The sequence below is a fragment of the Prinia subflava genome, chromosome 23, assembly GCF_021018805.1.
Source record: "Prinia subflava isolate CZ2003 ecotype Zambia chromosome 23, Cam_Psub_1.2, whole genome shotgun sequence".
NCBI classification, from domain to species: Eukaryota; Metazoa; Chordata; class Aves; order Passeriformes; family Cisticolidae; genus Prinia; species Prinia subflava.
In genome coordinates, this window is record NC_086269.1 from 4,103,496 (window position 1) to 4,228,977 (window position 125,482).

The 125,482-nt window shown below is 50.0% G+C and overlaps 9 protein-coding genes and 1 long non-coding RNA gene across 16 annotated transcripts in view; 5 read left to right on the forward strand and 5 right to left on the reverse strand.

Moving 5' to 3' along the window:
• BRPF3 (bromodomain and PHD finger containing 3) overlaps positions 1-1,156 on the forward strand; it is a 22,650-nt gene extending 21,494 nt beyond the window's left edge. For both annotated transcript variants that reach the window (XM_063418156.1, XM_063418155.1), the window contains exon 13: positions 659-1,156. In XM_063418156.1, the coding sequence (XP_063274226.1) occupies positions 659-842 (184 nt within the window). In that variant the 3' untranslated portion in view covers positions 843-1,156. The remainder of the gene's footprint in view (positions 1-658) is intronic.
• A 2,678-nt stretch (positions 1,157-3,834) lies between these two features.
• On the reverse strand, positions 3,835-19,983 carry TBC1D22B (TBC1 domain family member 22B). Of its 2 annotated transcripts, XM_063418158.1 has the most exons (14): positions 19,758-19,982; positions 17,093-17,155; positions 15,973-16,029; positions 14,721-15,037; positions 13,742-13,921; positions 13,208-13,278; positions 12,341-12,469; positions 11,880-11,945; positions 10,889-11,003; positions 6,419-6,525; positions 6,013-6,088; positions 5,603-5,730; positions 5,299-5,394; positions 3,835-4,875 (listed from the first exon to the last, which is right to left on the reverse strand). In XM_063418158.1, exons 4-14 carry the CDS (start codon positions 14,998-15,000, stop codon positions 4,747-4,749), a joined length of 1,377 nt encoding a protein of 458 aa, XP_063274228.1. In that variant the 5' UTR covers positions 15,001-15,037; positions 15,973-16,029; positions 17,093-17,155; positions 19,758-19,982; the 3' UTR covers positions 3,835-4,746. The 2 variants fall into 2 exon arrangements, with proteins under 2 accessions (XP_063274228.1, XP_063274227.1); XM_063418157.1 differs by lacking the exon at positions 17,093-17,155 and having other exon boundaries at positions 19,758-19,983.
• Positions 19,984-23,287: 3,304 nt separating this feature from the next.
• Positions 23,288-35,855, reverse strand: PHTF1 (putative homeodomain transcription factor 1). Of its 2 annotated transcripts, XM_063418227.1 has the most exons (18): positions 35,694-35,855; positions 35,573-35,629; positions 35,430-35,499; positions 34,594-34,752; positions 34,098-34,257; positions 33,671-33,796; positions 32,725-32,884; positions 31,457-31,630; positions 31,299-31,376; positions 30,037-30,246; positions 28,644-28,772; positions 27,953-28,225; positions 27,317-27,448; positions 27,097-27,183; positions 26,051-26,206; positions 25,592-25,687; positions 24,885-25,010; positions 23,288-24,568 (listed from the first exon to the last, which is right to left on the reverse strand). In XM_063418227.1, exons 1-18 carry the CDS (start codon positions 35,730-35,732, stop codon positions 24,548-24,550), a joined length of 2,253 nt encoding a protein of 750 aa, XP_063274297.1. In that variant the 5' UTR covers positions 35,733-35,855; the 3' UTR covers positions 23,288-24,547. The 2 variants fall into 2 exon arrangements, with proteins under 2 accessions (XP_063274297.1, XP_063274298.1); XM_063418228.1 differs by lacking the exon at positions 35,573-35,629.
• An 85-nt stretch (positions 35,856-35,940) lies between these two features.
• Positions 35,941-55,466, reverse strand: RSBN1 (round spermatid basic protein 1). Its single transcript, XM_063418425.1, has 7 exons — positions 55,081-55,466; positions 50,844-51,514; positions 43,893-44,030; positions 43,337-43,479; positions 42,316-42,483; positions 41,168-41,276; positions 35,941-40,603 (listed from the first exon to the last, which is right to left on the reverse strand). Exons 1-7 carry the CDS (start codon positions 55,430-55,432, stop codon positions 40,142-40,144), a joined length of 2,043 nt encoding a protein of 680 aa, XP_063274495.1. The 5' UTR covers positions 55,433-55,466; the 3' UTR covers positions 35,941-40,141.
• Positions 55,467-55,530: 64 nt separating this feature from the next.
• On the forward strand, positions 55,531-82,832 carry LOC134561433 (uncharacterized). 2 transcript variants are annotated; one of them, XR_010082913.1, is made up of 4 exons: positions 55,531-55,620; positions 70,733-71,115; positions 71,219-71,588; positions 82,706-82,832. It is a non-coding gene; the product is annotated as an uncharacterized LOC134561433 (long non-coding RNA). The 2 variants fall into 2 exon arrangements; XR_010082912.1 differs by lacking the exon at positions 82,706-82,832 and having other exon boundaries at positions 55,533-55,620; positions 71,219-74,059.
• PTPN22 (protein tyrosine phosphatase non-receptor type 22) lies at positions 55,557-74,250 on the reverse strand. Its single transcript, XM_063418423.1, has 21 exons — positions 74,053-74,250; positions 71,113-71,221; positions 70,247-70,323; positions 69,167-69,262; positions 68,742-68,780; positions 68,258-68,329; positions 68,121-68,180; positions 67,593-67,735; positions 66,723-66,789; positions 65,346-65,423; positions 64,717-64,809; positions 63,288-63,364; positions 61,752-62,488; positions 60,587-60,673; positions 60,323-60,453; positions 59,597-59,624; positions 59,156-59,236; positions 58,758-58,861; positions 58,051-58,081; positions 57,259-57,336; positions 55,557-56,952 (listed from the first exon to the last, which is right to left on the reverse strand). The coding sequence occupies exons 1-21, from the start codon at positions 74,248-74,250 to the stop codon at positions 56,888-56,890; spliced, it is 2,451 nt and encodes an 816-aa protein (XP_063274493.1). The 3' UTR covers positions 55,557-56,887.
• AP4B1 (adaptor related protein complex 4 subunit beta 1) lies at positions 75,578-83,570 on the reverse strand. Its single transcript, XM_063418424.1, has 10 exons — positions 83,318-83,570; positions 83,013-83,237; positions 82,806-82,936; positions 81,888-82,035; positions 80,775-81,271; positions 80,025-80,108; positions 79,011-79,114; positions 78,633-78,840; positions 77,403-77,687; positions 75,578-76,979 (listed from the first exon to the last, which is right to left on the reverse strand). The coding sequence occupies exons 1-10, from the start codon at positions 83,428-83,430 to the stop codon at positions 76,504-76,506; spliced, it is 2,271 nt and encodes a 756-aa protein (XP_063274494.1). The 5' UTR covers positions 83,431-83,570; the 3' UTR covers positions 75,578-76,503.
• Positions 83,571-83,593: 23 nt separating this feature from the next.
• DCLRE1B (DNA cross-link repair 1B) lies at positions 83,594-89,863 on the forward strand. The gene is made up of 4 exons (XM_063418426.1): positions 83,594-83,908; positions 84,011-84,155; positions 84,352-84,531; positions 84,609-89,863. The coding sequence occupies exons 1-4, from the start codon at positions 83,720-83,722 to the stop codon at positions 85,448-85,450; spliced, it is 1,356 nt and encodes a 451-aa protein (XP_063274496.1). The 5' UTR covers positions 83,594-83,719; the 3' UTR covers positions 85,451-89,863.
• A 924-nt stretch (positions 89,864-90,787) lies between these two features.
• Positions 90,788-117,321, forward strand: HIPK1 (homeodomain interacting protein kinase 1). 3 transcript variants are annotated; one of them, XM_063418712.1, is made up of 16 exons: positions 90,788-91,069; positions 92,018-93,095; positions 98,442-98,565; positions 100,527-100,646; positions 101,393-101,479; positions 102,312-102,496; positions 102,771-102,933; positions 103,299-103,521; positions 104,377-104,498; positions 106,044-106,178; positions 108,626-108,768; positions 109,615-109,797; positions 110,364-110,579; positions 110,833-111,071; positions 111,416-111,555; positions 113,054-117,321. In XM_063418712.1, the coding sequence occupies exons 2-16, from the start codon at positions 92,020-92,022 to the stop codon at positions 113,273-113,275; spliced, it is 3,378 nt and encodes a 1,125-aa protein (XP_063274782.1). In that variant the 5' UTR covers positions 90,788-91,069; positions 92,018-92,019; the 3' UTR covers positions 113,276-117,321. The 3 variants fall into 3 exon arrangements, with proteins under 3 accessions (XP_063274782.1, XP_063274780.1, XP_063274781.1); XM_063418710.1 differs by having other exon boundaries at positions 90,789-91,069; positions 112,790-117,321; XM_063418711.1 differs by having other exon boundaries at positions 90,789-91,069; positions 108,629-108,768; positions 112,790-117,321.
• Positions 117,322-118,763: 1,442 nt separating this feature from the next.
• On the forward strand, positions 118,764-121,527 carry OLFML3 (olfactomedin like 3). The gene is made up of 3 exons (XM_063418230.1): positions 118,764-118,921; positions 119,810-120,095; positions 120,528-121,527. Exons 1-3 carry the CDS (start codon positions 118,814-118,816, stop codon positions 121,313-121,315), a joined length of 1,182 nt encoding a protein of 393 aa, XP_063274300.1. The 5' UTR covers positions 118,764-118,813; the 3' UTR covers positions 121,316-121,527.
• The last annotated feature ends 3,955 nt before the right edge of the window (positions 121,528-125,482 follow it).

Here is a 125,482-nt window from a genome sequence, read left to right on the forward strand (position 1 = left end):
TTGATTGACTTCAGTGATGCTGCAGAAGAGTGGCAAAGACTGAAATTGCCATCTTTGTGTGAGGAGAAGCAGAGCTGCCCTGATTGCCCACACTGGCTGAGTGGGAGGTGCCAGCAGTGGCTGAGGTGGAGCTCCAAGGGGCTGGATGTCATGAGGAGAGGTGGGTGACACATTTCTCAGTGTCCAATTAACCTGGACAAAAGACCACACAATAAAAACTTACTACAGACCAGGCATTTGCAATTAAAATAATCCTTTGGGGTCAGGCTGGGCTTGGGATGTGTCATCCTGGTTCTGGATCATACTCAGATAGCTGTGCCCACCTAAACTAATGCTTTCAGCTTCTTGGAGCAAGACAGAGCTTTCTTAGGGATAAAAACTCACTTTGCACTATGGATATCCCTGTGTTTGCTGCTGTGTGGAATTTCCAACTTTCCCCTGAGCTCCAAGGAGCATTGAAAGCTTTGAGTAGGGGCTCCAAGGAGAGAGAAGACTGCTCAGAAGGCATTTTGGCTGCAGGGGCTTCCTCTATGTCAAATGCAGCGATTTAAACATTTGTACCATCCTTGTGGGGTGTTAATGATAAATAAATACATTACAAGAGGGTAACTGCTCCTGGGGGGGAGGTGACAGCTCTTTGCACTCCTCTCTGCTGCAGGCAGTGGCTGCCACGGGACAAAGTCTTTCCCCTGGGCGTGGATGACACCGTGGACAAGCTGAAGATGATGGAGGGACGCAAAACCAGCATCCGCAAGTCGGTGCAGGTGGCCTACGACCGAGCCATGATCCACCTGAGCCGAGTGCAGGGGGACAACCCCTTCATCCCGGCCCCCTACCTGTGAGGGGCTGCTGGGCCAGCCCTCCTGCTGCTCCTCACCTCCAGCTCTCCTCGGAGCACCCTGAAACGTGCCAAAAAATCCCCCTTGTCCAGCTTCTTCCTGAATGTGTCTCGCTGAAGAGCTGGCAGGAGATGAAATGTAGTCTACAGGGAGTAAGGTAGGTAGGAGAAGCTGACAGGTGACAGGAGCCAAGGTGAGTTGCTGCGCTGAGCAGAGCACACAGCACTTGGATGTTTGGACCTCATGCACCGTCCCCTGGCCCTGCTTCCCCTGTACTGCCAGGGTTTTGAGTCACCAGCCAGTCCCAGGTAATTCCTGGCACCACCAGGATTCTTTATAGAAATCCCAGCTGGACTTTCTTGTGCCAAATTTACCCTAACCATCATTGGCCTTTTCATTTTTCTTTAAATGACATTGTCCTGTCACATAAAATCTGCACAGAATCGTAGCTGGGAGTGCTGATTGTGATCCTCCTGCCTACGTACATCTTGTTTTCATGTTTAGATTTCTCTCACTGCATTTAGAAAAGATGGAGATTTTGGTAACCTTCCCCCCCTGCACAGTTTCATGCAGAAAGCTTTAAAGATGAAAATCAAATGACCTAATCTGTGTCTGTATGTATGTCATAGAAATTGATTTTGTTGTTTCATGTTTCAGTTCTGATTTCTGTGCAGTAACATTTCATATCATGACTTAGCACAGGACCTAAGACAAGGTAACTTCCTATTTTTAAGAAGTAATTTTGGAGGTGTCTGTTGAGCTGGAGCAGCTCTGCAGGCACTGAGGTTGATCAGGGTTGGAGGGAGATGCATCTTTTGTGTTGGTTTATGCACATTTGGTGTAAGGCTCCTCTTCTTTTTCCCCCCCCTTTTCTGTCTCCTTCTTTTCTTCTGCCACATTTTGGACTGAAACCAAGCCCTGCCCAGAGCACACGACCCCTGTGCTGTTTCACCCTCTCCCACACGTGCACATCCTTCCCTGGTGTGGGGCTCCAGTGTTGTCATCCAGGCAAGCCCAGACAATCCCTGTGGGGTTGGGTTTGCAGTGTGAAAAACGAGGACAAACTGATGGTTGGGAACTTGGTGACTAAATCTTTTCTATTAGCCAAGGACTTTAGGATTTCTCTGATCTCTTCTGTTGCATATCCCTCTTTGCTTTCCCATTTTAAAGAGCCAAAGGTGCAAAGCAAGATTATAGATTGAATATCATCATTTTGCTTTTTAACTCAGTATTTTTTTATTATTTTTAACTTTTTCATACTGAAGAGAATGTGGAGTCAAAATAATAATAATTAATGAATAGTAGGGAGTAATCACTGCCATTTCTACTTGCTCTACTTTTTTAAAATACCACTTCTTATGCATTGGGACATGGAACTGCATTTGAAGGAATTTTAAGATTCCTGTAACGTTTAGAGATGGGGCATAGGAGTTTGTAAAAATATTAATAGTGATAATAATGCCCATGGAGTGTGGCTAGGGAAGGATGTTGTGTATATAGTTGTAAAATGTTCTAAATTATTTAGACCTATTGTCACCATTCTTGAAGTCCTCAGTTGTGTTGCTGGGTCTTTTATATGCACACAGTGTAATTTATTTAAAGGAACATATACTTTTCCAGGTGGTAGCTCAGCTGTGGACTAGTGACCTGTGTATATGTTTTAAGGTCTTGGGAGTTGGTATTTTATTTTTTATTTTCTTTGGTTTTGTTTGGTTTTTAAAATGATTTTAGAATTTGGATTGGCTGATATCCTGTTGTTGCTACAGAACCTAAATGTTACTGTCAGTCTGCTGTAAAGCACAGATTGCTCTATTTATTGTAGAAAGTGAGTTTATTTGCTTTCTAGAATTGTTTATATCAGATGGTATAAGAGAAGTAATATGAAAATCTATGCTTGTAAAGAAAAAAAAAGCTAATTTTACCTACTATAATCTCACTGTCTGAGACTATATTTTCTCTCTGAGAAATAAATGTTCTAATGTATGGGAAAAAAAAACAAACAAAGCAACAAAACACCACCCTCAGAAAGAGTTCTTCCTTGCTATTGTTGTCCTGAAATCAAGAACTTACCTGATGGCTTTTAATCATCCCAGGTGCAGGTGGGAAGAGCAAGGACAGGGAGGTGACAGAGGGACCATGTCCTGTGTCCCCTCTGCCATGGGTGACACAAGTTGTGCTGCGTGGAAAGGTCCCACCTTGTGCTGGTTTTGTTTGTAGGGTTTTTTTGTTTGTTTGGAGTTTTTTGCATTATTTTCTTTTTTTAATTGATGTTAAACTAAGGACCGCTCTCAGAGAGAAACAACAAAAGGCACACAGAAACACAAAGTCCAAATGCCTGAGAAAAACAGAAAAACTTTCCTTAGGAAAGTGATTTCTTGAGATACTGTTTGGAGTTTTATTGGCAACAAGGTTCTGCCTGTGACATGCTTGGCCCCAGCCTCAGTGCCTGCTGCTTTCTCCCCACTGGGAACACAAAGGGAACAGGGAGGGACTGGGAGCCTCCACCCCTGCCAGGAGAGCCCCGGTGGCCCAGCAGACCCCTCCCAAAGCCAGCCCGTGGCACACCCCAGAGGGAACGACCCTGAAAACATCCCCAGCTGCTGGAGCTGACAGCACCCACAGCCAGGGCCTGCCACCCCTGCATGCAGCACTGCTCCTCCTGCATGCAGCGCTGCTCCTCCTGCATGCAGCACAGCCCCAGCACAGCCCTGCCCTGCAGGGCCCGGAGGCACTGCCAGCACTGCAGACCCTGTGTCCCCACGGGGCTCCCCCTTGCTCCTGCTGGGAGCTCCCCTCTCCTCCCCTGCCCAACCCTGAGATGTTTCTCTCACACCTCGGGCACAGCCAGCACTGCAGGAACACCTCGGGGCAGCTCTGGAACATCCCCCCCACCTCCAGAGGGGTTCAAAACCCTACAACACCACAGCCAGGCATCCTTCTCAGCGTGGAGAGGATGGGGAGAACAAGGGGTTCATGTTATAAATATAAAATCTGCTACAAAGAGAAGACATATATTGTACATCTTTGACCCATATACACAAGAACACAATATACACAGAACGCCTCGGAGGAGCGGGGACATTGTCAGGAGGTTTTGGAGAGATGCTGCTCCCCTGCCAGCACCCCCTCCATGCCTCCCCACGCCCTGGCTGGGGCTGTACTCACAGGACATCAGTCACCAAGAGTTCCAGCAGGCTGGCACGCGTCCCTCCAGCTGTGTGTGGATGCAGTGGTGGTGGCCCCCGCCGTGCCTGCCCTGCTGCCCTGGGGGAGAGGTAGGCCAAGAGGATGGAGAGGAGGAGGGAGGGCAGGCACCAGGGACTCTCTGTGAACCCACAAAGTGCTTGGGGGATCTCTGGACCCTCGGAGCGAAGGTAGGCCCTGAGAGAAACTCCTTGCCCTGCCAGCCTCGTGGGAAGGATTCTGCGGCCAGGCAGGTCTCTGATAAGGCATTTTCATCTGGGACTTGGCGCAAACAGTGTCAGAGGAGAGGAGGGAGCAGATGGGGCAGCACACGTGGAGCAGGGCAACGGGAGGCAGCGAAGCCACAGTGGTCCCAGCCAGACAAGCCCAGGACAGCGAGTGGAGAGGGCAGGAGGGCTTCGTCTCCGGCTCAGTTTATCTGTAAAGCTTCCCCCATGTTCTCCCTCAGCCCCTTGAAGCCTTCCTGGCGTGAGCCACCAGCACGGAGTGAAATACTGAGAGTCGTCAAAATGGCACATCCAGGCGCACGGAGTGGCAGACAGGCACACGTTCAGAGTTAAGACAAGAGTTCAGGTGAGCTTTGTACAGCAAGGAGCAGCTCCTGGCTGGAGTGTCTGAGGACTTGGGATGACAAAAATGCCACAGTGATCAGATCGGGCCAGGGCGAGGGGCGGGCACGGCAGAGAGGAGCCAGTCCGGGCCCCTATCGGCGGTAATGGTTCGGGGCATCTGCAAACATGTACTTGAGTCTGTAGGCTTCAGCCAGCAGCAGCCCAATCTCTTCATTACCCCAGTGTATCGTGGGCAGGTTTTGTAGCAACATCAAAAGGCCCTGGAAGAGGGGAAGGTGCTTAGTTTGGAGAGGCTGAAGGCAGAGCACAGATCCAGAGCAGGCTGGGGGCCGGCCTGAGCAGTGGCAGCAGAGCTCAGTGAGTTTTGCTCACCACACTCTGAAAGGCTCAGAGATGTGCTTGGGTCAAGTTGAACCAGTGAAGCAGCCCAAGCCCCTTGGAATAAAGGATGCTGTTACAGCTGGACACAGGAGGGCAAACACTGATCAGAGCTGGAATGGGATGTTTGAACCCTCCAACAGCTCAGTTCTCTGTCCTTATCACCAAGGCAAAGCTCCTGAGACCAGATCATCCTGGAGCCAGCTGTGACAGCTGTCCACGTCCACACTGGGCTCCCAACCAGAGCAATTCCCTCCCTTCCACTTCCCTTCCCCAGGGAATCACCCCCAACCTCAGGGTCTTACTTGGAAATCTTCCTCATCCAGAATCTCCTTCCGCCACTTGATCAGGAAGGCAGCACACACGTACAGGTGGAAATGGGAGAATCCTTCTGGCTCTGACTGTGGACAGCAAAACTTTGGGTGAACTCCTGCAGCTCAGCTGGAGAACGACCCCCCAGACACAGAAGCCCTACCGGGCCACCCAGCTGGCTGTAAAAACACTGCTTTGTTTCCCTCAGCACCCCAGCTGGTGCCAGGAGACCCCTGTCCCCGTGGGGACAGGGACACAAGTGACAGTGACAAGCCAAGCAGGGAGGTCAGTGCATACCTGGTAGGTGTCCCAGAGGCGGATGGTGCAGCGGAGGGGCAGCTCCCTCATCAGCAGGTTGTTCATCCAGCGAAAGGCAAACTGCAGGTACTCGACCTCGTACTTCCTAAAGTGATTATGTACCTGCTCTGAAACAGCACATTTCACTTACACACCTGGGGCTCACAGTGCCCCAGCTCCTGCACGCTGCTCACAGCACAGTGGCTTTCACACACTTCCAGCCTGAGACTTTTTTTCTCCCAAATTCCTCCTCTCCTCACCCTGTGCTGTCACCAGGAGGTTTCTGGCTGACCCTGCCCTGCTCTGGTTCCTTGAGTGTTGTAAGAGGAGTCTCCCCCTGCCCTGAGAGTTGTCCCAGAGGAGGCCTCCCTGTGCTGTGACAAGCCTGGCCAGGCTCCTGTGTCACCTACCATCGATCCGGCTGACCAGCTCCTCCAGGGCCTTCACCTTCTTCTGGATCCCCGGCTGTGCAAAGGTGTAATTGTCCTGTGGGGAGAGGCCCTGGGTCAGGCAGCAGCTTTAGAAACAGCTGGAAATGATCAAACCCAGCTCAGCAGTTGGGATGAGATTATCATGAGCCAAGGAGATCCTGAGCACCAGGATCCTCTGCCTGCTGTGAGCTCCCTGGTCAGGAGGGGCCACCTGGGCAGCCACAGCACCCATCTCCCCAGGACTTCACCAACAGATTCAACCCAGTAAAGCAGCAAAACCTCCCCAGTGCTGGAGCATGCAGAATATTCACCAGACAGGGAGAGGAGATAACCACACTGGCACCCCAGCGAGGGCAGAGGAGTTCCCGTGGCCCCAGAGGCTCACCTGGATCCCATCCAGCAGCTTGCTCATGCACCAAAAGCTGTCGGCTTCAATGCTCCGTAAAACATCCTGGGACAGGTTTGTCACATCAAAGTTCTCCACATCCTCCTCTGCAAAACAGAGAGGGAAGAGCTTCAGGGAGATGGGGGACACCAGGGACATGGGACAATCCCAGGGGCTGTATCAGGCCAAAGCTTGCAGGAGGTGTGTTAGGGGTGTGCCTGTGTTAGGGGTGTGCCTGGCACAGTCACAGCACCCGTGCACTCACCTGTTTCTCCAACTGAGCTGAAAAACCCCAGAAGACTTGCTGGGCATGCCCTGAACCCATCTCAGCTCCCCAGGGAACCATGAGAGGAATCCCACAGCACTTTTGTCATCCTTCTGGGACAAGGGCTGTGCAGGGACAAAGACCTGGCACCGTGGGACCCCCTCAGCCAAAGCACACCTGCCCTGGGGGACAGCAGGTCTCTGCCAGCTGGGAGCACCACAGGGAGAACTGGGAGAGGGGAAACCTTCACTGCAGCCAGAGAGCAGGGAAGGAAACACTGCCCATGGCCTGGGGCAGCACAAGGGAGCTGCCAGTTCCTGCTCCCAGCTGGATTCATCAGCATCATCCCAGGAACAAAGCACAACAGAGGCTGCCAGCTTAGAGGACTCATGAGGAAGAACTGCCAAAGCTTCAGGAACCTCTCTGGAGAGCAGGACCCTCAGGCATAGCTGCAAGGACCCAAAAGCATGCAAAGATCTTCCTGGGCAGCAAAAAAGGCACTGAGTTAAATCCAGCACAGGGACAGCTGGGCCATGTGGCAGACAGGGCTCAGCTTTGTGAGGTTTCTGCCTCTCTTGGAGCCCAGCTGGCCCATGCACAGAAGAGCCTCGGTGTGGGGGAAGCAGAGATTTGTGCAAGTTTGTTTTTCCAACCCAGTGGGAGTCTGACAGCACAAGGGTCAGTGGCAGCTCTGTCCCCACAGGGTTCTGACAGAATAGAAAAAGCTCCTTACTTTTAGATGAGCTTGTGAACCCCCAGAGTGTGTAGGGGAGAGATGCCTGAGGATGGAATGATGGTGCTGGCTGAGCTTGGAGCAATCACCTTAACCTGGTGTCTGGAGGGGGAACAGGCATGGGAAGGCAGTGGGACTGAGGTGGGGACACAGGAGACACAGGTCTGGCCCTCCTGCCTTGACTGACCCAGCAGTTCCCTCGCTTTTCTCCTTGGGAAGAGAGCACCCACCACGCTGCTGTCCTGCCTCAAATCAGATCAAGTAACAGGGCTGAGCTGGCCCATTTCCAGTTTCAGAGGCTCAGAAACCCTGGCAAGCATCTTTGATGTTCCTTGGAAAAAAGCAAGAGAAGGAGAAGATGGGGCTTGGGGCTGGAGCCAGGCCACCCTCTTGGCTCAGACACACTGCAGGCACTGCCACAGGCTGGGGAAAAGCAACACCAACAGATCCTGCCTGAAGGAGGAAGGGCAGGACAGAGCCTGCGACTCCAACACTGCTCCCACCTCTGCTTCTCCTCTGGGGCAGAGCTCAGCTTCAGAGCAAACTGCCACCAGGAGCTTTAGGGACAAACAAGAGCTTAACCCACTAATCTCACAATCCTGTACTGCAGAAAGAGCAGCAAAGCTGTTTTCCAGCTGCACATCATCATCACTATCCAAAACTCCCCTTCTTCAGGACCTGGAGAGGCCCACACCCTTCCTGCACCTTCCGTGGTGATGATGGAAAGGCACCAAAGGCACCGCAGTGTGGCCAAACTGCTCTCACCCTGCCCCGAGGCAGCTGTGTTTAATGCCTCTGCACACAAGGGTTGGGGTTTGTTGGGTAACTGCTGACTGTTTCATTGTTTGTGTCAACTTCAAACAAAGGAAGCTGCCAAACTGTTCCCTGGAACTGACTGCTAAACTACAAACCATTCCCTGCCCAAACCATCCTCCTTTTCCCCATTCCCATTTTCCAGCCCTTGGAGGGGATGCCAGATAAATCCACTGAGGGATGTTTCAGGCTTTGGGCTGGTAATAAAGAGTGGAGACATTATCAACCAGACATATCAATCAGCTGGTGAGCTCCAAAGAGAGATTTTAACTGACCTGTAGAAAGGATGGTTTGTTGTCTGCAAAGGCAATACCTGCCCAAAGCACGGGATGATGGATCAGCAATCTGGCAGTGGGGACCAGCCTGAGACTGCTCCATGAGAAGCCCCTGGACTGAGCAGTAGAAGACCAGGGTGTCATCCTGGCCTTGTGTTTCACAGCTAAGCAACATCACCAGCTTGTGATCTCCCATCTCTGGCTGCCAGCTCTGTCACCCCTGGAGCTGCAGTGGCCCTGCTGCAGGGACAGCCCCTCAGAAGCTCTGATGCAAACATCCCAGGGGACGTGGTGGGCAGCCAGGCAGAGGAGCCAGCTGGCAGCACACTGGTTCCTTCAGGGATCCTGTGGTCAACACCTGCTCTGAAAGGATTTGAGGATGGAGCCAGGGCTGGTGCAGAGCAGGCTTTCCAGCAAATATCAGGGAAAACGTCCCAGGGCAGTTGTACAGTCCCCTGTGAGCATGGGAACACCCACAGGTGACACACAGGTGTGTGAGCCCTCAGTGGCTCCGTGGGCAGGGAGCCTGAGCCTTCCAGGCTGTTCCCTTTCCCAAGGAAGATACAGCTAGAAAAATACAAGGAGAATTTCCTTTGACCAACAGACTTCCCACAGACAGTGAGCTGTCCCTTGGGGTGTGCTGCACAGGGATTACCAAACTGTGCAAGGCCTCTCCTGCTGCAAGGGCTTGGGTGCAGCACAGCCTGAGCTGATCCAGGCTCCAGGGATGCTGAGAACCAGCACGGAGAGCCCTCAGCCCTGCCCAGCTCCTCAGGGGTTTGTCAGCTCTGAGAGGAGGCTCCAAACCAGTGGCTTAAATCCTGTTGCAGAGGGGTTATGAGGGACTGACCACTGCCAGCTCTTCCCCATGGAAATTAAAGGCAATTATTGATTTGTCTTTTAACTCTGCTACCCAGACCAGGACCAGGTAACCACCATGGCATTGTCACCTAATGGCTTTCAATCCCAGGCCCTGGAGACAGAAGGGGTGTTGTTGCTTGGCCAAATTCAGCACAAGTGCTCTCCTGAAGAGGAGTTTTCTCTGCAACCCAAGTTTCAGAGAGCTCAAAACAGCAAAGTCACATCCAAAGTGGAAGCTACAATCAGGGTGAAAACAGCCCTGGGAGATGGTGAGGAGCACAAACCCAGCACAGACTGAGAGGGCCAATGCAGCATGAACTCTGCAGCCACAAGCAGGGAGAGCTAATCCCTGGCACCCAGCAGGGCACAGGCCTGCAGGAAGTCACAGCAGCTCTGATGATTCACACCAGCTCCCTTCGTGCCCAGGTCACTCACTGTGCACAGCTCTGCTCCTAACCCAATAAATCAGTCCTGAGCAAGTGGCCCTTGCCAGCCCTGAATGCCAAGGATGCTGCTCAGGCCACAGGGGAAGCCCCTCAGAGGGAACCTGCTCAGATCTGCTCTTCCACAGAAGGGAATTCACTCCAGCTGCCATCAGAGCCACACTTGGTGCCTTCTCCTTCAGGCTGTGAGGATCAGCAGCACTTCCCAGGATCAGCCCTGAGCACAGTGGCTGTCTCAGTGGCAAGCAAGTGGCTCAGCCCTTCACAAGGCCCTCAGCAGAGGCAGATTAATATTAGTTTACAAAGCCTTGGCTTGATAGTGCAAGGCTTTCACTCCAGCTTTTGGATCAGACCTTAAAAATATTCAACAGGATTTCTCTTACTAATACAGTCTTATAAATTCCTTTTCCCTTCTATTTGCAGGGAACACTAAGAGCCTTTAAACATAGGGATTATGACATCCCAGCATTAATGTCAACTCCAAAACACAGCTAGAGCCAGAGAAAGAATTTAAACACCATGGGTGGAAAGGACTTGGTCTCCAGCTAAAAGGAAGTGGCTGACAAGAAATCCAGAAGCAGCAGGGAGAAGTCGGTTTGCTTTCTGAAACTCTCAGTTTGAGAAACCCACCTGTACCAGCAGCAAGGGAGGGAATCTGTATTTAAACAGTTTATTTTACATTCTCAGCAGGGTCTATTTAAACTTCACTCATTCTTTCTAGAGCAGGAACTGTCTGCCAAGTCCAAGCTTTGAGAGCAAGACCCTCCTCCAACTCCACATATCAGGGCTTTGCCTGAGCTCCAGCAGTGCCTGGAAGATCCCACTGCCCTCCAAGCTGTGAGGTTGTTTAAGTGCTTTGAAATGCAACCCCACCCTGAGCACTTCACCTTCTGTGGGGCTCAGCAAGGTTTGAAACTGAGGTCAGCTCATCCAGAGAGCAGAGGTACAGCAAGAGGTCAAAACACAACTCCAGCCTGGCCTGGGCACTCTGAAGGAAGAGCACATCATCCCCTTCTAAATGCCCTTTCCTCAGGCCAGCATTTCACACTGCAAAGCCCTCGGTCAGCCAGTGTCACTTACCAACGTGCTCAGAGAGGAACACAACAAAGAACGGGGTGACCAGGTCATTGATGCCCTGCACATAGCCGCTGGCTGGGTGGCGGATGGCCCAGATAAACAGGATTCTCTCAAAAATCTAGGGAAGAACCAGGGAAAGCAGGAACCTGCATTAGCCATGCACAGAGGGAAGGCAGAAAAGCATAACTGCTAAGCTCAGGGAGTGCAGACCATGCACTGACAGGCTTTTCTGTGGCAGTAAGGGAATGTTAGAAGCGTAAAAGTCCTAGGAGAGACTCCTGTGCCAGCCCACTCTTCAGACAGGACAGTCCAGGCTCCTCATCAAAACCTCTGCCTGAAGAAATGCAGCCACAACTCTTCAAGACCCAGACAGTTTAATATCCACAGGACAGGGCTGCCTCTTGGCAGAGCAGCCTCCTTGGCTGAGCATCAGGTGGGAAGATGAGGTATCAGCACAGTACTTCAGAAAAGCACCACAGACCAGGACACTTCCCAACAGGGCAGCCTCCATCATAACAACCAACATTCCCAGAGTGCCCCAGCCCCCTGGACACCGTGCTGTGACACACCACACACACACACTGAGCTCGTGTCCAGAGAGGACAGGTGCCCACACCTCCTGGCCACCTCTCAAACCCATCCCTGACTGGGTTGCTCCCATAAAAGAGGTTTTGAAGCAAAACAGAACTATTCTGTATTCTGGTTCAACTATCCTGTTCACCTTCAATTTGTCTCACAACAAAAGCTTCAGGTTTTTTACCAGCTCTTGGCTACATCTTGCCAAAGAAGAGATCATCTTATAACTCCCAAGCTCCAAGTTCGATGTCTTTCAGAAACGTGGGACAAGACCAGACAGTTCCAGGAGGTATTTGCATCAGGAGCTGTGAGGCAGGGAAGTTTCCCCACAGAGTTAACCCCCTAGGGGCAGTGCTGGCCTTGCTCCACACACACATCCCATGGCAAACGCAGGGCAGGAGCTTCACCCCCCCCTTACCTCCTGCACGAGTGGCTGCTGGAAGAGGGGAATGAGGGGGTTGGTCCTTGGAATGTCAATGTGGATCTGCAAAAGAAGGTGGGTTACACACACCAGCTGTGCTTTCCAGGGGCACAGTAACTTGTCACAGGCTAACAGAGGGGAATCCACCACCAGTGTTCCCCCAGACAAGCACAGTGAGGGCTACAGAAGATAGCTGTTCTGAGAGAATCAGCTGCAGTTATCTGCAATCTGCTCTGCTCATATGCAGGCAGGTAGTTCAGAGCTGAAATTCAGTCATAGATCAATTTAGGAAAAGCTTAAACTAGCAAGGGGAGAACCACGGTGCCTTTTCCCCAAAGAGAAAACTCCTAGCTCCGACTAGAGCAGGTCCTGGCATAACCCCACCCATGGGGACAAGCAGCAGCAAGACAGAGCAGAGGGCTACACCCGAAGCAGAGAGGCAGGAGGAGGGTTCCTACCTGTCTGTAGGTGTCCTGGTGGTGCTCCTCGTTGCGGGAGTCGTAGTACTGCTGGATGAAGCCGAAGTACTCCTCCCTTTTGCGCTGCAGGGTCAGCTTCCTGCGCTCCGAGTTGGCGGGGAGATAGCCCTGCGTTGGGAAAACTCGGCTCAGGGCAGAGCCCCCTTCCTCTCCAGCCCCTGAAATCCTGCCAGCTGTGCACCCACAAGCATCAGGCACACAACTCACGTGTTGCATTCCCCTGGGGAATGGTTTCTCCTCCCTCAGAGACCCCTGGAGCCTGTAATCATGTACTTTAACCCTTCCTCCCCTTTCTGACCCTATTGGCTGTGTCCAATTATCCCTCCCTGGAAGAAGTCTAGATAAGGCCCTGTTCTTCCTCACTCATCCTCTTTCCCCTCTGGTAAGCACCTGGAATAAACATCTTGAACTGCAGCTGGGGGGTCAGAGCCTCTTTTGGATCCTTTGTCCTGTCCATGAAATATTCCTCCAAAGCCCTCTAAGGTCTGAGCTAGCATTGGAACATTGGTGGGGGCTACAGGGGGATTTATTTCACTCAGGAGCTAGGGAAACAGCTTTCATGGAATTTGGCTTTCCCAGCTCCTGATCTTGGAGCAATCCATCAGATTCAGTTCCCCAAAAGAGAGTGAACCACCCAGTCCCCACACCAGTCTGGGCTTTGAGCTCAAAGAGGATGCAGCAATGGCACTCCCTGATCCAAAACCCTACAGCTCACCTGGAAGTTGGGCACTGGGAACACACAGCCAAGCTGGCTGTGGGACACAGGGAGTGTAGGAGCACACGTCCCTGAGGTGGCACAGTCCTCCCAGACTGGGTGTCACAGCTCCCAGTACTCCCAGTACTTACTGACAGCAGTCTCCACGTCACAGGCCGCACCTCTCTGGGCACACCAGGCCAGCTGCATTTTCTCAGCTCATCTGCAAACGGACAGTGGTGGCAATGGATTAGATCCTAGGCACGTCCAGGCACCACTACACCTAGAAGGAGAGGAAAGCCCAGTCTGCTCCTGCAGGCTCTGGAGACAATGAGCCTCCAGGAAGGCTCCCACACTAGCAATGACTGGGGGTGTGGGGCTGCTGCAAGGAGAGCAGAGATGACTTCAGCCCAGCTCGGGCACAGAACTGGGAGCTGCAGGGTCACCAGTGTGCCAGGACCTCAATTGCCATGCAGAGCCCAACAGCCCCCAGTGATCCCAACATTATGTGCAAGATGGAGAATGCTTAGGGACAGACAGGGAGGGGTTGGAGGACATCACCACCTGCCAACAGAGCGATTCCTGCAAACACCCATCTGCTACAACTGCAGGCAGTGATTTTTTCCACCCCAAGGCTGGCCTGATGCAGGCAGCAGGCCCCCCCTGCCCTCCCCTGCCCCACTCACCCAGGTCGGTGTTGTGGCTGGACAGGAGCTGCCGGAACTTCTCCAGGCGCGTTTTCTCCCGCACGGTCATGGGGGGCGCCCCGGAGGCGTTTTGGTCAGAGATCCGAGCCACGAGGGGAATGACAGGCCGGAGGGGGAGGGACTGCTGCTTCTGCAGGGGGCTCCGCACGCAGGCCTCCTCTAGCAAGGAGCAGACGCTGCACTGAGCTGGGGAAGGAGGTCCTGCCTCTCCAGCCCCACCTCGCTCCCCCAGACACTGCACATTTCACCCTTCAGCTCCTCAGCACCGCTGAGCAGCATCACTGGCCCACTCCAATGGAGCATCTGTGGTGGCTCTTCTACCACCTCCCCTCATTTCTGCCTCCTTTTTCCCTCCTGCATCCAGACCCCTGCTTGCAAGTGGATCAGACTTCCCTCCACATGTGGGTAGGACACAGGAGACAAAGCAGAACTGCTGTTCAGATCTGCTCTGCTATCCAGATCCAAACACCAATCAAGCTAATTGCTAGTGCACAGAGAGGAGCTGATGGGCTGCCAGTGCCATCTCCTGAGGCACTCTCACTGCACAGGCAGAGTGAGCAGGGGCTGCTGCTGCCCAATTCCCTGCCCAAGCTGTGTCAACACGACCTCACGCAGACCTTTGCTAAGAGCAGCACACCAAACCACCATGGAAGCAGCAGAGCAAGTCCCAGCAAGAACTGAACAGATCTCAGAACTGACTTAGCCCCCAGATCATGGAATACTCTGGGACAGACAATGGCTGTATGCAGGATACTGAGCAGCTGAGGACACAAGCTTTAAAGCCAGGCCTCTGAAAATGGCTCCATGGAGTGCAGGATACTAAAAGGAAGAAAAATCCTCTGTTGTGCTTACAGGCTGTGTCACAGCCTCCTGCCCCTATGGGAGTAGCAATGAGCAGTTGAGTTCAGTGGCCAAGAGAGCTCTGGAGCAGGAGGCTGCTCCTGCAGGTGGCTCTTACCAGAGGTCCTGGAGAGCTGGGCCTCGCTGCTGGACTTGATGACCTTGCAGTTGGTGGGCAGGTCCCCGAGGGCAGGCTGGCACCGCTCAGGCTTCACCCGCAGCTTGCTGTGGTTCTCCAGAACCTGCGCTGCCGTGGCCTTGGCCACTTTAGAGTTCAGAGTTTGCAAAGAGGACGAGGAGGAGGAGGAGAAGTCCTCATCTTCATCATCCCCGATGTCCCAGGCATCGCTGGTGCTGCGGGCAAACTCGTGGAAGCTGGAGGCCTTCTTGCTTTTCATGGGCAGCCCACTGGCCTTGGAGCGGTCCTTGATGAAGCTGTGAGCCAGAGGAACAGCATCAGAGCTGTGCTGTCAGATGAGTTCATTTTCTTTCCTTTCCCCACACCCTCACTCCAATCAGCCAATCCCTTTCTCCAGTTTCCCTGTTCCTCCTAAGGAATATTGAGTCTCTCTGGGCTGCCCACTGCCAGGAGTGGCTGTCACAGGCTGCTGTGACAGCAGTCTCAGAGGCCACAGTGGCAGCACACAGCTGGAGAGGTGCCAGCCTTCCTGGCTTGGAAGGGTAAAGGAAGACAGGTACGATTCCTCCAGCTCTGCCTTCCCCCACCCTACACAAAACAGGCAGATTAACACCCCAAAAAAGGTTTTGCAACCTGGAGAGAGGCATATCAGCGGGCAGAGAGAGCAGGTCTCCTTCCACAGGCACCCCCAGAACAGCTGCAGTTGTTCTCAGCAGCCAGACCAGCCTGGTCTTTCCTCAGGCACAGAAGGAATTTACCCTTAAGCCACAGGAGCCAAAGTCCACCACCTGAAGCAGGGAACTTTTGCCACTACACAGCACAGGATGGGGGCAAGGAGGAGTTCAGACCAGGAATTCTGCCTTTTCCTGCTGGGAAGGCTGCTGCAGTTCTCCAGCCTTGTAGCTGCTGGGCAGCTTTACCTCCCTTTCTCTTAATTCCTCGAGCTCCAAAGAGGAGCAGAAGGATCAGACACTGCTAAAAAAATAAAATAAAAAAATAAAGTCTGTTTCCTTTGATGTGGGTGTTACTGTAAGGATTTCTGGCCATAAAGGGCACCAGCAGATAAGCTGTCCCTGCAAGCTTTCCTAGAGCTCAAGGCAGCACCACACCCCACTGCTGTCCTCCTTGCAATATCACAGTGCCAGGGGTGCTGGAGACCTCCACCTACTGCAGAACAGAGCCCCAAACCCGCCAGCCCTTGTGGCTGCACCTCCAGGAGACAAACACTTACTTTTTGGTGAGTCGGGAGTCCAGTGGAGGATGCTGTGCTCCATAGACAGGCTGAATGCTGCAGGAAGGGGAAAAGAATAAAGCCCAAGATGCTGTAAGAAGAGGTCCTACAAATAATCTCAGCCTAAACTGGGGTCACGCTTCTTGCCTGCTATCGGGAGCTGAATAAAAGACCAAAAGCAGCTTCAAAAACCTCCTAACTTACAAGCCTTAGATCCAAAAACGCCACATGCAGATGAAGATTTGTTCTTTGCAGTAGCAAAAAGAAGCCTTGTTTAAACTCTTAGGCATGGTCCAGCCTGAGCTGGGATTTGAGATCTGCTCTTTCCTGCTCACTCCATGAGGCCACGTGTCTCAGTCTATCTGCTCCATACACTGATGTTCCTTCTCTTTTCCAGTTTGGGGAAGTCACCCTGCAGGCCCTGTGGGACAGGGAAGGACTGCAGGCAGTGACACTGGGGCTCCTCCATAAATGTACTTTGGGGTTTGAAGCCCATGCTGGCTCTCAGGATCACAGCCAGTGGAGAAGGAATGCCTGGTACAGTTTGTGGTTTGACTCGGGTCCAAATCTCGGTTTAATCAACTACTTCCTACGTGGCCTGAAATGAGGCACCACGTCTCGGTCCCTGGTTCCTTGGGACTCACAGGACACAGAGCCTGAGGGCTCCAGGCCCTACCTGGGGAGCATCACCTCAGAGAGGAGCTATTAAAAACATGTCCATCACTGTTTTTACCGACTCTGCAGGTGAGACAGGGATCCTGAGCTATCACCTGCATCGGAGGAGCCATTCACAGCCACCCCACCCTGGAAAACAACCTCTGGAAAACAAGTCCTGCAATGCCATGGCACAGACAAAGGCCCTTTGAGAGCTGGCACACAAGGAACAAGCTTCTCTTGGGTCAATAGAGCTGGCCTGGTTTCTAGGAGCTGCAGATGGTGCCCAGCAGTAAAACCAGCCATGGAGGAGAGGGATGGCAGCCTGGTGCAGCTGGGAACAAGCTGAGGGTGCAGAAGCAACAGGTCCAGCTGGCAGGGGAGAGATGCAGAGAGCCAGGGCAGAGGCTGGAAACAACCACACAGAGAGATCCTGGTGGAGCAGCCCAGCTGGGGGTGGGCTCACCACTGCAGGGGCTGTCCCTCGTGGCTCTAAGTCCTCACTGAGTTTGTACATCGAGGATTAAGCCTAGGACAGAGAGTGATGACTAATGAGCACCTGGAAGTCAGGACAGCAATTAAGCAGAGGCACCATAGCAAAGAGATGATGAGGACTAAGAAGAACAAGCCCTCCAGAGCAGCATTGCTTCCCAGTGACTTGTGGCAGGTCCCTGCAGGACAGCAGCCGGCAGAGCCTCTCCCGTGCCCAGGACCAGACTCACACTGTCCCAGGATATCCAGCACAAGGCTCCTCCTCCCTGTCAGGGACCCACAGCTGCCAGTGGGAACTGCTTCGACTTCACCAGGCCAGTGAAGGATGTGTTAGAGGGAGGAGGGGATGTGGCAGCAGTGCTGGGGGAGGAGATCCTTTCCTGGGGTTCTGAATCAATGTTTGATACAATGGCAGAGGGTCCCACCTGCCACAGCTCTTTTTAAAGTCTTACAGCCCAGACACCCCTGAACAAAGAATCTCAAGCTCATCTAAGCTGTGTTCCCAGCCCGACTGGACAAGTCCCCTGTTCTGTCCCAGTTTAAACTCTTTGGGACAGCATTTCCTGTGTTCTGGATGTCCAGTGGAGGGTGCAAGGGGTGACTCATGGTGTGAGGTACATGGCTGTGCTCCCTGGGTGACACCTCACAGGACCATCTCAGGGTGTGGGTTATTGACACTGCAGCAGAGCACAGCCATGAAATGCCACTGCCCTTCTGGACACAAAACACATTTACTTCCAGCAGGCTGTTTCTCCCCTTTTAAAACAGCATTTAAATAACCCCAGTGGACCCTGGCTGCCCATCTTGCTAAAGAGCAGGGAATAAACAGCACATCACAGAGGACAACACAGCAGAGCACTCAGCCAACACATCCCTAGAAAATTACCAGGCAGAGAATTCCCAGAGCAAAACCCACAACACAGCACTGGAAAAACACAACAGCATCTACCAGTTCTAAATCTACACCTAAAATCCATCACAAATCTACAGGGACCAAAAGCTAATAAAGTTTATTAGCACATAAAAGCTAATCCAGCTAAGTGACCAAATGCACAAAGTGCCATGGAAAAGGAACCTAACACAGTATCCAAGTCTCTACAAAGCCTCCCTCTGCCAGATTGTCAGGGGAAAGAAAGAAGAGAGCCAAGAATCTGTACAGGAGGGTCTCTAAAAACTCAGATGAAAAAGATGAAATGTCCATGTCTAGTGACCACGGATGCAGCACATCCCACCTCCCCCCTCTAAGTCAGGCTGCTGAAGACCTGCTGGTGGCTGTCCCTGGAAACAAGCAGCACACAGGAGGTGACAAGGCTCCTGGATGCAGGATATGTGCCAAGCAGGCAGTCAGGAGAGAACGCTGCCAAAACCCTCCCGATGCAGAGTGTCACCGGCAGGACCGGTTCGCCTGGTTTGAGCTTTCCAAGGCAAAGCTCAGAAATCACCCAACAGAGGAGAGGTGGTGTCCTGGACCACCACTGAGAGCACGGCTGGGACCTTCGGAAAGGGACAGGAGCAGCCAGGGAATAACCCAGGGAAAGCACAGGATTCTCCTCCCACAGGAGCAGCACAGGAGAACAGAGAGCTCCTTGCTCTCCTTTGCTTACCACAGACATGGATTGTCCAGCCAACCTGAAGGAGTTGCACAGTGACAAGCAGATGAGTGAAAGCACATCAGAAAGAGATATTTAACTGGCCCAGCAGGATTTAAAGCCAAGTAAGCATTTCAGACTGCACCCATACCCCAGGAGGCGAAGGGCAGGGTTCAGATAAGGCAAATGAGAGCCCAAGTGAGGAGCACCAGGCAGGAAAAGCACTTGAGAGAGCCTCCACAGAGAGGTTGATGTCCTCTTTCCATGTCAGCCTTGCTCCCAAGGTGTTGTAGGGAGCCTCTCCTTCATCAGCACCAGCCTCTTCTTCCTAAATACCACATCAATCATATATTTCATTTATTCCTCCCATCCCTAAGTGAGTCAAGGTGCCTTGAGAGGAACGAGGACACCACAGCCAGAGGAACTGAGGCAGGGCTGGTACAAACAGAGCCCTGACAGTCCTCCTGAGCAGAGGGGAACAGGAGCGACATCCCACACAGGAGGGGCTGATGGGGGGTTCCACACCTTATCAGGGACACCCTTTGGGACAGAGCAGCTGCCACCCACGGCAGCACCTCTGAGGACATCGGGAAGGATGAGGTTTCTTCAGTATCTGTGGAAGGAAGGCGGTAAAGCCCCGGCTCTGAGACTGCCCCAGAGAGGCCTCCAAGGCACCCTGGTCCCTCCATCCTGCTGCCCATGAGGGGCACACAGGGGGTCCCCGCAGCCCCCACAGCCTGCCTTGTCCAACAGATGAGGGAGCAGCTCTGACCCTGCCCTTGTCCCTTACACATTAAGCCTTCCACCAGCAAAATTCCTATCCCACAGCCTGGGCGGCCCTGGCATCTCCCCTATTTCAGGGACGAACCCCGGGCCCCCCAGGCAGCTCCTCAGCCCCGCAGCCGGGACAGATCCTCCTGTAAGCCCCGAGCCGTACAGGGGTACCCTCAGCCCCAGAACCAGCCTGGGTGCCAGCTCCTTCCCCAGGGGCTCCAGCCGCCAGCCGGAGCGCGGGGGGCGCGGCCCTCGCACCCCTTCCCCGGCGCTCACCTGCCCGGCAGCTTGGCGCTCCGCTTCCAGAACTGCTTGCCGCTCTCGGCCGCCATGGCGGAGGGCGGGGCGGGCGCGGCGGGCCGGCCAGCCCGCGAGCGGGGAGCGGGGACCCCCGGCCGGCCGGCCCCCGGCGCGGCGCGGGGCGCGGAGAAGGCGCGGCCCCCGCAGCCGCCTCAGGGCCGCCCGCCCGCAGCCCGCGGCGCCGCCATCTTGGCTCCGGGCGGGCCCAGCGCCGCCATTGGCCGCTGCGCGCGAGGCGTCGCGGATCCACCAATCACAGGCGGGTACTGCCGTGACGTCACGGGGGGCGGGCGGGAGGTACCATGGGGGGCGCAGGGGGGGCGCGGGCGGCACCACCCGGCTCGTGGGGGCGGCGCAGGGACATCGCTGGAATTTGGGAATTTCTGCTTTTCCAGGGAATTCTCCGCGCGGTTCCAGCCCCGCCCTGCGCCCCGCTCGCCTCTCGTGCGGCCTCTGAGCTCCGGTGAAGTGGCTGCTTCGGTCTGACTCGGGAGCTGCTTCTGTTCAGACTTTTAGAATTAAAAATATTCAATAAATTAAAAACTGCCTCCAGGCAGCGTGGCGTTTTCTGCACCAGACGCTTTTATTTGTCTTCTTTTTATTTCTAGTGCATAAAGCCCATAAATAGCGCTCCAGATTGGAGTAACACCTCTCATATTATTACTATTATTCTCCACGGCACTTACTCCCATATGGAGGACTGAAGAATAATTATTAATGAGTAATTATGCAAATATTCTATTGTATATGCAAATTAAGGGGGAAAAAAATTTCGCACTGCCACCCCATAACCAATACCAAACAGCTGCAGCACAAAGAACTGCAAAAAAAAAAAAAGGCAAAAATAAATGAAAAACGAAACCACACACATACAAAATGGAACGGCATAAAAAGAGTGAAAACCCAAACCACATTAAAAAAATTAAAAACCCAGCAACACATTAAAAAAATTAAAAAGCCATCAACGACTCCAGGACCATTGAGAATAAACTGTAAACAAAGAGTCCTGGCCTGGAACTGGCTCCTTCCACATTTTAGGTATCTATGGTTATAGATATATATTGGTCTATCAATCTTGCTAATATCTCTTTTCTATTCCTCTCTCTATTTATAGTTTTCATATCTGGTTTTTATTGTCTGTTTTCTATTCAGTTTGTTATTCATCTTTCTGGTACCCACTTCCTATCCTTCCTTTTATTCATGTTTCTGGTTTTTATGATATTTTAATGACATTTTATGACACTTTTTAATATCTTCCAATTCACCTTGCTATCGATCTTTCAAGTGTCTACTTTCTACTCACCTTGATATTTATCTTTCTAGTCTAACTCGTTAGGGTTGAGGTTTGAGTTAGGATTGGAACTAGGGTTAAGGTTAGGGTGGGGTTTAAGGGTTAGGGGTTTAAGGGTTAGGATTTAGGGTTTAGGCTTAGGTTTGTGGTTTGGGTTAGATGTTAGGGTTAGGACTTAGTTTATTATGTTTTAATAGGTTTTTAAATGGTTTTTAATGGTGAGGGTTAGGGTGCATGGTTAAGTTTAGGGTCAGGGTAAGGGGATTAATGTTAGGTATAGGTGTTAGTGTTGGAGTCAGTGGTTGGGTTTTGTTTTTTTTCCTCAGAAATTGGTTAGAGAGGAAAAAGTATTTGATTTGTCCTTGTCTATGCTGCACAAAGGACCTTGTGGGTGGCTTCAGGGACACTGTGCCATGAGCTGCTGTCCCTGTGTCCCTTTGCAGGCCATGTCTGCTGCTCCAACCTTGTCCTGCTGCAGCTTCTCTGCATGTGGGGGTTCTGAACAAGTTCTTTAATGCCTCTGCTGCCAGTGGGATCCTGACTCGTTGCTCCTGTGCCGAGCTCTCCCCTGTACCCAGCCCCTCTCATCCTTCCCCCGTGGGTTCCAGGCACACACGGGCAGGTTTGGGCTGGAGTGGGGCTTTTCTCCAGAGCCTGGTGCACGTTTGCATCAGGAACCCCTCGTGTCCCTGCTGGGCCAGGGAGAACAGGGCAGAGCTGGTTCTGTCGGTCCCAGGGCTGCAAAGAAGCCGCTGATGCTGCTCCATTGATTTGTTCCTGGGGTTTTTGTATCCAACACAAAACCCTGGAGCTGAAGATGATATTTGACATAATTCTGTAATTTTTCTTCTTCTGAACACAGCACAATCACTTCAGTTCCTTGATTCGGGCGGGTTTGGTTTGCCAACCTCTGTGTGAGGAGAGAAAACTCTTTGAGTTCTGCTCAATAAAATAATTCCTTTGGTTTCACTTTTGGCACCATGGCATCCTCAGCCTGGGTGCAGAGCTGAAACTGAAGTCCCATCTTTAATTATTTATTGCTAATTAGTAATTGGATTTTTTATCTCTGTAGAGGTAAAACCTGACCTTGGGACAGACTCAGCTGCCAGAGCAGCTGCCTCAGTGTAATTTTTGCCTGTGTGTTTAAGAACTCTCCCCGTTTTTCTCTGATCAAGGGGTGCTGATGGCACACAGGGCACAGGGGACTCACACCTGTGGTTTGGGCTGGCATGGATATTTTACAGAGGGATGTCACCCCCAGAACTCACTGACACATCAGCCCTGTGGCTGTCAGAACAGACTGCAGGGGTTTATTTTATTCAGAATTTAGTGATGATTTTCTGACATTTCTGACAAGTGCAGAATGACTGCAGAAAAATGGGAAAAGGAGCCCATAGGTCCAGTTTGCAGAAGGAGAAAGGAGTAAAAGATTGAGCTTCACCTACTCAGAATTCAAACTGATAGGACTTGTTCTTTGAAAGCAGGAGAGTATCTCATTTTGTCTTTGAAGCTTTAGATGTTTTTAAAGGCTAACGAGGCACAGTGAGGCACTCGTGAGTGGAATTCTTCACAAGGACAGCTGACAGCTCAAACAGCTTTTAAAACAAAGACTTTGGGAATTCAAAAGCCTTTAAAGCAGCTCTGAACTGTGCTCAGCTGCTGGGGGATCCATTGAAGTTTGCTGTGGAGCAGAACACGTACAAATCCTCCCTGGCTGGAGGAGGGCTGTGAAATATTTAATACTCTGAGTAGCCTGTGCAGATTATTCCTGTGTTCTTCCCCAGAGGCTGAATTATGCTGTGTGCCCTCACCCTGACCACTGAGGACGGTGACAAATCCAGACCTTTAATTCCAGAGGAATGATTTCCCTGCCATCACCTCCCCTCTTTTCCTGTGTGAATGTGACCTGACCATGTCCCACCTGGGAGGGATTTCCCCTTCCCCAGACCTTTCCCTGTGCTTCCTGCATCCACGTGGCCTTGGGATGCTACACAATGGATGGATGTGCTGGTGTAAATATTTATCTATTGCACAGCACCTTCACACAGACTCCTGAGGTTCTGACTGGAGAGAGAACCTGTAAATCAATCATTATTTTTACACAGATCTTAAAACCCAACTCCAGTTCATGGCCTGTTGGTTCTGCACTGTCTAAACCAGGCTCTTGGTTGGCTTTCAGGGGTGTGGACCCAGGTTTTACCCACAAACATGCTGCTTTTCTGGAAAACAAATGCAATTTATTATTGGATGTCTCCTTGACCCTACATTCCAAGTAACAGATTTTCCAAAAGATGGTATAAAAATCATCAAGTGCTGTAGAAACCGTTGGTAATGATGAAGTGCTTGTCCTGCAGGTTTATTTGCACATTTTGCTATATAAAACTGTCACCTCCTTTTACATCTCACGACTTTTCCTTGTACAGAAAATAGCTGTAAACAATTTACTACCAAAAATTCCTCTGCTATTTTACCCTCCTGTGAAGGAACGAGAAGTTCCTCAGTTTTTGCTCTTTTCACTACTAATAAGTAGAAGCCATTGGAGCCAGTGAAGGGAAATATTACAGAGGCCTTCAAATATTTTCTTGTTCTCCATGACCTTTCTAAACATGAACCTGAGGAAGTTTTTGTCCAAGCTGGTTTTCCCCCCAGATTTCCTCCCCAGGTGTTCAGGGTGAGGCTCTACTGCAGTGTTGGAGCAGAGCTGCTGTCACAGCCAGGACAGGATGGAGCTGAGTATTCCAGGGAACAGACGTGGCAAAACATTCTCCAGCTCATGAACACTTTGCCTGAAGTGTGTGTTGAAAGGTTTTTCTCCTCTGACCACTGTCCTCAAAAAATACTGGTGATTTCTTTGCAGCAGCCCCAGCACAGGCCACCAGCAGGATTTGGGAGTTGCTGGGTTGGCAGCAGGGAGGAGGAATTCACCTGGTGCATCCTGGGGTGCTTCAGGATGGAGGCAAAGCCTTGAGCACACAGAGCTTTAAGGAAAGAAAAGCTCTTCAGCACAGCCAGGTCAGTGCAGCAAAGGATTCTCAAGCTGGAATGTTCCAGTGCAGCCCCAGGAAGGCTGGCTGGGCCAGCAGGGCTGAGTCCCTCCCTGTCACATGCCCAGGGTCCCGGTGTGACAGGAACGTGGCCCCAGTCACAGCCACTGGTGTCCCCCAGCTGCAGCTCTTGTATGGCTTTAGTGTTTGATGTCCCACACCAGTTCCTGCTGGTTCAGTGCCAGCTGCCAGCATTTGGCCCCATTAATCCAGTTTTTCTGTGCATGCCATGGGGTGACATCACTGATGAGACCAGTTCATTCTGGATGTTGTAGAGCAGTAAAGCAGAAAGAAAACTTCTGATACATACACTGGGAATCTGTTTAAAAATTGGAATTACAGATTTCTGACAGTTTTCTTCTTTCTGCCCACACTGCTGGTTCTCTTTTCTGGTGTCTGGTGGAGATGCCCAGGGCTGATGTTCTGCCAGTTCATGGTTTAATTTTCCATAACTGCAAAGAGACAAGAAAGGGAGTCTGGGTCTAACAGGAATGGTCTTCATCCCTCTTCTGTGTCTTCTGCCCACCCTGCTCTGCCCAGTGAGCTCCAGTTTGAGGATGAGCCACAGGAGGACTGGGATAAAGGGAAGAACCCTGGATTCTCCCAGCTTCACCTGCAGGGAACTGAAACTGAAGTGAGCCCTGTCCTTCCCCCAAACCTGGCTCAGGGAGGCGGGGGCACGCCCAGCACAAACCCAGGCCTGTCTCGGGGCTGTGCCCCCAGAAGTGTCCCCAGAGCTGTTCTGCTGCCTGGCACAGGGACACTTACCCTGATGTTGAATCCCAGCAGGTCACTGATCACTCCTGAGACAGCAGAGAGGATGACAACCCGTGTGATGTTGTAGATCAGTGGGTTCATGGTCAGCCCGTACAGCCTGAATGGACTATCCAATTCCTGCAGTGACACGACAAGGACAGGGCTCCATTAGCACTCACCAACACCAAAGAATTCATCCTCTGCCTTTCAGCTTAGCACTGGCACTCCAACAGACTGGGCAGCCTCTGGTCCTTTCTTAAATACATGTACAGGAATTGCCAGTGCTCCAGAGACATCTCCTGCTGAATCCAAAGGCTCTGCACAACCCCAGGGCCTCAGAGCTGACACTCCAGGCTGCAGAATCACCCAGCCCAACCTGCAGACTCCCAGGCTCTGTTCACTCCTTCCCAAATCTTTCCCTGTTGGTTGCAGCGAGTTCCAGCATCACAGCTGCTAAAGGGAAATGAGACTGAAGCAGTCAGGAAATGCTGTGCTCACCTCAGCCTCTCCTCTCAGTCAAACCACTGCTCATCAAGAGTTCACAGCACTAATTACCCACACTGGCCTTGTGCTGCTCCCTCTCCTGTCACAGCTGCAGCAGCACTGACAACCCCCCTTTGTGAGCACTAAATCCAGGAGCCAAGGGAAGGGCAGGGCCACAGGGCATTGCCATAACTCCCTGCTTCCATAAAATCCAGCATTCAGGCAGAGCATCTCACCTTCAGCAGCTTTGTGGACAGTTTCAGCACGTTGTTTACCAGAGACAGCTGCTCCTTCTTGTTTGGCTTCTTCTCCATCTTCAGGTACAAGTTTATCTGTGACAGACAGGCCAGGGGTTGATATCCCAGCACCAGCCCCCAGCTGGGAAATTTGAGCCATTTTTGCAGTTTGCTTTCACTCCTGAAGCAGTGAATTTAGCATTGATAACATCATTCTTTTCCAATTGTTTTGGTTAACACACACTAACCCAGAGACCAAAATAATTCAGAATTTTGGAGTTTGGGTCTGTCCAGCTCATCCCTCCCATGCTAACCAGTGCTTTGTTGCCCTCTAGCCAGCACAGGAGTTGATCCCTACATTTTTCAAGTTTGATTCCAGTATTTAAGCTGGTTTGAAATACAATAATTATATCCAACCAAACCACAAAGCCCAGGGGAGAACAAGCTAAAGGGAGCTACCTGCTCAGTGAGCAGGATGGAAATGTTGCTGTATTTCTTGTTGGTCTCAGAGCCCAGAGATGCCAGACGTAGCAGAAAGAGGAGCAGTGCTGCCTCCCACATCAGGAACTCCCAGTTGTAAGCTGCACTCAGAAAGGTTTTGTGACCCTTAAGAACCTGTATGGGGAGAAAACAAAGAGCCAAATGTCACTGACAAAGTGCCTGTTCTTGGGACAAGTGCACAAGCACTGCCCTTGCTCCTCCTCTGGCCAGCCCTGTGTGCTCTTCCCAGGAAGTGTTGATCACTCCTGTGATGGGAAAGTCTCATTTCTAACCTGCCTTTAGCTTGGAATTGGATATTTTTTCCTTCTGCTCAGAAAAGGAGCCTTGTTCCTCCCCTCCCTCTGTCCAGCTAACAGGCAATGAAGTGCCTCTCCTTGTCCTCAGCCAGGCTAAGCTGCTCCTGCCTTTCCCAGTATGGATCACACAGCAGGACTGGGATTGTCATTCCTTCCTCTGGAAACCTGGGCCTTACAGGAACAGCCACAGCAGTGACAGTGTCTGCAAACCACCACCCTCTGCTACCACAGCTGCCCCTTCAGGGCACCAAGGACCTGCCTGAACACAGCACTGAGCAAGGAAACAGCTCCAGCACTGGCACTGCTGCCTGTAACAGCTTCAGTCAAGGGTTGGAAGGTGCCAGTAATAGTTCTTGACCTGCTTTTCCACGTGGTGGTTACAGAGCATGCTTCAGTCAGCCCTCTGGAATAAATGTCCTGTGAACACCACAGGTCCTTGGGCAGAGTCTCCTCTCCTTTGTGCCCAAATGGCCACGTCCTGAAATTTTCCTACTGATTATACAACCCCTGACCTTGCTCTGCAAGCACAGAATGAACCTTTTTTTCCAGCTAAAAATAACAAAGCTCTTAAAAAATGCTGCACTCTCTGTGTTACTCTGGGGTCAAACAACTCCACTTGGAGCCTTTTGTAGGCTGGTGAAAGAAAAGCCTCCAGCACTTGGGAGGGTTTTCCTTACTTTATATAAACTACAAAGGTTAAAATCTCACCTGAGCACAGCAGATAAAAGCAATTGAAAGAGCCAGTAAAAACACTGAGGACACCACAACATCCACAGACCTCTGGGGGCCTCGTCTCTGTGGAAACAAGGACACAGGGTCAGGGCTGAGTGCAGTGTGAAGCCAAAACTCAGCACAAACAGCTGGCACTGTCATTGTCATTGTCACTGCCTCACCCTCTGCAACAGGCAAACCCCAGGTCAGGACTCACCTTTAGGTAGGAGCGAAGGGATAACCAGATCTTGATGTTCTCCACCTTCTTGAGCCTGAAGTGAGGGATTTCGTATTTCCTGGCTTTCCGAGCAGATGTAATGTGACTAAAGAGCTTGGCAAACAAAAACCTCTGCAAGTTAAGAACAGAACCATAGATTAATTTAAAACAGAACAGATTGCTTGGGATTCTTAGTGGTATCTGGCAAAAAGGGTCACTGGGGAAGCCCAGCACGACACCTGGGTGCTCAGCCTCTCTAGCAGCAATGTTTTCATAGAATTCCAGACTGGTTTGTATTGGGAGGGACATTAAAGCTCATCATTTTCCAGCCCTTGCTGCGGGCAAGGACACCTTCCACTCCCCCAGGCTGCTCCACGCCCTGCCAACCTGGCCTTGAAGACTTCCAGGGATGGGGCAGCCACAGTTTCTCTGGGCAACAGAGAGGGGACAGAGTAAAGGGGGAACAGGGGTGTCAGGAATGGTATTGATAGGTATAATTTGTGACTGATCAATAAGAGCCTCCCCAGACTCCCCTCCCTGAGGCAAGGGTTGGGATGAGATGAGCTTTAGGATCATCATGCCATCTTTATTCCCACTTTCCAGGTTCCCCAAAGGAACCAGGACCTTTAAACACACCTGTTTGTAGGTTCTCTCAGCAACACACATCATGAAGAAAAACATCCAGGTTAAGCACAGCCTCTCCAGAAAGTTGATGGCAGACAGGATGAGCACAGGGGTGCTGGCAGGGGCTCCACAGAAGATGTGCAGAAGCTCCATGAGAGAAATGGAGCAGAGCTGCTCCAGGTTATCTGTGCGGAACAGTCTGTAGAGGAATGGCAGGAAGGCCAATCCGATGGTGATGATGTTTCCCAGCATTTGATACCCCACTCCTTGCTGGTGGGCATTAACCTGGCAAGCAGGAATAAAATTGGGATGATTACCTGGGGTTTGCATCAAGGAAAAGGCCTGTTGTTGTGTTAATGTCAATTCAGGCAAGCAGTCGGATCCCCTTCCCTTCACAGCCTAAAATAATTCCACCCATTTCAGTCCAAACCCAAAACCAATCAGCCAAATAATCAACCCCCCACCTTCAGCACCCTGCAGAGGCAATCAGTGATAATGAGCACTTGTCAGCCTTCAAGAGATCTCCTAAACTGGGGGTTAGGCAATTTTTCAGTAAGAACATGTGGGACAACCATCTTTGCAGCTGGGGAGGGACCAGTTTTACACTGCCTCTAATATTTGCATGTGTAACTATTTCCAGGGGTTTTGGTGGTTGTTTTCTAAGGTGTGAGGAAGAGGCTGCAATGCCACACTGCCCCCTTACCTTGCTCATGATAATCCCACTGATCTCCAGCACAGACATGTCCACCTTCTTGCAGTCGTTCCCTTCCCAGATCAGAGCGCTCACTTTGGCAGACGCTGGGCTGGTGTTCTGCAGCCAGAACAGATGGTTCTAGAAAAAAGAGAGGAGTGCAAAAGCTGGCTCAGCTCTTTCTGTCCTCCTGTAAGTAATGCCTTTGCCTAGAATGTGATTGGATTGAGGGGGGAGTTGAATACTTTGTTTTGGGATAAGCAGCAGTGCAGAGGGGATGGATAGATTCAGTCATTGAATCACTGGTTTTGTTTAGAGCACTCCAGACTTCCACGTGGTTCTGGCCTCATCCAGGTTATTCACCTTTTACCAACAGCATCCTCATTTGCCACTCATATTTGGGAAGACAGGGGGTGTTGGAAGCCAAGTCACTGAGGATTTTAGATTTTCTGTGCTGACAGGCACTGAACCCCAAGCAAACACTGCATTGACCTGAGGCCTTGGAGAAGGCTTCCAAAATTGAATTATAGAACTGGGATTGTGGGGGTGTAGTTTGAATAGAAGTGTGTAATATCATATGGTGGAAAACTTTGAGTTTAAGGCTTTAGAATATAGTAATATATATATAAAGCAAGATAGAGGTTTTAGGGCAGAACCTAGTCCTTCTTCTTCACGGGTCTGGGTGGTATTTTGTAATTGGGTAGAAAAATCTGCATTGCAGGCCATGGGTGGTTGGTTATTGGGTAAAAAGTAACAATAATTTAGGTGTCATTTCTTAACTGGACAGTTTATCCTTAAAAAGCCTTGTAAAGAGAGAGGGATAGGGTTCCATTTTTAGTTTGTTAGCGAGAAGTGCTGTAGAACTCATGATTTGTCAGACTGTAATATAGATAAGATTTAATAAACATCTGAGTCCGAACAAGAAACACCATCTTGTGCAGTTCATCCTGACCCTGGCAAAAAGAAGATACAACACAACAAGGGGGAAGAGGGAGAAGCACTCCCAGCTCCTGGATGGAAATCACCGACCTGCTGGAAGAGGAAAGCACCGACCTGCTGGAATCACCGACCTGCTGGAAGAGGAAAGCACTGACCTGCTGGAATCACTGACCAGCTGGAAGAGGAAAGCACTGACCTGCTGGAATCACCGACCTGCTGGAAGGGGAAATCACCGACCTGCTGGAATCACTGACCTGCTGGAAGAGGAAATCACTGACCTGCTGGAATCACCGACCTGCTGGAAGGGGAAATCACCGACCTGCTGGAAGAGGAAAGCACCGACCTGCTGGAATCACTGACCTGCTGGAATCACTGACCTGCTGGAATCACTGACCTGCTGGAAGAGGAAATCACTGACCTGCTGGAAGAGGAAATCACTGACCTGCTGGAAGAGGAAAGCACTGACCTGCTGGAAGACGTCTTCCTTGGCGTCCCTGCGGCAGTCCCTGGCGGAGCGCTCCTCGCTGTCGCTGGTGCCGGAGGAGCGGCACTCGGGGCCGTGCAGGAGGTCGTCCCACAGCATGTCCTCGGTCTCCGAGTCCTGCCGGGTGCTCTCCGAGTCCCGCCGGCTCCCGCCGCAGCTGCGGGGCCCCACGCTCAGGCATGACCTGGGGTCCTGCAACAGCAGCCAGGGTTACACAGCACAGCCCCAGGCATGGTGAAACCAGCACCTCCTCCTCATCGTCCTCCTCCTCATCACCATCCTCCTCCCCCTCCTTTTCCTCCTCCTCGTACTCCTCCTCCTCCTCGTACTCCTCCTCCTCCTCGTACTCCTCCTCCTCGCTTCTCCTTATCGTCCTCCTCCTTCTCCTCATCCTCCTCCTCCTCTTTTCCTCCAGCTCCCCAGACCTTTGAGTGCTCCCAGTTGCACCCACACGGTGGAAATGGTTTAAGGCAACGTTTGGGGGAAAAGCATTTCTATACCAGAACTCACACAGAGCACATTAATTCCCTGCCTCCATTCCCAACCCACAAAATAAAAACTGATGTACTCTAATAAAAAAAGTCCTTTTTTATGCCTTTTGTATAATATTTTATTTATAATTGTTTTAATATTTTATTTTTATTTTGTATTAATTTATATATCTCCATATTTATAACTTGATATTCACATATTTCTATTTTATTTTCAGGTAGGGTGAGTGGCAGGGGCAAAAAACCAAAGTAATGAAGTGACTGAGTATATCTCACAGAATAGATTTACTCCTTCATTACAGGAGTTGGACTTGATCCTTGTGGGTCCCTTCCAACTTGGGATAGTTTGTGATTTTAAAATCAAAATCTATTATCTTAAAAGCTGCAAGCATGGCACTGTCTTGCGACCACAAGAGCAATTGCAGCAATTCCACAGGAGCAATTAGAGGCAGCCTGGACTGTCCTCTGCTGCCAACAGTTAGTTGTTTGTTTGATTGTTTGTGGTTTGTTTAACAAAGCAGCACAACCAGGATTGTGAACATTGTGAAGGTTTACAAAGCTGCCAAGCAGCAGGGAGGGAGGAGGTCACACTTTGCACCTGAGGATTCTGAAGCACAATAATTTCATAACTGTCTGATGGAGGGGGGTTGGAACGAGAGGAGCTTTAAGGTCCCTTCCAGCCCAACCCCTTCTCTGGTTCTGTGAGCCCTGCCAGGCCTGGGAAAGCTCCCTCTCCTCACCCTGTGACCATACCTGCCTGTATAATGTGGACTCCAGTTCAGACTCCACAACACTGTCAGAGTCTCTGGCGCCTTTCAGGGCTTGCTTGACCTGCCAAGACCAAAGGAAAACCACCTCGTTATCCTTAGCAAAACAAGGTGTGGAAAACAGCACCAATCCCACCTGGGTACCTGTGAGACAGCCTGGTTGAGAGAAACCGGAGGCCTCTTCTTCTTTTCCTCGTAGCTGTTGTCACTGGAAGCCCCTTCCATGCTGTGGCGCAGCAGGACCGTTTGTGCCATGGCCCCAGCATCCTCCTCACTCGACAGCTCGTCAGAAACACCATCCCTGGTGGTGCCATCACCCTACAAATGCACAGCCAAAGCCACACCAAGGCCCAGCCTGAGTCCCCTCACAGGCTCAGAGCTGCCCCCTGGCACAGCCCTCAGTGCCTGCAGAGCCAGCACAGGATCCCCACAGAACACACAAACAGAATTCTCTTGGCATCACAGAGGCTTCATGGATTTTAACTCCTTTACCCTGCTCTTGTCTTGCCCCAGAGGTAATGAGAGAGAATTTTGGGTGGGTGCAGTTGGAGCTGGGGCAAGGGCAGGAAGAGGAGGAGGCAGCAGCAGCTCTGTGCTGTGCCTTACCAGCAGCCTTAAGCCCAGGTGGATCTACAAGCTGGGGGGTAACAAACCCAAAATCCTGGGCTGTGCCTCTCCACCAAGCTCTGCCCCTCTCCAAACCCTTCACAGAGAGGAGGTGGGATGGCACAGTACGAGAGAATTTCACACAGAACCAATTCCAAATTCTTCACGTGGAGTTAACACACCACTGGCCCAGAGGAAACTCAAGAGTAATTCCCAAAATCTTTACGTGTCAAAGCTTTCAACAGAGGTCACGGTGCCTTAGCTCTTTCCCTTTCCCCACAAGATGTCTCAGTCTTGCAAGACAAAATATTTTACAGAACTTCTTTTGAAAATGGCCAATTAATTTAGTCATTATCAGCACTCTCCCTTAACTGAACACCTTGTAATCAAAAGTGTCAATAATTAACAGCACTTTGGCAGAATACTCCAGCACTGTCTGTGTTTGACCACACCTGGTCAGGTTGGACAGGGCTTGGAGCAGCCTGGGACAGTGGAAGGTGTCCCTGCCCATGGCAGAGGGTGGCATGAGATGAGCTTTAAAATTCCTTCCAACCCAAACTATTCTGGAATTCTATTCCATGATTATGAAAAGAAAGTACCAGCACCTTTTCAGCTGCTCAGTGAGAGGCAGAAAGGGGTTTCTAGGTTCACTAATGTAGGCAAAGATTAGCAGAAGGAGGGAATATCTTGTATTAATATCTTGTATATTAATATCTTGTATAAAACATATAGTTAAATTAACACACTTCTGGGCACACAAAGAACACAGTGAAACTGTGATTTCAAAGGATCTCCCCTGGCAGTACCTGATGGCTCTTCTCCCCATCAGAAAGTTTACTTTTCTCTTTGGAGTGCAGCAGCCTGTGTTCAGATCTGGCCTGTCTGGGTTTAATGCCATCACCCACAGCATTCACACAACTTTCTGTCTCAGTCCCTTTCTCAGCTACCAGCTTTATTCCTCTATTCCTGGAGAGAAAATACAATAAAATGCTTTTATGTCAGGGAAAAACTCTTTGGGATAAAACATTCTTGTCACACAAGTGCGGCATCAAACAAGATACCTAAGGGATAAATAATTGTCTTTGGCTGACAGGCTTTGTGTGCTGAGTCTGTTAAAAAGATTTATATCTGCTTCACCCTCACTTGACACATCTTTTGTAACTCTAATAGTATCTTAAACTTCTAAATCAAGGGGAAATTTTTCATTCTTTTTATTAAAAAAAAGAACAATTCAGAAGACAAGAAGTCCTCATGAAGAGAAAGCACCTGTGAACTGAAAACTCACCAGGAAATTCACCTGGGAAAACAGAAAACAATGAGATATTATCCCTTAGAACCTCTCCTCCTTCTCCTTGAGTTACTTTTAGAGAAGGAAGGTGCCAAAGTGAGACAACTGTCCAAACCAGAAGGCACAATTGCTTTTGGAAATCAGCTAAAACAGCAATATAATCTGAGCACTCACTCAAACAAGGTCACCTATCTGATAAATAAACTCCACCACATTCTACAGCTCACCTAACACTTGGTTTCATATGATCTAATTTTAAACAGTCTAATTTTATATGATCTAATAAAGAGATACTAAATATTCCTAAGGAATCAGCTTCCCACATTACCACATTACCACGAAAGTTTTAATTCAAACAAAGACTGACAGGCTGTGGGGATGTCAGTGACAGCACGTGCTGTGCCTTCATTCTCCAGGTACCAAATAGCTCCATGAGCAGCACAAACCCAGCAGGGATCACATACCTCCTCTGGAAGAGCAGACTGGATAAATTGGTCAGCAGAGACGCAGAGCCAGACTGCTCTTCCTTGCTGGTTTTGTCAGGAGAAGACCAACTGTTCCCATCCACACCCACGGGTTTGCGTAACTTCCTGGGTTTTAAGACAAGGAGAATTAAGTTGGTGTAAGAAGCTACTTGAAGGTCTTTCTTAAGAGATCTGAAGGAGATTTGAACAGCTTTTTGGACACTGTTTTTCTGAAGTCATGCAAACAGAATATTGACTCAGAATACTGAGTTCTGCCTATACCCCACCACATCAGGGCATCACTGGGAAAGGCACAAGGGACAAAATCCAGAGGGAATCTTTGCTGCAGCAGCCTGGAGGAGAGAAAGCTCTACCCAGCCCCACCGTGTGGAGCTGTGGCGCCACCGAGGGCCCTGCTGGGGCTCACCTGCGGCGCCGGCTGAGCCCGTTGCTCCCTGCAGGTCTGTTCACCTGCGTGGACACGATCTGGCAGTGAACTGTCCCCAGCAGCAGCATAAGGCACAGGGGTCCCATCACTTCGCTGGCACTCACAGCAGGCACCATGAAGTACAGCACCACTGCTACCACTGGAAAGGGGGAAATGGCACCAAGGAAAAAATTAAGGAGTCTGTCTCAAGTGTTTGTTTGAACTCTGCTTTGTTGTCTCATTATTTACTTTCTGCAATTACTAGTGCCACATACTTTGAAATGCACATTAAGTAGGTTGCAGACAAGATCCTCATGTTTTAGATTATGGGCTACAAAATCATAGACTCACTAAGCTTGGAAAAGACCTCTGAGACCATCGAGTTCAAGCCCTCCCCCAGCACTGCCAGGTCCACCCCTAACCCATTTCCCCTCAAGAGCCACATCCATACATTCTCTGATGTCACACTCCTTTATGGCACAGCCTGTTCCCTTACCTTGCATAACGTAGAGCACCAAGAGCCACATAAAAATACGCTGGGAGGTGACCTGTATCCACCACTGGCTGAACAAGGGGAAAAACACCACTCTCACAATTCCCTTCCTTGTCAGCGACGTCCAGGGAATTTCAGGCTTGGCTTTGGCAAAGGTAGAGCCTTGGAATTAAAGGGGAAACAAGCCATCATTAACTGTGAATCACAAGAAACTCCCTTGCTGGAGTTGCCCTTTGGGCAGCCCCAGCCCTGCCACAGGGCTGAGCGAGGCTGGCAGCAGCCCAGCTTCAGGCACCATCCAAAGCTGCACAGTCCCAGCAGACACAGCTAAAGCAGCTCCTTGTCTTCTCTCAGAGCTCTGGCTCTGACCTTTCCCTGCCCACCCAACCCTGCTCCCACCGACCACCCCTGCAGAGGCGCCCCGAATTCCTCCTGCCCTGCTCTCAGGTTTTCAGTGTCCTTTTGCCTCAGTGCTCACGAGCAGGGCAGCAGGGCAGGTTCTGCTTCCCCCACCCTGCACAAAGTGGGATGCACCTACACAACCATGGAATATCCTGAGCTGGAAGGGACCCTCAGGGATTGCCAAGTCCAACCCCTGCCCTGCACAGACCCCCAACAATCCCACCCTGGGCATCCCTGGAGCGGTGTCCAAGCTCTCCTGGAGCTGTGGCAGCCTCGGGGCTGTGCCCATTCCCGGCGGAGCCTGGGCAGTGCCCAGCACCCTCTGGGGGAAGAACCTTTCCTGATATCCAACCTAACCCTCCTCTGACCCAGCTCCGGCCGCTCCCTCGGTGCCGTCCCTGTCCCAGAGAGGAACGAACAGAGGCAGCACCGCTCACCGCTGATCAGATCCACATCGATCAGGTCGGGCTGGATGTGCCCCTTTTTCTTCGGCTTGTTCTTGAAGCCCTGCGGGGCGGAACACAGGGCCGAGTCAGCGGCGAGGGGCGCGGGGCCGCCCCCCACGCCCCGCCGCCGGTACCTTCATCTGTGTCTGCTCCACGGCCTTCTCCCATATCTGCTGGTCGTAGGCCCCGATCTGCGGGGAGAGGACGCTGAGGGCACGGCCGGGCCCGCGCCCGCCCGCCCCGCGCCGCACTCACCTTCTTCTGGTACCATGAAATGGCATCGCGACAGGCCATGGGGGGCGGCGGGACCGGCGCGGCCCCGGTACCGACCCCGGCCCGGCACCGACCCCGGCACCGAGCCCGCTCCCGTTACCCTGGAAACCGCCCGGCGCTCGACTGGCTCCGCCTGCCGCCCCTCACCCCTCCCGCCCAGGCAGCGCCAGCCGAACGCAGAGCGCCCCCCTCCCCTCAACCCGCAAAGAAGCGCCCAGGCGGGTAAAGGACAAAATCAGACTTTTGTTTATTAAAAAAATACTTTACAGGAAAAAAATTCTATGCATTCCGCAGGACTATTTTACAAAGAAATAGCTTAACAGTTTGACACTGGTGTACAGTCAGCTACCGACAGCGCGGGGGGGCGCGGGGCCGCCCCCGCACACGCGCGAATGTCAATAAATACACTAAGGCCGCACAAAGCAAACAGTCGTCCAGGCAATTGTACACGTCCTCTGGAGGCAGAGACCTTAGATAAATTAAAACCACAGAAAAAAATAATCGTAGCTGCCAATCAAATCAAATTAAATCACGAAACAGCAATACAGGAGTCGGTATCTTTACATGTTGTACAGAGAAATCAGGAGAAAGCGGGTGTTTGTCTGAATGCTCGGGGTGCCCTGGCACTGCTCACAGCCCACGGGAAGGGACAGATCGGGCTCTGGGGGAGAGGAAACCATCCCTGCGCTCCTCTGCCACCCTCAGCCAGCAGAGGGATTCATCACTCAGCTGATCCTCACCCCAAAGCGGGGCGGTCACGCCCAATAAAGGACTCGGGGAAAGCCCTGACAATTTGCCTTGTCCAGGGGAACTGAACTGCAACACGCAGTGAAGCTGGCAGAGCACAGCACAGCCTGAAAAGTGTCCCTTGTGAATCCCCTGGGAACACCTCGAGGTGTCCCTCCCTTCCTGCAAGAGAAGGTGGCGGGCACCTGCACAAAGCGACCTGGAGTTTGTCTAGAGGAGAGAGGAAGCCAAAGCCAGCTGGTACCTCAGCTTTACACTGCATTTGCGAGTCCATTTCTAGCACAGCTGAGCCACTTGCCCTTATCCCTGGGATGTTTTAGTCACCAGCACTTGATTTAAAGTCAAGCCTAAGCCTCAGTTCTGTTTCACAGACAGAGCACTTGGTCTGTATCCAGCACAAAGCTGGAGTTATTTCCTACCTAACAAACATCACAGAGCAGATCCTCATAAATGGACCATGGAGGATTTGCAGTAACTGACCAGCACATTCATATTTAGGAACTGTTCTGTATCTGCTTTCCACTGAGAATAACAGAATGTTAACATGTTGGAATGGACCTTAAAAAATCACCCAGTCCCAACTCCCTGCCATGTACAGGGACACCTCCCACTGGGCCAGGCTGCTCAACCTGGCTTTGAAAACTTCCAGGGTTGGTGCATCCACAACTTTCCTGGGCAACCAGATCCTCACCACCCATCAAATTTCTTCTTTATCTCTAAGCTAAATTCCTCCTCTTTTGATTTGTAGCCATTCTCCCTTGTCCTGTCACTCAGCTCCTGATGAACAGCCCCTCTCCAGCTTCCCTGTAGCCCCTGCAGATCCTGGAAGGGGCTGTGAGGTGTCCACACTGAACAGCCCCAACTTTCTCAGCTTCAGAATAAGCCATCAAATGTGCCAAAGTTTGATTAGCTCATTCAGGAGCCTGCTTTATGAAATCTTGGAGAAATTCAAATAGCAGCTATTTGACATGAGATATTCAGTAATATTTACCGGATTTGTTCTGCTCAAACACTAAGTGGCTTGAACTTGTTACTTCCTCTCTAAACTGCTCTAGCTCATAACAGATCAGTGCTCTACAGGTCTTGGGGTGGAAAACATTTGCATTTGTCCCATCAAGACTTTGTTCCGGGCAACTGAAGCAATGGCTGGAGAGTGAGCAGCTTCCCAAGCAATCCCTCTCACACTTTACATCCAGAGCTGAGGTGGAATTTGAAAGTCTGCCAGTTTGGTTAAAGCACAGCAAAGCTGAGTATGGATTTAGTAAGAGATTCTCAAACAGCTTGTTCCTCTCTCCCCTCAGTCTTCCAAAACAGGATAGCATCAGCAACATTCAGGTCATTCAAAGATACCTTTATTTATGTGCATTTAAATCTGACATTAGGCTTTAAGTTAGTAGCTGAGCAGAGCACAGAGAGCATGATGCTATTGGCCATGACCCTCCATGCAAGAGGAAGTCAGAGCATTTTCCAGCTATTTCAGGCTGTTGTCACAGATTTCACTAAAGCTACAGCTTGGAAAGTAGCACAAACCACCCTAGCCTTCTTTCATCCATTTGAAAACGTGCTATTAGAATTTACAGAGGACTTCCAAATGGATTTCACTCCACTCCAATTTTCCCAATGAACAGGCAGTTGGTGCATGGGGCTCTCACTGTGTGTCTTGTGCCCCTGCAGTGTGACAGTTCCTGAGTGATCAGTGCTGGCTGCCAGGGAAGGGGAGGGAGCAGCACGGGAGCGGCGCGGAGCGGGCACGTGGAAGACTCAGAGACTTGGTCAAAAGGAAAGAACACCCCTGGGGAATCTTTGAATGTGAAGGATGAACTGAAACCACTATTGCCTGTGAGGAATTTTACTTTGCACAACCCTTAAAGCTATGAAATTCCTCTCAACATAAAAAGTGGAAAAAACCCACCAGAGAACTGGCGGCTCCTTTCTGAGCCGCGCTGAGTCATCTAGAATTTCTGCTAAGATTAAATTACACCCCTGCATGAATCACATTACTTCTCATCATAAAAGCTTTCCATTCTAACACCTTATTTACACAGATTACTAAACGAGTCACTACCACTTCAATCTGTAAATTAGTTTTAAATTGAAATATTTCCTAGTCCTCATTTTTGTACCGAAGACAATACATACATACACATAAGGAGTAATACAGGTTCTAACTAATCACTGCAGTATCTTCTGAGGATTATTTCTCTATCAGTTTAAAATAGTGACCTCTACACTGAGGTGCTAATATGTATATAAAAGCCTACACAAACAATATTGCACAAAGTAAGATTTATAATAGAGTAACATATTTTAGAGACCCTTATAAAGAGAAGAGTAATAATTGATATTAAAAAGATGCATCCAGAACTAACAGAGCATCTTTGCTTTTGTCTAGTCTAACATAGTGTTTCAAATCTTTCCTACCCCAGTGAGGATTAGAACAAATAAAGTTATCTGGAGACAGCTTAAGTTGCACCAAACCCCAACTTGTACTCTAAATGTGGGGAGGGGGGAGGGAAAAGGGACTTTTCCTTTTGATGACTGGAAAGGGCAGTAATAAATGGGGTGAGTGAAAGTCAAATACAGCTTACACGTTAACATCCAGAAATATTGAAAGATGGTTTAAAAACTGTTGATAGCTGACACTCCACACATTGAGCATGTGCTGCTGGTTTTTCCACAGTAACTGGGGCACCCAGGAGCTACACGTGGAAAAAGCAGTCCAAAGTCAAAATACTTTTTTATTGTGAAATACTAATACAGAACTTACACAGTAAGGTTGTCCTTATTCTAGGAAGTCAGGTATCAGCTCAATGCTTCTTATATTAAGTGCATCAGTACAAGGGAAAGTGTGGATCCATTGGACACGTTACGACCCGATCAAAACAAGCTGCCAAGTTGGTTAAGTATTTTAAAGCCTTAAAGTGCTCAAAGATAGCAGTTTCCTCCACAAGACTACCAAGAGGTTCTCTAATTTTGACACTAGCATTTATCACGTTCAGGGAAGATGTATTTTGGAAGCAAAAACCCTCACACCAAACAATATAAGCAGTGCTATGAGAAGTGTTAGGTCAGTAAGTCATTGCATTTCAACAGGAATCAGACACTTGCTTCAGTTCTTTTTACAGGTCACCCTTGTAGGAACTGTAAGAAACATCAATTTCTATAGCTTGTATATAAACCAACATGTCAAGAACAGACATACCAAAAATTCCACAAATCATCAAAAGTGCTGTGCTTTCTCTATTTTTTTTTCTTTTTTTTTTCTTTTTACTTTTTTAAGCAATTAAAATGAGATGGGGAAGTCACTTTGCAAGTCTTCTACAAAAGCATCACTTTCTGGTGAAGATTAAAGTAAAAGTAGGGAAATAACACTGACCAATGGAGTTCAATCATTTCATGTTCCTGGAGGAATTTCAATCTGACTTTGAGAAGATATTCGACATCTCTTTACTTAAACAGAAAGAAGTGGTAGACCACTGTTACAGGTTGTACTAAGGGGTTAAAATACAACTTGAATTTTGCATAATCTGTGTAAAAAAGATATGCTTGACATTTTGGAATGTCACCTTTCTTTATAGAATTATAGGCAAGATTTCTCCAATAAAACATAAGCCAGTTATAAAACTATAACTTCACATCAAAATTTTAAAAAGTTGTTTAAAAAATGTTTGAATATATACATATCACACAGAAGAGCCTGCATGATCCTGTGGATTGTGTTGCTGATCAGACTCTATTTTAAAACCTGGAAGGGGCTGGGCCACCTGATCTGGTTGCACAAGTCCTGATATTGAAGAAACAGAGGAGGAGAGCACCCCTGGGGTAAGCTGAATTTCTATACCTGGTTCTTCAGACTCTGTTTTTACACTCACACCTTGGGGTTCACCTTCTGCCTCAGTGTTTCCAGGAACATCACTGTTCAGGCTTGAATTGCTTTCTGCTTTTGGAGAAGCCTCCCCCACGGGGTGATACTGTTTGAGTCTGATGTGCCAGGCTAAGCTGCAGACTGCTGACACTGTTTTGAACTGATGGATGACGTTTCTGGGGATGAAGTAGATGTCATTGTCACACAACTGAATCCTAGCATAGCGAATGCCTTCCCGCCTCATTTGGTTTAGTTTGGCTTCGTCCACCCATTGAACACACTGGGAGAAGGAGAGATGGGAAAGTTAGTGGTAAACTCTTCAAACAATTCAGTATCTTCCTGTTTTCAAGTTAATTCATGTCTAACTCAGAATGTTTTCGTTTCATGGGCAAAACTTCAAATTCAAATGAGAACTGGACTTTCAAAATACAATTTCTCTGATGTGCACCTCTTGAGAGGAGAATGAAGAGGTTTCTATAGTTATAATTAAGAACAACAACAATGGGCTGCATTGTTTGGGCTGGCAGGACTGAGTTTAAATGCTTCCATAGCCTAAGACAACATCAGACTTTAAAAAAAGCAGGAACAGGCACACATGGCTTTATCAATAGATTGTTTCCATAGCACAACCTGGGACTCACAGCATGAACCCCAGCTTGGGGGAAAGGAAAAGAAAAAGGTCCCTTCCAACTGAACTATTTTATCCTGAAACACAAGGAAATTTACCCAAGAGAGCTGAGAACTGAGGTGATACAAAAGGGCTGACTTTAGGGAGAAGCTGGGATCTGTCAGAAACTCCTCCCAAAGTACCAGGAATGAGCTGCCACGAGGGCAGATTTGATACCTGTGACACTGGAGGTTCATGCAGGTCCAGCTGAAGTCTCTGCACAACATCAGTGAAGTCTTCAGCATGAAAACAAACCACATCTTTGGTTATACGAGGCTGGTCACTCCTAGGAAAAAAAGAGAATTGCAAGAATTTTTGAAGTATTTGAGTTACAGAGCATTACAGCTCTTCCCAGCAGAAAGCTTCATTGAACCAATGACCTCCTCCAGTGCTACTGTGCACAAAGTCTCAACACTTCTCAATAGTGTATTATTTTGAAAAAGAGGGATAATTAATAGATTTCCCTTTTTTCTTTCTCCATTTTTGCTGCATTCACAACAGAAGTTATGTTTGCATGGACAATATACTGAAAAGCCTGAGAACCAGGCTGAAACTGCCACTATCAAAGTTCTGTGTTCTAGGAACAACCATTTGCCTCAATTCTTCCATTCTATAATTGGACAGAAGAATTCTGCATTAAGGGAAAAATGTAAAATTACAAAGTAACACTGAAGTTGAAGCAGTGAGGAGTTTTATTCAACAGCTGGGAACCAGAGTATAGGAAATACTGGTATCTTTTATTCTAATGATATTGCTAATGATGATATCGAATTTCTACTGTAATTTCTAGCTATTACAATGATGCAAGTCCAGTTTCTCTGCAAGGTCTACAGCAATATCCTGGGTACATGACCTGAGAAAGCAGTGCAGCTGTGAAATTAATTACACTGAGCTCTGAGACTAGTTACAAAAGCTGGAATTAATATACCTGCTCAAGAAAAGAATAATCATGGATGATGGTCCAAGTTTAAGGCCTTTGTATATCACTACAATATTCTGCAAGCTGCTGTTACATTTTTTTTACTACCTCAAGATGGAAAAACAGGAGGTGCACAGCTTGAGGTTTTCAGTTCTGTGCAGCTTTTGAATCACAGAATGAACTAGGTTGGAAAAGACCTTTAAGATCATCTAGTCTAACCTATGACCTAACTCCACCTCATCAGCTAAACCACGGCACTGAGTGTCACATCCAGTGACTCCACCACCTCCCCGGGCACACGATTCCAGCGATTGTCTCATTATGGGCTTTAAACCATTTCTAATCAGGTTTTGCAAGGAATTATTTTAAAAATAGAAAAGAATAGGTGCATTCCAGCAGCACTTACCATTCCCCAAACTGCACAGCCTTGAGCACCCCAACAGCAGCAGTGCTTTGCCAGTCAAAGCCCTGCCCCACGTGGTCGGCGTGAGCTCTGGTCCTGTCCTCGAACAGGACCTCGCGGGGCTCGCTGGTCCGAGGTAGGTACTGCAGGTTCTTGATCTCGTTCATGGACCTGCAGCGGGAGAAACACACACTGAAAATGTCCCTGCTGCTCAAAAATGAACATTTGTATTGAAATAATCTTCAAATTCTGGGTGCTGCAGGCTTGAAGGGAACAAAGCACTTCTCTCTGATTTTTTTTCTAGGTGTGTATTTGGTGAAAGACTGAAACAAAATCAGCAAAGTACAATTCAGGTTATGAGATCAAACTTTACAAAACAAATCGAATCACATAATTTTTGTGTTCATTTGTGCTGAAAGACTTCCTCCAAGAATGTATCGGTATCTAAAATAAAGCTATCTTACAGAACCTGAGCTTCAGTTATTTGCAATTATATCCCAAAATTCTTCTTGAAATAACAATTAGAGTATACTTCCAAATCTCCTGAAATTTGTTTTAGAGCACTCTTTCAGAGACAGAAAGTAAGAATACACAATAATTCCTGGGCAGGCAGTTTACAAATGCTTTAGCACTGACATTAAAATGCAGCATGAGCAGTAGAAGGATCTCTGCTGTTTTACAGCATTCCACCTGCCCTTACCACCAAATTGGTTCTTGCCACAGAAATAAGATGAATTAAGTCTCCTGAAGGATAATAAAAAGAGGTTTTAATCTTAAAGCATTGATCTAGGATATGTGAGAAGTACTGAAAGATACTGTCAGAAGTAGTGAAATAAAATAACCATCACAAGTAACATTTGCTTTATCAGCTGAGCCAATTTGAAACAAAGTGAAAGTGAAACAAATCTGAATTAGTCCTCTGAAGAGCCAGTTACACATCAAGTACTTTGCTTTTGTTCTCAAATCTAACACAGACTTAACTACAGTGCTCTGCCTCGATTACAAAAGGAAAGCCAAACCTTACCGGCGCCGTTTGAAGGGTGATTTTGGCATATCAGCTGTGGGGATCATCTGCTCTCCCGGCCTCACCCACATGATGGGCCCATCGTCACTCTGCGACCTGCACTGCAGCCTCAGACTGGAAAGAGTCCCCCAGGGCAAGGTCATCTAAAAGAAAACAGGAACAAAACAACCCACAAAACACACATAACACAAAACACTGGGTGAGATAGAAAAATTAAATGATGCCTTTGGTAAAACTGGTTCATATCTGCTGTCAAAAGAATTGCATAGAAACTAAGTAAGTCTGAGAGGGAAAAGATATTCCAAGCTAATTTTATCAAGCATAGTTTTAGGGAAGTAGAAGTGCATGTGGTGCATTTATATACAATAAACCTGATTTTTTTTAAATTAGCCACCTCATTCCATGTCTTTCAATCAGAAATAGGAAAGAATGAACCACGGTAGCTCAAATAAGCACATCAATGAAGAAAACACTTTACATTTTCTAATTACTTGGGAAACCTAACAATTGCTTAAATATCTCCAGTACTCTGAACACACCACAAGTTACTGCTTACTCTAAGAAATGGAGATTCTTCCAACATGTCTAGGAACTCTGGGAAGTAGTCCCCCACTTCTTCATCCACTGCTCCCACCAGGCTGATCTGGCGCATGGGTCCCGCTCTGTAGGTGCCACAGCAGTACGTCCGATTGACCTGAGCCACACGGGAGACACAACACCACCACAGCTTTAGTTCTCTCTAAAGAGATCAAAACTACCTCATCTGACACGGCTGGGATGAATCTTGGACTCATCTACATCTGTTTCAGCAGATGTGCCTTTGGGAATACACACAGGGACTCTTTAGAACAGAAGAGAAGGAAAGGACTCCTGCACGTAGTGACAGGAAATCCTTCTGAAGTCTGAATAACAGCAAGTGAATATTTGACTAATTCAGGAACAATTCAACACTTGCAGGCTGACTTGAGAAAACAACCACACAAGGTTTCATTGTGGCTCAGTTTTTCACCAGCAAGCTTCAACTCTCCACTAGTTTGTGCAGGTGGACTGTTGCTTCTACACTTCAAAGCGGCTGCTCCTGGGATATGCACATTCCTCATTTCCGTCCTGTCCCTGAGGTTCATCCCCTGGGACTGCAGTGAAAAACCTCAGTGTCCTTCCTGCAGCAGTTCTGGTGATACTGTTAACAACACACAGAGAAAACTGCACAAAAACCAGAGGAAGTGAGAGCTGTCAGTGCTCATGGAGAAGAATTTTAGAACAACCATTTGCAGTAGAACCTGCTGTCAGTGCTGGGGCCAGAAACGCTTCAATGTCACAGCTTGTGGACATCCCCTGGAACACAGACTGTCCCACTTTCCCGGGTCATCTGGAAACTTCTCTTGCCAAGTTCCTGTTCCCAGAGGAGAGCCAGTGGCAAGACTCCAGTGCTCTGTAGCCTCATCCTATGGAGTGCAGCTGGAATGTGCCATATGGCCCCAGAGGAGGCTCTGTGCAGACCGCACAGAGTATTAACTGATGCACAGAGCACAAATTCTATAGAGCACAAGTCTGTTCTGCACACCCGGCTGTGCCTGAGCCCCAGCCTTGCACCACCTTCAGTGTTCTAGGGGTGAAAAACTCCAGCTGCTCTCCATGGCTGAGTGGTGGGACAGCACAGACAATTACTGCTAAATTTGCAGTTTAACACTCATGTTCACACAGTGTGATGCATTTTATAACTCCACTTACAGATACGTGCATGCAGCAGCTTATCTTTAAGTTTAGTTTCAGTTTTGCATGTTTAGCCAGCAAATCAGATGTCATTAGACTACTCCATGCAGTTGCTAAAGATAAATCAGGAGAGACTAATAAAGGAAGGATAGAGTTACTGCTGCAATTTTATCCTCCAGCAGCAGCTGTAGATAATTATAGGAGTTTAGCTCACTTTATCTGCTGAATGCAGCCCAGAGCAGGAGCACTGGAACACCACAGCAATATTTTAGTTCTGTTCACCTACAGAAAAACTAAGGACTGAAGTGCTCTGATCCTTATCCAGTGAAGTTTAACTGCCTGGCACTGTTTATGTAAGTGGAGACAGACTCCTTCCAGATGAGTTCTGTGCTACCAAAACCACCTGGTGAGAGTCACTAGTATTTTACAGGTGTTTGTCATGAGTTAAAATGAATTATAATTCCATATGCAGTTTTTCCTTGTAATGCTTTCAAAGGAAATGAAAAATGAGAAGCTTTAACTTTGTTTTTCTTTAATGCACTGGAACAATGAAAAAATAGACAAGAACTCAGGAGTTACAAAGGAAATAGAAACACTTTAGGGAAACATGGGATTTCAATGCTTTGCTAGTTTTTAACAGAAATTAAAGGAACATAACAGATTTGAGAATTAAACCCAGGATATGTTTACACTGAAAACATGCACAAACCCACAGCAATCCCCAGCAGGCGGTACTATTCATCTCAATCACAGGGGATGGAGTCTACTAGTTTAATATGCCATAAAAAACTTCCTCAGTTTTTTAAAAGCAGCTTCTCTCATTCTTAATTCCTTCTGAGCAGCAAACACCAACACCACTGGTTAGGCCAGTGGTGTCAAGAATATGAAATACTGAATATCTAAAGGAACAGGCATCTTGCTTTCCAGCTGGGTGGTTTACTGCAAACTTTGGCCTTTCATTCACCAGGTGCTCCAGATTCCCTCTTGGCTCTGTTCACACCACAGCCACCTGCACGCACCTCTCATTGCAGGGGAGAAAGCTGAGATTATGAAAGAGCTGAAGTCACTTTGTTATATCCGTTAGGACGTCTCTCAGTGTTTTTTATTTTTGTTTAAAGTTCAACTCTTGTTTAGGAATTTAGCTGGGGTCACTCCAGTTCATACGGCTGCCAGAAGTCAGTAACTTATTTACACAGCACCTCCCTTGCTATAATTTGTTCCTTGTGCTGCTTTAAAAGCAGCAGTGGATCACAAGCAGTCACTGCCACTGTTTTTGCTGTTGCAAAAGGACAGGGGGGCAGTAAGACCACTCAGGCAGCCTGTGCCCTTTCAGATACCACCCAGCCATCAGTGCTGTGTGTACCCCCACTCACACACCCTACACTGACAGTGAGTTATGGGCACGTTTAAAATTAGCTCTTGAGTGCTCATGGAGACATTTCCTCTCAGCGGCACCATGTGCCTCTCAGTGTTTCCCACACCTGGGGGAGAACAGATGCACACAGAGGCAGTGTTTCCTGTCAGAGGCACAGAGCTGGTGTTTATTTGCATGTTCCTGAGCCACCCCAGCCTCAGCACGGGTTAAGTGAGCAGCGCAGGGTGAGAAGAGGACACACAGATGAGGCATAGCTGGAGACAAATGAGGTTAAGTCTCAGAAGTTTCTCTCCAGTTGCAAGCATGAATCAGTTGACAGCAACAATATTTCAGCATGCCAAGTCAGCTATAAAACCAACCACACAAACACTTGGCTACAAGGAAGAAAGCAAGAGCACAGGGCTGGTTCCTGCTGAAGGACAAGGCAGTGACACACCAGCACAGCAAGGGTGACATGTTTGTCTAAAATCTGATGTAGTGCAGGACCACTGGGCATTGTTTATGTGGCTTTAGTGGCAAACCAAATGAAGTTTGCAGCACAGATGCACAATTGTTCCATTTCATACTCTGGTAGCTACTGCTAAAAAAAGAAATTGCCCTTCCAGGATCAGAGAAGTTCACATGGGGCAGACAACCAAACTGTGATGTGGTTCATGAACCAAAGGGACAGAGTAACCTGTTCTGAACAGCAGGAGTAAAAAAATGTACCCAGTTATCACCTGTTGGCTGCTTCTCCCACCTTCCTCCCAGAAGGAACAGCAGCTTATGCAAAACCTACTTCCCCAATTCTCTTTGCTGGCCTCTTCCCAGAACCCCCACACACCCTCTGTGACAGCCTAACTGTTCTTTGGATCACAGAGAGAATTCATCAGGCAGTTGATCAGTTGGAAAAAAAAAGAAGTGTTTTTTAACTCTAAATATATTCCCATTCACTGAGTGGAAGCAGTTGTACTGAAACAAGTGATAAGGAAAGTAAGAGTTCATTCTAGCTGCGCTACAAAGAGCTTCCAAATTAAAGTGGGCCCTTATGTGAGGAAAGCTTACAAATTACTGCTCAGTGATTTGAGTCTTGGAAGCTCAAGTGAACAGCTCCACACTAAAGCTGAGCTCCAGCACTGAAGTATTAGAACCAATGAGAGCCAATGCAACCAAAAAATCCAGAGGACACTAAAGCTTAATTATTTTAAGATGCTGAAACCAAACATTTGTGTAACAAATACACATTGGAGTGCTTTGCTATAAACTCACTGCCCTGAGAACAAAGGAATTCACCTTGCAAGGCAGTTAATTATCACTAGACTTACCAAGTCCTTCAGATTAAAGTCCTTATTTTGAGTAGTACAATTCAGTTTCTCTAAAAACATGAAACAGCTGAATGTTGTGCAAGCCAAAGGTCACATAAACTTGCAGGTTACAGAATAAATTTTGATTTCTTGACATGGAATCTTCAGGATTCAAGATTTCCTAATGCTCCAAATCCCCTTGGCACAGGTCAGTGCAGCAAACAAATTTATGCGCAGAGAAGAAACCCAGAATGGAAGCAACTTAATTATAAATAATCAGTGTTACAGCACACAATAGTGCAACAGGTTTAATCTGCAAAAAGCACAACTACGAAGTGCTTCTGTGCTGTACAGTTCTCACACAGAAGGGTGAAAAGTGAAGCTTGGCCAATGTGTTCATCTCAGGGTTATGATTTCCTGAGATTCTCCTTGGGGTTGCTGTTCCCCAAGGTAATAAGAGTTCCCCCAAGGTTGCTGTTCCCTGGGAGTTTCCTCGGGGTTGCTGTTCCCCGAGGTAATAAGGTTTTCAGTCTTCTCTTAGCCCTAAGGTGTTTCATACCGAAGCCAGAGACAGTTGAGTCCAGCAGTTCGTGTTATCAAGGCTTTTTATTCTTGATTATCTCTCAGTTCTTGTCGAGCTTTGCCAGGCGTCTCCAGCAGAGCAGGACACGCGGCTGGACTGGGGCGGATCAGAGAGCCCCACACCTTATGTACAGTACCCCTGACCCAACCACTGTCCAAGACGTATTTTTTATTTACAAAATTTTACCAATACCTACTACCTATGCTAACATGTCAGTTCTACTCTAAGCCAATCTCTAAAATCCAACTCAGCACAAGATGGGGGATGAGAGCAAGAACAAGGAGCACAGGGGCCACTCCCCAATTCCTCCATCTTGTCTCTTCAGCCCCATATGCTAAGAATCCTAATTTCTATATTTATATTCTATAATAAACCAGCTACTACTTATTTTAAATTCTTAGGGTTTGTGATTCTTCCTGCATGTGAGTATTCACTCCCATGGACAGGAATCAGAGTCAGTGTCCTCCTGGGATCTGTGTGGGTCTAACTGACCCCCCTGTACAGATCCCAGACCTCCCGTACAGATCCCAGACCCCCCGTACAGATCCCAGACCCCCCTGTACAGATCCCAGACCCCCCTGTACAGATCCCAGACCCCCCTGTACAGATCCCAGACCCCCCTGTACAGATCCCAGACCCTCCAGGGCAGCCAGAGGGATATCCTGGACTCCAACATGTTCATCCCTCACAGAGGTGCCAAGGAACAGCAGCACAACAGGCAGGTTCAGCACCCCAGGCCCTCGAGAGGGGCACTGCAGCTTTCCTCATTCCAAAACAAGCCAGCCCCCAAAACCTGGGTGAACCCACAATTTCAGTGTTTCCTTCAGCTGTTCCATCATCTGTATTCCCTGCAGAGCCCTGCTCCAGCTGCCTGTGACAGCTCCCCTGCTCTGTTTGCTCAGGGAGAGCTGCACTAACACACTTCACCCAGAGAGGATTAACCAGGTCATGCTGGAGCTGGGTTTAGAGAAGTGGTTTAGACCAACTGAACCTTATGTCATGACTCAATCTTAATCAAGTTTAGACAGCACTTAAAATAGAATTAATTGAAGTACCAGCAGACTATAACCCAGCAAAGCCTCTTATTTATTACCATACATTCCTCACGTGTATTTATAGTGCCACTAGTCGTGTTCACAGGATATTCACCGAGAAAAAATGCAATTGTTAAACATTCCAGAGGCTCTGTTTAGCCATTTCAGGGGTCATCCCATGTACTGTAGCCAGAATGCAATCAGGACACTAAAGAACACATAAATCATTGATATAGAAGATTTTAAACCTGACCTGTGGACACATTTCACACCTGCAGCACACAGGAGTGGTGGATATGCTCAGAGCCTGTTTGGGGTGCTCTGCACCCAGACACTGCCAGCATTAAAGAATTCCTTAAGCCAAGAAACAGAAGCTGGTTAAGGTAAGCGCTGCTGCAGCAGCAAATCACTGTCAAATCAAACAAAAAGCGAAGTCTCACAATTATTCATTTAATGCTATTCAAGGACTCCACAGCGACCATGCAGTAATTTTCTATAAAGCAGTTTGTTTTTCCAATGCTTGCTTTATAAGCATTTGCTAAACCTTGCAGAGATCCAAACAGTCCATCCATAAGCACTAACACTCCAAAGTCTTGTTAAAGGTGTGCTCCTATCGTACTGAACTGAGCTCCACTACAGAGTTTCACATTTATCCTCCCAACAGGTGAACTAGTAAATGTAATTAACGTCTGGAGTAAAGACCTTGAAGGTAATCAGCAGTTTGGATCCATTCTCAGACTAAGCAGAAAGCAGCTTTATTCCATCAAAAAGAAATTTATCTGAACTGTAATCTTGTGGTATACTCACAGATACTTCTGAGTTTGATCACAAGACTAAAATCTAAGAGATTTTCATATGGGAATCTTAAAATTAGCTTAGTTTTTACTGTAGCATCCGTTTAAGTTACATGGAGATACAGTTTCAGAATTTAAACTAGTCTAAGCCTACCATGGAAACCAAGGGAGTAAATAAAATTAAACTGCTTTTCCCAGGCAATTAAAAAGATCCTCTAACCACCTTCAAGTTAGGAAGTTTAAACATCATGAGGTACTGAAGGAATTAAGATGTTAACAACCTTGTGAATCAGATATATTGAAACATGAAAAGCAATGTCATTGCACAAAAAAACCAACCCCAAGACCCCAAAAACAAACCCCCAGCTCTATTGACTAGAAAAGCAGCGTTAGCATTTGCAGTCTATGCAACTCTTGAGACAGACTTGGCTTCTGTTTTGAAAAATCTCTGTGTTTTCCCGAGTTTAGAAGAAAAAGAGGCTCAGTGCAGATCTTTCCTCAGGTCACAGGTCTGAGGTGTGATTCACCAGCTACCAGGGAGCAAGAAAAGCTTTAAGCAGAACCAGGAATATACAGCACAGTAGTGCAGTCCTAACATCCCCTTTCTTTATCTGCTTAGAAAATAAATTTTTGACTTTCCTATTTTAAATCATGTCTGCTCTGGGTTACTGAGATTAACCAAATCTAAGTATTGTGCAACATTTATGCTTTTGAATAATTCTTACCTGAGAGTGAAAATTTGAAATTGTTGTTGTTTCAATGTCCTTCTTGCCCAAAATTTCCATTTTCACTGGAGTGTTTGGAAAGTTAAAAGCAAAGTAATCCAGGAAGTCTGGTAAATAGGCAGCTGCTCCATGCACTATGGCTAAAGCATAGTAAGCTGCATTTTTATCATTTTCACTGAACGACAACGCAAGAAACTCTTCTGCAAATCTCTCCATCTCCACTGGAGACAAAAATGAGAGTTCATCCATGTAAGCGTGTAGGACCAGGGCACCCCCATTGGACTGGTGCTCCTCGTGAATGAAGTTACTGAATTTAGTGCCAGTCTTGAGGAAGCTGCTGCGGACAGAGTGCTCCTGGTGCGTCACAAACGGGGTTTGCACTCCCTGGGGTATCCGGTATTCCTGCATGCCCAAGTTCAGTCTGCACAGCTGCTCGTCCTTCAGGTACCTGAAGGATTCCTTGCTCATTTCCAGGTTGTCACACTGTCCTTGAGACAGAGTCTCCTTGTCAATGCGGGTGAGCCCAGCACACACTGTCTGCACCTCTTTGTTGTACATCTTGAGGCGCTTTCCCCTCACATCTTCCCGGTGTTTCTTTTTCTTTTTTTTCTTTATCTTCTTCATAATAAGGCTGTCAGCTCGCTGGGTTTTGCCATTTTCATCTGGGGTTTCTGGCAGCAACAATAAAGAGAAGATTAGAGTTCTGCAGTTGCAGCATATTCCCCCCAAAAGAATTCAGACCTCTTGCTGAAGAGATCTATTCCCAGGGAGACTGGACAATTGGAAAACATTGCAATTTTGGTTGTATAATTAAGTCAAAAGTCAGGGTACCTATAATTATACAAATGAAGCCCTGAATTAAGGAAAACTTCCAAAGTTCTAGCTTAATGTTTTAGAAATACTTCCATTTTTACCAGATTTAGTAGAATACCTTTAAAAGGAGTCTGTATTTCAGAACATCTATAATTAAGTACATTAATAACTTCTGACATTTAAGGCAGTGCCATACAGGGGAAGAGGATAAACAAGTATGTGTAACATTTAAACATTAAGACTTTCATTACAGAACACTTCCCTGCTTTTGGACACATGATACAGAAGCAAACAGAGTAGCACTGAAGAGCTACAAGCTTTACTTACATTTAGAGGTAAAAACATTTAAGTAAATCTTAAGATTGCTGATCTTTTAAAATTAAAGGATCCAAATCACCACATCAACGGATTCAGTCTTATAGTTAATGATTCAGTTAATGGAGAGAAAGAAATTAAGAGCCTGTTTCAGTTGTTTGGGTTTGTTTGTTTTTTGGGTTTTTTTTTGAGGTTAACGTCTAAAAGGCTGAGAGATAAAATGTAAAGTAGTAGTTCCGTCAGGGAAAACAGAATAATTTAAGTTGTTCTTTCAAGAATAAAAACAAATTCAAATAACATTTAGCAAGGGACAAAGGTAATTAGAAAACTTGATGCTCCAGCTGTTAAAAACTCAGTTGGCAAGACAAGATTTTAACGTGCCTGAATCAAAAGAACCATTTCATCAAACAATGCCCGTAAATCTCCAGGAGCTGCGTTAGCAGGATAGCCACGGGGATGAGAACAACCTGCTGCTGAGGCAACACCTGGCCAAAGAGGCAGGAACTCAACTTTTTACCATTTCCCCTCAGCACAGGGCTTTGTCCTAATAAAACTTCCTTTCTTTGGCTGCACATCGGTATTCCCTCTTTATTCTCTTAGAGCACTTAAGTTAAAGGAAAAAAACATGTTACAATGTTTTATGAGAAGGGGCGTAGTGATAAACGCAGGCAGCTCCAGGTTCTTTAGTGTAACCAGTGTTTAACTGGAGCACTACTGGTTTGGTCTCGGAGCTCCTTACTGGAGAGGGCTGACCTTCATAACAGCCTGGAGTTAGGAACAGAGTTACTCACGAGCAAAGAAAGAGCTGATTGCTTAATCCTCACTCCATACAATAGTCTTAGGACCTGAAATACAAGTTTTCACCGTGCTGCTGCAGCCCTTGCAAGCAGCAAAGGCCCTGATCTTTCTATTTCAGAGAAACCAGGAAAAGCAGGGCGGTATCGCTTGTTCTGGAGCAACTGAAACGTTTCTTGGAATGAGGCTTTCTGCAAGGCTCAGACGTGAGGAGTGCGTGGTTTGCTCAGGCACAGACACTGCTTTACTCACTGGGTGAACGTGCAGTTCACACACCAGGTATTTGTCCTGGTTGGACCAGAGATCCCACGCTGGAACTAAACAAGAATTTCATGACACCACTGCGCTGTTGGGAATACTTTCCTATGCATGTTTCTAAGAACATTTGGTTGTTACAGGTCTGTTCTTTTAAGCATTCCTGATTTTAAGTGGAGTTTTAAAAATCTTGTGCTTTTTAATTTAGAGTATCTTCCTGTTTGAAGCCATATCCTATTAACAGACAGAGGAATCCTTGCATTTGGGAGCTTCCAGTGAACACTTGTCTGTTCTGAGGATAAAAACTGTCCTGGCTGCTGCTGGATCCACTGAGCACAGCAGAGTCCTACTATTACAGAGAGTAAACTGCTCAGTGAAGCCAAACAGTAACATTAGAATAATGCCTGGTAATCTTGAAGGAAATATAGTTTTAATTATTCCTTTAAATACACAGAAAGCCTCCAGCACCTCCAACACAAAAAGCTGTGGACAGGTCACTAAACCATGGGCTCTGCAGTGAGGCAGACTGACAGCAGTGTCAATAACTCTGCTACTCTAAAATGATCAGACATCCAACAACAGAACCAGAACCATTATTAAACAGCAGAAACAGTGGGAGTGTTCACTGTCACCTGGGGCCACAGATAAGCACGGTATAGTCAACATAATAGGTCATTTAATTAGATTATACTTCAAAATAAAAACTGATAGTTGGGAAAAGAAATACAGCTCCATCCCAAAAGGCACTATCCCTACAGCTGAGGACAGGCAGGGAAGAGCTGCAGATGAGCAAACAGCTTTCCTTTGCAAAGCTGGAATTTTGATGCTCATTTTCACGCTGTTTAAGCCTTCATTAAGAGGCCTAATTTAATTCTGGGTTAGAACTGACACAGTGGCACTCCACTCTACAGAGTTACACTCCTCTAAAGTTTTGCTTGATAAACACTGATAAAACTGCAGAGGTTTACAAGCAGAAGCTTTTATAGTCATTATTCAAGCACAGTAGTGTGGAAGCATCAACCAGCAGAGAAAAGCCTCTCCCAGTAACAGTATTGTCTGTTCTTAAGACAGTCCTATCTAGAGTTTACTCCACAGACACTTGACTTCTGTAAGCAAGTGCATCTTTGGCACAAAACCTGCCCATACACTCCTCAAGCATAATCCACCACACTATACTTTTAATTACAGCAGCTTTTGCAGTTATTTTTTATCTATGTTGCTCTCTCCAAGAAGCTTTTTACTATAACAAATCTCTGAGCAGAACCAAAACAATCACTGTACTGTTAAAAAAAAATAAACAAAACCACACACAGCACGCACTAAAATCCAGAGATATTTTGGCCTTTCAATGAAACAAAACACTGAATATTTCGGGTTGAAAGGGACCTCTGGAGATCATCCAGTGAAGCCCCCCTGCCAAGGCAGGGTCACCAGGAGCAGGTGACACAGGCTTGGGTTTGGAATATCCACAGACAGAGAGATTCCAGGACCTCTCTGGGCACCTGTTCCAGTGCTCTGCCACCCTTCATTGAAAGAAATTCTTCTTCATGTTGAGGAGGAACTTTTTGTGTTTTAGTTTACAGCTATTCCTCCTTGTCCTGTTGCTGGGCACCCCTGAAAAAAATCTGGCACCATCCTCTGACATCCGCCTTGGAAATATTTGCATAGAATCACGAGATCCCTTCTCAGGCCACTTATTAAAACCAACTACTAAAAAATTTTTAAAAACCCCAAAACCCCGCAGCTCCTCACACGTTTATACAAGCACAGAGCGAAGAAATCTTCCCTCCCACAGCACTCGCACATTGAACCTGCGATGAGGGCGGTTCTGACAGCAGCAGGAGCAGCGCGGCCACCCCGCGCTCGGTCCCCGGGCCAGCACCGCCGTGCCCGCTACGACACGGCCGGAGCAGGGCCGCCGAGCCCGCCGCGCTGCCGCCGCCCGCTGCCCTCCACAGGTGCGCCCGGGGCTCCGAGCGCGGCGCCGCCGCCGCCGCCCGGCCGAGCCCGCCGGGGGCAGCCGCCGGCCCGCGACCCCCGCGCTCCCCCCGCCGCTCACCTCGCTGGCTGGGCCGCCCCGCCGCGCCGTCCGCGGGGCTGCCGCGCCTCGCCTTGTGGCCAGTGGGCTCGGCGTGGTGCCGGTGGTGGTGTCGGCGCTCGCCGGGCGGCGGGAGGCTGAGCGGGGAGAACGTGAACAGCCCCGCGGCGGCGGGGAGGGCGGGCGGGGGCAGCGGCTCCGCCGGGCCGGGCCCCGCCAGCAGCGGCTGGCTCGGCCGGGCCCGCTTGGCGGCCGGCGGCTCGCCGGGTGCCGCCCGCCGGCGGCGGGGCCCGCGGGGCCGGGCGGGCCGGTCCGCTGAGGGCGGCGGCGTCTCCTCCGGGGCCCGCGGCACCGCGGCGACCTGCGCGGCCATTTCAGGGGCTCCCTCACACACATTTAAATGGCCCGAGCGCCGGGCGCCGCCGCGCACGCGCCGCCGCGGGGCACCCTGGGACGTGTAGTTCGGGAGCGGGGGGCGCGTGCGCGCGGCGTGGGTCACGTGGGCCGGCGGGGGCAGGGCGGGAAAGCGCTGAGGGAGAGCGGACCAGGGAGTGGGAAGAGGTAAAAAACTTTTATTTTAATGGCGTTTATCGCTTGTTCTAAAGTGCTTCATCCATTAAACACCGACTGTGAGGTGCTGCGGAGGTTTTCCCCGTGAGGGAGATGATGTGGAGGTGTTGGAGCGAGTCTAAGGAGGCCATCCCTACCCATGGCAGCGGGATGGAACAAAATTATTGAGTCACAGAATGTTAAGGGTTGGGAGGAACTTTAAATTCTCATTTCACCCCCTGTCATGGGCTGAGGCACTTTTCACTACACCAGGTTAGTCCAGACCCTGTCCAGCCTGAGAGAAACAGAAATATAATTTGGGTAACGGCTTTCATTGTTTTCTGCTGTTAAGAAAACCTGTGACTAGAGTAAAAAAAAAGACAATATTGGCTGTTCCCCCAACTTGAAACCAGCTGAGTTTTCCATTCCAGAAGTGGTCAGCAGATTCTTCTTGACCAAATTCCCCAAATCCCACCTTGGTTGGTGGAATCTGGTGAGGAATCTGGCAAGAAATCTTGTCTTCCCTGTTCCCACCTGAAATTCTGTGCTGGAGAATCACAAATCCTTAAAAACAGAATGGTTTTAAAAATACAACAACATTGTGCTTGCTGTCGTGGTGTTTTGGGAATTTTTTTTTCCCACATAGAAGAGCAGCCAGGTCAGCCAATTGTGCAGTCCAGTTACACCGGTTTAGTTTCTATGGGATCAGTCACCCTCTCGAGTCTTACTGCCCCAAAATCCAGACAAATGCTCTGATTCACTCAGATGGGGGGAAAAACCAAAAGCTTATATTATTTCTAAAATTTGGGATGCTAATTCCCGCTTAGTCCAAGCAATGTAAACATTTCAGTGCCTTTGATTACAGAAGATCTGGAAATGTGAGGGAGGGTCTTGATCCACCTCACTCTGCTCCCTTGGCTTTCCAGATCATTCCATAGTCTTCACTGGGTCCCATCATCAGTTTATGCTCAAATCCATCCTTTTGAAGTGATTACATTCCAAAACACGACAAAAGTATGTCCCTCTTTAGGAAAAATCTTGCATTCCAAGGTTTACCTTCCATCCCATTGTGAATTAACTGAAAGCTGCTGGTACTTTTACATTCTTGACTTTAAAACTCCAGATTTAAATTCAGTGAATGTGCAAGTAGTGCCTGAGCTGCCAATACCGTGTAACAGCTTTGGATGTGTTTATTTTGGTGGAAGCTTCACTGGGATGGGCTTTCCAAGTATTTCAGAGTGACTTCACAAATCTGCAACGCCAAGTCTGTAGAATACATCTAAATATTCCATGCTGGGGGTGGATTTCTTGGTCCTTTAGGTTTTGAAAATCGATTTGCAAAGCCTAGGAAGAAACCATATATCTTTAAATGCAACAAATTCTGTATGTTCCAGATGCTGGTTATATAATCCCTTAAAATACCACAGGAATTGAAAATACTTGTAATTTCAGATCTTTCCCAAGCTTTAAGATATGACTGAAAAGCAACATCCTGTAGTTGCAAATAAAGTTGTAAATGTGTAAAAACTAAATATGTAAAACCCAATGAGCATTATTTGAAATATTTGTAGTTTGTAAGTGTTTCTGCCTGGCATTTAGACTTCCAAGAACCAGGTTCTTCCTACTAAAAACATGAAGAGGAAAACATACCAAAGTTAAGGAAAGACCTTGAAGAGTTTGTCGGGGCAGGTTCTGATGATTTCATCAGTGAAGATGGACTGCAGATGCCTAGAAATAAAAAATGAGGCTGGAGCAGTTGGTCACTGGAAATTCCAGAGCTGAAATTGTAGAATCATGGAATTCTTTAGGCTGGAAAAGGCCACTAAGATCATCAAGTCCAACATCAAACCAGCACCAAACCCTGTCCAACCTGGCCTTGGGCACTGCCAGGGATGCAGGGGCAGCCACAGCTGCTCTGGGCACCCTGTGCCAGGGCCTGCCCACCCTCACAGGGGAGAATTCCTGCCTTAATTTGTGCAATCCCATCTTTACAGGGAGTGCATTTACTACTGCAGCAATATCTGCTGAGATAATGTTTGCTCACAAGTACTTTAAACCCTTTTTAGCAGTCCTGTTTTCAAAATGAGCATTGTAATTTTTGATCAGTGGGATTCTAGTAAGAAATTCCTTATTTATGCTCCGAATAGCCTGGTTGGAATCTAGGCAGAGGCTCACATTCTCCCAGGGTCCTGCAACACAGGTTTGAATGCCCTGAAGGATTTGATATTTTGTCCCCAAAGGGCAGCACAGCATCCTTGTGACACTCCTAGAACAGCCAGAGCTCTCCAGGTGAGAAAGTGCTCAGCTATCACAGCTCTGTGTGTCCTGCTCCAAAGTGCAGGGAATTTCACACTGCAGAAGTTCAGGTTCTTGGGATTTCTGTCCCACACATTTAAATACTTGCTTAAATCCGTTGGGAAGACGTTAGCCTGAAAGACTTACTTTTTTTCACATTTTTCAATATTTTCAAGCTCTGCAAAAAAAAAAAAAGAAAAAGGAAAAAGGCTAGTTGGAAAAAAGTGTGAAGCAGTGGATCAGCTGCTGTGGTAAAGGGAATTTGCTGGTAAATGCACATGTATAAAAACACTGATAAATATACATGTATAAATAGATCAGCTACTGTGGGAATTCACTGATAAATGTAAAAGTATCTCATTTCATAAAAAGCAAACTTTGTGCCACTCTCTTTGGCTTTTTCCTTGTCATCCCACATGCCTCCAGTTTGTATTTTTTTGCTGTTTTCCTCAAGTGCTTTTCTGTTCCACCATAAAAACCCCAAGTACAATCTCACGAGGATAATTAACAGGAGGCTCAGCAAGAGGAGGCTGGTGGTGGTTCTGTCCTTGTAGGACAGACTCAGACTGCACTGGAGCAACTTTTTCCCAGAGGGACTGGCACTCCAGGTGGGTGGAGTGCCAAGGCACAGCCACTGGCAGGGACAGGGCTGGGTTACCCTGTTCCCAGAGCAGACAGCGTGGGGGTTTGCAGTTCTACCCCAGAATATTTTTATTACTCTTCTTTTCTTGCCCTAAACACGAGAGCTCTCAAAGCAGGCCCTGTTCCCCCAGTGACCAGTGAGAGAGCAGCACCAGCTGTGCCAGAGCTCTTCTCTCTCCCTCTATGGTTCCCACACCTTTTGTTTCTTTTACCTTGCTCCTCCTGAAGCATTTCATGAGTTCTTTGGATGATGTTTCTGAGCTCTTGTTATCCAAACCTGCAGGACTTGAGGAATTTCTTGCAGCAGGCTGCAGACCTGGGAACATACATCATATGTGTATTTTCAGTGGTCATTCACAAATCCTCCTGCTTTTTTCCAAGTGCTTTGTTGTTGCTTTTCATCTCCTCTACTGCAACACTTCTAGATTTTTTTCTGCAGTTTCCCTACTTGTGTTTATTTTTGTTGTATATGCTGAGCTCTCCTGCAGGGAAGTGCTGAAGCACTACCTGGTAATTCTTTGAACAAGTGGGCCACGCTCTCAAAAACCTCCAGGTTTAGGTGTGAGTGTAAAACCTCAGTTACATCCTGAGAAAAGAGCTCAGCACTTACTTGCTGCCTCAGCAAGAACAAACGACTCCGGGGTTCTTTCAGGAAGCGGAGGAGGAGAATTAGAGCGATCCTGGCTTGTCTCTGAGAAAGCAAAGATAAAAGAGTTGGATACCTAGCTTTAAAATAAAATAGATATGTATATATTAGAAGCAGCCAGCCTATCTCAGTTGTCTCAAAGGAAACACAACATGCAGACAAAGAGGGGGCTGCAAGGAACATCCTCATGTAAAGGATAAGGCAGGAGCTGATTAGGAAATATAACCACCAGTTTACTTGATTACAGAACTGTCTAGTTCTGGTTAGAGCTATGTAGTTGCAGAACTATTTAGCAACAATTTCTGTTGCACTGGGCACAGATCCTAAACACATTTGCTAAACAAAGCAGTTTCAGCAAAAAAGCAGGTCTTAATTCCAAAGATTATCCAAGAGTTAAACTTATACCTGTTCGTGGGCTCCAAAGCTTCACACTCTGGAAACAAAAAACAAGGCAGGTATTTAAAATTCTCACATCCAAATGTTGTTTTCTTGCACACAAGGCAGCCAGAGAAGACGAGGAAAGGATGTGATGTGCAAACACCCTCCCACATACACCTCCACGCTCATGTAAAGGAAGACAGACTTGTGCCTCATTTTTCCACTTCAAGAGCTGTCACTCAGCTATGGGATGATCAAGAGATGCCTAAATTTTTATCAGGTCCTGTTGGTTCCACAGGACTGTGTGAAGCTCAGCAGAACACTAATGTCCTGTCTTAATTATGCTTCTCTAAATGAGGGACAATATGTTTATTATCCTGTACTGGTCTTAGAATCCCAAAAAATAATCTTTAAAGTAGATTTTGATAAGAGGGGCTGGACTGAAGCCACATCTTCATTCCAATCCTGAGCCCTGAAATCCCTGGAAGTGTTAAAAGCCAGGTTGGACAGGGAGCCACCTGGTCTAGTGGAAGGTGTCCCTGCCCATGGCAGGGGGGTGGAATGGGATTATTTTAAAAGATTATCTTAATTATTTCCACTTCCAACCCAAACTATTCCGTGATTCTGTGATTCTATTAAATAATTTATGACAAGTACAAAGTGCCAAAACTAGTCTTTCTCACAGAAGGAAACATGGCAAGAAGATTGGCATAGGAATCGTGCTGAAAAAGAGGTAAAAAGCCACTGAGTTACCTTACATGGTCTCAGTCTCACAGGGTCAGGAAACCCCTTTGAGTGAGACTCGCCACTCCACTCCCAGGAGGTTCCAATATTTGGATTTCTGTCTGGAAGCTGGAAATCCGAAGCGGCCTCAGGAAATTGTCCTAGAAGCAGTTGAACACCAGAGAGATCATTCCTCATCCCAGGCACTGCCAGAGGCTGCACAACCACCCCGGTGTTGGATGAGCCCTCAGTGCTGCTCAGAGCCACTTTAATTTAATGTTGTTAATCACTCACCCGGCTCGCTGGCCACAATGAAGGACTCGGGGGTGCGCTGGGGCAGGGGTGGAGGAGCATCATCATCATCAGGCTGTGGCAGGGGGGCTGGTTGGGGAGACACAGGTTACTGGTGTGGCAAGACACGAGGGGCACCACAGACCTGTGCAGGGGAGGGGGCTGCTCCTGCCCTGCCACGCACCAGAGATTGAGGTTAAACAGCTCTAAATTGTGGTTAAACATCCAAATAACTCCCAGCACCAATTGCACAAGGAAAATGAGCATAAGCCAGCACAGAGCCAGGCACACAGCTGGTGGCTCTGCTGCTGCTTGGCTTGGGCTGCAACTCCCAGGACTTCCCAAGGGCACTGGAACAACAAGCATGTCTGTGTGACACTGAATGCTGAGGGGCCTGGGCAGGACTGAGTGGAGCAAGTGCCAAAGCTGTGAACAGTAGGAAATGTCCGATTGGACCAGGACTAACCAGAACAAATATTCCAGATAAACAAGGTACAGAACCAGAACAATATATTCCAATAACCAGAACCAGAATAATTCCACCTTCCTCATATGACAGGTGATGGATTTAAGGCTACAGATCTGGGCAAAACACTTGTGTTGAATCATGGAATCATAGAATGGTTGGGGTTGGAAGGGACCTTAAATACCCTTTAGATCCAACATCCCCACCATGGGCATGGGTGTCACCCAGGTTGCTCAGGACCCCTGAAATCCTGGATCTCTCAGCCTCGGTGAGATTTTAGTGTCTCTCTCATGACACTGCAGCAAAGAGTGGGGCTTGACCTGAAAACTAGATCCTCAGAGAAAACCATTTCTGAGAGCTTTCTGAATGCTTTTTGGAGTACCTTGGTGTAAGAACTGGTCAGCACCATCCCTGCCTCCCTGTGAGAGCTGTTCTGAGGTGACACAGTGGTTCAGAGCAGCTGTGTAATGCAAACACCAAAATTACACTGCTCTAAAAATGTTTATGGGGAAAAAAATCCAGGCAGGTTGATAAGAGTGTGGGGATGAAAGCAGCTGCTCCCTCAGCTCCCATGAGAGCCCAGTCCTGGGGAGCAGCTACAGCCCTGCCTGGACACAGATGACCACACTGACCACTCCCTCCAGCATGCCCAAGTCCAGAGTGACCTGGTCCCACGTGTCCCCTTGTCCCAGCAGCACTTACCCGAGGGGAAGGTCCTGTCCTGGTTGAGGGGAGCGTGCTGGGATGTTGGGGAGCTGGCGGTGGTGGGCTGTAGCGGGGCACTGGCTGAGCATGAAGGGAGGAGCTCATCCTGCCCCTCCAGAAAGGGAAATGCGGGGGACACGGGGGACACGGGCTCATCTGGAGAGAGTGATGAGAAGTAGGGGTCTTCTGCTGAGCACAGGTAGGAGTGAGAGCATTGCCCCCGGTTCCTCTGGCCTGGGGAGCCATCTGCTGCTCGTCTGGAGGGGTTCAGGTCCACAGGGCAAAATCCATCCTGGAAGCTCGAGTGGCCGGCTGTTGGCCACTGTGGATTCCAGACAGGCTTGGCACCCCCTGCGTCCCATCCCCAGCTTTCTCCCTGCTGCCCCAGCGCCAGAGGGGTCGATGCAGTCCATGCCAGAGGTGCTCTGCCACCAGGCCCCCTCCTGCCTGCTCCCTTTGTGTCCAGCTCCAGCTCCCAGCTGCGGCGTTTCTGAGAGGCGTCCCCAGCGCCCCAGGGCTCGCCAGCAGCTGCCTTCCTGCAGCTGATGAAGTTCAGAGCACCGAAGGAGATGGCTTGTCTGATGGGGGGCACTCCCCGGGTAGGGCTGTGCTGTGCTCCTGGGGCACACAGAGCGGGCAGGGACGTTTTGCTCTGCGCCACCGGAGGGAGATGTTGGTGCCCGTGCTGCTTTTGAGGGAGATGTTGGTGTGGAGCATGCTCCTCTCGCTCTGAGCTGCAATAAAAGCACAATAAAGTGGTGTGGAGTCAAAGCCATGGAGGGCTCAGAAAATGTTAGTGCTAGCAGAGCCCACAGCGCTGCTCCCAGGAGCAATTCTCCCAGGAATGCAGAGCCCAGCCCAGCCTCAAGCAAGGAGCACAGGGAGGGACTGTCCTCCATTTCAACACCATTGAATGGTGAACAGAGGAGGCCCCTTTATGTCAGCAAACTGAACCAAAAAGCAAAATTATTTACAGAAAACAGACACTGCAATCCCTCATGTGTCCACAGAGAGATCCCACCAGCCGCTGTGCCCATGAGACTTTTTTATACTGGTTTGTACTGTTTTCAGTTCTATGTGAAACACTGGTTGATACAAAGCAGAAGGGGACAGATAATGGCACTCAGGGAAGAGGCTGAGACACATCAGTGAGAAGAGCAGGAATTATTAGGAAATTAGGAAAAGTTTCTTCTCTGAGGGGGTGATCAGGCATTGCAACAGACTGGCCAGGATGGAAACACTGTCTGTGGAAGTGTTCAAAAAACATGTAGATGTGGCACTTGGGGAAATGGCTTAGTGTTGGACCTGGCAGTGTTGGGTTAATGGTAGTGCTCAGGGGTCTTAGGAGACTTTTCCAACCTTTATGATTCTATGAATTATGTTAGGAACAAAGATGAGAGTCAAAGTGGGACTCAAGGGAGGCAGCAGATCCTGAGAGCCAAAGTGTTCCAAAGCACACATCTAAAAGTTCATCTCTCTGAAGTCGTGTAGGTGACTGCAAATACCAACCAGGGTACTCGTGCTGAGCCTTACCAGGTGAGCAAACTCAGGCCATAAATGTCTTCCACTGGAGTCAGGACCGGCTTGGCCACAGGATGCCCTACTCCTTCCTAGGGAAAGGAAAAGTTTGCAAACAAGAGTGAGGAGGCAGAATGCAAAGAACACCCAACGTGCTGCTTCAGGAGCTGGGATTTTTGCCAAATACTTCTAATTACTAAAGCACTTGGGAAATGACACCAAGGTGCAGCTGGAAACTGCAGACAGAACTTCCTGAAGAGCAACTCCTGACAGCACCTTTCTGAAATGCGAGTACAGTGAGCCCTACAACCAGACAGCAGTGCCAAACGGTGGCAGGCAGCCTGTGCAGACACTCTGCCTTCAGGAGCCCACACCGGGCAAGCTGGGTGCTGGTTTTGTTCGTGACACCTGCTCGTGGCCGTCCCCGTGCTCTGCATGGTGTCCTCAGGACCAAGGAGGTTTAGGGGGGCGAGAGGTTTGGGCAAGAGCCACTAAACCACATCCTGACTAGAAACGTCCTCTGCATTTTGTATCAACCAGCCCTGTGTGACCTTTGCTCACAGACTGTCCTTAACCAGTACAAAAAGACTTTTTCCAGTGTTTTTGTCACTCAGCTCTGGCTTGATCCTGCAAATCCTGTGGCAAAACTGAGGCGAGATTCCCATTGTGGGATCCTCTTCCCAATTCCTTAGGTAAAAGTTTCTGGCAGAATGAGCTCACTGTGACCTTCCAGGCTTTGCTGTGATGCATTTACGTTCCTGGATTTGATCCAGTGAGGCTTATGCCAGCAGTCACAGAACAGCCAGAGCAAACAAAACCTCAACCAGAGACGTTCTGGCTATTCCTGTTAATATGCAACTTCACACCAAGACCACATTTCTTTTCCTCAGAAGTGTAACAGATTTGTGAGACTTTGCCATGTTTTGTCACAAGCTATTTCCCCCTGTGCCCTCCCGCAGACAGGCTGTAGTGCTGATTCCCTCACTAGCACACATGAGGTAACGCTTTCAGCCTCACTGCCTTGTGATCCCAAACTTCCCAACCTGAACCTTCCCAACCTGGACCTTCCCTGGTCTGAAAATCCCTCGGCTGCTTGCAAACATTCCATGAAGACAAGCTTCACTGGCACATCCCCATGGAAATCAGTCACTCCTGTAGAAAATTTGTGCTGTTCTATTCACTCATGACATTAAACAATCATAAAAATATATAGAAAATAGGAAATGGTTTTGAGACTGAAGCAAATCTAGGTCTTCTTTGTGATAAGCATTGCACATTCAGGGGAAGAGTTGGATTCTCATGGGTTAATGTCAAAAGAGACTCAATTTGGGTATTAAGGAGAGCAGAAAATATGGGAATTCATCCCAGGTCTGCAGCAGGAATTGAGGTTAGAGCTGGAATGCCCAGGCTGCAACAGGCAGGGTGTTTGTCCTGGGACTTTTACCTGTGAAGCAGCAGAATCTGTCTGGGCATCGAGTGCTTGAATCTGCCTTTTGAAGAGCTCAATCACTGCATCGTAAACCAGCTCATACTGCTCCTGCATTCCAGACAGACAAAAAATGTGACAGCCAGCACTGGTGGGACCTGTCAATGGCCACCTCTCTCAAGCAAGCATCACCCCAGACAGAAGCTGCTTTCCTGTCCGTTGGCAGGGTTTGAATTCTGAGAAGAGGCAGAAGCCACAGCTCTCACAGGGTTCACACTGAAGCATTTGGGGGGTTTTTGGGTGTGCAAACAATTCTGTTCTGCATTGAGCTTCCTCTTCAGTCTGTTGCAGCTGAGAAAAGTTCCCACTTTATTGCCTGGACAGTCCCTGGTTTCACAGCGAGAGCGTTCGATAAACCACGCTGTGAGCACCGGCCCAGCTGTCCACAAGGAAACGTTCAGCCACCAAATTAATTAATTAATTGATTGATTGATTGATTAATTTCTGTTCAGAAAAGGAACTTTGCACAACAGCTCCACACCCCAGCTCCCACCAGCACCACAGCTCTGGGTCTCCCTGCTGTGAACCCTCCCGGGGAAAAGGTGAGGTCCCTGCTTGGACCAGCTGGTGACGTTCCCCAAACACACCTTGGTCTGCACGATGCAAGGTCTCTGTGTGCGCATTTCCTGCACCAGACTGAAAACACTGAAGTTCACTGGAACAATCTGGCAAGAAAGAGAAAAGGCAAAATGGTTTTAAACTAAACGGGGAGAGATTTAGATTTAATATTGCGAAGGAATTCTTCCCTGTGAGGGTGGGGAGGCCCTAGCACAGGATGAAGAGAATCTGTGGCTGCCCCATCCCTGGAAGTGTCTAAGGCCAGGTTGGACAGGAGCACCCTGAGATAGTGGAAGGTGTCCCTGCCCATGGCAGGGAGCTGGAAAGAGAGGATTTTAAAGATCCTTCCATCCCAAATCTTTCCATGATTCCTATGATTTTTGTGATAAAAAAATACAGACAGGTCTAATTCCGTACAGCTTCCAAGTCATGATGCAGTTCAGAGCACTGTCTGAAATCCAGGCCTGCTGCTGCAATAATTTTTAACAAAGGGCCTGCTTAAAGTACTATTTTATTCATTACAAACCATCCTCCTCCCTCCTGTCTCACACTCCACACAAAATACACTTTTTATGACAGCTGTGGGCAGCACGAAGGACGTGACACTGATTTCCCAGTTGGATGGGTTCAGGGAGCTGTAGAACAGAAGACAGCAGGCTCTCCTCTGAGTCCCAGCACCTGCCCTGGGGCCAGGGATTACTGTCTGCACCATTACTGGAGAGTCAGAGTAAAGCAAGGGGTGGTTTGGAAACACTGAATATCTGATGTGTGAGTGCAGAGAGAAGAATGTAGACAGGAAAGATGTATTGAAGAGTGAAGGTCAGCACAGGGCCCTGTGCTGTGAGCTGAAGGCCTGGCCAGAGGGAGCAGTGGAGGGGGGATTCTGCCCCACTGGTGTGATGCTGTCAGTGCCTAAAGAGAGAGGAGTGGCACAAACTGGGAATGGGGAGTCAGCACTTCAGCCACTGCTGTTCTCCTGTCAGGCCATGGGGAGATCCCATCCACCTGAAATCCACCTGAATGCAGTCAGAGGGGGTGAAAGGCAGAGGGAAGGCTGGGGAGGGACAGAGAGGGGAGGGGAGGGGAGGGGAGGGGAGGGGAGGGGAGGGGAAGGGAAGGGAAGGGAAGGGAAGGGAAGGGAAGGGAAGGGAAGGGAAGGGAAGGGAAGGGAAGGGAAGGGAAGGGAAGGGAAGGGAAGGGAAGGGAAGGGAAGGGAAGGGAAGGGAAGGGAAGGGAAGGGAAGGGAAGGGAAGGGAAGGGAAGGGAAGGGAAGGGAAGGGAAGGGAAGGGAAGGGAAGGGAAGGGAAGGGAAGGGAAGGGAAGGGAAGGGAAGGGAAGGGAAGGGAAGGGAAGGGAAGGGAAGGGAAGGGAAGGGAAGGGAAGGGAAGGGAGAGGCTGCCACTCACCCCATCCTTCAGCAGCTTCTGGGTGTAGTCGATGGCGCAGATGACGCCGGTTCTGCCGCAGCCAGCACTGCAATGACAGCCACAGGGCACGGGGTGGGCAGGCTGTGCTTTCTGACAGGGATGTTTGGAGGAGGCCCACAGCCACCTGTGGCCCTGCCGTCCCACACACATCCTGCAGACCTGCAGGCTGCTGCAGCTTCAGCCCATGCAGGGCTCTGCTGCACAGGGTTGGGAGGCACAGCTCGTGTCCTGAGAACAGCTCTCAGCCCACCTGGGCTGACCAGCCACACGTGGACATGCCCAGAGGTGGTGGTTTCTGACCCAGACATCCTCACTCTGTCCAGCTCCCCCACAGGAGGGTGTAGCCAGCTGGGTGTTGGTCTCTTCTCCCAACTAACAAGGGACAGGACAAGAGGAAATGGCCTCAGGTTGCCCCCGGGGAGGTTTAGATTGCATATTAGGGAAAATTTCTGCACCAAAAACATTGTCAAGCACTGGCACAGGCTGCCCAGGGCAGTGGTGAAGTCCCCATTGAAAATACACGTAGATGTGGCATTTGAGGACATAGTTCAGTGGTATTTGAGGACATAGTTCAGTGGTGGCCTTGCTGGGTGAATGGTTGGACTGGACCATCTTAAGGGACTTTTCCAGCCTAAACAATTCCATGGCTGTGTGATTCTATTGCTGGCCTGCTGCTGCCTCCTTCCCTGCCCCTGGCCATGTTGGCTGTCCTCTTTTGCCTTAGGGCTCCCTACAAGAGCAGCTTGGCTATGGCTTTGGCCAGCTCCCTGCCCTGTGACCCCTGTGGACACGGGAGCACGGGGCTCTGGGGGCCAGCAGCTCTTCCCTGTGGGCAGCCAGGTCACCCACCTGCAGTGGATGCAGACAGGGACCCTGTCATCGGGCTGGTAGCAGCGAATGTCCCTGACGAGCTGCAGGATGGGCTCGATGGATGAGGGCACGTGGTGGTCCGGCCAGTTTTTGTAGTGGAAGTGGTAGATGGTGCGGGTTGCCTGCAGGAGAACAGCAGTGGCAGGGTCTGGGATGTCAGCAGGGCAAGGGGAGCTGGATTTGTGCTCCATCCCCAGCTCCCATCTGCACCAGCAGGCAAAGGGCAGAGCAGCAGTTTGCAGCTGGTTTTGCTGCAGGAGCTATTTTATGACATTCTTGGCCTCACTTACCCGGACTCTGATTTGCCATGACTGACAAACAGCTTCAGAGACTCAGGTCTGAGTTAATGAATTTTTTATTTCCTTTGTTCCCTCAACTACTGTCAAATCTAATTCAGCAGCCTGAGCAATGTAAAATTTTCTGCACAAAATGTACCACATTTTAATATATTATTTATATAACAAAGCCAGCCCAGGTGCATTTTCTGCCTTGACCTTTCCTCCTTACCTCGTTCAGGGTCACCTTTAAAGTTCTAATCACATACTCAGTCCTCTTCTCCTCAGCCTCCTGCAGGGAAAGAGGTCAGAGTCAGATTTTCCTTGGTGCCCCGGGGTGGGACAGGGTGCTGAGGTGGCTGCACTCACACAGGTGATGGAGAAAGGGCCACAGTGCAGGGGGGAGCCATCCACCTCCGCCCAGTACCGCTCACATTTCTTCTGTTGGGACAAGCAGGATGTGTTTGGTTATTCTCCACTGGCCCTTTTTCACTTTTCAGGAAAAAATTCACACTGGGAAGAGGATCAGCTCTTGCTGCTGTCCAGCTCCAGCCTCCCCTTCCTTGGAGCTGCCGCTGCTGGTTTTCCCTTTCCAGAGAGATTACCTATGCTACTGGAAATGCCTAAAGAATTTCATGGAATCAGATATTGGTTTGGTTGGAAGGAACCTTAAAGATCATCTCATTTCACCCGCTGCCACAGGCAGGGACGTCTCCCATGGGACCATTTGCAGCTGGAGACCCAAAACCCAGCTTATATCAAACAGAAACTGGCTGCCACAATGGGATTTAATAAAAATCTGCACCTCTCACCCTGCCCTGGCACTCAGGGCCATCTGTGACATGCTACTCACCTTCCCCATTTCAAACTCCATACAAGCCATGACCACGACCTGCAGGAAGAAGGTTAATTAGAAAAGTCTGAAGATGAGTTTCTTATCCAGGCAGAAAAATTAAACTCATCTCTTGTGGGTACTTATCAGTGATAAGGAAACTCTGTGGGCTGCCTTCCCCCTTCCCCAACTGCCAGACGAGTGACACTGGGACATCACCCACAGCCTGGCACAAGGACCTCAGACAGGGACAGCCACCAGCAGAGCCCTGCCCTGGCAGGAGAGAGGGGAGGCTGACGGGAGAGATGTGGGACACACACAACACCTGGAGTGAAACCCTGACACTACCAGGGGCTTACAAAGGACTTCTGGCCGCAAGAAGAACTCTTCTTAAAAAAAAAAAGGGACATATAAATTTTATATTTAAATATAAATCTGCACCTTACCAGGACTTCATACTCCCAAATCATCCTCCAAAAGTCAATGACAGTAGTGGGGAGAGGACCCTGGGTTGCAATGTACGCTCTTGGCCCATAGACACCCTGGAACATTCAAACCAGACATGGACATGTCTGTGCATAGTTCACCAGCACAAATAAAGCCATTCCTCTCTCTGATCTTACTTCTATCAGCAAGCCCATTAAGGATTCAGAAGGATTTTAATATAGTTGAATTTTGGGCACATACTTTAACTCAAACAGTGGTGTGCAAACCAAAGGCAGGACTAAGCTGGGGAGCTGGGATTGAGCTGAGATCTGCTCCCAGAGATCAGCACCAGTTCTTACAATGCCTCTGGGAGCTTGGAGGTGATGTGGCCACAGCTCTGTTGCTGATGGCCAGAGAATGAACTGTGATCCTGTTGGGAAGGTCTGTTCTTCTGCAGACAGGTTACACAGAGCCCTGGATGACTGGTCACTGTCATGGAGAATGAAGGGAACTTTCTATCATCTATCTATCTGTCTATCTATCTGTCTGTCTATCTATCTATCTATCTATCTATCTATCTATCTATCTATCTATCTATCATTTATCTATCATCAATCTATCTATCTATCTGCCAGTCAGAGAAGGGCTGTAGGCCCAGGACGATCCCAAAACTCGTGGAGCTGTGTCTGGAGCAATGTCCCACACTGATCTCCCCCCAGCAGCGGGTCCCAGGCATGCAGCACTGCAAGGCTTCCTGCCTCTGCACTGGTTCCAGCCCAGGTGACTCTGGCCACAGGCAGTTTTGCACCACTGTCACCCACCAAAGGCAGCAGCGGCGACAAGGAAGTTGGGGCTGTGAACCACAAACTGTTCCACCCCTGAGTGTGTCCCTTGCCCGGTAGCCCAATGCCTCTGTGCTGCACGGGGGGTTTCTGGAGGGCTCACTCATCTTCTTACATCAGTTATCCTTGAGCACAGCCCAGAAACTGCTGCAGAGCCCTTTGGTTCACCAGAGCCCCCGACCTGCTCCTCCTGGCACAACCCACTGAGATGGCACCACCAACACCTGTGCAGGACAAAATGCCACAAAAGAGGCAAACCTTGATGAAGTTGGCGTTGATGTAATGAGAATCTGTGTCCGAAGTAATCAGGGACAGCTTCACTCGGCTGTGGTCAACTGCAAAAGCAGGGGAAGAGTCAGTGTCTGTCCATGGTCACTGAGCCCTTGGAGGGCAGCACAAGGGCCTTTGGGGGAGCCTTCACGTCACAGAGCTCATCCAGGGCGGGTGGGTGGCTGTGCAAGCAGCTGATGTCCCTCCCACAGCCCTGCTGCCTACACACACAGGAGATGGACAAGAGCCTCTTGGAGACTGAGGGAGGTTTTAGGGGAGAGCTGCAGGTGCTGCCACTACCCCAGTGCAGCACTGATCCCCTCTGACCGTGCAGCAAGCCAGGCCCAAAACCACCTAACCACACTCCAGGCTCAAACCAGCTCTGTGGGGTTAGATACAAAGGTTTGAAAGCTGGGCTTGATCTTGGAGGCCTTTTCCAACCTTAATGACTTTGTGATTTACTTTCTTTGCCAGGTTGGAAAGAGACTCTGCTCTGACCCTTGGACAATGTTCTTTGGAGAGCACTGCACCAAGCCAAGACAAAGCACAGCAGGGTTTGGCTGTTGTCTGCTTTGTACATCACGGAGACATCGCTGTCCCAAAGCCACTGGATGCAGAGGGTTGCAGTGCTAACCAGAAAGTTTGCAAGGATGATCACTGAAGGATGTATTTGCTAGTGAATAGAAGTTCCTCTGTCTGTAGAAATATCACAGTCTGAACAGCAGGACTCAAAGCCAACAGACAGCAGTGAGATGCTCCCATACAACAACTGTGCAGGCAGGCACCACAGGGTGAGAACAAGAAAAGCAAGAAAAACTAAAGGCTGAGTAGAGCACATGCCATTTCCAACCTACAAGGTAAGATGTCCTTGTATCTGTTCTTCTTGAGGTTCTCTGGCTGCTCAGACGCTGCTGTAGGGTAGATTTTATCCGATCTGTACTTTGTTGACTGTCTCTTCAGCTTCTGTGATAAAAGAGTGGAACAAATTGCAGCAGACGTGCTACAGCCAGCGCGCTACTAGAGAGCACATGAAGGTCTTGAGGGGTCACACTGCTACCACAAAGCCAGGCTGGCACCATTAATTCTTTCCTGAGTGGCTTTGCTGAGAGCAAGAATAGAGACAGAACCACCTGAGAGCCCCAGCACAGGCTTGTGAAGAATGGAAAGTGTGTGCTGAGGCAGTGCCCACACGTCGGCTTGTGAAGCGACACAAAGCATCGCCCTCACAAGAGAGTGAGGCTCAGGGGAGCCACTCTCAGTACAAATGGCACCCAGATCAGAGGAGTGACAACATCAAAGAACCTTCAACAAATGACACCAGAAAAGACAGGTAACTCTATTGATTTTTCTCACTTTGGTAGAGATGTTCCTGTCTCTAGCTGGAAGCAGTGATGCTTAAGTCACTGAGGGAGCACAAGCAACTGGAGCAGAGTGGCTCCATGGACTGATGAAAGGGAAGGAGTCCTGGGACAGACCCTTGGGACTGCAAATCTCTCATCTCTTTCATTTTCAGGATAAAGCTGCAGCACTCACAGAGAGTTAAAGCATCTTTCTCCTGGCAAAGCATAGAATTTTATTTCACTGCCACCAACTTCTAAATAACACACACTATTTTTTACCGTCAGCTGCAGAAGCACCATTCTCACTGTATTTTTTCTTTCATATTTTTGTGTCCAGGTTGCTGGGTTTCAATATCAAACTGCAGTTTTAAAACACTAAATTCAGCAACAATAGATGTCAAATCTCAGAGATCTGATGGAATGAGTCAGGGGGGAGGTACAGGAGGCTCAGGACAGTCCATATGTCCAGTCTCTATTAATTAATAACATGGGGCAGACGCAATGGGATAGAAATTATGGGAGTAGGGTGGGTTTTGTAGCCACGGCCCTGTAACCTTCTGAGCAATTCTGGTGTTGGTCACATCCTCCCTCCTTCCAGTGCACCCCCAGCTTCCAGGGAAACCTTTCATGGAAGGGGCATCACTCCATACTAAAGCCAGTCTTCCCAGAGCCAAGGCCCTGACTCATCTGACTTCTCTGTCCCTGAATAATCTGACACAAAACCGCTTGGGAAATGTCTAGGTATGAAAAAGGAAATGGGAATCACAGAACCACGGAATATCCTGGGCTGGATGGGACCCACAGGAATCATTGAGTCTAACTCCTTGCACAGACATCCCAAAATCCCACCCTGTGTCTGAGAGCAGTGTCCAAACACTCCTGGAGCTCTGGCAGCCTCGAGGCTGCGGCCATTCCCTGGGGAGCCTGGGCAGTGTGCAGGTGTGAGACTGCACAGAGGGAAAAAAGGGGACTCTGACAAAATCCCTATCATTCATAGTTAACATCACCACAATCTGCACTTAAAATGCTTGGTCCCACAAGGAGAGGGCAGGAATTGGGGTGGAGGAATGGCACTGACTGTTTCTATCACGTTTGGAAACAGAAGCCAGCACAATGGACTGCTGAGGCCACTGTCTTGCAAAAGTGGCCACAAATCAGGTCACTCTGAGAAAACCTTATCCCATACAGGAAATGCAGCCATGACCATTTCCACCTGCCATTTTGATCAGAAGTTAATACATCAGGCTGCTGGAGCCAGCCTGAGCACCAGGGCTCAGAGCTCGCTGCCCCACACAGACACCCCGGCAGAGAGAGGGGAAACTCAGCAGGCTGTGACAGCACTTTGTTCCATGGAACAACAGACTGTCACTGCAGGCTCAGATTAATCACTTCCCTCCACCCCAGACACCTGGAAACCAAACACTCAGCTTTCCCCGAGTGTTTGAAGTGCCAGATTTTGCTGGTGCGACAGAGCAGGGCTGGAGCTTGTGGACACCCCTCAGTAACCCTGAGCCCACTGCCAGGGTCAACCCAGTGTTTGACACATCTCAGATCTCACAGAGGTACCAGTTTTACCCTTCTCCATGTCTGTGAAAGCTGGGCAATGTCACTGCTTCCAGAGCAGCCCAGACAGCCCGTCAGAGCCACCTGCCTCCAGCTGATACACCAAGAGCCACCTCCAGCCACCAGCCATAGCCATGAGATGGTGCATTGGCATCTGAGCCTCACCCCTGGCACCCAAACAAAAAAAAATTATCAGAGAGCTCACAAATTCAGTGCAGAGCACAGGGGGTGGCGGGAGCCATCAGCATTTTGTGCAGCTTTTGTCTTGAGGAAAAAGAAAACAGTTTCCAGGAGGGGCCAGGAGCACTGCTGGATGTAGAGCACAGAGATCCCAGATCTCAGAATGGTTTGGGTTGGAAGGGACCTTAGAGCTCATCTCATCCCACCCCTGCCATGGGCAGGGACACCTTCCACTGACCCAGGTTGCTCCAAGCCCTGTCCAACCTGGCCTTGGGCACTTCCAGGGATGGGGCACCCACAGCTGCCTTGGGCAGCCTGTGCTCTATAGAAACGAGGACAAGCTAAGTCCAGGTTCCTGGCAGGAACTCGTGTGCCACAGGTCTAACAGATTGCAATGGGGAGAAGGGGCAGAGGCTCCACATTCCTCCCTGTCCCCCCAGATCTGTTACCAGGCAAAGTGAAACCGTGTCCCCACAAGTGCATTCACCGAGCAGAAAACAGGAAGCACTCGGGTAATTAGTTAAAAAGCAAACAGTTCAAATGCAAACTATTAAATTCCTATCATGTCTTTACATTCCTCTCAGCCCAGTTCACTTCTGGGTGTCTGCTATAAAACGCCTAGAAAATCTCACTGTCACAGGTTTGAGAGGTGACCGAGCGATTCCCTGCGCAATGAGCCGAAACGCTGAGCCAAGCCTTGAGTGAACTCACCAAAAATTCCTCTGCAAACTCTCCTGGGCTGAGCTTCTTGCCTTGGGCCCTCTCCAGGTTCTGCAGCAGGATCCCCCTCTGGTCCATGGTGCCGGAGCTGGAGCGTGCCTGGCCTGGCCCTCCTGGGAAGGGACATGTCAAATGATCCGCAGCGGAAGGCACCGGCGGGGAGCGCTGCCTGTGGTTTTCTGACTTCATCACAGCCCCAAAGGAAATTAGTGCGTAGCAGATAATCCTGGTCAAACAGCACAACAGAACAGGCGGCACGGGGCCCTGGCAGCCTCTGTTCAAACCAGCCCCACCTGGCACGGGGTGGGCAGCACCCAGGACAAGGGTAGGGACAGGCTGGACACTGGTCCAAACCCCCCACCACCCCAATTCCTTCAGCACCCTGTCCAGCCATCACTGCCAGGGGCACCCGGAGGTCAGCTGTGGAGCATTCACATCACAAGGGGCTGTGCTTCACCAGAAAGGCTTCAAACCTGGAATGTGACTGGAAGAGTCCATAAAACAGCATGGAAAGGCCACAGTTTCCCTTCATGCTTTTAATGTAGAAAGAACAGTTTGTGTTGGGAGGGACCTTAAAGGTCATCTTAATGGGCAGGGACACCTTCCACTATCCCAGGTTGCTCCAAGCTCATCCAACCTGGCCTTGGACACTTTTCAGGGATGGAAGTTCTGGTCTGCTTTCCCCATTAGCTGTAAAATATTTCGAAGGAATCCTTCAGGCAGATGCTGACACCCAAACGAGTGTTACTGCCCTGGACTGTGTGACTTCCAGAGAAAAACCATCCACGTGCTCCAGGTCAACTCTTCCAGCCACCATTCCCCACATCTCATGGCTTTTGCCAAAAGAGAGAGTCACATCTGACTCCAGCAAACTACAGAAGTCAAATTAATGATGCCAGCCTGATTCACTTCTCTCACTGTGCAACACTTGAAAAGCCCCATAAGCAAAGGGGAGGCCATTCCCAGGTGGGAAGAGGAGGCAAGAGAGCACAGTTCTGGAAGGCCATCCATCTTCTCTGCATGAAGTAGGGAAAGCTAAACAAAACTAAGCTAAAACCAACAATTTTCAACCAAAACCATCCCCCAATACATATGAGAGTCCTATCTTCCATATTTCCAGTACCTCATGTGTTGCACAAAGGCTTCAGACTCATTGAACCAAGTCTGATTCTCCCCCTGACTGTAACTAGGGCCATTCCATGTGTCCCTTTCTGTGTTTTCTTGCAGATGGGTACAGAGCAGCTCCAGGATTCCTCTATTCAGTAGCTAAAAGGCAAAGGGCTGCTAATCACTCTTAGTCTTAAACATCAAATGCTAATTTTGCAGAAATAAGCCTTGGAGTCACCTGAGTCACCTTATTGCCCAGTTGATCCTTAAAGCTTTGCTTCAAGGAAGGTCAGAGAGAAAAGCCCTGTTGGACACAGGAGTGGGGCTGCAGAGCTGCCCTGATCCACAGCAGTGATCAGATCACTCCATCCACAGTCCTGAGGGTTGAAGGAACAAGAAACTCCAGAAATCAGCCAAGAATGATTTGTGTCTTTATTAGGAAAAGCAGAATTCTGTTTAACAGTGACAGGATTTCAGTGAAGTGCATGGAAGACATAGTGCCATCTGAAGGTACAATCAAGTCATTCAAAGAAATCAAAAATTACAAGAAATCTGGCAGAATAGGGTTAAAAGAAGCTTGTGCTCCTCACAGAGTACCCTAAAGCCCTCTTAGGTCAATCTCACTGTGTACCTCACCCTCCATCAAGGAGCTTGGCAACAGCACAGGGAGCTGGGGGTACTTCAGAGGGCAATTCTCACCTCAGTAACACATTTCAACTAAAAACCCGTGTCTGTCTCTTGGAAGAGGAACACGCTGGTTCCAGTGAGCAGCACGTACCCTGCCCACCCTCCTCTGGCACAGCAGAGCTCTGTTCACCCCCAAGTGAAGCTGCTACTGAAATCAGACAACAAATTAAAACAAATGTAAAGGGAGCCAAGAATGAAATATCATCTCCTCACTGCATTGTTCCTCTTGATGTGAGAGAAGTGGCAGAGTACTGGTGCCTCTGGTGTTTTTTTGATTTGTTTGGGGGGGTTTGTGTGGTTTTATTTATTTATTTATAATTCTCAGGAAAAAACCTCTCCAAAACACACCCCTGAATTCTGCTCAGTTCTGGTTCCATCAGTGACATTTGTGCCTCATGACAACCACCACGGGTGCCACCAGCCCTGTGACTCACACCAGAGTGACCCTGTCCTGTCCCCAGCCCAGCGGGAGGGCAGAGGCTTCACCCTGCCCTGATCCCCAGCCCCAGCTTCCCCCACAGCACCGGGGCTTTCCTGGAAACTCTGCAGTTTAAAACTACCAAACCAGCACTGAGCATGGCAAAAGAAGCCAGAGAAATCAACTTTTCCTGTTCCCTGTGCATGCATCCTGCTGGGAGCACGGACCAGTCAAGACTCCAGTCCAGCCACTGCCTCCAGAACTGTCCTCAAGGCTGAGATGAAGCACTGCAGTGCCTCTGGCTTTGCTTCATTTTGCTTCACTGAAACCTGCAGCTCTGAATTAGCTGTCTCAAGCAGGAGCTCTGTGAGGAAGAGGCAGCCTGAGTCATCCTGGGCACTCAGATAAGCTTTCCAGGGCTGGGCTCCAGCTTTGCTCATGGCAATGGTGTGGATGTGCACAACACGAAGGGCTGTCTGGATGGTGTCTGCATGGACAGGCCCACACCAGGGCAGGGAGAGCTGGCAGCTCGTGTCCAGGCTCAGCCAGGTCTTCTCAAACTGTTCTGCAGTCAGGGAAACATCAGGAATCAAGCTCAGGCTGCCTGCATCAGGATGAGCCTTGAGGAGTTCTTTATCCCCTTCAGACATCGGGGTATCAGGATGAACCTCAAGGACTTCCTTATTCCCTTCAGAAACCAGAGACACTGAAATGAAAGCACAAACACGTGACATGCAGCTCCCAGCTCCACAAAGCCCATCTGATGGAGAGGAAGGCTGGAATCCCAGTGCCACCAGCAGCACTCCCCGGGCTAGTGAGTGACCAGCCACACACTGCACAAGGTGATCAGAACACCAAATTCCCAAAGCACCCTGACCTTCTTCCAAACAAACCCACGGGAGAACATCCTGGCTGCCCGGAGCAGCTGTGGCTGCCCCTGGATCCCTGGAAGTGTCCAAGGCCAGGCTGGATGGGGCTTGGAGCAGCCTGGGACAGTGGAAAATCCCTGCCCACGGCAGGGGTGGAACAGGAGGAATTTCAAGGCTCCTTCCAACCCAAACCCTTCTGGGATTCTGTGATCTGCTGGCAAGGGGAGGATGGCTCCCAGAGGAAGGTGGGGCAGGTTTACCTGTGTCTCTGCTCCTGGAGTCAGCACAAGGAGAGCAGGAGTAAGAGGCTTCCACAGGCTGCTGGGCAGTGGCGAGTGCCCAGCGCTCCCTGCCATAAACCGTGGCCAGGGTGTTGAAGTCCGAAGCCCAGGCATTGACAGGCTGCTTGCTCTGGTCCCCCAGGAGCCCCAGGGAGGGGTCAGACTTGGGGCTGCACAGGACCCGCTTCACCTCCTCCACCCCGGACTGCAGCAGGCGATAGTAGAACAGCCCCCGGTCCCGTACGGCCATGTCCTGCTCCTCCTCTGGGAACCACAGATGCAATTCAGGGAGAGTTCCATCAGCCACATTTCCCCAGAGTACTAACACTTCATTATTAAAAACAGACTTTCAGGGATTCAGTGCAAGCCTGCTTGCAGGCAGAGAGCAAAAGGATAAGGGGGAATGGTTTTAAACTAACAGGAGGCAGGGTGAGATGGGATATTGGGAGGGAATTCTCTGTGAGGATGGTGAGGCCCTGGTACAGGGCACCCAGAGAAGCTGTGGCTGTCTCTGGGTCCTTGAAGTGTCCAAGGCCAGGCTGGACAGGGAAGGTGTCCCTGCTCAGGACAGGGGGTGCAACTGGATGCTCTTAAAGATCCCTTCCCACCCAAACCATTCTGAGGGTAATGAGGCTGGTGTGGGGCTTGGAACACAAACCCTGTGAGGAACGACTGAGGGAGCTGGGGATGTTCAGCCTGGAGAAAAGGAGAGTCAGAGGTGACCTTATCACTCTACAACTCCCTGAAAGGTGGCTGTGCTCAGGTGGGGTTGGGCTCTTTCTGTAGCAACTGACAGAACGAGAGGACACAGCCTCAAGGTGCACCAAGGGAAATAGAGGTTGCATGTAAGAAAGAAGCTTTTCACAGAGAGAATGATAAAGTACTGGAATGGCCCTGCCCGGGGAGGTGGTGGAGTCACCATCCCTGGATGTGTTTAAACAAAGCCTGGATGTGGCACTGGTGCCAGGGTTTAGTTGAGGTGCTAGGGCTGGGTTGGACTCGATGATCTTGAAGGTCTCTTCCAACCCAGTGACTCTGTGATCCCATGACTCTGTAACACTCACCAGCCAGCCAGGGGCCAGACAGCAACCTAAGGCATGGAACACCTGACCCTGCCAGCCTGGGCAGCCTCCTCAGAGGCAGGACACTGCCACAGCCTGGGGACACAGCCAGAGCAGTCCCTGGCAGCCTGTGAGGACAGGAACCCACCTATGCAGTAGTAGAGCAGCCTGCCCAGCATGTCCTGGCACTCAGCGGGCCGGGCCAGGAACAGCCGCAGCAGCGCCGTCAGCAGCTCCATCCTCACTGCCGGGAACGCCTCGGACTTCACGTTCTCCACAAAGTCCTCCAGGACATAGGGAGCGTTTGGGATCTTCTCCCCGTGCGTGCCCAGCAGCCAGACCAGCGCTTGTTTGCCCTGAAGGAACCACAGGAACACCAGCAAACAGCTGCTGTGTGCCACATGCTGGTGTGAAATAAGCATGCCAAGAGAACAAACCTGAGGGTTTCTGATTCCTGCCCCCAATCTCAAGGCCAAGGGAAGATGAACAGTCCTTGCCCATCCACCCCCAAGCACTGCCCCCTCACCTCGCTGTCCTGGATGGTGTCCTCACAGCCAGGCAGCGCCTGGCACACGGCATCCGTGCACTGGGGACACAGCCAGGCCAGGTCCCGGAAAGCACGGACCACAGCTGTGAGGAAAACAAGTTATCAGCATCCCCCAAGAGTTATAAAAAACACTAGGGGGAAAAAAAATCATTTCAAATGCCCCCACTCAAGGGGCTTTGCATATATCAGCCAGGAGGGTCAGTGCCCTGCCTGTGACTGTGATTTGAGGCATCCTCCTTCCCAATCCCATGACACTGCATTTGTCAGAGCAAAGCTGCACAAGGTCTAAAATAAATCACTGAGGCCTCAGATGGTTCCTCTGCTGGAGAGCAGCCTCTCTTCTGACCACTGCCAGCCTTTAAAAAGCCTCTGACTCATGATGCTTCAGACACACGAGGTCAGAATGACAAAACTGACCTCGATTCAAAACGAGGCTTGTGAACTTTAGGTCAAAACTTTAAAGGTTTTGCTGCCCACTCAGAAACACCAACAGCTCCTGAGATGGAATTCAACAGCTGAGTGCAAGTGTGTGGTTTTCAAATCTGAGAGCAAGATCACTTAAAAGGGAACAGCAGGAGCAGCAGTGATGTGAAGGTGGATCTGAGGGCAGAAGAGAAAAAAGGAAGCTTGGGTACAACTGAATCAGACTATTATGTGAGGAGCAGAAATCACAGAGATTTAAAAGGTCTGTTAATCATCTTGGCTCTCATACAGAGAGTAAAATGTCTCTGCTGAGCCCTTCATTCCCTGAGTCAGCAGGTGGCAGCCAGAAAGAAGCATGAACACAGCTACAACCATCTTCCCCTTTCCCACAGAGCAGTTCCTGCAGAAGGAACACACTTTACACCCCTCAATCCACCTGGAAAACTTCCACCTGAAGGTGCCAATTAAACTGAAAGCCAAGTGCCTTTGAGGGTGTTGGGTTTGGGATCATGAGCCCCAGCAAGGGGAACTCCTGAGAGCACAGAACAGGCAGCAGCCTGCAGTGGTTACCTGAGGTGATGTGTTCCTGCTGGAGCCCCAGGAGCTCTGTCAGAATCCCCACACACTGCTCTGTGTATGTCCTGGCGATATTGGCTGCAAGGATGCCAAAAAGATATAAAAATCAACCTTCTATCAGAGTGAAACAGGAATCATGAGCCAGCTACTAATCACAAACTGGCTTTAAAGAAATATTCTCCTTCCTTTCCCTTCTGACTACCATTTCTGAAAGTGTGGCCAAATGAGCTTGTTCTCCATGCCAGGGACATGTTCTTTTTTTGAAGCCATGCTTTAGAAGATTTCTGAACTTTCCTTAAATGTAATACATTAAAAAAAGCCTTTTATCATCCCAAATTTTCTCCTTATGAATACTGTAATAATTCACCTATTTTTAAAGCTCACAAAACCAAAACTATCAACTCTGCCCCCATCAAAACTCAAAGAACAAGGACATATTAGAGCTCCTCCACCCCCTGCACAGCTTCACTGAACACTCTGAGCCTCATTAACAAGATGAAATGACACATTTTCTCTAGAGCATGAGATTCAAGGACTTTCTGCACAACCTGAAGCAGCTCAGTGCCAGGACTTCTGAAATAATCAGTGCTTCAGAGACACTCTGACACAAAGCACTCCTGGGCAGGTTGGTGTCCATGCTGCTGCAGCACAGAGGGGTGATCTGGTGCTTGTCCAGGCTCCCTTCAGCAGAGAACAGCCCCCCTGAAAGGTGCAGGGCTGCACCAAGCCAAGCACAGCTCTCACCTATGGCAAAGATCGCTGCCTGCGCCAGCTCCTCCGACACGTCCGTGCAGTAACCCTTCAGCTCCTCCAGCACCTGCTGCACGTTTTCATCGTTCACCAGCTCACACAGCACCTCCATCTTCTGGCATTTGATGTAGTGGGGCTCCGAGTAGGAGCAGAAGAACTTTTTGTAGTGGCTGCTGAAGTGGCCGGGCAGGCTCCTGAGGATCTGGCGCACGTGGCAGAGTGCGGTGAAGCAGAGCTCCCTGCTCTCCGAGGTGCAGGCAGACAGCAGCGGGCCCTTCACCCGCACCAGCACATCTGCCTGCACATCTGGGTACTCCCTGGCCAGCACCAGGAACAGCTTGGTGGCTGCCATCACCACGCTGGGGCTGCTGCTCTTGAGGTAGCCGTCGAGCAGGTTGAGGATGTCGAAGAGCTCGTCCTCGCTGCGGGGTTTGTAGCGCAGCAGGAAGGTGAGCACCTCGCTCTGCCCCCACTGATCCAGGTCAGGCATCCTGCCAGGAGCACAGGGCACACAGTCAGGGAGGGCAGGAACAGGAGAGCAGAGGCCTCAGCTCCGACCTCCTTACGGCCTCTGTTCCCAACCAAGTGGGTGCCACAGTTTTATCACAAGAGAACTGCCCAGTTATTAACTCAGTATCAGTCACGTGCAGTTTTGCTGGTGTTTACACCAGGCAGCAATACTGACAAGAACCCTGGGCAGAGCAATACCCCTCCATCCCTAGATCACGTAGAATTACCTGCAGAAAAACTAAATTCTTCAAGCACCTCAGTCATATATCTTTCAAAGGATCTGGAGAGACACACTAGAACATACCTGTCCCACAGAAATCGTGTGTATTATCACTGAAAACACCCCAGAAGTCTCATCACATTACAAACCAAACCACCAGCTGAGGCAAAGGCTCCCTGGAAGAGCAGGGCATCCCAGATTTCTCTTAAGACCTTAGCCTGAAGTGGTTTAGTTTATCTTAGGATGACCACCTCCATCTCTGGGTACATGACAAGAGGTCACAGAGGGTTATGTCCCCCCAGAAACTGCCTCTCTGCATAGAAAACATGAGAACGGGAGAAGCCTCCAGCACCATCGGAATACTAAAGGAAACAAACCTGTTGAGGAGATGATGGGCAATGGGTTTGTTGATGACAACACCTCCCTCCTTCTTCAAGATCTCTTCCAAGGCTCTCAGGCAGTTTACAACCACAATGGGGTCCTGGTCACGAAGCAAACTGTAGAGCTCGTTCACCAGAGCACCATCTGCAAAGCACAGAGCTCCTGCCATCAACATCTGTGGGCACACTGCATTTTAATCACTGTATGAAAGTATTTATCACAAAAAAAAAGGACGTGGCTTGAACTGGGAGAAGGGATCAACAAAACTTTGAGCTCTACAGGAACACCTGCCCTTGGCACAGCTTTTCCCTGAGGGTCTGTGTGGGTCACGGTGGCCCCTGGCTGATCAGAGACTGAGGATGGAACAAAATCGTTGAATCACTGAATCACAGAATGTTATGGGTTGGAATGGGCTTTAAAGATCATCCAGTGCCACCCCTGCCATGGCAGGGACACCTCCCACTGTCCCAGGCTGCTCCAAGCCCTGTCCAGCCTGGCCTTGGACACTGCCAGGGATCCAGGGGCAGCCACAGCTTCTCTGGGCACCCTGTGCCAGGGTCTGCCCACCCTAACAGGGAAGAATTCCTTCCTAAAATCCTAAATCTGCTCTCTTTAAGTTTAAAGCCATTCCCCCTTGTCCTGTCACTCCATGCCCGTCTCCAAAGTCCCTGTCCAGCTCTCTTGCAGGCTCCCTTCAGGTTCTGGAAGGCCACAACCAGGTCTCCCCGGAGCCTTCCCTTCTCCAGACTGAACAACCCCAATTTGCTCAGTCTTTCATTAATCACCCTCTGCTCTCTCTCTTTCTGCCCTGCAGCTACGAGAACACAGGGGCCGCGCAGGGACCCCGGGACAGCCCTAGAGCCTGAACGCGCATCCCCAACACAGCCCCCGGCGGCCGTGCCACCGCCACTCACCCACTTCGCAATCCCCCTGCAGCTTCACCATCTTGGCACAGCCAAGCACGGCCGCCCTGCGCACGTAGGACGCTTTGTCCCGCAGCCCGTTCACCAGCGGCTGCTGCAGGTACTCCTGGATCCCGGGCATCCTGCGGGACGGCAGCCGGCCATCAGCGGGGCACCGCGGCCGGCGACGGCCCCCGGCCCGCCCCGGCCCCGGCGCACCTGAGGCCGCACATGGTGCGCAGGGCGAGCCCCCGCACGGCCGGGCTGGGGTGCGCGCAGTCCTTGCGCAGGGAGTTGACGGCGAGCAGCGCCAGCTGCGGCTGCCGCGGGGCCTGGGCGCGCACGTAGAACGACACCAGCTTCTTCTGCACCACGTCCGGCACCGCGCCCGCCTTCACCATCTCCGGGAACAGCCCCGACACGTCGGCGCCCTGCGCCATCAGCCTGCGGCGGGCACAGGGCTCAGCGCGGCCCGGCGGGGCTCAGCGCGGCCCCGCGCCCCCCGCCCGGCCCGCCCGCCGTACCGGATCACGCGCAGCACGGCGCCGCGGTACCGCACCGGGTCCGCCTGCACGTGCGGGTTGGACAGCGCCCGGCGGAGCTCCCGCTGCGCCTCCTCGCCGCCCAGGTACGGCATGGCCCCGCGCCGGTCCTGCTCCTAAGCGGCGCTCCCGGTGCCGGTCGCAAGTCCCCGTCGCGGTCCCGGTCCCGGATCCCAGGATGCGGTGCCGTATCCCAATCCCAGGTGCCGGTCCCGGTCCCGTTCCCGGCGCCGCCCGCCGGCCCCACCGCCCCGCCCACGTGACCCCCGCCCGCGTGACCCCGCCCCGCCCCTGGCGCGCGGCCCGGCCCCGCCCCGCGCCGCCTGCGCGTGCGCGGCGCTTCCCGCCAAAACCGGCGTGAGGGGCGCGGGGTCCCCGCCCGCCATGAGCGGGACGGTGCTGGCTGGGACCCCCATCGCCGTGGACTTCTGGAGCCTGCGGAAGGCGGCCGGCGCTCGCCTCTTCTTCCTCTCCCACATGCACTCGGACCATACGGTGGGGCTGTCCAGCACCTGGAGCCGCCCGCTGTACTGCTCCCCGCTCACCGCCCGCCTCCTGCACCGCCGCCTGCAGGTAGGTGTGTCCCACCCACCCCGGCCATCATCGCCTGTGCATCCCCACCTGCCTGTCCCAACCCTCATCACCTGTCCAGCCCTCACACCTCGGCCCCTGCAGGTGCCCATGTGCTGGATCCGGCCGCTGGAGGTGGGGCAGAGCCATGTCGTGGATGAGGTGACGGTGACGCTGATCGACTCCAATCACTGCCCTGGTTCCGTTATGTTCCTCTTTGAGGGCACCTTTGGCACCATCCTCTACACAGGTACAGGGCAGGTTCCCACAATCACAAAATGGGTCAGGCTGGAAGGGACTGCAGTGGGTCACTGGGTCCCAACTCCTTGCTCGAGCAGGGTTGTCCCAGAGCTCATGGCACAGAATTGTGACCGGATGGTTCTGAAATATCCTCAATGAGGTAAACTCCACATGCTCTCTGTGCCCTGCCATCCCTGTCCTTGCAGGAGATTTCCGCTACACGAGTGCCATGCAGGGCGAGCCGGCGCTGAAGGGCCGCCACATCGACCGCCTGTACCTGGACAACACCCACTGCCACCCGCAGCGGGCGCTGCCCTCGCGGGCGCTGGCCACCCGCCAGGCTGCCCGCCTCATCCGTGCCCACCCGCAGCACCACGTGGTCATCGGTGAGTGCAGTGCTGCCCTCCCTCCCGCCAGGGCTGTGTCCCCGTGCCCTGTCCCTGAGCCGCTGCTCCCCTGGCAGGTGTGTACACCCTGGGCAAGGAGACGCTGCTGGTGGACCTGGCGCGGGAGTTCAGCACGTGGGTGGTGGTGAGCCCCTGGCGCCTGGAGCAGATGCGGCTGCTGGAGCTGCCCGATGTGTTCACTGCCGAGGAGGGCGCGGGCCGGATCCGTGCCGTGGACGTCGCCGAGATCCGCCGGGACACGCTCATCGCCTGGAACACGCTGCACCCCACCATTGCCATCATCCCCACGGGCAGGCCCGTGAAGGTCACCCACCCCAACATCCACCCCATCCCCTACTCTGATCATTCGTCCTTTGCGGAGCTGCGCGAGTTTGTGAAGTGGTTGAAACCCTGCTCCATCATTCCCATTGTGAAGGGTGACATGTGCCAGGTTTACTTTCAGGAATACCTGAGCTCTGCTCCCCAGGTACTTCCTGACTTCCAAGGCTCAAAGCCTGTGCAAGAGTCTGGACAGCGGCAAAGCCGAAGGAGGGGGCAGAAACCCACAAGTCTCTGGAAAAGAGTCCTGCGGTGTTCTGTGCCCCGAGGGGTTGTTTATGAGTCCCCAGAGAAAAATCCTGAGAAACCTGAAGCGCTTACAGATGTTAAGGTTCCTCAGCAGTACTGTGAGCCAGCTCTCTGCTCAAAAGAAGGCTGCACTAGTCACAGGGGTGAGAAGGAAGAGCTGAGTGGGGAACAGGTGGGAACAGCAGGAGCAGCACCTGTTTCCAGTGAGCACCTTGCAACTGGATTTGCAGAGCAGTATTTACTCACTCCCTTAAATGTCCTAAGAAAGAATTCCTCACAGACATTTGATCAGGTGGTAGAAGACTTTTTTCGGAAGGGAGACACGCCCTGAAAAATTGTGTGACATTGCTGGTGCCAGTGCAGCAGTGTTTCATTCTGCTCCATGCTCAGGTTTCCCATTAGGAGAGAGGAGCTCAGCTCTGGGGCTCTCCTTTCTTTACCTCTTTATAGAGGTCAAAGACAAAACCAGAACCAGTTTGCAGATGGTATGTCTTGAAAACCTAATTATTTTTTATCTCTACATCTGCTGTGTCCCCACACTGTGCTGGACACTGTGCCTTGCATCAGCCTTTTGCAGTGACTTGCCTGTCCCCTGTTAGAAAAGTCACTGAGAGGTTGATTCAAGCAGAGCTGCAGGGGCTGTGAGCTCTCTGCAGCTGAGTAATTAACGGCTGGAATGTGATGAAAGGAGCAAGGGGGTATCTGAGAGTCTCAAAGATTCTCCTTTCTGTAAATCTGTGATACCTCACTGACTATGAGCAGTTCATTCCAAAGTGAATTACAAATGCTCTATATTAAGGTGCTTTTTAAAAATACTTCTTAAAGAAATCTGGACAATGAAGTGCCTTAAAGTCCAGTAATCTGTTTTCTGTTAATTTACTAATACTTCCAGCTTTTGCATCCAGCCAGCCAACTGCAGCTGGAAGTAGTCCTGCTCTCCTGAAAGTGCCATCTCAGTGCTAATTGTCAGTGTTTTTTCAGATTTGTGGCTAGGAAAAGCAGGAATTGTCTGGGTTCTTGAGTTGAAGGCTTTGCAGAGTGGGTCACTAAACCCTCTGCAGTCTTTGCACTCAGCCTTGCACCTCTGAATTCTGTTTGATTGCAAAGCACTCCTGGTGATTGCCAGTGTTCTGCCTTCCCACTCCGCCTGCTCTTGTCCTGCAGTTGCAAATGGCATGGGAGATAATGAAACATCTGCTTGGTGGTGTGATCAGTGTGAGCAGCATTGTTTGGGAAGATTGTGACTGAACAGCAGAACTGGCTCTGTTAGTTAGAGGTTGGGCACTTTCCCACTCTGGATCAGCTGCAGAGCCCCAGCCTGGCACAGCTGGGAAGTGTCTGCAGTGTGACAAACCGTGGCACTGCCAAACAGCACTGCCAGCATTTCAGATCAGCCCCTCGTATGGTCAGGGCAGCTGGAGTGGAAATGGTCACTGGACACTGTCCTGGAACACCAAGCCAGCTTGTTCCTCAGCTCTCTTGATCCTCCTTTTGTTACTGTCTAGGCCAACTGTTTCAGAATTTTGTGAACATCGTGTCCTACAGGGCCTTTCCAAGCGGCAGCTAGATGGGCTGAATTCTCTGAATTGAGCCAGAAAAGGAAGTTTGCTCTTGGAGTGGAGCCAGGCCTTGTGAAAAGCAGAGGTGCCCCTGGATGCAGCAGTTGCAGCAGTCCCAAACTGGGCTGTCTGGAACAGTGAGAGTGTCAGCAGGCAGAGTGGGGATGTTTGGAAAGCTGTTTGTTTGGCAAACACGAGTCCTGACTCCCAAGCCTGTGTGTTCCCAGGCACAGCAATATTTACATTTTATTTACCTCTGTTACATAAGGAGTGCCTGTCCCTGGGGCTGCTGTGGCTCTGCCTGCCAGCTGCCAAGGGGACATTGGGAGTGACAGAGCAGTGTCCTGTGAACTGCACACAGGGCAGCAGGGGCAGCTTGAGCTCCTGCTGTGGGCCCTGTGTCCTTGGAGTTTTCGGTGTGGGTTATTTCCTAATCCAAACTCAACTGCAGAGCTCTGTCAGGTGCGTGTGAGTGGAGACACCTGCACGTTTTGTAACATGGAAATGATAGTGCTGTGCTTGTAGCGTGCTGCCTGCTGCTGCTGCCTGGGAGATGCAGGCTGCTATTTCAATATTGTTGAAATTCAAGTGACTCATTTGACAGGCAGGGGAGTGAAGCACTGCCTGAACTCCCAATTCCACGTCTTGCTTTGAGCAGGCTCTCCACTGCTGGGGAGGAATGCTCACCTTCTGAGTCACTGCTCCACTTGGGCATGTTGCAAATGACCGGGGAGAGCTGATGTTTGGTGGCATCCAGCCTTTCCTCTTTTATTCTTATCAACTATTTATTAAAGTAAATGGAGAACCTCCTGGTCAGCCTCTGGGCATAAAGCAGTTGTAAATGGTAATTCTTTACAGAGGTAGATCTGAGCTTTAATCATGCACAAACAAGAGAACATTGCAGGCTTCACAGTCTGGGGATCTGCATCCTCTTTCTGTGTGCTCAGTTAAAGCTGCAGAATAAAATGATGGCTTCACTTTCTAGAGCTGAAAAGGTAATTCCTGCCACTTGAGGAGGGAATTTATCCATCATGCAGAGCCAAGGAAACCTAAAATCTCTCTGTGGGTTCAAAAGGCAATAGAAGCAGGAGAGACTTGACCTGCAGGTAGTTTGTTGGAGATCTTTGCCTCAGCACAGCAGGTGCACAAGGCATTTCAGTGCCAAACGTTTCTTCCTGGTTAGGTGTTTAAATACTACTTTTGTGTGCTATCCTAAAATGCTGGAAACTAAAACGTGGCCTTGTGGGGAAAACTGGAATTGCTGAGTGTTGGGGCTTCTGGCCATCCTTCAACTTCCCCTGAAGATGGGTTTAGTGATGGACCTGGCAGTGCTGAGTTAATGGTTGGACTCTGGGATCTTAAATGAATTTTCCAACCTAAAAGATTGCATGACATCTCCTGGCAGTAAAAATTTGGCCTCTTACAGGCCTTGTTCTCCCTCACACTTGTCTCCATGTTTCCCTGTTTTCCTGCCCCCCAGCCTGGCTCACAGGGGAGCAGCTGAGAGCTGGAGTGTCATGGAGAGCAGGCTCTGAGCCTGCTGCTCCCAGCTCACCTGCACTGCTGCCCACAGGTGTGTTTTGCTCACAACAGTGACAAGGAGAAGCTGCAGCCCAGTATTGGCTTCTCTGTAGGAGATCTGAGGGCCACATGCTTGGAAAGTTCAGTTATCCTGGCAGGGAACAGAACGTGCCTTGAGCAAAGTCCTCCCAAATCTACAGGCACAGAGCATGCTCCAGCTGCTTATCTCTGCTCCACAGTTGGGAACTGAGCCCCAGAGGGGGAAACAGCTCAGCCAAGGCCCTGCAGAGGAACAAGGAACGAGCTGAGTTCCCTTTGGCAGGTTTTCAGTGCTGCTTTACCAATGCTGGCGTGTGGTGAGGGCAGGTTCTGGAGCAGAGCTGCCTGGGGAGGGTCAGTCACTGCACTGTGAACAGCTCAGTCGGATCAAACTTCTCAGAACAGTAGGAAGGCATGAAGGAGTGCCCTGTTTGTGCTGTGGAGAGGGCAAAACTGTTCTCTAGGTTGTTGTCAAGAGGCTGAGGCAAAACTTGAGTGGATCCAGTACTCCACAGAACCAAGTGTGTAATGTCACCTTGCAGGGAACATCCCAGAGCACTGCTGGGTTGGGTTTCTGACTCTGCTTCCCCAATTACGAGGCCAAAGCACTTCTAACTTCTCTCTTCCCTGCTGCAGAGCTGTTCTGCAGCACAGGGGGTTCTTTCCTAGTTTAACAAAACTGCAATGGTGAAAGCTTTCCTTCACCAAAAAATGAATGTTTACATAATTACCTCTACAATGTGTTGTCACTTTGGGCTTATCCCAAAGCCTGAAATCTCTGTGCTTTTTTATGGAGTCCTCTGAGAAGGTACTAGAACATGTTGAAAATGTAGAGTCACCTTGATAATCATGTGAGGTGCTGCCTTCAAGTGAGCTCCTGTGGATGTTCTGTGTGTGTTTGTGATTCCTTCTGCCGAATTTGGGATCTTTTGCCACAGCCACTGCTGTGCTGAAGTTTTTCTGGCTGTGGCTTTGCCCTTGGCCAAACCCCAGCCTGAGGCACAAGCAGCCACGGGTTGTGCAACAAAACCTTTGGGACAGACCTTGACCAGGCTCTGGCTCGGGGAGGCTGGGACTTCCTGAGCAGGTGCTGGGGAGGGTGAGAATCGTGTTCCACTCTGTCTTGGAGGTCACTGGGAGCCTGCAGAGGATCGTGCCGAGAGCACGGGGTCCTCCACACAGGGCTGAGACCTCCCTGCCTCAGAGGGTGCAGAGCTCCTGATCAGTGTTTTGCTGGAGGGGGTTCACACTTGTGCTGCTGTTCATGTAAGGAGGAAGCTGAGAGAGAGTCTGAGGTTTTCATAGAATCACGGAATGGGGACCTTAAAGATCATCAAGCTCCAAACCTTGCCATGGGCAGGGACAGGTTCACTACACCAGGTTCCTCCAAGCTCTGCCCAACCTGGCCTTAAACACTTCCAGGAATGGGGCAGCCACAGCTTCTCTGTGAATCTGTGCCCAGGCCTTAACACCCTCTGAATAAAGAATTTTTTCCCAATACCTAATCTAAACCTACTCTCACTCCGAATTTTGGTAAGAGTGTTTGTAATTTGTAATTGTTATTTTTAAATGTTATGAATTTTTGCAAGAAAGCAAATAAACGTCTCTGTAACACTGGCTTTGGAAAAGGCAGAATTGAAACACTGTGGAGTTCTTGAGTGGGTGATGGTGACCTGACTGGGCTAAATCCTTTCTTGGAATCATTTGGTCCCACCTCCCTGCTCCAGCAGGGTCATCCCAGAGCACATGGCATGGGATTGTGTCCAGATGGGTCTGGAATATCTCCTGTTAGGGAGACTCCACTCCAATCTGTTCCCTCACAGGAAAGTTCTTCCTCACGTTCAGGTGGAACTTCCTGAGCGCCAGTCCCTGCCCGTTCCTCTGGTGCCATCGCTGGGTCCCCGAGCAGAGCCTGGGCCGTGCTGGGACACCCGGCTGAGCTGCCCGGCCTGGCCCGGCCCGGCTCAGTGACTGGGGCTGTCCCGTTGGGTCCCCCTGCCTGGCTCGGCCCAGCCCGGTTCGGTTCGGGGCTGTCCCGTTGGGCGGCCCGGCCCGGCCCAGTTTGGGGCTGTCCCGTTGGGCGGCCCGGCCCGACCCGGCCCGGTTCGGTTCGGTTCGGGGCTGTCCCGTTGGGTGTCGTGGCCCGGCCCGGTTCGGGGCTGTCCCGTTGGGCTCCCCGGTTCGGTTCGGGGCTGTCCCGTTGAGTGGCCCGGCCCGGCCCGGCCCGGTTCGGTTCGGGGCTGTCCCGTTGGCCCGGCCCGGCCCGGTTCGGTTCGGGGCTGTCCCGTTGGGTGGCCCGGCCCGGCCCGGTTCGGTTCGGGGCTGTCCCGTTGGGCTCCCCGGTTCGGTTCGGGGCTGTCCCGTTGGGCGGCCCGGCCCGGTTCGGTTCGGGGCTGTCCCGTTGGCCCGGCCCGGTTCGGTTCGGGGCTGTCCCGTCGGGCTCCCGCCCCGCCCCGCTCGGGCCCGGCCCCGGCGCTTCCTGCGGCCGCCCCGCCCCGCGGTCACGTGCGCGCTCGCCCGCTCGGGGCTCGGCTGGCTCGGCCTGTGCGGGCGCTCGGGGCCCGGAGCGGCGGCGGGAGCGCGGCGGGGCCGGGGGCGCTCGGGCCCGGGGCGGCGGCGGGACGGGGCGGGGGGAGCCCGGCCGGGCCGTGAGGGCGCGGCGGAGCCTGGCGGCGGCGGCGGAGCGGCCTGGGGGCTCCCCCCGGCGAGCGCGGGCCGAGCGGGCCGGGCCGGCGGCCGTGGCGGGGCTATGATGAGCCCGCTGCGGGGCTCCGCACCCCCGCGTGTCCCCCAGGCAGGTCCGGCCCGCGGCTGAGAACCCCCCACCGGCGGTGAGTGCGGGCGGCGGGGCCCGGCGGGGCGGGCAGGCCCGGGCCCGCCCCTTCCCCCGCGCTGGGGCTGCGGCGGGCCGGGGAGGGCCCGGGGCGGCGGCGGGGCCGGGCCGAGCCCCGGTAACGGCCCGGCCCAGCGGGCTCCGCTCCCGGCGCTCCGGGCCGCGCGGCGGGCGCTGCCCCGGGGCAGGTTGGGCCTGCCGGGACTGGGTTTCCCACCGGCTCTGTTTTTCCAGTGCCTAGGAAACAGGCCTGGGGACGGGATCGCAGTTTTAGCAGGGTCCGCTCACTTCCTGCGCTCCCGCGATCCTCGGTATTGTTTTCTTTAGCACTGGGGGGGGTTTAGCCTGGGGAAAGGGCGGCTCGGGAGTGACCTTATCACTCCCTGAACTCCCTGGAAGGAGGGTGTAGCCAGGTGGGGGTCGGGCTCCTCTCCCGGGTAAGGAACGGCGGGACGGGAGCACGGAGTGTTTAGCTGCGCCAGGGGAGGTTTGGGTTGGACAACAGGAGGGATTTCTTCACTGGTTACACATTCGAACGGGCTGCCCGGGGAGGTGCTGGAGTCACCGTCCCTGTAGGTGTTTGAGCAACTGGACGTGGCACAGTGCTCTGGTCTGGGTGAAGCATGTGTTTGGTCACAGGGTTGGACTCGATGATCTCAGAGGTCCTTTCCAACCTAATTTACTCTGTGATTTCTGCCGTGTTGTGGAACTCCTTTAGCCCTCGGAGAGCTGGATAAAGAGCCGTGTGCTTCTCAAATGCAGTAATCCAACTGCACAGCCTCGCTCGGTGATGCCCTTAGGAGCAGCAGTTACTGGGGTTCCCCTCCTCAGTGGTGGGCACCACACGGTGCTCAGAAGAACGCTCATCATTCTGGTTTTTGTGCAGATGCAGGATCTTGTCCATGGCAGCCTGCTGCCCCTGATGAGTTCTCCTCTCTCTCTGCAGGTATGGCCTCACAGCTGCAGGTGTTCTCCCCTCCATCAGTATCCTCGAGTGCCTTCTGCAGTGCCAAGAAACTGAAAGTGGAGCCGTCTGTCTGGGATGTTTCAGGACAGAGCAGTAGTGACAAGTATTATCCCCACAACAAAAACCTCCCAGCAGCTCAAGGGCAAGCCAGCTCCTCTCATCAGGTAGCCAATTTCAGCATCCCTGCCTACGACCAGAACCTGCTTCTCCCCGCTCCCTCCGCCGAGCACATCGTGGTCACCGCGGCCGACAGCACCGGCAGCAGCGCCACAGCGTCCTTCCAGAGCAGCCAGACCCTCACCCACAGGAGCAACGTTTCTTTGCTGGAACCATACCAAAAATGTGGATTAAAAAGGAAAAGTGAAGAGGTTGACAGCAACGGTAGTGTGCAGATCATTGAGGAACATCCACCTCTCATGCTGCAAAACAGACCTGCGGTGGGTGCTGCGGCCACGACCACCACGGTCACCACGAAGAGCAGCAGCTCCAGTGGGGAGGGGGATTATCAGCTGGTCCAGCATGAGATCCTGTGCTCTATGACCAACAGCTATGAGGTCTTGGAATTCCTGGGACGAGGGACGTTCGGGCAGGTGGCGAAATGTTGGAAACGTAGCACGAAGGAGATTGTAGCCATCAAAATCCTGAAGAACCACCCTTCCTACGCCCGGCAGGGCCAGATCGAGGTGAGCATCCTGTCTCGCCTGAGCAGTGAGAATGCTGATGAGTACAACTTTGTCCGCTCCTACGAGTGCTTTCAACACAAGAATCATACATGCCTTGTCTTTGAGATGCTGGAACAGAACTTATATGATTTCTTAAAGCAAAACAAGTTCAGTCCCTTGCCCCTGAAGTACATCCGGCCCATCCTGCAGCAAGTGGCGACTGCCTTGATGAAGCTGAAGAGCTTGGGTCTGATCCACGCAGATTTGAAGCCAGAGAACATCATGTTGGTGGATCCTGCACGCCAGCCCTACAGAGTGAAGGTGATTGACTTCGGGTCAGCCAGCCACGTGTCCAAGGCCGTGTGCTCCACGTACCTGCAGTCACGCTATTACAGGTAAGCACTGCCCCTGCCCCCTGAACCGGGTCAGGCTGGTCCTGCTGGGAGTTCCTTCTACAGGCTCTGAGCTCTTCTGAGCTCTTCTGTCTAACCCCAGCTGAGGGGCAGCAGGAAATCATCAGCCCTGCATGTTTCCTGGAGATTTCTTCTGAAAGCTGGATGTAAATAAATAGAATGTCTGCCTTGCGAGGGTGGCCTAATCTGCAGCCCAGCACCTTCCTTTCCCCCACAGATCAGTGCACTAAGTTGATTTTACCCTGGCCACTGGCTCGTGACACTGTATGAAGTGTCAAGCTGGAGAAGCAGTAGGGGAGTGTTAAGTAATGCATCTGGGGTTGTCTGCCATGATCTCAATCCAGTCCATTAACCTTGGACATTTAGAAGGGAGGGAAATCAAAGGGATGTCAATTCCTATTTGCTTTTGTCGCTTCTGATTTTTCATCTTTGTCTGAACCTCCTTCACAAGCACATGACTTCCTGTGTCAACCCTGCCTAAGTCATGCTTTTATGGGACCTGCAGCTCCCTTAGAGCAGTGATGAGAAGGATCTCTGCTTCCCTTAGCAATTTGCAGAGATGTCTTCTACTCTAATCCTGTCCAAGAATTAAAAATAAATTATGAGCAGAAAACATTAAAACTCAGAGACTGTGCGTAAAGCAAGCTGTGCTGTTTCTTTCAATTACTCCTCCAGCTTGGCTCTGTTAAGTATGTATTTGAATTTAAGTAGCAGCAGACTTCAATAAATGGATGCAGAAAGAACTTCTGGCTTCAAAGGGCCGTGAAGAGTCTGTGCTGTGTTGTCAGGGTTGCTTTGGGTGGAATGTGAGCTCACTGGACGCAGAAGTCAGAACTAATATCTAGTCCTTCCAGCTGGGACCAGACAGGACTGAGGCACTCCACCCCACCCTGTGTCTGTGCCCTGTTTGATGTCTTTCCTGGCTGCTCACTTCAGTTTTAAAGCCTGGCTTATTGTAGGTTTGCTCTGCTCATCCCTCACACTCCCTGTGTGCTTGCTCCCTTTGTTTTTGTGTTGTTTTTCTTTTTAACTCTGACACCCAGTACCAGCTTTCCATGACATTCCTTTCATGTGATACAGACTTTTCTTAATCCATTGCTCATGATCTTTGCTCAGCTTGTTGGCACCAATCTTTCCAGTTCTAAACTATTGATTGGTATTTTTTTTTGTGACACAGTTGTCCCCTGTGCCCCACAACTCTGCAAAAATGCTCACTCTCTAAAATAAATCATCAGTTTTGCTGTTATTGCATGGAAAGAGGTGACCACTGGTCAAGAATCTGCTCTATCTGACTTGCCACACATGTCAGCAAAGCACTTTGGGGAGGCCCATGGTGCTCTCCAGTTTCTGGTATCTCAGAAAACAGATTTAGCTGAGGAAAAGCAGTGAGGGGTGATAAGAATCTTCCAGGGGCTGCAGGGAGGGAAATTCCTGCTCCATCCCTGTGTGGGGCACTGGACTCCCAGCCCCTTGCAGCTCCCTGGGGTGACTGACTCTGCCAGAAAGGCAAACAACCTGGGATTAGGTGGCGTTGGACTGTCTGCTTGGCTGGGGTGAAGAATGCTGTGATGTGGAAATCTAGTATTTAGTGATATGTAATTAGTCTAATGGTGATGATTACTAAAATCCATAATCTAGGAATTTACAGAGATGGCGCAGAAACCAGCTTGTTGTGGGAGAACTGGATTGCTCTACTCATATTCACATTAAATTAGTGTTCAGATGAGTTCCAAGCTGGAATTTTTTTCAATGCTGTGTTTAATGAAGGAGCATAGACCAATTCTTCATGTGTTTCTCTGTCAGCCATTAAAAATAAACTTCTCTGTGCTCACTTTTTAGCTTTCAATCCCTGTTACTGACACTTAGGTAACCTCTAAACCAGCCACACTCGGGTGCTGTGAGATGGATTTTCTGATTTCTGTACCCTCGAGGAAAAAATCTTTTATTAATTGCTGTCTGTGCTGCTGGAGGTCATCCTGTCCAGGAGCCCAGCTGGCTCAGGGTCTGGCTGTGCTGCTGGCAGTGACACCTTGCTCCATGCAGCCTTGTCCTGCTGGGTTTGTCGGGACAGGTGGGTCAGGGCTGGGGCAGGATCCCTTTCCACAGACACTGCTGCTGCCTCTGCTGCCTGAGCCCCCTCAGGAGGGGCAGTTCTACTGCTCACACTTTGAAGAGTGACTAGAAGTGCCCATGAGGAATTCTTTGGCTCTGAAGCCAATCATAGAGTAAGAGTTGATGAGGTCTCTGCATTGAACAGTTTCTGTGGCAGTTCTAGGGTGTTTTTGCATTAATTTCTTACCTGAAAACAAGAGTACCATCCTCAGTACCAACCTTGCTTTTGTTCTTGGGGAGAATGAACAATGGAAGAACATAAATAAAAAATCCTGGATACTGATCTCCCTGCTGTGCAGAGCGGGGTTTGCCTGTGTCCTGTGTTATGTGTGAGTGCAGCCATCCTGGAGTTTTACTCAGCTCTCTGCCTCCTGGAGCTGCCTGTGGGCCAGTGTGGAGCACAGACTGTAGGACTGGGCAATCTGGGCCATGAGGAGGTGGCCCTGAGCTTTGGGGGAGCTGCAGAGTGCAGGAGTATCCATTTCTCACCTCTGCTTTGGGCTCTGTGACCTACTTCTGTCCCAGCCGTGCTGGCCTGGGGAGCAGCAGCAGCGCCTGTGCCAAGTCTGGCTCTGCTAATCCAGCCCTGTGCTGCTCCCTGCACTGCTGCACTGCACAGGCTCCGTGTCCCCCCATCCCAAAGGTGTAAACACGGGATGTTGGCAGTGCTGGCAGGGAGTCTTGCAGTCCTGTGCAGCTGCTGTGAGTCCTTTCCCTTCTGAGAGTGCCTGAGTGTGTTTGTCAGCTTTGGGAGGCAGTGCTTGGCAAGCATCTGTGCAAAGAGTGCTGTTGATTTTATTTCAAAGAGCTTAAGATGGTAAAATCACTTTAATCTCTGGCAGAGCAGCTATGGAAGTGACCTCTGCCTGCTGTCCTGGTTCAGCTCTCATCTCATAAGGCTGCTAATTGCAATGGTGTAAAAGGAGATGAGAGAAATTCTGATTTCCCAGCCCTGTCCTGCAGTCAAAATGAAGTCAGGTGGCTTGTGAGAAGTTTATTTATTTTTGCAGGGAATAAAATACAAGGCTTCAACTTGCTGTCACCATGGTATTGAGATTTAGGAATACGTGAGTCTGTTCCATCCTGGAGTTAAAGACCAACAGACTGCCACAAATCTCTATTTCCATTGGAACTGCTGGGGGGTTTTTAACACACTAGAGAAGGATTAGCATGCTCTGCATATTCCACAAGCCATCTATATTTTAGTTTGTTTGCCAGTCCAAATGCTGCATTCCTTATATGACAGGTCTGGGTCCGTTCTGAATTGGAAATAGGATAATCAAGAGGGGCAGTACAGTTTGCTGATGATGTCTCATAAAGTAATGGCAAGGAGAGCTCCTGTGTAAATGTATGAATTGTATTTTTTTTACTTGTGAAGAGAGAGATTCCTCTGGTTTGCACCTCTTAGCCTGTAGAAAGTTGTATCCATTCTAGCATATTTCCTTAAAATATAAATGTTAGCAGGACAGTCAGCATTCAAATATCAGCTACTGCTCGTATTTGAAAATTATTTTATATTTTCACATGTGAGAAACCTTTCCAAAGTCAACACCTGCCAGGAGCAGCCAAACAAGAAGGTAGAAACAGATCAGTGTTGAGTAGAGACAGCATTGTGTCTTAGCTTGAATGATCTGTTATTCTGATTACTGAAGGTGTATCATGGCTCTGGTCTGGGGGGCTCAGACATACTCAAATCTGGATAATAAAGAATAAATGTGACCTCAATGCAACAGGCAGCTCGTTCAGCTATTTCTCTTTTTTATAGAATCCCAGACTGGTTTGGTTTGAAAGGGACTTAAAGCTCCTCTCATCCCACCCCTGCCGTGGGCAGGGACACCTTCCACTACCCCAGGCTGCTCCAAGCTCGGTCCAGCCTGGCCTTTTCTGACCTTGTGCTTTCTCAGCTGGAGAAAGCACAAGCACAGAGCTCTCTGTTTTGGAGACACCTGTGTGGACACCTGAAACAAAAGGTGTATCTGTGTCTCCATGACACGAAGGGTGATTAACTGGGGAGTCACTTCTTGCCATGGACAAACAATGGGGAGGCTGAGCAGTGCAGGAGGGTGAGTGTCAGATTTACTGACACCTGTACATTGTGCAAGCCCTGGTTTTTAGACTTCTGCAGAGGGATCAGAGCTGGTTTCAGAGCCTTTTTTAACACCTGAAGTAGCTGTAGTGTAACAGCATAAATGCCACACAAGCCCTGGGGCATGACCAGGAAATTGATAGCCTGGAGTTTAGGGCTTTTCTGTCTTCCTTTGCTCTCGTGTTAGTTATGCATGATGAAGGTCAAGGCTTTTGTATTTCCTGTACTTTCCAGAGTGAATTCCCACAGCAGCTCACGTGGGGTTTGCAGCACCTGGGGTTTTGTGCTCTATGCAAATGCAGGACCAGAATTTCTCCTGCCGGAACAGCCTGAGTTTGTTTCAGAACTCTGTGTAGGTGAAGAGCTGCACTAAAACATCCTTCTGTGTTATGAGTCAGCTCCAGACAGAAATCTCCCTGAAATTCCAACCTGTTAGAGAAGCAAACCCTGCTTGGAGTGTGAGGTTTTTTTATCACCTCCCCGTAAAGGCTGGGCCAGACAGGTACATTTTGCATTAGGTGTGGTTGAGTGCACAGAAACCTGAAACACAACCTCCAGCTGGGCTCTCTGCGTCCATTTTAAACTCGAAACTCTGAGCAAACCCTACATGAAAACCTGCTGATAGAAACCCAGCAGCTCTCTGAGGAGCTGCTTTTCCTGGCTCTGCAGGTGCTCTTCTTTCCCACATGAAGCAGGCAAGTCCCCTGCAGCTGCTTACCTGGGATCTCAAGACCTTCCTCTAGAAAAGTCTCTGTTTGCCAGAGCTTTTCTTCCCAATTCTGTTAGGATAGTCTGGACTAGGGGATCTTGAAGATCTCTCCATAATTCTGAGATGCTCTGTGCTGTCTCAGGGACACCTCACATGCTGTCAGTTGTAATTAAACTGATTTTCAAGGAGTAACTTTATGCAACTGTGATATAAAGACCTCCTAGGAGCTGGGAGGCACCATGGCAATAAAAGAATCCACCTAAGTGATAAAAAGGAAACAATTTCTCCTTTAAAGTGAATAACTTATATTCACACAAATTTACTTTGTGAGTGGAGGGGCTTTACTCAGAGTGGTTTACAGGGAAGAAATGCAGCTTGCAGAGTAAAAGATTTGACTTTTCTGTTCCTTTCCCCTTGGCAGAGCTCCTGAGATCATCCTGGGTTTGCCGTTCTGTGAAGCCATTGACATGTGGTCCCTGGGCTGTGTCATAGCTGAGCTGTTTCTGGGCTGGCCTCTGTATCCAGGAGCATCTGAGTACGACCAGGTGAGAGCACGTGGGGGATCCTCACATGAAACCACAATTTTCTGTGTTCAAACCCTCCTGAACCCCTCGTGTCCTGCATCAGCTTTCATCAGTGCACATTGCTGCTGTCTGAGCTCATTTTCTCTCTGTGATATTCCCATTGTCTCTGGGCAGGGAGCACAGAGTTCTGTGTGTTTTCACTTGAGCTGAGTGTATCCTGTCCAAAAAAAGGGGCCAGTTTGCAGTTAACCCCTGGTTTCCAAACCCAAAAGCTGTTGAGACACCTTCGTGCCAAAGCAGAAGCGAGGTGTGTGTGTCCTGGTGTGAAACATTCTCTGTAATTTCACCATGAGGCCAGTTTTTCCATGACAGAGCAAGCCTATCATTCCTGCCCTGTTAATACCTACAGCAACCCTCAGTCTTTATGCAAAGTGTGTCTTTGGAACCCAAGGGCAAGACTCTGAGAGGCATCTTGAACTAATTAGTCCTTTCTGTGGATACTTGGCATTATTACCTGGCCTAGTCAGTGCCTATAAAAGGACAAAAAGTCTGTGAGAGGGGTTTTTTTTCAGAGTAGCTTTTCCACTGGGGTTTTTGTGGTGGGATCTTGTTACAGTGCTTGGTATGGTTTTCCTTAAGTGATAAAATACACGAAAACTTACTAAGTTTGAAAACTTACTTGTCATATATCTTCCCAGCACTGTAAATTTCCAAAGGAAACACGGTGGTACCTTAATGAGGAGAATGAGTTAAAGTAGCTGAGGTAGGGCCTGGTGGTTTCCTTGTGCACTGAGTTTTGTGTCATTCTGAGAACCTTATCTGCTCGTGTAGGTGGCAGGGGAGGAGCTGCTTTTTCCATTGCTTAATGACAAGATTTTGCAGCCTTCTGTGAGGCAGCGTGAGCTGTGACTTCATGGGGTTCATTTTGATGTCTGAATTTCCCTTGAAGACTGGGGATGACTTGGCTCTCGTGTTTTCTGAGATTCTGCAGCAGCAAGTGAAAGTTGAGGTGGAACTTGTGAGAGGACCTCTCCAGGAATAAGTTTGTGGGCTGGGATGGGATTTACAGCTGTTTCTTTAAACACCCTTTGGCTGTAAAGCAAAAGTTATGTCCTGTAAAAATAGAACTGTTACCTGGGCTGTGGTGTAGATACAAGAAATATTCACGTACAGACACTTGAATCTACCTTGGCTTAATTGAAAAGTGAGCTCATAAATTCACGTGGTCACAAGCTGTGACATTGCCCTGTTTTGGCACAGTGGCATAGCAGGAGTTTGGCAAATAAGAAATGCCAAGGATCTGTAAAAGATCTGTAATTGATGGTTTGATCAAGGCATAGTTACCTTAACACCGTGGAGTTTTTATTAAATCTGATATTTTCTTTCCTTTTGACCACACTTTTTTATTTGTTATCTCTTTACCAATATCTTATCAATGCCATCACAAGGATTCAGGTGCATCTTCCAAAATTCTGAGCCATTTCTTAACATGTAAAAATAAGTGTGTTAAATGTATTTGAGGATATTTAGTCTTGGTTTCTTGGTCAGTGAGAGCTTTGCCATGACATTATTCTGAAATTGAGTGGCTGGCTTATTGTGTAGGCAGGCACAGCAATGTTGGGTAATTATGCCTTTAATTATTTATACATATACAATAAATTCTGCAGAATTTTTCCCTCAAAATATGTATTTCTTACACTGTTTAATGGCTTAAAAGCCTACAGTCTGCTTACATGTACATTAGCAAAGAATATTTCCATAAAATAAGAAAGATGTATTCCAAACCTAAAATTTTTGTGTGATTACAAAAGTGGCTTTATAAATACTTGAGATGATCCCTTTAATTTTGCAATTTTGCATATCTGAGCTGTCTTTCTTTACAGGTAATTTCCTATTAGCTGTGAATAAACCTGGCTGTTAATTACCCCAATTAGCTGTGCATTCTTAATGGGAGTCCTCACTCTTGTCCTTTTCTTTCCTAGATTCGTTATATCTCCCAAACTCAAGGCCTTCCAGCGGAGTATCTGCTCAGTGCAGGAACGAAAACAAGCAGGTTTTTTAACAGAGATCCAAATTTGGGATACCCACTGTGGAGGCTCAAGGTTTGTCTGTCTCTCCCACACCCAATTTTTTTTGTTCATTGAGAACTTAAAAAAATTCCCACCCAGTTTTAGCGTGCTGTGCAAACACTGTGAGTGGGGATTGGCTTTGAGCCGTGGCAGGTTTGGGCTCTGAGGCTGCAGGAGCTGTGCAGAGCTGCTGGTGCTGCTCTGACAAAAGCAGCAGTGCATGATAGCACCAGCAGAGAGTGGGTGTTCCATCACTGAGATAATGGGTGCTCATTATGGGCTGCTCATTCCCAGGGAAGTGTGTCATCTTGTTGTCATCTCCTGACAATCCAGCCAGGAAAATACAGAATATTTCATGATGGGTTTGTTAGTTTAACAGGAATCTGCTTATGGGCTGGCAGAGGACAGGAGGGAATGGGATTTAGGCCTGATTTGCCTTTAAAGCTGAGCAGCAAAAAGAAGGGAATTTTGCCTTTCTTCTTTGTAGAAGAGGGATTTAAAATATTTATAGCCTCTTCTCTTCCTAAATCAGAAACTTTCAGTTCTTTTGGCTAATGCACTGCCCAAGGAGGCCTTGAAATGAAGTCATCCTGCTGTTAATTCAGCTTTGCAATGAATGATCTTTCTAGCTGAGGGAATGGGATCCCAGGGCTCTTTGGGTTTGACCTGCTGGAGTGTGGTGTGTCTGAAAGCAGCAAATGATCATCTACCTCTGCAATTGCTGCCTTTTCCTTATCAGTGTGCAATATTTCAGTTTATACTAATGTTTTCTGTTATAGACTCCAGAAGAACATGAGTTGGAAACAGGAATAAAATCAAAAGAAGCTCGGAAATATATATTCAACTGTTTGGATGATATGGCGCAGGTTTGTGGGGATCTTGGGACACACATAACTCATTCATTTTTCACATTTAATTTAGTAACTTAAATTTGGGGGCGGATCTTTAAAACTGAGGCTCCTGTGCTGGAGTCCTTTTCTACTGGCAGTTCAGAGCACTGATGGAGGTTTACCATGGTGCCAATTTGCATCAGAAATCAGTGGATTAAAACCAGTCAAAATGTTAATTATGAGCCTGTTTGAAATGTTTTGTGTTTCCTTATGCCTCAGTGTGTCAGACACGAGTGTGCCCAGCCTGTTCCCAGTACAGTAGTGCAGTTAGGAGAGCTGAGCCCCTTCAAATGCCTTTGTAGGATTAAACTTCTTATTAGACTTTGGAAATAGTGACAAGAACTACAGATCATTCTTATTTTTATTCTCTCTTTAGAGGTAAAATGAAGGAATATCTAAGTGGTTTTAATATCATGAGGCCTAAAATCTTAAATACCATTTTTCTATCACTTTTGGAGCAGTTACCATCAGGTCCCATCTGTGCAGAGAAGGTGGAATCATTCTGGCCTGCCAGCCCTTATAGATTCCCCCAAAACATGAGAACATTTTGCCAGTGAGTAGAGAATGAATCCTGGTTGATCCCTTTGAATAAACCAAACTCCCTGTTGAGAAGAGAATTCCACAAATTTGACTTTCTCTCCTAGAATGAGCAAGGGAAAGGCAGTGTGTTAGCACTGTGATACCTGAAATTAGTCTGGCTAAGGGATAAAAATACTTAATAAATATTTCTGTGTGATGTGAAGTTATTGAATTGTTAGGCAGCAATTCATTTGATGCTTGTGTGGACTGCCCCCATTTGATTTTCCAGGTGAATATGTCTACAGACTTAGAAGGGACCGACATGTTGGCAGAGAAGGCTGACCGAAGGGAATACATTGATTTGTTGAAGAAAATGTTGACAATTGATGCAGATAAGAGAATTACTCCACTGAAGACTTTGAACCATTCGTTTGTTACGATGGCACATCTGCTGGACTTCCCCCACAGTAACCAGTAAGCTCCCTTGGATGGATTGTTGTGTTTCAGGATTTGCTGGGATCACGGCACTTCCCAGCTTTCTGTCAGTGCTGTTTTCTGCAGTTCCTGGCTGATCTGAAAATAACAATGGCATGTGTAAGGAATGGAATGTTCATAAGCTTCCTTTTCATGTTTTAGGACATTCTTTGTTGGTTTAAAAGAACTTAAACCTAAAGCACGTGCATAAATCTGTCACATCTGTGTCCTGTTTCCACAAATCTGATGTTTTCCTTCTGTCATTCTGTTGCAGTGTGAAATCTTGCTTTCAGAACATGGAGATCTGCAAGAGAAGAGTGAACATGTATGACACAGTGAATCAGATCAAGAGCCCTTTCACCACTCACGTTGCTCCTAACACAAGCACAAACCTGACAATGAGCTTTAACAACCAGCTCAACACAGTACACAACCAGGTACAGCATCTTTCACCTATTTTATCCTAATCAAAGACATGGACTAGGCTGATTTGGTGCCTGCAGGCCAAAATTTAAACTGCTCTCCAAAATTCGTAGTCTTTTCTCAAAGTCTAACTATCCAAAACACAGGCCAGGGAGCCTCTTTACTTCACTTATTGAAAATTTGTCAGTTCAGCAACGTAAGTAAATTGGGTGCAATTCATGGTTTTTATTCTGTGTTGTTGTAAGCCTTTTACCTCAAACATTTTCCAGGTGCTTTCCTCCTAGTTTAATATTGATAGTTCCTGTTGTTTGCTTTATAACAAAAAGAGATAAGATGACAAGAGATAAGTGATTTTTTTTTTTTCTGTTTATATTTCTAGGCCAGTGTGTTGGCTTCCAATTCCACTGCTGCTGCTACTCTTTCCCTGGCCAACTCGGATGTGTCCCTGCTCAACTACCAGTCTGCCCTGTACCCATCCTCTGCAGCCCCCGTGGCAGGAGTGGCCCAGCAGAGCGTTTCCCTGCAGCCTGGGACCACCCAGATCTGCACACAGACAGACCCCTTCCAGCAAACCTTCATCGTTTGTCCCCCTGCTTTTCAAAGTAAGCCGAGAACCCTCGGTGTGATGCTGTGCTTTCACTCAGAGCAGCAGAAATTGAGATTTGCACTGAGCTGAGAAAACCCTGACTGGAGCAGAGCTGTCTGTGGGTGTCACACGGGGCTCTTGCATCAGATGGAGGTGCAGAACCAGGTCAGACGTGTGCAGGCAGCTTGATTCCCTTCCAGGTCGTGCTGGAACAGGTGACAGGACCTTGCCTGCCTGGCTTGCAGGCTCCAGCTGCCTGCTCAACCAGTTTTTCCCCCCAAACTGAGCACAGCAGCATTCCACAGAAAGCAGGGAACAGAGGAGCCAGGCCTGCCTGAAAATCAGAGTGTCTTGCTGTGTTTGTTATCTCAAGAGCAAATATCTGGCGTTTGAGCCTCAGCTCACAGCCCTGATGCAGGTTTTTGCTGCCAGCAGATGGTCACAGAGTAGAATCCCAGGTCAGGTCCGTGAGCTGGCACAGGCAGCTCTGTTCATCCTCAGGGTTCTGTAGTTGTGCTGATACCAGGATTGTTTGAGTCTGGAGGATTATTTGTGATGTGGGAACTGATGGTGTAAGGCTTGAACTTTAAACTTGCTTCAAGCAGCTTGGAATGAAATGTCTGTGGAATTAAATTGCTGTTCCTGCAAACCAGATTCCACAGAGCCAGGCAGGTGAGGGCTGGCTGTCCATCATGGCCCTGCAGGATCCCAGGATGCAGAAGTATTTACTTCAGCTTCACTGGGATTTTGTCAAAGCTTTTCTATCCCTTAATCCCACCCTATCCTCTGCCCTTACCTAGCAGGAATTTGATTTTTGGAAACAAATGAAAGAATAATAAAGCAGCTCAGTGATGTGTCTTGTCCTCCACAGCTGGACTTCAGGCAACTACGAAACACTCTGGGTTCCCAGTCAGGATGGAAAATGCTGTCCCAATTGTGCCACAAGCACCTGCAGCACAGCCACTGCAGATCCAGTCTGGAGTTCTCACACAGGTAAAAAAACCACCCCAACCCCCTCACAGCTGCAATTCCACCATCCAGGAGAACCTGCCTGAGTGCAGGGGGCTCTCAGGACACTCCGAAAGGTTAAATGCAGGTCACTTCTAAGAGAATATTTTCTTATTTTGTTTTGTTTTTCTGGAATATTTAAAGTCTGAGCTATTTTATGTCATGTGCCTCCCTGGTGTTAGGAGTTTGATTTAATAATGGGAATAAATTTGTGGTTTCCAGCTGCTAAAAACAGGCTGTATTTTTCAGGCATGGACACTGCCTTACAGGCAGTGCTGGTCATTTTTGCCTACACTTTAAAAACGTGGCAGGAGAAATCATTGCTGTGAGAAGTGAGATCCCAGTAAACAGAGGTGACAACACAGATTACTCATGTTAAAATTCCATCTTTAAATCATCAAAATTATTTCTGAATCCTTCTCAGCTAGTTACATTCTTAGTGTGAATTAATGTGTAGCAATGACATATCTGTTTCTGCAGTTTGCAGTTTTTGCAATGCCAAAATTCATAAATCATTCTAAAAATTCTGTTTTAAATATTAGTAATATGTCATAAATTAAAACTATTTTAATTTCCAAAAAGTAATCCTTTAATATACAATAAGTGCCTTCTGATTCACAAGTTTTATTCACTGAAAATTTGTAGTTGCCTTTATAATTAAGTGCATTTTTATTTATTTGCATAGTTTTAGTTTCTGCTGGCATTAACACATACTCTGTTAGTTTTACTCTTCAGGCAGCATATTGCACTTACTGACCTTCTTGTAGAGGAGTAATTTTTAGTTTGTTCAGTCCAAATATTTAGGTGGCATTCTGTGATTGCTGATTTCCTTAGCATTAATGACACAGGTCACAGTATCCATAAAGCAGAATCCACTTGAAGGCCCACCTGAATCCAAGAGTGCAAACTGTACACCAAGAATCTCATTTTAATTAGACATTTGATGGACTGTTACGTGTCTGGGTGGTTTCATCACGGATAACTTTGCTCTTTCATGGCACCACAGACCTGCTGTGCCTTCCATGGAATCCCGTAGTTACCTTTTCTCAAGAGTTCCATGTGTGGATTTGAAGGTCTGGCAGCAAGTGCAGGGAGCTGCACTCTGTGCCATGGCCAGTGCAGGGTGGCTGTCACTTGCCCTCTGGGACCCAGTGAAGTGCCAGTAGCTGAACTCATTTTGACTTTTAAACTGTGTCATCAGAGAGATCCCATCCCCAAATTTTTCCCCCAGCTCATTTTGACTTTTGAACTGTGTCACCGGAGAGCCTCCCATCCCCAGATTTTCCCCCAACTTGTTTTGACTTTCAAACTGTGTCACTGGGCTGGAGATTCCCCGTTCCTGGTGCTCTCCTCAGGGCCCTGAAGGTGCCTTGGAGGAGCTGCAGGGTCTGGGTGTCGGTGTCGGTGTCGGTGTCGGTGCATCCCTTCCCTGCCGCGCCGCAGAGCGCCGGGCCCTGCCGCCCAGCACACCGACCTGCACTGACCTGCCTCAGCTCGTGTGTTTCACTCACTGCCTGATCTACATTTCAGGGAAGCTGTACACCACTAATGGTAGCAACTCTTCATCCTCAAGTAGCCACCATCACGCCGCAGTATGCGGTGCCCTTTACCCTGAACTGCGCAGCCGGCCGGCCGGCGCTGGTCGAACAGACGGCTGCAGTACTGGTAATTGCCTCCCTTGATTGTGTTCACTAACTGAGTTTTTGTTTTAACTTAGACTTGCAGAGGGCATGGAAGCATGTGCCATCTTGTGGCTGTGTTCTTGCTACATCTTAATGTCTTGTTGTTTTCCTCCCCAACATTGCTGAAGCACTGTCTGACTCTGACGTTTAGTGTGGCTCTGTAAAGAATCCAGATCCATTGACTATTACCTTTGCTAGCCTAGAATTGAAAGCTCTTCTAAACTAGACCCTAGAAGAGTTGTAATCGTTCTTGTTCTTTGCTTACTCTCCTATCTTTGCCTTTTGATTGTGGAATACAAAGGAATCAGTCTTTAGCTTGACTCTGCTACAGGTACCTGGATGGCCAGAATTTGACCTACTTGGCAAGTTAGCTCCATATTTTGTTTGCAACACGTGTAAAGCTGCTTTGTATGGAGAAATGTTTCAGATCATTAAGCACAGGCTAAAATCCCTAATAACAGCAAATCCTTTAATGTATTGCTCTAGCAGTTGATTTCTCTTAACCTCTGTTGAACACTGACAATAATTTTCTGGCCTTTTGTTATTTATAGCCAATCGCACGTAGCTTGTTTCATCCAGATAAAGATTCTGTTCCTCACAGATACTTTCAGTTCATATGTATTTCTTGGTTGAAATTAAAGGTGAGCTCTAGTATCCAAAATGGCAATAGCTAGCTTTTAGGTCATTTGGAACAATTTTAAAAAATGATTGGGGAAGGGAATGAACACACCTTTGAGAAGTATATGTTTGCAAAATTGTCCTCTCCTGTATTCTGGCACCTGCATCAGAACAACTTTGCAAGTGCCACAAAGAAGTCATTGTAAAACTCCAGAATCAGATCAGTGAAGCTTATGAAAACATTGCAGTGCACTGAAGTGCTGGTATCCTCACATGTCCTTCAAAGCACATTCCATTGTGTGAACCATGTTGTTTCTTGTGGCTTTAAAGTGGTAGTTTGAATGTCATTTTCTTCCGAGAGGGAGGCCTCTGCTGAAGTGGAATTTGCTCGAGTCGTACCTGTCCTGAAATTTAAACCCACTCATTTGAGTTCATGTGAACCAAGTGAGCTGCTCCCTGCTCGTGGGCACGGGAAGGCAGGAGAGTGGTGTTCTCCTGGTCACAGCTCTGAGCTAACCAGACCCAGGGGTGCTGCTTCTTTCCTCCTGTTGAATTTCCATTGCTGAAAGGCTGCAATCTGGGCTCTGAAAACAGCAAGGGGTGACTGTAGCAGAGCTTGGGACACAAGTGAGTTGTTAGCAATGTTCTCCAAAGTGTAATTGGGCTTTGATTCAACAGGCAAATTCTGTCCTGCTGTGTGTGTGCAGTGGACTTGAGGTTCAACTCCCCTGTACAGAGATCAGAGCTGGCTGTCTCCAGACTCCAAGCCTGCATTCTGAGTTTCTCTGGAGGACTTGACTAGTTCTGTTTGGATTCTGGGAGCCTTTGGCGTGAATTTGCTCACCTTTAGTGCTTCCAATACTTCTCCCTTGCTGCTTCCCCTGAGTTTGCATTAGCCATTTGCTAAGCTTTGCATATTTTTGTCCTTCCTCTGTCAAAACAGTTCGTCGCTTGGAAGGCCCGATTTCTGCCTCTCATTGGGAATTTAAATCTTGCTGTATTAAACTCTCTGCTTTGTCTTGTGCAGGTGTTGGCTTTTGGAAAGACGCATGGTGTGACTTTTAACATATTTCTCTTTTTATTTTTTATTTTTTCAATGTTATTGTTGTTATTATTATTCCGCTTATGTTGGCAGAGGTTTTAGCAGCTCTCTGCTTTGAAGGCTTCTTGTTCGGAGCTGGTGTTTGTACTAAGTGTGTCTGTTACTTGCAGAGATAGGGAATTTAAAACAGCAAGTTTTGCAGTTTAAGCTGCAGGAGAGAAAGCCATATATTATCAAAATCATGGAAATATTACGCTGTCAAAGTTATTTGGACAGGAACATTGATAATATTAATGAATTGAAACTGCCTTCATGTAACTAAATTATCTCTCAGTGTGGCTTTTCTTAAATGCTTCAGTTGAGGTGGTGAATTTCCACAATAATGACACCATCTCAGCTCTCCCAATGTGAGCCCTGCAAGGCAGAAAAGGAGAAAGACCCTAACTGGTTTAATATTTTGGGATTTCTCAGCAGAACAGTGGTGTAAGTTTACATTCAAAAATGCTCCCATGCAGTGCTGCTGCACCTGGCAGTGCAATACCTGGCTGCATGTGCAGCATGATATAAACACTGTTTTCTCCAGATGACAGCAGTGGTAAAAGAGATTAGAAAAATGCTGGGGAAGCTCCTTGCTCTGGTTTTCTTGTTCTTGCTGTATCTCTGCAAGCTAACAACCCACCCCAGTGCATTTATTGCTTGGACAAATCTCTGGCTGCCCCTGCAGGAACTGAAGCCTAGTGAGCCTGGTGTGTGTGTTTGTTGTTTTGCAGCAGGCCTGGCCGGGGGGAACCCAGCAGATCCTGCTCCCTTCCACCTGGCAGCAGCTCCCAGGGGTTGCTTTGCACAACTCAGTCCAGCCAGCAGCTGTGATCCCAGAGACCATCGGCAGCAGCCAGCAGTTGGCTGACTGGAGGTAGGGATTGCCTTGGGTTTTTTGAGTTTTTTTTGAAAGCCTTCTACTTGTTCATAAGATGGAGTCAGTTCTTTAGTTTCTGTACAATATTAAGGGTCAGTTTTTCACTTTCTCACACTTTGGAACATAAGCAACCTTTCTTGGTTTTGTTCATTGTCCTTTGTCTACACATTTCTAGCCTGAAAATAATGTTGGTTGACAGCTGGTCTGGCCAGTGGGGTGAAGGGGTAGTACCCCAGAAGCCAATCCATAACCAGACCCACAAATGTATAAAAATGGAAAAAATAAACAAACTGTCCCTCTTTTTGGGGAGCAGCTTTTCACTGCAGACCGATGTCACAGTGGACACGGGAAGAACTACACGACGACACGCTGGTGAGCGAAGCAGGAAAAAAGGGCGAGTTTATTTACAAAACTCAGTTTTATACATTTCTCATGGTGCCCGTGGATTGGAGGATGGAATTCTACCTCTCAGTCCACGTTGGTCGAGCTAACTGTCAATCACATTTTTCTTCTTACCTAGAAATATGTAAACAATGAAAGACAGTTAGCAAAACATGGCCAGTGTTTATAGTAGAAAGTGTGATAAAGTGAAATTTCTGACTCCAATATGAAGAATATATCAGAAGGCTTGGAAAGGTCTTCAAAACCAGGGTGACAGACCTCCTGCCTCCATGTTGTTGTTTTGTGTGCCATTCCAACAGGTAGGGACTGCAGGGGCTCCAGCTCCCTGCCAAGGGGGAATACATCCATCAGTGCCTCCCTTCCCCTCAGGAGCTCGCTGCAGCTCGTGGTTCCTGCAGTGCAGTCATGGGATTTGGGTCTCTTGTTTTTTCTCTGCTGCAGGAATGCACATTCCCATGGCAATCAGTACAGCACTCTGATGCAACAGCCATCTCTGCTGACCAACCACGTGACATTGGCCACAGCACAGCCCCTGAACGTTGGGGTTGCTCATGTTGTGAGGCAGCAGCAGAGCAGCAACGCGCCAGCAAAGAAGAACAAGCAGCCAGCACCGAGCACAGCCAAGTAAGGATTCCACTGCTTCCTTTCCCAGTCCTAGAAAAGCCACGAGTTTGTTTGTGGAGATTGCCTTTATGGTGTGAAAAACACATTTTCTGATCACAGAGGCACTGAGGGTGTAACTTCATTGTGCTACAATTGCATTAAAAGATGTCTTGGAAAAAGCTTTTGTGCTGTAGCCACTGATTTAAATTATATTAATAATATAATTATATAATAATAATAATAAAATATTATTATTATTATTATATAATAATAGTGAGTGCAAGGACATGGTTCACCAAGGGCTTTACTGACCTGATCAGAGAGGTTTTACCCTCCTGGGGTGTTGGTGCCATAGCAATGCAAGTGACAGGATTGTTGAGCAATGGGTGGCGGTTTCTGGCAGTGTCCAGGTGTGTGAGTCCCATTCAGAGCATCCCTGAGTGCCTTTAGCTGTACCTGTGGCACTTTGCTGTTTGAGTGTCTGCACTGAGGTTCAGTTCATGTGCGTATGCTCATTCCTGTGTGTTCCTGATGCTGTTTGTCGCAGCCTGTGACCCTTGCTGAGCCCTGCTGTGCTTTCCCTGCAGGCCCAGCTCGTCTCTGGAGCCTGTGCCCACCCAGGTGTACTCAGTGATTGGGAGCAGCCCCCTGCGCTCGGCCTCGTCCTCCTCCAACGTGCTGGTGGCCGTGCAGGAGCAGCACCAGCCCATCGTCATCCCCGACACGCCCAGCCCTCCCGTCAGCGTCATCACCATCCGCAGCGACACCGACGAGGAGGAGGACAGCAAATACAAACCTGCCAGGTGGGTGCTCACCCAGCCTGTGCTGGGCTCAGCTCACGCGTCAGGGGAGCACCGTGTGGGAGCCCTGGCAGGCTCAGAAGAGCTGCAGAAGACAGAATCTTCCCCATCGCATCTCTGTGTTGTTTTGCCTGTAGTTAATCTGATTTTATCTGGCTGGGAAGGGAGGGTGTGAGATCCCAGAGGGAGATCTTTAATCTGGTGGGCAAAGCTAGAATTTTTCCCATTCGCATTTTGTCTGTTTTTTCCCCTGCAGTTTGGGTATGAAGCAGAGATCCAACGTCATCAGCTACGTCACTGTTAACGACTCCCCTGACTCTGACTCGTCCCTGAGCAGCCCCTATGCCCCAGACCCCCTGTCCTCGCTCAGGAGCACTGGGGGGGCCCTGGAGCTGCCCAGCAGAGCTGCTGCTGACAGCTCCAGCTCCCGCACCATCATCGTGCCACCCCTGAAGATGCAGCTCAATGACTGCGTTGTGGCCACCCAGGCTTCAGGTGGGTACCTCAGTGTGCTCTGCCAGGGCTCAGGTGCCCTCCTGTCCCTGTGACATGTTCATCCTCACAGCTATGGACTCTCCACAATGGCTCTTTCTCAGCTTTAGGTTTCACAGCTGCTGTTCTGAAAGCTTTGGTCTGTTTTCATAGTCATTGATAGATTTACCTTTCATCTACATTTAGCTGCATTTAAAAAGATCTGTAAACATTCCTGATGGCTTCTTAGTCCCATTTGAAATCATAATTAAAGTCTCTGTGACACAAACAGCCAGTTTGGTGCCCAGAGCTGGTTACCACCAGAGTGTAGTAGGGGAGGAGTGCACTAAGCTTGTGCCACTTTGCAGGCATCCTGAGCAGCAGCAGCAGCAAGAGCAAGCCAGTGGCCTCCGTGAGCGGGCAGTCGTCGGGATGCTGCATCACACCCACGGGCTACCGCTCCCACCGCGTGGTCACCAACGGCGTGCAGCCCCTCAACCTCAGCCAGGTGAGCCTGCCTGCCTCTGCTGGCCTGGGGATGCTTCAGGGCTGCTTCAGAACGTCTGAGGCAAGGGAGAAAAGCTGGCTTGCAAGAGGATCAGGTTGCAAGCGCTAATTCTCTGGAGCTGATTCTGTGCTGGGGTGGTGCAGGGTAGGACGGGCTCTGTGGGGAGTACAGGGAGGTTTCTCAAAGGCAAAGTTTCTGTTCCTGTACCAGAGGGCAGGAGAAGGAAGTGTGGTTGTGTCCATGGTCTCTCTTTGTGCTCCTTGTCACACCTGACTTACAGAACTTACAGACTTCTTGCCACTCAGGAGGGTGACACCAAGATCCAGATGTTGAATTAGAGTAACTGAAGGCACAGTAGGAGGAAATTCTTTAGTTCTTTACCTTTCTAGACCTGGCAGAATTCCAACCAGTAGATTAAGTGCGGACTTTCTCTCTCAAACTAACATCAAGATGGCACCTGACATCTTTGAATGTTTCAATTCAAAGATTGGTTTAGCTTCATTTTGTGCCAGGATTTTTGATCTCTGGGTCACGCTGCAGCAGCCTCAGAGGAGAGGCAGTGTTGTTACCCCTGCAGTTCAGTTCTGGCATGGGCACCAGACAGGGGTGCTAAAAGGGAGCAGCCCTGTTGCCACCCTGCCCACATGCAGAGGAGCAGATGTGTGGGGAGTTCTGGGGCTGGGTCCTGCCTGCACTTGTCCAGCTGTGGTACCCCTGAGGGGCAGCTTGGCCCCATTGCAGAGGAGAAGTGTGACCTTTGTCCCTTGGTACATTCCCCTGTGGGAATGGCTTCTCCCCCCTCAGGGACCCCTAGAGCCTGTAACTGTGTAGTTTAACCCTTCCTCCCCTTTCTGACCCTATTGGCTGTGTCCCAAACTGTCCCTCCTTGGCAGGAGCTAAGAAAAGACCCTCTCCCTCTGTGCACACTCTCTTTCCCTCTGGACACCACCTGGAATAAACTTGAACTGCAGCTGGAGGTCAGAGCCTCTCTTGGAATCCTTTGTCCTGTCCATGAAATATTCCTCCTAAGCCCCCTAAGGTTTGGGTTAGCATTGGAACATTGGAGGGGCTACAGGGGGATTTATTTCAGTCCCCGTGGAAGTGCAGTCACCTGCGATCTGCAGCAGGGTGTCACGGTCTGCAGGTGTGTCAGGGGGGCTGGAGGCGCCCACCTGGCTGCCCCTTACTCACTTCAGCATGACCACCAACCTCCTTTCCTCCCTCCCCTTTGCAGAACCAGCAACCCACAGTGCTGGCCTCCCAGGAGAGAAGCGGCAACGCTGTCCCGCGCCGGCAGCAAGCTTACGTGGCCCCCCTCACATCAACGATTTCTCAGGCTCCCTACACCTTCCAGCACAGCAGCCCAGTGCATCCCCACCTGGCAGCAGCCACGGCCAGTGCCCACCTGCCCAGCCAGCCCCACATGTACACTTACGCCCCCAGCACGGCGGCCACGCTGGGCTCCACCACGTCCATCGCCCACCTGTTCTCCCCTCAGGGCTCGTCGCGCCACGCCGCCTACGCCGCCCACCCCGGCGCCCTGGTGCACCAGGTCCCTGTCAGCGTGGGGCCCAGCCTGCTGACCTCTGCCAACGTCCCCCCCGCCCAGTACCAACACCAGTTCGCTCCCCAGTCCTATATTGGTGCTTCCAGAGGATCTGCTATTTACACTGGATACCCGCTGAGCCCCACCAAGATCAACCAGTACTCCTACTTGTAGTTCCTGTGCTGCCGCGGGGCTGAGAGGCTGGAGGAGGAGTTCAGGTGAATCTCTGCCTGGGAATGACTGCCTGGTTTGTGTTTCTCCCTGATCTGGTTGTATGTTGTTCCCAAATGTCGCTGGTGAGTTCAGTCACTAACTGAGCAGCATGCTTTGTTACCAGTACGAGGGTCACTAATTAAGTTTTTTAAATTTTACTTACTTTTTATAGATGCTTTTAAAAAAATTCATGGTCACGTTTATTTAAAATTGTTCTGTTGTGCTAATCAAAAGAGGTGTCAAATCAGTGTCTCAGAGACAGATCCTGATGTCTTTTTTAACTTGTGTAACTTAAACAAAAAGATCTGCAGATTCTATTTTAGCAGCTTGCACAAATCCACGTTGCCACTAAAAGTGTAGTGCATGTTTATCTCATTACGTTGCCGGGGCAGTTTTAAAATCAGATTTACTATTTTAACATCTGTTCTCTAATTTACTTTGTCTTTAACAAATTGCTGGTTCTGCAAAAGCCATTACATCTCCGTATATGTTTCTGTCAAAGGTGTTTTGTTTACTCCTCTGCTTTGTTTAAGGACTGGTAGAGGCAGCTGCCTTATGCCAGCAACAGGATACATTCAGGAGTCCTGTAAACCCTGGAGTCTGCTTTGTTTTCTAGATAATTCTCCATAACCCAGCTGAATTTTTGTTGTGTTCGTTGCAGAATTCTTCTAAGTGGTTCAAACTGTATTCAGGATCTCACTGTGTGACAGAGCTCAGCAGATCTGTCAGGGTGTTGTTGTTGTCTCCAGTTCAGAGTGAATAATGCAGCATTGCTCTAAAATTTGGTTTCTGCAGCTGATTAGATGCTGGCCCTATAATGGAGCTGGATTCCTTCGCAGAAGCACAGGGCTTTGCTTTGTTCTGTTTTTCTTAATATTTTTGCCTCACGTGATTCATTTAGGAGGGAGATGAATTTGAAATACAATGAAACATCACTGTATTGATGTGTACAGCTTTTTATACTCCTGTGAGCGTATCCTCCTGGATATGTCAGCAGCTACTCTAAAGCGCTCTTAATAAGACTTGTAAACAGTACGTGCATGTAGGAATTGCAACAAAAAAGAAAAAAAAGAGAAAAAACAAGACAAAAAAAGAGAAAGAAACAGAAAAAAAGGAAAAAAATCCAGATTTTAAAGTTTATTACTGAATTTAAAACTATTTTAGAAGTTTTGTATTGGTGGTGTTTTAATATTTTACAGAAAATGAAATATGTACATATTGATTAGAAAAATATAACAAGCAAAACTTCCTGCTAACCCCAAATGTTCTGTCTTTGTAATCAAAATGTGTAGTGATTATACTTGAACTCTGTACTTAGTGTTTGTCTAATTCTTAAACGTTCCTGGGGATGGAAGTGTTGTATCCTTTGTATTTAAACCAAAATGAATTGATTCATGTTGGAATGTATGTGATATAATGCAATGGTTAGAGCTCATCACTGTAGCACTGAGAGAGGAGTAGAGCTTCACGAGAGGAAAGGATACCTTGGATTTGTTTTGCACAGGTATGTGTGATGAAGAGTTGTTTGGTGTGTCCCCTTATTGTAGTGCCTTAAATGATGATGTAGTGTGACTAGAGTTTACAGTGAGCTTGCCTTACGAGGGACCAGCAAGCCCCCGTCGAATTGAAGCAATTCACCCACCCAGCTTTCCCCAGCCAGAGCAGCAGGATGGTGCAGAGCCCTCTCCCTGTCACCGCTCTCATCCCGGCTCCGTTCTTGTTCCCAGTGAAGCTTTCCCTTGAAATGGCACATGTACTGTTAGTGTCTGTCAGTGCATTTCGAATTAAGGTAGTGCTGGGAATGCATTGGAATGTTTAGTCTAATATTGCAGAAGTGATTAAATACGTGCAATCACTTTTATTAGGTTTAGTGTAGCGTTACCTTCCCCCACAGGAATAGCAGACGTGTCGTGTAAAATATTGCTAGCTTGGTGATAGAATATTTATACCAAAGAGAGCCTGCTGTAAAGCACATAATACCATTAAAAAGTTTTATAATGCTACTGCTAATGTGGAGTTGTTGGGAAGGTCTGTCAGCTGTAGCCCTAGTTAGTGTTCAGAGGAAATAACTCACTTCGGATAATCAGTGCAGGATTTGGACTACGCTTTGTTTCCTTGGGTCCCTTGTACTAGGAATTATTTCTCATCTAACACATGAAGCATCTTGTCCAAAAGGATGATATAAACTGGTTCCAGCGGTCGTGTTACTGCAGCAATAAAAGGTTTGGTAACCTTGAACCCCAGTTTATGTTCCGTCCCCGTGGGAAGGAGGCCAGTCCCGACCTGGCCGTGGCAAGGAACGCCCAGGGTGTTCCTGCAAGCCCACGCTCCTGCTAGAAGGAAGCCTGGACTGGCCTGAGGTGGGAGAGGACTAGGGAGGGATGGAGGGCTTGGAACTGCACGGTAGCATTAGCCCACGTTGATGTTCAGTGTGTTTGTAGTCGGAGCACTCCCGTGAGCGTGCGGAGAACCAACCTTGCTGTGCCACAAACGATGCTGTTTGTTGCTGTAGGCACTTTCTTGCTTTTTTTGACATTGCTTGTGTTCAGTACTTGCCTTGAGATACCTCTTGGGTACAGAGTTGTTGTGCCTTTCCACCAAAAGGCAAACCAAGCTCCAGCTCCCTGTTTCACAAATAGGACTTCATGGAAAACATTCACTAACAGGAAGGAAAAAAAGAAAAAAGGAAAAACGACCTCTAGCAAAATCTGCTAATAATTTTGAGAGCTTGCCCACTTTCCCCTAAAAAAAAAAGCAGCTTGAAATGTCCATTTATAGACCTTGTAACTCAGTTAATGCCATTTAAATGTATTCCCAAAGCACGGTGTCATCCTCCACTGCCCGAGTTCCCACAAGTGTTGGAACGGGGAGGATGAGATGGAAATGATGCAGGTAAAATCAAACGTGCTCCATTTGGAACAAGCTGTCAAACAATAGCCCAAATTCCTCAGTGATACACAGCAAACCCCACCCCAGCAGGGCCAGGGCCTCCCAGTCTGGCCCCAGTATATGATGGCCAATTTTAGGTGTATTGTGTTCTGCTCTAAGGAGATACATCCCTTCTTCCCTTGCACATCCAGCCTCAAATTGGGTTCAAGAATTGACTCTCCTCATTGTCAGAGCCTGCTACACTTTTGGAGAGAAATCTGCTATCTCTGGATAGGGATTGGCATCCTTGAATTTTCTTTACAACTAGTTTGGGATTCACCTTTGGAATATTTGATAGCCGTGGTCCCAGCTAGGTTTGTCTGTGTGATTCTTGAGCTCTTCAATCAGTTTTCTCTTACCTGACCTGTATTTGCAGCTGTGATAGCCCCTGCAGAGGCAACTCCTGAGGCTTTCCTGCTTAGCACCTAATTGATGGGATGCAGTAATTTACCTCTGACTCAGCAATTTCTTTTAGTACATGAAACTAAATTGCTTCTAAATGACAGGATTGGCACAGCCCTGCTTTCTTTTTATTAATTTTATTTAAACTTCTGAATGGTGCCGCATGTCCACATGGTTGTTTGTTGCTAAACTTTATATAATGTGTGATTTCAGATTCAGCTTGAACTATATCTATCTCACTACATGTAGCAGTACATTATATGTAATGTTAGTATTTCTGCTTGAATCCTTGATATTGCAATGGAATTCCTACTTTATTAAATGTATTTGATATGCTAGTTACTGTGTAAAATTTAACTTTCTTTTATGGTTGTGCTCTTCCTTTTTACAAGCCGCTAGATACAGGTAGTTTCTGACAATTACTGATCTATGTTTGTATTGCTGATGTACTTAGGGGGTATGTAAAAATCATTTTAACAAAAGAAATAGATATTTAAAAATTTAATACTAACTATATGGGAGAAGGGTCCATTGTGAAAACATAGTTTATCTTTGGATTCAATGTTTGTCTTTGGTTTTACAAAGTAGCTTGTATTTTAAGTATTTTCTACATAATATGGTAAAAATGTAGAACAATTGCAATGCATCAATAAAAAGGGTTAATTTTCTGTACTCTATTCATTTGGTCACTTGGTCTGTTAAGAGGGGGGGGAGAGGGGTGTGGGGGTATCCAGATGAGGTGTCGATGGTGCGGGATGCGGAGCCGGGATGTGGTTGCGGGTTTTGGAGCCGGGATGCGGATTTGGGATGCAGCTGCACTAGGTGGCACACGCGCTCCGCCGCAGCACCGCGGCCCGGCTCGGATCAGCCCCAGCTCGGATCGGTCCCGGCTCGGATCAGCCCCAGCTCGGATCAGCCCCAGCTCGGATCGGTCCCGGCTCGGATCAGCCCCAGCTCGGATCGGTCCCGGCTCGGATCAGCCCCAGCTCGGGTCGGCTCCGGCTCGGCTCGGTCCCTGCCCGCGGCCCCGGAGCCCACCGCGCTGCCCGCGGAACCGCCCGGCCCGGCTGCATCCAGGGCATGGAGCTGCAGTGCCCGTCCGTCCTTCCGTCCGTCCGTCCGTCCGTCCGTCCGTCCGTGCACCCATCCCGCCACCCTTGGGCTGAGCCCGTCCCGGCTGTGGGAGCTGCCCCGCGGCCCCAAAGGGCAGCGAGAGGCGCAGCCCGGGCCGGGGCAGTGCCCAGCGCTGGCACCGAGGGCTCTGCCCAGGGGGGTCCGCGGGACCCCGGCTCGGGGGACAGGCAGGGACTGCGGGTCACAGCCAGGACGTGAGGGGACACAGGCACAGGGGGGACAGGGGTTCAGGGGACACGGGCAGAGAGGGGACACGGGCAGAGAGGGGACAGGGGCACAGAGGGGACACGGGCACAAAGGGGACACGGGCCCAGAGGGGACATGGGGTCAGAGGGGACATGGGCTGAGGGGGGACACGGGCCCCGAGGGGACACGGGCACAGAGGGACACGGGCCCAGAGGGGACATGGGGTCAGAGGGGACACAGGCTGAGAGGGGACAGGGGCACGGGGGGACATGGGCACAGAGGGACACGGGCACAGAGGGGACATGGGCTGAGGGGGGACATGGGCTGAGGGGGGACATGGGGTCAGGGGGGATGTGGGCTCAGAGGGGACACGGGCACAGAGGAACACGGGCTAAGAGGGGACACGGGCATAGAGGGGACACGGGCTCAGGGGGACACCGGCTTGGGGCCAGTGCCCATGTCTGGCTTTGCCTGCACCAGGCCCGGACACGGCCGAGGCTCAGGTTGCCCTCTGGCCTTGGGCACCTCTGCTCACAAAGAGCCTGGGCTGTCCCCTCGCTGTCCCACGGGCTGTCCCCACACTACGGCTCATGAGGACGCTCCTGCGACGCTCCCTGCGCCCCAAACTCCTCCGAGCAGCCCATCCCCAGTCTCCTGCCCCATCCCCCGGCTCGGGGGCACCGCGCTGGGTGGGCACTGCTGGGGCACGAAGGGGTTAAAGCGCCCGGGGCTGTTCTGCGGGGAAGGAGCAGCCTCCCCTCCCTCCCTCTGCACATCTGGATGCAATAAGGGCCGCGGAGGCCGGAGCATTCCTGAGCACTGAGGTGGAGGCTGCGCTCGCTGCCGGCCATGGGGCCCTGGCGCTGCCTGCTGCTGCTGCCGCTGCTCGCCCCGGCCCTGCGCGCCCAGCAGCAGCAATTCATGGAGTACGTGGAGCGCCGCCTCACCCTCCTGGAGGTACAGCCCGGCGGGGCCCCGCACCCCGGACAGCCCCGGGAAGGGCTCCCGAGCCTTCCTCAGGGAGGCCGGCGGGGCTGGGAGCGGGGCTGGGTGAGGAGGAGCTGGGATGGGCACGGAGCAGGGGGCGCGGTGCCCGGGCAGCCCCTGCCAGGGTCCTGCACAGCCCAGCACGGGATACACGGGAGCGAGACGGGCATGGGAGCACTGTGGGACAGGCGGATGGTGGGAACAGGGCACTGAGGGGCTGGGAGAGCCATGGGGACACCACAGGAATGGGAACATCATGGGAAAGAGGGGACACTGAGGGACTGGGAGAGCCATGGGGACACCACAGGAATGGGAACAGCACGGGAGCAAAGGCAATGAAGGGTTGGGAGAGCCATGGGGGCACCACAGGAATGGGAACATCATGGATCTGGGAACATCACAGGAAAGCAGCGGCATTGCAGGTCTGGGAGCTTCACAGGGCCATCACAGGAACGAGGGCATCGAGGATCTGGGAGCATCGTGGGAGAGTGGGGGGCACTGTGAGTTCAGGAACATCTTGGCCGCATCCTGGGGGTGTCACAGGAGAGCAGGGCCTTGCGGATCTGGGGGCAGCACGGGAATGGGGACATTGTGGGTCTGGGAGTATCGTGGACGAGTAGGAACACTGTGGGTCTGGGAACATCGTGGGAGCATTGCAGGAATGGGCACCCTGGGTCTTGGGACATTGCAGAAGCAACATGGGAGCGCCACAGGAGGGGAACAGGGTGGGGTGAGGTGGGACCCAGAGACACGAGCCCCGTGTGGCTCCGGGGGCTCCCACAGCCCGGGCAGGCTGGGACAGCTGCCACCCGTGGGCTGTGAGGTTTGGAGACCTCAGTGTCCCCTTGGCCACCCCAGGAGAGGATCTCACAGTGGCACGACCAGAGCAGCCGCTACTCCACGGAGCTGCGGGACTTCAAGAACCAGGTGCTGGGGATGCTGGAGGCGGCTGAGAAGGAGCGGGAGGCGATGCGGGCGGAGGCCGAGAGCGCGGCCGTGCGCGTGGACCGGCTGGAGAGGGAGGTGGATTACCTGGAGACACAGAACCCCGCCCCGCCCTGCGTGGAGGTGGATGAGACACTGATGGACAAGCAGGTGGCCACAGCCAAGCAGAGGAAGAATGAGAAGTACACCAAGCTCACAGGTGAGGGGCTGCCGTGGCTCCCTGGGGGATGGTCCTGGCTGAGGGTTACCCCGACCCTGCCCAGCCCACCCCGGCCTGGGTGTCCCCAGCCACAGGACACTGTGTCCCAGCAGGGCATCTCAGGGGTCTCTGGCACAAGCTCCTGCACCCCCCCCGGCCTGGGACCTGCATCCAAGCCCCAGGCTGAAGCCTGGTGTGTCTCCAAAGCCTCTGCAGCAGGGTTAGGGTGAGGGTGGCTCCCCTGCCCGTGGCATGGGTGCACTAAGGGACTTCTCAATGCCACCAGGGATGCACTTAAACCCCTTCAGCAAGTTTCTAGGGCAGTTGCCTGAGGGCCAGGGCTGTGACAGTGAGAACCCAGCATGGGGCAGCAGCAGTCCCACTGCAGGGCCAGGCTGTTCCCAGGCTCTTATCACAGCCCCTCTCTTGCAGATTGCAGTGACACCATCGCCAGCGTCAGGGCCATGAAGATCCTGAAGCGCTTCGGCAGCGCCTCGGGGCTCTGGACCAAGGACGCCGCGGGGAGCTCGGAGAAGATCTACGTGTTCGACGGCACCGCCAACGACACGGTTTACGTCTTCCCCCGCATGCGGGAGTTCACCCTCTTCTCTGCCACCCGCAAGGCCGCCCGCATCAAGCTGCCCTACCCCTGGGTGGGCACCGGGCACCTCGTCTATGACGGGCACCTCTACTACATCCGCCAGCAGGGCCCCTCCTTCCAGGTGATCAAGTTCAACCTGGCCAACAAGACGGTGGTGGACAGCTCGGTGTTCCCGGCCGAGGAGCAGATCCCCGTCTTCGGGCTCTCCCCCTCCACCTACATCGAGGTGTCGGCGGACGAGGAGGGGCTCTGGGCCATCTACGCCACCAAGGAGGACGAGAAGAACATGTGCCTGGCCAAGCTGGACCCCGCCTCGCTGGACATCGAGCAGATGTGGGACACGCCGTGCCCGCGGGAGAACGCCGAGGGCGCCTTCGTGGTGTGCGGGGCGCTGCACGTGGTGTACAACACGCGCCTGCCCAGCCGCGCCCGCGTGCAGTGCGTGTTCGACGTCAGCGGCACCCTGGCCCCCGAGGACGCCTCCCTGGTCTACTTCCCCAAGCGCTACGGCTCCCACGCCAGCCTCAAGTACAGCCCCCGCGAGAGGCAGATCTACGCCTGGGACGACGGCTACCAGATCATTTACCGCATGGAGATGAAGAAGAAGCTGGAGCTCTGAGCTCTGAGCTCTGAGCCTGCTGCCCGGCCCGGCCCGCGGGACGGCGTCGCTGCCCCTTCTGCCATCACTGTGAAACGAGGAAATGCTGGAGCCCCCGCCACAGCCACCCCCCGCCCGGCACTGGGTGTCCCTGCCTGAGCACCCAGCAGAGCCCTGGACTAATTTAATGAGGTTTTCTTTTCTGATGTAATGAATAAATACCGCGCAGCCAAGTGCAGCCGCCTGCCTGGGGGAGCGTGGGGCGCTGGGCAGGGCTGTCAGAGCCCTGAGCTCCACATTGCCCCTGAGACACCCCAAAAGAACCTTCCCGAGGGTGGGGTGTCCTTGCAGGGCTCAGAGCAGCGAGCACAGACCTTGGGTGGGTGCCTGGGCAGGGCTCAGGGCAGGGGTTTATGTTGGGGCTTTGGGTGAGGGTTTTGGAAGGGCTTAGGGCAGAGATGGCTTTGGGCAGGCTGCTGGTCAGGGCCAGCTTGTTTTACATGTACAAAACTGTGAGCAAACAGCAAAATCCTTTAATCTGGGAGGACAACAGGAGATTTCCCTCCCCTGCCGGGGCGGTGCTCCAGCCAGCAGGCCCCAGATGTTGCTGATTTACTGAGGTTGTTTCTAATGAAGCACAGGCCACTTCCCACTGCAGCCACAGAATCTCCACCTTATGGAAGGCCCCTTCCCTTCCCTGTTCCTCTGGCACAGAGCAGCTCCAGAGGGGATGGGGGAGGACAGGGCAGGTGCTCAGGGGCTGGGGACAGCCCCACATCGTCCCCACCCCGTGTCTTTCCTGCCCCAGCAGAGACTGCCCCTCCTGCTCTCCCTCACCCCTCACCCCTGCAAGGAGCAGAATTTGCCCTGTTTCTATCCCTGGCCCCCTCAGAAATGCAGGATTGCTGTGATCTGTTCCCATCACAACATCCTGAGAGCACACAGGGTGGCTCAGGAGGTGTTTTGGTCTCTTTTCCCCATCAGAGGCCAATTCTGGGGACAAGCAATGAAGCCCTGGGCCAGGCTGGCTGGGTGTGGTTGCATCCTGCTGGTGCCAGTGCCAGGCTGCCCTTGGGACGAGGGGCCAGGAGCTGCCTGCACACCCCAGGGAGGTGCCAGCCCCGCGGGGAGCAGCACTGCCAAGCACCTGAGGGGCCCTGCTCTCCCAGGGCCCTGTCACCCCCCTGCCACCCTAAAGCCTGTCCAGCATCCCCCTGTGCCCAGCTAAAGCCAGACTGTTCTGCGACATGGAGGGCACTTTGCATTTGCCTCAAGTTCTTTGGTATTAAAATCAAATTTGTTGCGTAAGAAAAATCTTCAAATACACACTTTGAATGACTGTAATTGGCTGGTGCTGAAAGTTCAACACACAGTGCAAGTCAAGCAGAGAAATTATCCAAGTGTGAAGGACTCTGTGAACTGTCAAGTTAATTTATGGCCCTTTTCAAGATCAGTAACGGCAGTAACAGAAATATAATTTTCAGAAATCTCACAGTAGTAAATAATTACACCGATGATTTCTCCAGCTTGAATTAAAATTGATGGGGCAGTAACGATTCTGCACCAGAAACCTTCTCATAGCCTGGAACAAGTCCTGCACACCCAGACCTGCCCTTCCCTGGGACACCTGGAGTCTTCTCCAGGTGAGCACCCCCAGCTCTCCTCTGGCTGCAGAGGGGCTCCAGCCCTGGGGCAGCTCCGTGGCTCCTCTGTGTCCTCCCTGTGCTGGGCACGGTGCTCAGAGGTGCCACTCACTAAACCAGGTCTGTCGGAGCCCCACGGCTCCCGTGGGATTTGTTTTGTACAAATTTGGGAAGGAGGAGCGGAATGAAGGAAATAACAGCGGTGCCCGATGGGCTCCTGGAGCACAGCACTTATCCCACACTCCACATCCTCGAAGCACTTCAGGGAACATCAGCTAATTAATCCTTGGAATAACTGCCGTGAAGCAGAACAGCCTGGTCTCCATCTGCTGACAAACACCCCGACAAAACCCGGTGGGATCACGAGGGGAGGCTCAGCTCGGAGCTGGAGGCACTTTGTGACACGGGGACCCTCCACCCCTGAGTGCTCCCAGCTCATGGAATCAGGAATGTCCTGAGCTGGAAGGGACCCTCAGGGACCACCCAGTCCAGCTCCTGCCCTGCACAGACACCCCAAAATCCCACCCTGGCATCCCTGGAGCGGTGTCCAAAGGCTCCTGGAGCTCCGGCAGCCTCGGGGCTGTGCCCATTGCCTGGGGAGCCTGGGCAGTGCCTGAACCCTCTGGGAGAAAAGCTTTTCCCTGAAATCCAACTTAAACCCTCCCCTGACACAGCTCCAGCCCTTCCCTGGGTGCTGTCCCTGTCACAGGGAGCAGAGATTATCCCCAGGTGCCTCCAGGATGGGCTCACCCTTCCCATGCTGAGTCCCTGCCATCCTGCAGTGCCACGGGGGAGTGTGAGGGAGGAGAGCCCTGTCTGGGTGACCCCTGCCAGCTCTCCCACAGGACAGGGTGGGACAGGGTGACCCTTGGAGAGAGGAGCAGCAGGGCTGCAGGCTCCTATTTGCCATGGGAGGGACACCCTGCAGGTGCCAGAACTCATCATCTCTGCCGGGGTTATTGATTCCTTTTTTTCCTTGTTTAAGTATTTATTGGCCCCATTAGGAGAAAGCAAAGATTGTGCCACAGCTGGGGCAGTTGTCAGAGCCCTTGGTGCCCTCAGGGGTGTTGGTTGTGCCCACCAGCCACCCTGGCACTGCCCAGGCCCAGCCAGGGACCCCAGTGGGAGCAGCAGCACCTCCAGCCCTGCCTGGTGGGATGCAGAGACCTCAGAAGGATCCAGGGACCCCAGAAGGATCCAGGGACCCCGGCAGGGCTCCCTCAGGTCCCTCTGTCCTGTGTGGAGGTGGATTTTTGTGCCTGCTCCCAGCTGCCCTGCCCTGCCTCTGCCCTCCCAGCCATTCCTGCTGCTCTGACAGATTTTCAGGGGAGTTCAGCCTTGATTCCAGGTCACCAGGGGCAGACACTCCCTGGTCCTGTGTGGGTTACCTGGGGCTGACAGGGGCAGCCAGACCCTCTTCCCCTCAGGAGGTTGGGACAAACCTTCATTCCTTTATTGCTCCTGCTCAGCCCCCAGGGTGTTGGAAAAACCCCCTTTTTTCTGACCTAGAGAGGAATTTCAAAGACTTTTATTCCATTTTCATTCTCATGAGAAGGGTGAGATGGTGCAGATGTTACAAGTCACAATCAGAAGCCAAATTATTTCCTAATTACAATACATTATAAGCGGTTTTTGGCCTATCAGCTTTTGACACACCATGCTGCTAATGCCTGTAAGCAAATCATCTATTAAAACACCCTGTGTGGGTCTTGCTGCAATGCATCTTTCATGGTTCTATCTCTCAAAAATACCTGGTCTGTTTGCAGGGCCATCATTTGAAGCTCGTTTCCAGTTCCATTTCTCTCTCAGTACATCTGTCCCATCCCCTGGCCCTCCTCAGCCCGCACTCTTTATCTCACAGTTTGCACAGATGCCCAGGACTGTGGGAGGTTTCTGTCAGGCTTTGAGAATCCTCCACAAATCCCTTCCCCACACCACTGGAGGCAGCTCTGGGGCCGGGACTGCTCCTGTCCCCTGCCAGGGCTGAGCAGGAGGTGTCCCCACACCCCAGCAGGGCAGGGGCAGTGGGATCATCCTTCCCAAAGGGAAAATATGCTAATGGGGCTGGAGAGCCTGCAGCTCCCTCTGCTTTAATTGCCAAATACTTTATCTCTTCAAAAAAGAGCCTCATAAGTAATAATCCCTTTCATCCCTGCTCCTCTTGAAAAATGCTCCTCTTTGCGAGGCAATCTGGTCAAGTAAATTGAGAAGTTTTGTTATCAGTGGGAAAGAGAAACTGAGATCTTGGGGCTAATTTTTTCTCCTTTGTCTCATTCTCGAGGATATTGACTTTGTTCCCCTCCCTGACTCTTTTCCAGCTCACAGGAGCTGTTGATAAAGTGAAATGGCTCTGCGTGTCCTATTAGAAACGCGGCAGCTAAAATTAAAACCAGGCGACTTAAACAAGTGCATTATGAAGCTCCCATTGTATCGAAACAGCAAGAGGGGGATAATTCTCCATTTAGCACTTTCTTAATGGCTGGTTGGCAACTCTAATCACCGGCTTTTAACTTCAGATAGGTTCTCCTGCCCACGGAACATCTGG

Bases quoted from the DNA above. Each gene is read 5' to 3' on its own strand.
- TBC1D22B (XM_063418157.1), bottom strand. From the start codon at position 19,813: ATGGCGGCCGAGAGCGGCAAGCAGTTCTGGAAGCGGAGCGCCAAGCTG. The intron at 16,030-19,757 runs GTGAGCGCCGGG...CCCTTCCTGCAG, and splicing joins AGCGCCAAGCTGCCGGGCAG to CATTCAGCCTGTCTATGGAG. The intron at 11,946-12,340 runs GTAGGAACCCTC...CTTCTTTTGCAG, and splicing joins ACCAGGACACCTACAGACAG to ATCCACATTGACATTCCAAG.
- HIPK1 (XM_063418710.1), top strand. From the start codon at position 92,020: ATGGCCTCACAGCTGCAGGTGTTCTCCCCTCCATCAGTATCCTCGAGT. The intron at 102,497-102,770 runs GTAAGCTCCCTT...ATTCTGTTGCAG, and splicing joins GACTTCCCCCACAGTAACCA to TGTGAAATCTTGCTTTCAGA. The intron at 104,499-106,043 runs GTAAAAAAACCA...TCTACATTTCAG, and splicing joins AGTCTGGAGTTCTCACACAG to GGAAGCTGTACACCACTAAT.
- DCLRE1B (XM_063418426.1), top strand. From the start codon at position 83,720: ATGAGCGGGACGGTGCTGGCTGGGACCCCCATCGCCGTGGACTTCTGG. The intron at 83,909-84,010 runs GTAGGTGTGTCC...CGGCCCCTGCAG, and splicing joins TCCTGCACCGCCGCCTGCAG to GTGCCCATGTGCTGGATCCG. The intron at 84,532-84,608 runs GTGAGTGCAGTG...CTCCCCTGGCAG, and splicing joins GCAGCACCACGTGGTCATCG to GTGTGTACACCCTGGGCAAG.
- RSBN1 (XM_063418425.1), bottom strand. From the start codon at position 55,432: ATGGCCGCGCAGGTCGCCGCGGTGCCGCGGGCCCCGGAGGAGACGCCG. The intron at 44,031-50,843 runs GTAAGAATTATT...CGTGTGGCTCAG, and splicing joins TTTCAAATTTTCACTCTCAG to GTCAATCGGACGTACTGCTG. The intron at 42,484-43,336 runs GTAAGGTTTGGC...CTCCCGCTGCAG, and splicing joins TCACCCTTCAAACGGCGCCG to GTCCATGAACGAGATCAAGA.
- PTPN22 (XM_063418423.1), bottom strand. From the start codon at position 74,250: ATGAAGTCAGAAAACCACAGGCAGCGCTCCCCGCCGGTGCCTTCCGCT. The intron at 64,810-65,345 runs GTGTGTTTGGGG...TCTGGAATGCAG, and splicing joins CTTGCATCGTGCAGACCAAG to GAGCAGTATGAGCTGGTTTA. The intron at 62,489-63,287 runs GTAAGGCTCAGC...CTTTTATTGCAG, and splicing joins GGCCTGAGTTTGCTCACCTG to CTCAGAGCGAGAGGAGCATG.
- AP4B1 (XM_063418424.1), bottom strand. From the start codon at position 83,430: ATGCCGTACCTGGGCGGCGAGGAGGCGCAGCGGGAGCTCCGCCGGGCG. The intron at 82,036-82,805 runs GTGAGTGGCGGT...TGTGCTTTGCAG, and splicing joins GCAGGGGGATTGCGAAGTGG to ATGGTGCTCTGGTGAACGAG. The intron at 77,688-78,632 runs GTGGGTTCCTGT...TGTGGTTCCCAG, and splicing joins GCTGCTCTACTACTGCATAG to AGGAGGAGCAGGACATGGCC.
- OLFML3 (XM_063418230.1), top strand. From the start codon at position 118,814: ATGGGGCCCTGGCGCTGCCTGCTGCTGCTGCCGCTGCTCGCCCCGGCC. The intron at 118,922-119,809 runs GTACAGCCCGGC...TGGCCACCCCAG, and splicing joins GCCGCCTCACCCTCCTGGAG to GAGAGGATCTCACAGTGGCA. The intron at 120,096-120,527 runs GTGAGGGGCTGC...CCTCTCTTGCAG, and splicing joins GAAGTACACCAAGCTCACAG to ATTGCAGTGACACCATCGCC.
- PHTF1 (XM_063418227.1), bottom strand. From the start codon at position 35,732: ATGGCCTGTCGCGATGCCATTTCATGGTACCAGAAGAAG. The intron at 25,011-25,591 runs GTGAGATGCTCT...GTGTCACTGCAG, and splicing joins TGTCCACAAAGCTGCTGAAG to GAATTGGATAGTCCATTCAG. The intron at 24,569-24,884 runs GTAAGTGTCCCT...GTCTCTTTGCAG, and splicing joins TGCTGGGATTCAACATCAGG to TTATGGAAAATTAAACCATG.